General features: G+C 42.8%; 2 protein-coding genes and 1 pseudogene across 4 annotated transcripts; 2 read left to right on the top strand and 1 right to left on the bottom strand.

The window, feature by feature from the left end:
- The first annotated feature begins 15132 nt into the window (after positions 1–15132).
- On the top strand, positions 15133–15838 carry LOC118572012 (annotated as a pseudogene).
- Positions 15839–35833: 19995 nt separating this feature from the next.
- On the top strand, positions 35834–89104 carry Hdgfl3 (HDGF like 3). Of its 2 annotated transcripts, XM_036185851.1 has the most exons (6): positions 35834–36395; positions 64454–64530; positions 69898–70036; positions 70489–70644; positions 75922–76068; positions 84448–84510. In XM_036185851.1, the coding sequence occupies exons 1-6, from the start codon at positions 36312–36314 to the stop codon at positions 84451–84453; spliced, it is 609 nt and encodes a 202-aa protein (XP_036041744.1). In that variant the 5' UTR covers positions 35834–36311; the 3' UTR covers positions 84454–84510. The 2 variants fall into 2 exon arrangements, with proteins under 2 accessions (XP_036041744.1, XP_036041753.1); XM_036185860.1 differs by lacking the exon at positions 69898–70036 and having other exon boundaries at positions 84448–89104.
- Positions 85547–110116, bottom strand: Tm6sf1 (transmembrane 6 superfamily member 1). Of its 2 annotated transcripts, none has more exons than XM_036185839.1 (10): positions 109890–110116; positions 105269–105372; positions 102169–102266; positions 99033–99136; positions 96543–96625; positions 95850–95971; positions 93565–93669; positions 91739–91831; positions 91439–91558; positions 85547–87151 (listed from the first exon to the last, which is right to left on the bottom strand). In XM_036185839.1, exons 3-10 carry the CDS (start codon positions 102187–102189, stop codon positions 86960–86962), a joined length of 840 nt encoding a protein of 279 aa, XP_036041732.1. In that variant the 5' UTR covers positions 102190–102266; positions 105269–105372; positions 109890–110116; the 3' UTR covers positions 85547–86959. The 2 variants fall into 2 exon arrangements, with proteins under 2 accessions (XP_036041732.1, XP_036041725.1); XM_036185832.1 differs by lacking the exon at positions 109890–110116 and adding an exon at positions 109043–109582.
- Positions 110117–124219: the final 14103 nt, after the last annotated feature.

The raw sequence follows: 124219 nt of genomic DNA, 5'->3' as shown, positions 1-124219 counted from the left end.
CCTCACTTCCTTCTGCAGAGAACTAGATAGGAATCCATTTGTCTTCCCCTGCCCTTTCACCGTGTCCATATTCACATCCATCTTTTATGGTCACATCTGTCTAGACCTGCCAAAGATCCAGCTGTGTGTTTGGTGTACCACCCGAGGGACCTGCAAATCCCTATGAGGAGGTGATCAGGATCCTCACTCACTCGCCATGTCTCTGTCACGACTGAGTCCCATCTGTCTCCTTAGAGTCACCTATGACTGAAAGATCCAGATTTTCCTAGCTCTACCTCTCTAGGTTCTGATGATGATGAGGCTTCCCTGCTTACAGCTATGTAGGTCTGAATCCTCCATGAAACATTTAAAATACAGGAGGACCGTATTACTAGGCACTTCTTTGAGACAGAAAAGGGATGTCGGAAGCAGGTACAGTTCTTTCTGCCATGGTGTGTGTTCTGAAGGGAGAGGAGGAGGGAAGACCGCAGGAAGGTGCCCACTACACAGTCTAGGCAGCCAAGAGTGCTTTGGTGCAAATGAAGCTGTGGGCCTCAGAACACAGTGGTGGGAGCCCTCAGCCAAATGGCACCTCTCTGAAGTCCCTATGTCCTGTTGAAGTGACTTCAAACCTGTACTTTTCTCTAGACTCCACAGAAGTTTCCTCCTCTCTGAAGGATGCGACTCTGAACTCACCCTCCAGGCTTCTTCCCATTGCCTGCTGTCCCCCACCTTCAGGGGTGGAACCCCATGGCTCCTCTCCTGTCCCATTCAGTGCCAAATTTATCCTTTCCACCTTTCCTTTTTTAAAGACAAGGTCTCCCCACACACCCCTGCTACCTGGAACTAGAGATCCTCCTGCCTCAGCCTCTCAAGTGCTGGGGGTGCAGAGGTGCACCACCACACCCATTCACTTTTCACCTGTTCTCTTGTAACATCTACAGATCTCTTGTCAGAACAGTAAAGGAAAGCAAACTCTTCTGGACTCTGAGCCTTTCTCTTGGTATTCTCTCTCCTGCGTCCAGGGCACTTGGGTTGTTGAATTTCTCCTTGTCAGTCATGGTTCTCCCGTTAGCCTATTCAAGACCCAACTCACACCAGGGTTCCCAGTGACTTCCTGATGGCTATGTTCAAAGGACATGATTGGTTCTCTGGGGTCTCTTGGTTCCACTTGAACTTTGTCTCCTCTCCCTCTAGGCTGTGTCATCTCACAACTGACTCCTGTCATAGCTAGTGCCTTCTAAGTCTTCCCTCCAGAAGTGCCCTCCCAGGCAGTAAATACATGCCCATTGGATGTGCCAGAATAGTCCACAGCCTCTCCAGCTCAACTTACCCTAAATTCAATTTAATAGCACTTTCCGTTTCTCCTTTACTCAACATTATCCTCTGAGTATTTCCTCACCTGGGAGCAGATGTATCATTACCAATGAAAGCTGACAACCTGGAAGCAATAGCAACTCCAGTTGAAGGCCAAGGCTCTTCAAGTCCAATTGTCCATGGTCAAACCTCAGCTACTCCACATTCTAACCAGGTGACTTTGATGAGGAAATGACTTTGACAAGTCATAGTTTCCTCATCAATATCATGAGCATAAAAAATGGTCTCTACTTCAGGAGTCACGATAAGACTAAGGACTGGCTATGTGGTATATGGGCCAGTGCTCGGTACATAGTCATTTAATAAACGTGGCCTGTGGTGCCACACACTAGCACTTTTTTTTACCCCACTCCCAGTAGTTTGCAGTTACCAAATCCCCACAACTACCACAAATCCCACACACTCAAAATCTCCTCTTCATAATACATAAAATACATTAATGTATTTTTGTTCACCAAGACAATCCTTTCCTCCTTACCCTCTAAAACTATCCCACTGAATTCCTTCTTCTGTTTGCTCTCAAATCTAATTTCCACATAGCAGCCACAGGGAGTTCCACAATCACATACATTGACTATGTCCCCATATTTAGCTGCATGCCCCCCTCCTACCCCATCATCCTCAGGTAAATCCAACAAGGCCAAGCCTGTCACTGAAGACTAGCCATGCTCAGCAGCCTGACCTCCACAGGTGCTTCTCTGTCTGTGCCCAGCCTCTTGTGCCTCTGTGCATGGCATGTGCCCTTCAGGAATTGCCTTTTGAGCTCAGTGCACCCATCCATGGTCTTCCTTTGAGATTCAACTCGGCAATCATTTGTAGGAAGCCTCTTGACTCCTACTGTTTCCACTGCAGGATTGAGAAGCCCATTCACTACACCTGTAGCATCATGTTCTCAGGGTTGGCTCACAGGTTTTCCTTACCCTATGCTCACCACCTGAGTGACGGTCCTTTTGTCAGTAGTCACTAACCTTGATTGTGGCAAAGCTCGACTGTGGCCTTCAGGGTGGTATTCATCAACAGGGAAATATTGAGAACCCAAGAACTAAATGCATAGTGGTAAGTATACTAGGCATGGCCCCTATCCTTAAGAAATTTAAGTCCATCAAGAAAGGCAGATTCTAAGCCAAAAATTAAAATTAGAAAGTACTACAAGCTGGGTTGTTAGAAGACAATTCTATTTTGTATTTTATTTGCCATCATCGCTCTCACAGATAGCCATTTGCAAATAACTAAGGTGAGGGGTCACGCTCCTCCCATGACTTTATTCTTTAAAAAGAAGTTAAGGGTTCATACTGCTTGTAGTGGTGTGAATGAGAATGGCCTCTGTAGGCTCATGTATTTGAATACTTGGTTCACAGTTGGTGGAATGTTTGGGAAGGATTAGGAGGCGTGGCCTTGTTGGAAGAGGAATGTCACTGGCTTTGAGGTTGTAAAGACTTGCAACATTTCAAGTTAGCTCTCTCTGCTTCCTACTTATGGATCAAGATGTGACCTCTCAGCTGTTCCTGTGGTCATGCCTTTGCACCGCCATCATGGACTCTAACCCTCTAAAACCCTAAGGCAAATCAAATGCTTTTTTTTTATGTTTCCTGTGTTTTTTGTCACAGCAATAAGAAAGTAACACTGCTCTTGGCAGAGGACCTGAGTTTGGTTCCCAGCACCCATGTCCGGCAGCTGGCAAGCTTGTGTAATTCCAACTCTGGTGGGTCTGATGCCCTCTTCTGGTTCCCAAGGGCACATGCACTCACATGCACACACCCAAACACAGAAACACACATACACAAAATTTTTAAGACTAAAAATAACTCCAAACAGACATATAACTTAAATGTCAATTGCCCACAATGTCCTGAACCTCTAGTCTTCCAAGGCCATCCTCCCACTTATATTCATATTAAATAACAGAGTCTCCACTCAACACTTGAAGAAAATTCATCTCCGCAATGATTCTCTCCATTCGCCTCTGAATATCAGAAAAGCACAAACCTTCTGAAGACAAAATTTCAAATCAACAAAATTTCAGCTCCCAGACAAGAACTTGCATCTTTGCTCTTAATCACAGGATCTGACCATATACACTTCAGTCCAACTCCAGAAGCATCTGACTCCCTGTCTTGGTCAAGTGTTCAAAAACCACAGGAGTACAGCTATATCATTTTGTCTACGTTAGAGTGTTTTCCCCTGACTAAGCTAATAGATTAGTGCCTCTAGATTGTCCCTCGTTTCTTTAAACCTTTATTAGGAAAGCTTACAGAACACTGAGGGGAGCTTTGTTTGTTGTGTGTTTTTCCCCCCAAGATAAATCTCTGTAACATAAAATTTACCATTTTAGCCATTTTAAACCGCTCACTTCAGTGACAATTATAGTGTTATGCCACATCTATCTAGTTCCAAAACATTTCCTCATCCTCAACTAAAACTGAGTCCATTAAATACTCACTCTTTGGAAATTTCCAGCTCACGCCAGCCCCTAGCAACCACTAGTCTACTTTCTGTTTCTATGGACTCACTCACTCTTGATGCCACATGGAAATGGGTTCTTGCAATTTGTGGCCTTTTGAAACTTGTCTCCTTCATGTGCTCAAGGCTCATCTATGTTTAACGTATCATTTCTTCTTATCGTTAGACAACATCCCACTGTGTGGTACCCATCTAGTTTACCCACCTATTTTCATGTGTTGATCTGTTCTTCAGCTTGGCCCACTGTATGTCTGTTACGACTGTGAACATTGGTGAACAAGTTTTCATGTATTTGTGTGTTTTCAAATCTCTTGGGTGGATATCTAGGAGTGGGCTTGCTGGCCTTTGGTAACTGTATGTTTGAGAAAACTGCCAGACTGTCCCAAGGTCCCTGCCTCTTAAATATGATTGCACATTGGAATCACCCGGGCTGCTTTTTTTTTTTTTTCTTTTAATGTGCATCGGTATTTTACCTACACATATGTCTGTGTGAGGGTGTTGGATCCTGGCGTTACAGACAGTTGTGAACTGTCATTTAGATGCTGGGAATCAAACCTGAGTCCTCTGGAAGAACAGTCAGTACTCTTACCCACTGAGCCACCTCTCCAGACCCCCTGAGGCACCTTGAAAGCACCAGTTGCTAGGTCCCCTTGGAAGTTCTGATGGAGTCCGCCTGTTCTCTGGCCTGGGTACAACCCTCTGAAACTCCCCAGCTGACTTTCCCCATTCCTGTTCAACAACTTCTGGTGTAGGCTTGAGGAACTCAGAGATGTCATTAATCAGTAACTCCTGAGCCTCCCCTCTCCCCGTGCCAGTATTTTCAACCCTGCTTGCTTATATCTTCTAATATATTTATGTTTTTTACAAATTAAAAATTAAAAAAAAATTAAAGCAAGCATATCCATCCCTAGGTCCTTCTTTCATACACTTCCTCCTTTTTGGAGATGAGGGGAGCCTGGGAATCTAAAATGTCCACAGGCAGTTGGGCCATGTTTCACACAGGCAAATTTGAAGCAATACCTTGGGTTGTTCTCAAAGTGTGAGCCAGGACAAGCACTGGAAGCACTGAAACCTGTAAGGAATGTCAATTCTCACTAAACTAACTCAGACCCTAGATCTTAATAAATCTGCAGAGACGATACGCAAACTAGCTTACACGTGTGTTATTATACTACCAGTCTCTGGTCTCTGGGCTTGAGTGTGCTGGCCATCTGAAAGACACACTGCAGCCCAGGTCCTGTCCCCAGCTTCTGATGTAGCAAGTCTGAGGTGGGGCCCAAGGCTCCACGTGTGTAATAATTCCTCAGGAGATGCTGACATGCTGAGTCTTGGGACCACACTTTAAGAATCACTAGTCCCAAGTCTAGACCACATGTTCTCAAATTCAGCACTATTGGTATTTCAGATCATGTGTCGTCCTGTCTGTGTGGGGACTGTCCTATGCACTGTAGCATTCAGCTGTTTCCCTGACCTCTACCCACTAGACGCCAGGAGTTCCCTGCAACATTATAACTACTAAAATGCCCCATCCATTGTCAACTGTTCCCTGATGGGGTGGTGACAAAGACACTCCAAACCGAGAGCGATTGGTGTACCAGGGGTGTCCAACCTTTTGACATGATGACATGATGTTGTCATCTATCAATATGTTGAGCCCCCTTCATATAGGCATCCTGGGATGGGGGGTATCAGGTAAGACAGGCATGAAATGGAGGGGTTTGCCATTCATCCCCTTCAAAGGGACAGTGTAGCGGGTGTGTGGCTCATGCAGCCTCCCTCTGCCTGTCCTCTCACCACACACATCATGAGACGTCTACAGAGGAACTGGGGACCCATAGGAGCAACCCTGTAGACATCAATCTCTCCACGACGGGAAATGTCACCGGCCCAGTAGGTGACAGTGGCGACAGGAGGAGAAGAGTGTGTCATGAGTTTCTGGACGCCAGCTGTGTCATCCTGAGCGGTCCCCTTGATCCCTATCGCCTTCCACCCCTCACCCACAACTTCTTCCCAGATTAAGCCAGCTTTGCCAAGCGTCTTTAAAAGCGGCTACAGGGAAACTTCGGAGGAGGGATTCCTACTGGTCACCCAACACTCTTACGATAGATCCGTGTCGTCGCTAAGTTTTGTTTTGGTTCTGTATTGGTACACAGTCACTGTACACGGTGGCACATTTCATAAAGACATTTTCAAATGTGTATCGCGTACTTGAACTGTACTCACACTCTGCACCCCGCCCCCCCCCCTTCTCACAGGGCCTTTCCCCATCCTCACTGCTGTTTTCTTAGGTGTATGTATAACATCCTTTGGTATATCTAACATCTACCTTCATGTTTATGTATGTGAAGTGTGTAGGGGGGCGGGGGGAGGTGTTACGTATCTATATAAAATCCAGGATCCACAAATGAGAGAAAACATGCAAAATCCACCTTTCTGAATCTAAGTGATGAGTTTTCATTAGTCATAATAATGGTGCTTTGTCTTTACGGAGGGGCAAGTATACCCAGGTCAAGAAAAAAAAATGTTTTACAAAGTGTGGCTTTCCAATCAAAGTTAGTAGTAGTTCAGATTGTTGGGGAGGGGTGCCCTCTGCTGGAATGTGTAGGTTATTGCAATGGGTGCTGTGCGCTATGCTGGAGTCCTCCAGATTTAAGAATGTGATTGGAAAACTCCCCCTGGGCCGCCGCCCATGCCCTCCAGCTCTGAGCGCAGCTGAGAAGAGGACATGTCCCCAGCATGATCTTGCTCCCTCTTCCAGGAGTTAAGCACCTTAAAGAAAACTTTAATCCAGGGCTCCAGCCACCACACTGTTCTGCATTTGCCTTGCAGGAACAAAAGTAGACTCCATGACGGGAGAAATACATTTGTCAGGAGCCTCTCCTGCTTCCTGACCCTGGCCCCTCAGCACACCTCGATATGAGACTTCAAACATCCGACTCCGGAGTCCCCATCTCCTTAGCTGTGACATGGCTTCATATTACATGTTGGGGTGTTCTGGGGAACCTCAGAAGTGTCTCATGTGGCATTACTGAAGGACAAGAAGAGGATGTGGAGGGTAGCTGCCATCCAAGATACTTCCCTCAGATAGTGTTCTTTCCATTTCCACCTGACTGGGGCTGTACTGGGGGGCTAGGATTTTCTCCTTAGGTTGGGGGTGTAATTGAGGGGTTTTTATTGGGTTTTTGGTTTTTCTTTGAGGTTATTGTTGTTGAGACAGGTTTTCTTTCAGCTCAGCTTGTCCTTCAACTCTTGATCCTCTTGCCTCCACCTCCAAGTGCTGGACTTAGAGGTGTGTGCATTATACTCTTTAAGGTTGGTTCTTTTAGATGCTGCTGATGTCGTCTGTTTGTTTTCCACATCTCTTGTGAGAATTCATTCTCTATGGATATATAAACAGAGTATCTCCTCTAGCATCTCCCCAGCACCTTCTCTAGCATCTCCCCAGCACCTTCTCTAGCGTCTCCCCAGCACCTTCTCTAGCATCTCCCCAACACCTTCTCTGGCGTCTCCCCAACACCTTCTCTAGCATCTCCCCAGCACCTTCTCTAGCACCTCCTCTAGAACCTCCTAAGACCTGGAGACTCAGAAGCTGCATGCAATTAGGGCAAATCTGAATCAAATGGCTAGGAAGAGTGGCTGGGATCTCAGTAAGGAGCCAGTGACCCTCCCCCACTCTCCCCTGTCACGGTCATCAGGCTAGATCTTCAGGGCCTCTTGAAAGCAGGTACAACTGATTTGGTGACCGTGGCAGCTGTTTTGCTCAAAGGCCTACTTTCCGGAATACATAATTGCACACATGTATGGTCTAATGTATACTGATTCAATGCAGGTATACGGCATGCAATGACCTAACCAAGCTTTTCCCCTCTCAGACATCAATTATTCTTATACTAGTGCAATAATTCTAGTTATTTTGTAATGTATCATAGATTATTCTAGACAGTAGTTACTCTAACTCCTACCTAAGTCTACCTCCTACCTTCCCATCCCCTCTCCTACCTGGCTTTATTCATAGATGCTTTTCAATTTTTGATGAGGCCATCTTCTTCTAAACCTGCTAACCTGCCAAACAGCAGCACAAGTGGCCTGTCCCACCTTAACCATGCGCAGAACAGCTGCATTAGCCTAGCAGCACATAGTCATCTGCCATGCCTTTCCATTATAGTGTTGACTGTCTTGTTGTGTGGGTACACTTTTGCACCATCATAAAGGCCACAGGTCATTTACTATTTTGTGTATTGGTACTAAAAAATAGACTTTTCTCTCCACCATTCAGAAGATGACATCTGTGATGATATTGTGTTCCCCAATATATATTGCACCCTAATAAATTTATCTGGGGTCAGAGAACAGAACAGCCACTAGACAGACATAGAGGCTAGAAAATGATGGCACTCACACCTTTAATCCAAGCCTTCTGGAGGCAGAGATCCATCTGGATCTCTGTGAGTTCAAAGCCACACTGGAAACAGCCAGGCATGGTGACTCATGCCTTTAATCCCAGGAAGTAACGGCAGGAAGCAGAAAGATATATAAGGCCTGAAAACCAGGAACAAGAGCTGGTTAAGCCTTTAAGCTTTTGAGCAACAGTTCAGCTGAGATCTTTGTGGATGAGGACTGAGAGGCTTCCAGTCTGAGGAAACAGGATCAGCTGAGGAATTGGTGAGGTGAGGTGGCTGTGGCTTGTTCTGCTTCTCTGATCTTCCAGCATTCACCCCAATACCTGGCTCCAGGTTTGTTTTTATTAATAAGACTTTTTAAGATTTGTGCTACAGATATCTAAAGTCCCTTGTTCTCTGATCCCTGCCCTACACTTCCGTCTTTCCTGCTTTTCAAGCTGAGCTATAGAGAACAGTGAGGACAAGGAGGAGGTGGTTTTCCAGGGAGCTGCATCCAGTTGCTCAGTGTGTGTGATGGCACTGGCCCCCTCCAAAATCCATTTCTTAACAAGCTCACTAACTTGTCATAGACCCCAGGGTTGCGCTGCACCTTCTGTGAAGAAACTGTGTATGGTTCAATCCAATGCAGCCTCACTGGAGCTGCTAAGACTTGTGATTATACCCTGTCTAGGGAGGCTGGCACAACTCATTGTAAAACATTTCTAAAGTGTCACATGTAAAATGTAACCGCCACCCCCACCCCCACCCCCGCGGGATGGGGAGGAAGCTCATTGGATATTCACATTTACAGTATAAAACCCCAGTAACAGGGTGATGATTTGGAGGATAAAGTTCTTGCCACACAAGCATGAAAACGAGTTCAAATCCCAGCACCTATGGAAATGCTGGGTAGGTGTGAGGGCACACCTGTAATGCCAGTACTAGAGAGTTGGAGACTGGAAGCTCCTTGCTCCTTGGGGCAAGCTAGATAGATAGGGGAGCTCCAGTTTCAGTGAGAGATTACCTGAGTACCTGCGGGGGGGGGGGGGGGGGGTGAGTTAAATTCTCAGTTCCCACAAGGTGGCAGGAGAGAACAACTCCCTAGAGTTTTCCTCTGACCTCTGTGTGTGGAATGTGAGCAATGTGAGCTTGCGAGCATGCGAGCATACACACACACACACACACACACACACACACACACACACACACACAAACCCTTGACTGCATGCTACTCAATGGTAGAGTACTTGTCTAGCATACATGAAGTACTGAGCTCAATTCCAGCACCAGAAGAAGTAAGAGGGCTGACATGGTGGCCACCTGAATTCCAGACACTGTCAAGCTGGGTTAACACTCTGCTACCGTAACTTGTGCCTTCATCTGTGGATTTGCACGCCTCGTGCATGTACATGTGCTCAAAATGGAGCTACATCTTCCACTGGCGATATTACCTATTTTCATCCTTGATGTTAAAATCTGAGGATTGAAGTCCACTGGGTTTGTAAAACAGATAAAATTTTAAATTCTCACTAGGTGTAATGGAATTCTTTGGATCAACAAACAGTAACTGCTGGGGAAAATCCACTCTCCGTATACTTGAGAGGTCCCAGGCTCAGAGCTAACACCACTGTTTCATGATTAATTGTAAACTATCAAATTATTCCTTTGGTTTTTGGAAAGCACCAAATAATTTGTAGGGTACTTCACAGGAGCCCTTCCACCCAGGGCAAGAACCTCAAGAAAGAGCAGAGCCAGACTGTAAAAGCAGGCAAAAGCCTGTGGCTAGGGAGGTCATGGGTCCTAGTTGGGAACTCATTATTGTTGTTTAGCTACATTGACGTGGTAAAAAACTGCTGTCTAAATATCAATGTTTATACTCATGGGCAAACACTACTCACAGTCTTCATCAGAGAAGCTTGTCTTTGCACTGACGGCATGGACTCACAGCTGCTCGAGATGCTTAGAATACATATGCTGGTTGAGTGCTAAGCCCTAAGCAGGACATGTAAGCAACCCCCTCTGATGTGCAGGGAACACTACAGAAGAGGGATCGGAGCCCGGAGCCCGGAGCCCGGGAGCAGAGCTGCAAACTGCTATTTTCAGGGCATGGCACAGCCATTGCAAACACGTCTCCTAGCAGCTGTGGTTGCTCGCACTGGGTCAGCACAAGCCTGGGGCCCCAACCTTCTTGATGAACTATTGGCAACTGATGGATTCTGGGGGTACAGGGGATAGTCATTGCCTTCAGTTAACTGTGTACCAAACAGTGGCCCATTCAGCTCCAAAGGGAAGTTCCCAACCAATAGGCCACACAGAGGGGCCTGGTTAAAAACCAATGTGTCACAAAATTAAAAGGCATGAGTGTGACATGGGGACCTGTGGGGTGGAAGGAGTGGAATGATGGGATGCGGAAAGAATAAGGGAAGGTGTAGAGAAAGAGTGAACAGAACGCACCAAACACATATATGAAATTGTCAAAGAACAAATTTAATTTTCTAAATTAACTTCCTCCTAGAACTTCATCTTGGGTTATCAATTTCCTACACAAGGCCAAGATTATTTCCAGCTGCGTGCCTCCATGTAATCTCCATGCAGCAGCTTCTTTGGCTGTGATTAGTGAGTTTGTGCACAGTGCATACCATATCAGAGTTGGAAAACCCCACTGTCCATCAGTGCAATGTGGCGTTCTCCTGGAGATGTGAAAAAACACCTGCTTACCCAGAATAGAGCACCAGCTGCAGACCGAAGTGATGACTCCACCCAAGTCCAGTCGGATGAACCAATGAGCTTATTAGGCTTACTTGTAGGTGACCCCCAAACAGCCATATCACTAGAAAGCTTTACCCAGCATGGATAACTCCCCCATAGCTGCGGAAATGGCATCTCCCCACGCCTCTCAGTCAACCTTCCACATTCCCTCTAAGACCACATGCAACTAGGGCAGAATTAGTATGTAAACAGGCAGAGGCAGGAAGACAAGGTGTCTGGGATCCTCAGTGAGGGTTTAATGACCCTCCCCCACCTCCTTCTAAGCAGGGACAGTAACAGGCCAGTCTTGAGAGTCACTTGTGAGTGGTCACAGCTGCCCTGATGATGGTGGAGGAGACTTGCCCTACAATAATGGAGACATCTTAGCTCTTCCAGCAGGGGTACAGTAAGAAGAAGTGGGGCGGGGAGAGTCACCTCATCTGTCTCCTCAATAGAGGTGATGGAAATTTCCTTAGGCATAACTGACATTGGCTTCACTATGTCAATAGGTCACCAGGGTTGACTTACCCAGTAATGGTAAGGTGCCTGGAGCTCTTGCCTTCTGGTTACACACTGGTATTGGGTCCAGGAGCTTCACACAGAGGGGCAGGATGGGTAGCATCCCCACCTGGGGCATCATTACCATCTTGCCAGAAGTGCCTGATCAGAAAGGGCATGGGGCCCCCACTTGAGTGACCCATATAGATGCACAGACAGTTAAAAAAAATGATATTATTTCTCCCCTGCTGCTACCCACAAGCAACGCCAGCCCACCCCCCCCCCCCCCCCGCCCGGTGCTTATGCTTGAAAACAAAGTATTGGCAAGGATCTTTTCTCCCCATTTCTTTCCTTGTAGCATCCTCCAGGGATCAATAGCGAATAGGCTGCAGCCAGCTCCAGGCAAAAGTCCTCTTGGCTGAGGGCAGATGCCGCCAGCACCAGTTTCTGGGTCTTCTTAGGCCATGCACTTGGAGCAAGACTGCAGCATCATGGCTGGAGGCATTAATGGGGGTTCTCTGGAGAACGGAACTGAGAGAATGACTCCGTAGAAGTGCACAGAATGGACTTATCAGAATGGCTTGCAGGCTGTAGTCTAGCTAGCCTAATAATGGCTGTCTGTTCACCAACTGAAGGATCAAGAAATCTAGTGACTCCAGCAGGCTCTCGCACCAGTGAAGGAATGGGCTTGCTAGAGAGAGTGAGAGCAAGCAGGCAAAGACAGCAAGCTCCCTTCTTCCATGTCCTTCATACAGGCCGCCAGCTGAAGGGTGTGGTCCAGATTAAAGGTGGGTCTTCCCACCTCAAATGATTTAATTAAGAAAAAAATCCCTCACAGGGGTACCCAGCCACTTGGGTTTTAGTTAATTCCAGATGTAGTCAAGTTGGTAGCCATGAATAGCCATCACATTGAACATAGCCCCAGCACTCCATTGGGGATTGGGAGTAGTAGAAACTAATAATTCCTTCTCCATTTTGTGATATTTGATGTTGGGAGAGGGTTTGGACAACTGCCAATGACACTGTCCTGGTCCTGGCACTCACAGGAAGCTTCCCCCAGACTCAGCCAGTTGGCACCCCACCTCCTCATCCCCTGGTTCCTCTAGATGCCAGGCCCCATCCCTTCTGTGCTGCGCTGACCACTCCCTACAGAAGCACTCTGGAAGTTGGTGTCAGTACTGAGCCACAAGCCAGGTCTGATTCCTGAGGCTGCCACCTGTGAAGCCAATGTGTGTTTCCGTGGAAGGGCACGCAGCCACGTGCAGTGGGAGCAGGCAGGGGTTTGCAGCTCTGGCACATAACACAGGCATAGGGTAAGAGGGGCTGCGGCATGGTTCTGGCAGAGCAGGAATTTCTGGTCTTCTTGGGCAGGATCTGAGCTGCTGCTAGCAGGCCAGAGTAATTAAGCTAGCCCGCATGGACAGGCGGGCTCTTAAAGGGCCATTAGGGCCATAGTGATGGCCTAGTCCCACGTTGGGCGCCAAATACAGCAATAAATCCACGGGAGTCTGCTTAAGGAGTATTGGGGAATTTATTAGGATATAAATTGGTGAGAACAACTCACTAAATAGGGTAAGGGAAATTGCTGCAGAGTCCTGGAAGGCTGATGGCCAATCCCAAGCTGCTTCTGCAGCCTGAGTCAATTCATACCATCCAAGCCTATGAGGGAGAGAGGGAAGAGCTCAGAGTATGTGCCCCTCAGGTCTTAAGCTAGTTCTAAGGCCACTCCCTAGATGCTGATACCTCAAGGTCTTAGATGGAACAGGTAGTTACTACAGTAGAGTGTCTGGGGTTCTGGGGATAGGGATATGCAGGGATCCTAAAGTAGCCTAAATTCAGCCAGTTAGGGTCCCTCTCAAGAGAGCTCCAAACTACAGCACCCTCAGGTGAGAGCCCAGTGGGAAATGAAGTCAGTTCCTTTCAGAAACATGCTGCCATGCAGATTTCAGGTCTCTTCTATCTAGTTAGGCTATGTGCCTTCAAGGCTGCAAAACTGTCCATAGTTAATATTAGCACCATCTGCACTGCCTCTGTTGCCATGATTCCTTAAGAAAGGAGACCCTCCCACCCTGGCTTCGGAGCTGGTGCAGGGGATGCTGGGATAGTTTGTTTCTCTTTCTATGCTATTATCTATCCCAGGTTTTTTGTTTGTTTGTTTGTTTGTTTGTTTGATGTTTTAATTTTACAAAATATTGCTGGGTGGTGGTGGTGGCACATGCCCTTAGTCCCAGCACTTGGGAGGCAGAGGCAGACAGATCTCTGTGAGTTCAAGGCCAGCCTAGTCTACAGATCGAGATCCAGGACAGGCTCCAAAGCTATACAGAGAAACCCTGTCTTGAAATGCCACCCCCAAAAAAAAGAAAATGAAGAGAAAAGAAATCCACAAACAAACAAACAAATAAAAAATATCTATTTACTGGTTTTGAATGCTAGGGTTGCTTTTATGATCACTAGAAATTTCTGATTCCCATTGCCTCCCTGACTTCACTCTTGTTCTCCAGAAACAGCAATTCTCAACTATTTAAAAAATATATATATATAACTTCTTTCCAGAGCCTGGAGAGATGGCTCAGTGGTTAAGAGCACTGGAAGGTCTTCCCCAGGACCCAAGTTCGATTCCCAGCAACTACACCGCAGCTCATAACTGTCTGTAACTCCAGTTCCAGGGGATCCAGCACCCTCTTCTGACCTCTACAGACACCAAGCACATACAAGGTATACATACATGCATGTAGGCAAAACACTCATACATGTGAAAAATAAAGTAAATCTTTTTTTTTTTTTAATAAATAATTTCTTTCCAAAAGTTATTCACGTGATCTGTGTGGGCGTGTGCTGTGTGTGTACAGTGCCTGAGGAGACCAGCAGGGGCCAGAAGAGGCTTTGAGTTCCCCCGGAACTTGAGTCACAGGTACCTGTTAGCCACCTGACTAGGGTGCTGGGAACCAAACCCTGGTCCTCTCCAACAGCAGCAAATGCTCGTAACACTGAGCTATCTCCCCAGTCCTCAGTTCTTTTCTTATTGTTATTAATGAACTATCTATACATTTATATATATTCTGCACACATACACACAGTAGAAAGCAACTTCATATGTAAGATAAAACAGCACATGCCTGTAATTCCAGCAATCAGGAGACGGAGGCAGAAGGATTACACATTCAAGGTCAACCTGGGCTACTCAGTGAGACCTAGGAAAGGCCTGGGGTGGGGGTGATAGAGAGATCAAGCTAATTAATACATTCCTAACCTCAGATAGTGATTCTTGTCTGTAGCAGCAGCACTTGAAATTTCCTTCAGCAGTGTTGAAATACGCGGTGCCCTTTCAACTGTATCCACCAAACTGAGCAATAGTTTGAGAGTCAGCCTCGGATCCTGTCTGAGATTTGGAAGTCTTTGACAGCACCTCCCTAGGCCCTGTGACTGCCCTTCAGTTTCTAGGAGCTTTATTGCTTTAGATCCAACAGGCAAATAAGGCCATGTATATCTGTCTTCGTATGCCTGCCTTAGCTCACTAAGCAGAGTATATTCTAATTCCATCTCCACTGTCATGAATTGCAGAATTTCTTTCCTTTGAAAGGCTGGATGGTATTCCATTGTGTGTCTATCACACATTCTCTTTGGTTACTCGGCTGTGATGGATACAGGTTGATACCATAACGTGGCTGTTGTGGATAACACCGCAATCAGCATGAGGTGTCGATATCCTTTTGACACTGAGTTTAACCTCTTGGGGAAATACTCTGAAGTGGGATTGCTGTATTATATATATGGCAATTCTATTTTCAGTGTTTATGAACTCCATACTTTGCCCATGCCTTAATGACTTTATATTCCTAACAACAATGTACAAATGCTTTCTTTTCTCCACATTCTCACCAATATCTGTTACCTCTCACGTTATGATGACAGTTGTTCTGGAAGACTTAAGATATCTAACTGAGTCCTCTTCACTGCCAGACCTCCACTGTCACGGGTCACAGGCACGCTCCCAGGAAGGACCTGTTCTAGTCAGCACTGCCCTACCTGTCAGTGCCCCTACCTGGCTGAAGCTGACATCCGATGACATGAAGGAACAGATTTACTCCCTCCCAAATAGGTGTGATCCTGAGGAACTCACATGGTGTGGCACAGGTCCATTTTGTGACTGGTAATACAATTTTGAGGATCCTTAAATCCAAAGGCCTTCCCCCTGATCTCCCTGAGGATCTCTACAATTTGATTAAGAAAGTGGCTGCTGTCTGTAAACATTCTGAGAGGAACAGAAAGGATAAAGATGTTAAATTCCATCTCAGTCTAGTAGCAGAATTCACCTATTGGCTCCTTATTATAAGACTAAGTGGATCCTGCCCAATTGGAAATATGAGTCATCCACAGCCTCTGCTCTAGTGGCATAAATTCTCTTGTGTATGTGAGTAAAAAATAATATTAAACCAAGTGTGGTTGGTAGCACACGCCTTTAATCCCAGCACTCAGGAAGGCAAAGCAGGACAGTTACTGTAAATTTTAGGACAGCCTAGGCTACAAAGTAATATTCTATCTCAAAAAAAGTATTATTATTTATATTAGATAAGATTAAATTAAATTAGGAAGTCCTTTGCAAAACACAGAAAGTGGCATTAAAATGTTAAAGGAGATGATGCATAATAAAGGTATGGCCACCATGAATCTTCGTGCAATAAATGAAATTCACAAAGTAAGACTGAAGAAAATTACCAGGAACCCACAAAAAACACAGAAGCAGGAGGAGGCGGTATTTCATCTCTCTCAGCACGTGACCAGTCAGCAAGCAGGACAAGAGCAGGCCCATGAAGGCTCTGCATTTTATAACCAATAAGGTGAATTCAACATCCTCAGTGAACACTGTCCTTTCGAGTACTGATAGAACATTTATAAAAATCAGGCTTTTCCAAGGCCCCAAATAAAACCCGTACCCATTCAAAAGAAGTATGAGAAGGCCAGCCCAGTGTGTTTCAGAGTAAAGGTGGTGTATTCAGTAAAGGGACACAGTAAAGGTGGAGACTGGAATCCCAAACATCACACAGGCCGCTGATGAGTCGTGAAATGGTGCCACGCTCTGCAGTACAGTTGGCAGTTTTTCAATCAGTCAAGCAAACAGCTACTGTGTGCCCAAGTCTTTCACCCCAAGGCACTTATTGAGGAGAGAAGAAAGTTCTTGTCCACATTATCTAAGTGCAAATACACACGCGGGTTTATCTAGGATAGCTAAACGCTGGTTCTCACCTGCTGTGGTTTGACTATGGCCTGTCTCCTTGAACTTGTGCAGGAATCCCCAGACCACATGATAATAGCATTTAGTGTAGAAATTAAATCCAGCTATGGAGTTTAGTGTTGGGGAATATGGAAAGTGATCAGGTTTGGATACAGTCATTAAGGTGGAATGCAAAGACTGAAGCTTGGTGGTTATAAGAAGAGGATCTGGCGTCTGCTGGAATCTCAGCACCAGAGAGGCGGAGATAGGAGACAGCAAGTTCAAGGCTATCCTAGACTCAAGAGTAAGTCTGAGGCTTGGCTACAGGGTGAAACCCTATCTAGGAAAGAAGGAAGCAAAGGGGGAGGGGAAGGGAGGGAGGGAGGACAGAAGGAAGGAAGAAAGGGTGAGCAAAAAGAGATACAGAAACCAGATGTGGACACCGATATGTACTTTCTCTATGCCATGTTCTGTTTCAGGGTTCTGCCAACAAGAAGGCCATCATCAAAACTGAGCCAATGTCAGCACCATGACCTTGAGCCTCCAAAACTGCAAACTAAATAAACCCATTTAACTTTATATAAATAAACATGCCTTGGGTATTTCAGTATGGTAATGAAAAATTGATGAATATGCCACCCTAATTCCCTTTAGCACATTAATAGATAAACAAGTTGTGTATTTATATAATTGAATGCTGCTGAGCAATAAAAAAAATTAACTGTATAACATGAATGTTAAAAAGAAAACAGACCATAGAAGTACATTGTATATGGTTCCACTTGTATGAACTGCACCATTAAAAAATGCACACTGATTTACTGTGACAGATCCACGGTTGTCAAGGAGATGATATTATATTATTATACAGAAATATGAAGAGACCTTGGATACGTCCATATGTCCTCTTGGTTGTGTTGATACTTCCATGATTAGATAATTTGTCAAAATGTGGTAAGTGACATGCCTTAAATCCAGATAGTTTATTGACTATCTATTAAGCCTCGGTTGTTTCAAATCCAACCCAGTGAAAACGACATGGGACTTACATGGAGAAACTCCCAAAAGCATGTTTTTTTTTTTTTTTTTTTTTTACTCTTTAAAAACACATAAAATAAATATAGTCCAATAGAAAGACAGTTTACCATTGACAGGGGACACAGTATTTCAAAAATTGGGTGCAATAAAAATACCATGAAATATTCAGGAGGTGGTGGCACACGCCTTTAATCCCAGCACTCGGGAGGCAGCAGCAGGATCTCTGAGTTTGAGGCCAGCGTGGTCTACAGAGCGAGTTCCAGGACAGCCAGGGCTGCACAAAGAAACCCTGTCTCAAAATATATATGTGTGTGTGTGTGTGTGTATGTGCGTGTGTGTGTGTGTGTGTGTGTGTGTGTGTGTGTATTATTGATTTACTTTTTAAAATGAGGTTGAAAAGTGTTCCAAAATTACTGTAGAACAATGAAACACATGAGAACACCCATGATGTCCAGAAACAGAAGAGCACCATCTGTCCAGGAACAGACAAATAGTCAAAGAGTCAAGCACACAGGTAAACCCAAGAGTAGACGGAATCTGACATAGGTAAAGAGATGGTAGGCCAGACGGAAGCGCCAATTGGATCATGGAGACTGGCCAAAAACAGGCTGACTGCGGGCTACTTGGCTTTACCAGTAGAACTGGTGAATTGGACACTGCAGGGGGCAAGGGACCATTTCCAAGGACCAAGTGGGAAGCTGGTGCTGCTGTTTGCTACTGTTAACTATTGGTAGGCTAGGCTGTTATCTCTCACTCCATCAAGACAATCCTAAAGGAGTAAAAATATTTTCTTATAAAAATTAAACCATCCAAGGACTGTGGGAAAACATGGATGAACATTTTCATATTTACAGAGTGAAAAAAAAAAGTAAGTTAAGAAAGAAAATTCAAATGTGTAATGAGAAAGACTGCTCAATTTTAAAATTTCAAACTTTGGTTGGGGCCAGCAGGATAGGTTAGCCTGTATGAGAGCTCGCTGACAAGACCGATGACCTGAAACCCACATGGTGGAAGGAGAGATGACTCTTGCAAAGTGTCCTCTGACCTCTGCACGTGCTGTGGCACATGTGCTCCCCAACACACACACACACACACACACACACACACACACACACACACACACACACACGCAAGCACGCACACACTAAACAAAAACATACATACATATTAAAACGTCAAATATATATAAACTAAAAATATATGCAAAATGTGTATAAGCAAGAAAAGACTACTTTCTTCAGTTTCTTAAGAGAAAATTCCGTATATTTCAGTAAGATAAAGCTAAATAAATGAGCAAATCCAAGAATAATGCTCCGCAAGCCTGTGAAAAAGCAGCCAAATCTCATTAGGATAAATGTGAATTAGAGCATGATTTTAATGGCTGACAACAACCACAAGTATTCATTTTCTCTGACAGCTTTTGCAGATTGGAAATCCAGAAGTTGCTACACTGGGCCGTTCTGGGCTGGGGTCCATCAAGAGGCCGCAGCCCTTTTGACGGAATACCACCATTGAAAAGCCAAGCTTCGCATAGGTCTGTTCCCTATATTGGTTGCTTAATTGTATATGAGGTTGTTTAAATGTATATGATTCAAAATCAAATGCACCATAAGTCCAAGGTATGACTGTGAGCGCTTGCCCACCTCACATGGACGGTGCTTCACTGCTGCCCTGGTCGAGAGCAGAGGTCATGTGCTCCTTCACACGTGCCATGTCATACAAAGCCCTAATTCATTTAACACCATTTATATAAAATTCTCTGTGTGTCCAGCAGGTATAAATAATAACTCACAATAGCCATATGGAATCGATAACCTTCAAACTGTAGAAGTAACTGAGATACAGAGACATTAACATTAAAAGTCATTCACTAATAAAGGGGAGAAACCTAGTCTTTCACTGGAGATAATCAACCTCAAATGTTCATGTTTTTTAAACCACTAAAGTGAGATAGCTTTTTGGTTTATTGTCTTTCCTAATGGATGGAATCTCTTTCCAGTCAAATTACCTAAACTTAAGATTAGGTCCAGTAACATGGATCTCCCTGGGGAAGGGGAAAAGGAATAGATTTTGAGGATGGATTGGGGGCAGGTGGGGATGGGAATGGGGTGGGGGGATGGGGGGAATGGGAGGATTGAGTGGAGAGGGAATGGAGCGGGAGAGTACTGGAAGAGACGACTGGAAAAAAGGGGGGGGCATTTTGGCGTGAAGTTTCCTAGTGCAAGGGAAACTCCCAGGAATCTACGAGGACTCCTAGCACCAGCTAAGACTCCTAGCAACGGGGGATCTGTAGCCTGAGCTGGCCATTTCCGGTGACCAGGCAAGACTTTCAGTGGAGGGACTGGGACACCAATCCAGCCACACAACCTTTGACCTACAGTCTGTCCTGCCTCTGGGATGTACCAGGACCGGTGCCTCGCCCAACTGTCATCAGAGAGCCGTCATCCAGCAACTGATGGAAACAGATGCAGACCCACAGCCAAACATTAGGGGCACCTTAGGGAATCCTGCAGAAGAGCAGGATGAAGGACTGTGGGAGCCTGAGGGGTCAAGGTCATCACAAGGGAACCCACAGAATCAACTCACCTGGGCTCATAGGGGCTCACAGAGACTGAATCAACAACCAGGGAGCCTGCATGGGACTGACCCAGGCCCTCTGCATATATGTGACAGTTGTGTAGTTTAGTCTTCTTGTGGGATTTCTAACAGTGGGAGCAGGGGCTGCCTCTGACTCTTTTGCCGGCTTTTGGAACCCTATTCCCCACACTGGGTTGCCTTGTCCAGCCTTAATAAGAGGGAGGTGCCCAGTCTTAGTATAACTTGATATGCCATGTTTTGTTAATATTCGTGGGATGCCCTCCCTTTTCTGAATAGAAATGAAGAAGTGGATGAGGGGGGGCGGTGGGGATGTGGAAGGAGGGGTTGGGAGGAGAGGAGGGAGGGAAAACTGTGGCTGAGATGTAAAATAAACAATAATAATAATAAAAAGATTAAGTCCAGCATATTCATTGCGTCCTTTGAAAATGTGATGGAAAGCTCCTCTCCACCACACCGCATGACTCAGAGTCACCACAGGAAGCAGCAGGTTGGATCTGCAGTACTATTTCCTGGTGACACCCCTCTCCCAGGCAGGAAGAGAGCTAGGAGAACTGGGTCTTCCCTGCTGCAAGCCTGTCTTACATCATTGTCTGTTGACATGATGTGGATAGTGATAACTCCAACCAACCCTGTTGGTGAAGAGCTGGCACTGTGCCATTAGCAGACTCAGCCACATTGTCATGACTCCAGCTGGTGGCATCATGTTACGTTTCTGAGATAGTTTTATGTCTCGACATTGCCCACTGTGGTGGTCAGGGCAAGACTCACCCTCCCTGATGTCATCTGTTCTCCATGGCAATCTATGGGCCCTTGGCTACATGTACATTCTCTCGTCCGTGTTTCAGCGGCTATGAAGCAGGGCAAACTGTCTTGGCTCACACATGTTCCTCTCACAGCAGAGGGGAAAGTCAGCAAGTCAAGGGACTGAGCAAGCACACAGTCAGAGACAGGACTGCCAGCAGTTTCTCCTTATAGTTCCTCCCAAATGCTAGCGGTGATTCTTTTTTCAGGCTTCCTGACTTGTCTTTGATAGGTAAGTAGTAGACAGACAGACTACATGGCCCAGAGAGTACCTTCCTTCTTCCCAGACTGCTGTGGGTGGGAAACCCTGTGCCCCAAGCAAGACATGTTTCCTCCAACTTTGCTCTCTGAAATGCAAGTTCTTGAGCTGTTCAACAGTAAAGGATATTGTGAGTGAACTCATTTTGATTGAGCGCCACTGTTTCTCTTGAAGACTCACTTTTCTTAGATTTTTTTTCACCTTTGGTTAGATTCTGTAAGCATATTAAAGGCTCTTGGAATTACCAAAGATGTCTCATCTGTGCTTTAATTAGAATTTCCAAAACTGATTTGATTACAAATTTCATTTTGCTGTACATTTATATACTGTCCTGGTTATAAACCCTAGCAACAGGAATCTTTGCCCTGGACCCCACATGTACAAGTGCTCCTAGGACCGAGGGAAAGGCAGTCATCTGTTCCTTCTCCAGCATTTGCATCCTCAAACCCAAAGGCGACTGTGTGAAAACATAATGAAAGTCTGTGGGTGACTCTTCTGGGAGTGTGGATGGTCCCAGCTGGCTAGGAGTCTGGAGGAGAGCCAAGTGGGCGAAGCACTTAGGTTAGAGAAAAGAAAAACCAATGCACCAAATTCCTTCTCAGATAGCTGGAAACAATCCATCTTTCTATAACTAAGTACCTTTTCCTGGTAGAGAGAGACTTCCTTTTTCTCTTCCTTCTTTGAATTATGAGCAGGCAAGGTATTCACCATCAGCTGTGCACAGGATGACTGAAAACCATTTTACATACTCAACAATTAAAATTATATCCTAAAAACTGTATAACATGTGACATCAATACTGTGCACTGGTAACCAGATGAACATTTTGTGCTGAAAAGGCAAATGCTTGCCTTTTCATAAAAATTATGTTTAACCCTATAGGCGCAGTAATGGTACACATACCTTGGCAGTAACCAATGGCTCTCTGGTTGGACTTAAGACCCTCAGAACAAGAGGGATGCCATATGTGTGGTACTGGAAACCTAGCTAACTAATCAGTGCTAGGGAAGTCATGGTTATTGAGGGAGTCTCTACAACCACGAATTCATTAAACCAGCAGGATCCCCAATAACAATCTATAAACATTTGTCCTAATACCCACAGATAAGTATAGTCTTCACCCCTCATCAAGGAAACTTCTCTTTGTAATATATTTACATACACAGACTCCACCCGATACCCGTATAATTAAAAATAAATTGCTAAAAAAAAGGATTTAGAAATGTTGTATGTTTCCAGATATCATTTTAGGAGATAGTAGAAGTCACTATATAGAAAATAATATGTAGGGTTGGGGATTTAGCTCAGTGGTAGAGCACTTGCCTAGCAAGCGCAAGGCCCTCGGTTCAATCCTCAGCTCAAAAAAAAAGTAAAAAAAAAAAAAAGAAAGAAAGAAAGAAAGAAAATAATATGTAATGATATTAAAGTATTTTGTAACATAGTCTGTGATAATGATCATTTACATAAGCTAACCCATTATAATGATATGCATGGCATGTAAACTTGCTGGTCTGTTTCTAAATCTTATTTGAAAATATTGCCTGCAATTAAAGTTTTTACAGCTCAGAAATAGCAGTGGGTTTTTTTTTTTAACTTTTTAAAAATGTTATGTCTGTGAATGTTTTGCCTGCATGTACATCTGTGCACGGATGCATGTCCAGTGGCTGCAGTGGCCAGAAGAGGGCACTGGATCCTCTGGAACTGGAGTTTCAGGTGGTTGTGAGTCATCATGTGGGTGCTGGAAACCAAATCCAGGTCCTCTGCAAGAGTGGAAAGTGCTCTTAATCACTGAGCCATCTCTCCAGTCCCTCTTTGAGTTTTCAGCATTTGTTTGTTTGTTTTTTAAGAAACAGGCACTTGCTTTGTTGTACAGTCTGGCCCGGAACTCCTGGACCTAAGTGATCCTCCTTCCTCAGCCTTCCAAACAGCTGAGAACTCTGTTGTGTGCCACTCTGAAATAGCTTAAAACAACAAAACAAAACAAAACAAACAAAACAAAACAAAACTCTTACGGGTTGTGTTTCTCGACTGTTCACTCTGATGAAAGAGCTGGTTCCCAGGGTGCCACTGCCAGGAGGCGATGGAACCTTTGCTTAGCAGGGGCCTCCTGGGAGGTCTTTAAGTCATCTGGGGTGTCCTCAGAGGGTCTGGTGGGTACCAGTCCCTCCCTCCTTCTCACTTCTTTCTTTCTCCTCCTAGATCAGGTCTCTTGCTTGCTTGTGTACATTTCTGCCACTGCTCTTTGCCATGAGGGGTCAGAGCCAAGAACGGATCTGGAGAGCAGGCCTACTTTTGCTTACACACAGCCTAAAGAACAGTCTTCCCTGGAACGTCTGTCTGGGAGAAGTTGATGTACAGCATTGTTTTCATTTCACTCTGACGTACTGCCAACATCCTTCACTATTCTTTGTCTTTCCCTCAAAATTTATTTTCTTCCCAGTAATTGAGTGGATTGGTTCTCTGACTTTTCTGTCATAACATCCATCCTTTTATTCCTCCTGTGCGCTCCTGGACCATGATGCTTTTAATTCAGTGCTCTGTATCATTCACCAACATCCTATGATTGTGGAATTTTAGGTCCCAGATGGCCACAATGTTCTCATGCACCCCTGTTGTTTTTTTGTTTGTTTTTTAAATGGTGCTTATTGGCTCATAGTCTGGGACCTTCTCTTTTTTTTTTTTTTTTTTTAAGATTTATTTATTTATGTATGTATACAGCATGTATGACTGCAGGCCAGAAGAGGGCACCAGATCTCATTACAGATGGTTGTGAGCCACCATGTGGCTGCTGGGAATTGAACTCAGGACCTCTGGAAGAGCAGTCTGTGCTCTTAACCTCTGAGCCTCTCCAGCCCCATGCACCCCTGTTTTGTCATTAGTATCTACATACATTGCTGAGGAGAAGGCAGACTATTTCCCACTGATCATATGTGTAGTTTCAAGATGCATCCTTCGATAGTGTTCCAGGTAGTGATTACTAATGGTTTAGAATTGGCACAGTGGATGAAACCTATTTGCCTTCCCTAGCCCCAAAGCTGGGTCAGTTTTATGACAGATTCTCAGCACCTTTAAGTGAGTAAAACAACCTCTCCTTTGGGAAAGTTTAAATGTTATTGATAAGTGACCTTTAATGGCCTGAACAAGATTCTAAGTGTCATCTAAGAATTCTCTCTCCCATTCCTGAAGTCATTTTGCAAGCTTCAAACCCCCTTCATCCTTTAGGGACTTGTTCAAAGAAGCAAACATTAGACATACAAGCACTTACGTGGCGTTCACTTCACTTTTTTTAAGCCGTGGTTCCAAAACTCAATAAATACTTTTAATTTGAAGTAAACTTAATCTAGGAATAATAGTAATAGTGTATAAAATCTTGTGAAGAGCTTGATGAATCAGTATAAAATGAACATACCTGTGCACCCAGTCTCCCATGAAAAATGAATATCATTTAGCACCCCTAAAGTACCCTATGCCCTTCCAAATCCCATCTTTCTACTTAAAAGTGACCACTGTCCCAACTTTGAATGCCATAGACAAATTCTGAACTGGATGTCAGAAAAATGACACAGGATGTACTCTTTCATGTGCCTGGCTGCTTTTGCTCGATATTCTAATACAATCCACGCTATTGCATAGAGTGGCCATTTGTTCTTCGTTTCTACGTGCTATTATATGATTATCTCACAGTGCATTTATCCATTCTAGTGCTGATAGACAGCTGGCTTATTCCCAGGCCCTGACTGCCATGAATAATGCTTCTAATAAACCTGTTGTGACTGACTTCTGTTGCACACATGTTCACATTTATAAACAGAGTAAACCACTTCAACTGTGGTGGACAGCTCCAACTTTAGTGAGAAGTGACCACATGATTTCAAGTTTGTTGTGGGGGAGTCCTTTCTTAATCTCAGGTTTTTGTTACATTTTTAGTTATCTGTGACCAACTGTGGTTGGAAAAATAAATGGAAAATTTTCAGAAATAAATTATTCATAAGTTGAAACTCTCATAACAGCGTAGTGTTATAATTATTCTGCTCTTGTCTGGTTGCTGTTAATCTCTCACTGTGCCTAATTTATAGATTAAACTTTGCCATAGTATGTATGTTTGGGAAAAATCAAGACTTAGTGCTTACACCCAAAAGTGAGGGACATGACCTTTACATGAACCCCCAGGATACAGGTGGTCTGAAGTAGAGGAGGGTTTCAGTGTCCCACATCCTTACCAGCACCTGGTATTTTTCCATGTGTTTAACATCTTATGCAAAGAATCTGTTCAAATTCTCCACCCATCTTTGTTTTGGTACTTTTCTTACTAATCTGCATTTCTTCTTACAGTCCTCTTATTAGCTCTGTCTTGAAGATATTTTCTTACACTCTGTGTTTTTTCTTTTCACTTACCATCTAAATTAGTAAATTTTATTATATTGTATCAGTCCTTTCCTTTACTGTTAGAGAGCTTTTATTTTGATGGAGACATATTCTGTTTTAGAAATTTTATCTTCCTTGAGGTCATTAACTTTTTTTTTGCACATTTAAGCACATAAGATTTTTCATGTATTATATGAGATAAAATTCAAGATTTGGTGTCAAAGAGGTTACACACATGATATCTCACCAACATGGCTGCCTAAACAAGACCTGAACAATGACATCACCAACAGACATGGTAACATAGAAGGAGACAGCTTAGGAGCCTCATCAAGGAGTTACAAACAGCTAAAAAGTGCTGAAAGCAGGAAAAATAGTCTTCCTGGGGAAAGAGCATGAATTCACCCTCCAATACCAAACGGCCAGCCTTGAAAAAAATATGCATACAAGAAACATTATATAGACTGAGCAGGCTGTATTTATGTATTTAGGAATATATAAAAATACATACATTTATATATGCAATAACAATTTGAAAAGGCCATGAACTTGAAAAAACAGAGGGGGTGCATAGGAGGGATTGGAAGGAGGGAAGGAAAGTAGGAAAATTATTGTGCTTATGTTATAAGCTCGAAAGATATTTTTGTTGGTGGTGGTAGTTTTTTGAGACAGGGTTTCTCTGTGTAGTTTTGGTGCCCGTTCTGGAACTCACTCTGTAGACCAGGCTGGCCTCGAACTGAGAAATCCACCTGCTTCTGCCACCCAAGTGCTGGGATTAAAGGTGTGCAGCACCGCTGCCCAGTTTTACTTCTTAATTCTAATAGCTACCAGTTTTTAAAAATTACTGCATGCATATTTACATTATCAGTAAAACAAGTGGATTTATTATTTTCTAACTTTACTTTTTTTTTTTTTTACCATATTTCAAAGGACAAGAACTCTTAAATACAAGTCACAAATACAAGAAACACTAACAGATATCCTTTTTTGTTCATAATTCTGTTTACAATACTTACTACTGAGTGTGATATTTTCTGCAGGTATTTTATAGATATCTTGTATCTGAGTAAGAAAATCCTTATTTCTAGTTTTCTGTGATATTTTAAACATTTGTTAAACTTAAACACTGTCCTTGAATCCCTTTAAAGAGTCACGATTTTTCTCCTATAATCTGTTAATGTGATGACATCAGTTGTTTTCAAATGCTGACTTGCATTCTAGATTATATTCTAATTTGCTGTGATGGATTACCTTTTTTATATATACCAGAATTTGATTTGCTACTTGGTTGACTTTTTTTTTTTAACCTATGAGAGCCTGGTGTGAGGTTTTCCTTGCTTGTGTGATACCTGTCCAATGTTGATGTTCATATTGTCCTGTTTCATTAAACAACTTCGTCAATTCACCCTCTTTGTAAGCTCTGGCTTTGTGTGGTAATGGCATTGTTTAAGTCAAAAAATATTTAATATGACTTGCTAGTGAAGACAAATAAGCCTGGAATTTTCTTTGACAGATTTTCTATTACAGGTGAAATTTCTTTCTCTGGGAGACAGAGTACTATCCCCACTTCTCTTTCTTCTTGTGTCAACTTTCTAAGATGTATTTCCCAAGACATTGTCCATTTCAACTAATACTTCAAATGTATGGGCATCAAGTTGTCCACAATGTCCTTGTTGTTAAATATCCACAAGATCTGAAATTTATGTACCATTTTTTATCTCTCAGATTCGTTATTTACACTTTCTCTATCTTGATCAAATTCTATAGTGGCATATCCATTTTATTATCTCTGACTTTGTTGAATCTCTACGTGATATATTTTATCATATATTTAATTCTTTAATATTTTGTTTTTTCCTGGCTTTTTGAATAATCACTGCTTTTCAGCCTTTCAATTATATGAATTTAAAATTCTCTAAACAGAATTAACAAGTATAGATATATTGTGTATCCACTATTATTCTATCATTTTACTTTTTAATGTCTTTATTCAAGCTATCTCTCTTGGGGGGAGTGGTAGCTTATATCTATAACCCAACTCTTGGGAGGCTGAGACAGGATGATTGCAATGAGTTCAAGGTCAACCTGGGTCACAAACTAAGACTTTCTCAAAAAAGAGAAGAGGAGGAGAAATCTGTTAGCAGTCGAGAGTCTTTTTAATTCAGTTTGACAACCTTTTAATTGGAAAAGTTGTTACTTTATCTTCAATGTGATCGTTGGTATATATGAATTTATGGGTTCTGTATAATTATTTCATATTATATGATTTTTTTCTCATTTTTTCCCACTTGGGAGTATGAGTTATTTTTACTAGTTTGAGCATTTAATTATTGTTATCTTAGTAATTATCCTAAAATTCACGAGTGTTTTTGTCAAAATGTAGTATCTTAGTACTTCTGTTAATTCTTCATAGCCTAAGAATGTAGACCTCTTATTTCATTCATCACAATCTCACCGGTTTTTAAGATTTATTTTTTTAATTTTGTGTGTGTGTGTGTGTGTGTGTGTGTGTGTGTGTGTGTGTGTTCACTTGAGTGCAGGTCTCCATGAAGGTCAGAGACAGCAGACATCAGGTTCTCTGGGGCTTGAGTTATAGGATCATGTCCTCTGTAAGAGCACTACATGCTCTTACACACTATGCAAGCCCTCCAGAATCAAGTTTAAATTTTTAATTGCTGCATAAAATTACATATGATTATGGGTTATCATGTGATATTTTTACATTTTTGTCCTCTGCTTTTTGTGTATTTTATGTGTACCAGTGTTTTGTCTGCCTGTCTGTCTGTACAGCATGTGTGCATACTGACTGGAAGGGTTGAAAGAGGATGTTGGGCCTCCTGGACTGGAGTTACAAGTTGTGAGCTGCCTATGGGTGCTGGGAATCTAAGCCAGGTTCTCGGCAAAAGCAGCCAGTTCTCTTAACCATTGACTCATCTCTCTAAGCCCCCTTCTCATTAACTCCTAACTTGCCACACAGAGCTCAAATAAGAAACCACTGCCTAATTAAGACACTTTTTTATTCTGATTTACCGCAATATTTGTTCTTTTAATTGTTCATTTCTCCTGCATCTTCCTGCTTCAACTTAGGATCATTCTGGTTTCTTTCTGTTGATAAATCAGCACTGTATCTTGTTGTAACTCTGAAGATAGTGTGGTTTTGCCCATCTTCTTTATATATATTATCTATGTGTCCCAGTGATTTTATCTTAAGATTCTTAAGTAAAATTGTCTTTGTATTCATCATAATTGACATTCAAAATACTTTTGTTGTTGTTGTTGTTACTGTTGTTTTTTCGAGACAGGGTTTCTCTGTGTAGTTTTGGTGCCTGTCTTGGATCTCGATCTGTAGACCAGCCTGGCCTCGAACTCAGAGATCTGCCTGGCTCTACCTCAGAGTGCTGGGATTAAAGGCATGAGCCACCACTGCCTGGCTTTCAAAGTACTTTTTAATCTATGGCTTCATATCTATCTAAGTCAATTTAGACTGCTATAATAAAATACTATGGACAGACAGGTTAAACCACAAACATTTATCTTCGGAGTTCTGGTGGCTAGAAAATCCAAGGTCAGGGTGCTGCCAGCCCCAGCAGCTGGGGAGAGGGCTCTTTCTGGTTCGTAGATGGCATCTTTTCACTATATGATGGAGAGAGAGGAAAGAAACTCTTCCACCTCTTCTTATAAAGTTATTATTAATCCCCTGCTAAGAGTCCACCGCATACCCAAAGGCCTAGTTGAGTGTCTTTCCCTGGAGGAAACGTGCACAAATGTCTATTCACCTCAAATAGGGCACCGATGGCAGACCAATGATTCCACTCAAGTCTAACTCAGTGATCTAAAGAGTTTATCATGATTAATTATAGAAGTGTGGGTGAGGGTTTATAGATGGGGGTGCAGAAGACTCTCAAAGGCAGCTGCATCACTGAAAAGCCTACCCCTGATTATATAAGCCCTCACTGCTTTTTTAACCACAGGGAGGTTCTCTGTGAATTTTCTTATTTTTAGGAGCTTCCTGAGACCTGTAAGTTTTATTTGCTTCCTGAGTCTTCAGAAGTCCCTTTCCAGGAGGGAATCCTCCAATTCAGAGGGAAGAGCTACACATCAGGCCCCATCACCAAATGCTATCACACTGAATATCGGTGTTTCAACATTTAAATTAGGGAGGTGGGGGGAGTGCACACAGCTGTTCCATCCACAGTGGTATCTTCGGTTTCAGAAAACGTCCAGTAGCAATACTACTTTCTTAAATACAATCTGCTCCCACATTAAAAATTATTTTTTAGGGCTAAAGAGAGGGCTCAGTGGTTAAGAATAATGACTGCTCTTCCAGAGATCCTGAGTTCAATTCCCAGCAACCACACAGTGGCTCACAACCATCTGTAATGAGATTCAATGCCCTCCTCTGGTGAGCAGAGGAGCATGCAGACAGAGCACTCATATACATACATACATACATACATACATACATACATACATACATACATACTTTTTTTTTTTTTTTTTGGTTTTTTTCTAGACAGGGTTTCTCTGTGTAGCTTTGCGCTTTTCCTGGAACTCACTTGGTAGCCCAGGCTGGCCTCGAACTCACAGAGATCCGCCTGCCTCTGCCTCCCGAGAGCTGGGATTACAGGCGTGCTCCACCACCGCCTGGCTCATACATACATTTTTTTAAAATTAGTTTTTTGTGTGTGTACAGGTGTGTCGGTGTTTATATGTGTGCAGTGTGTGTGGAGGTCAACCTTAGGTGTCGTTTCTCAGGAGTCACCCACTTTGTTTTCTGAGACAGGATCTTTCAGTGGGACCCAGAGTTCACTCTTCAGGCTAGTCTGGCTAGCCAACAAGGCCCAAAAGTCTCCTTGTCTCTGTCTCCCCAGCACTGGGATTACAAGTGTATGGCCACTGCACTCAGTTTTTACAGTGGTGCTGAGGAACTGAATTCAGGTCCTCATGCTTATGTGAGGCCCCTCCATCTCAAACTTTCATAGCCTAAAAGATCTGCCACTATTGTCCTTTGGTAATTCTGTAATTGGGGTATAGTTTAGTGGGTACAGCTTGCCTTTGTGCTACCATATGGCATTATCTAGGGTAGATAGATGATCTAGGGTGAGAGGATCTAATATGGCTTCACCCACATGGCTGGCACCTCAAATGGGAACATGGTAAGAGTTGAGCACTGATCTGGTTTCTCTCTCCTCACTCTATCACTTTGTCTGTTCAGTATTCTATTCATCATTGATTCTGTTCCTTTCTATTGCTGTAATAGAACACTCAGACCAAAAGCAACTTAGGGAGCAAAACATTTCTTGGAACTTACCCTTCCAGGTCACAGTCCATCACTGAGGGAAATCAGGGCAAGAACCTCCAGCAAGAATTTGAAGCAGAAATCATGAAGGAATGCTGCTTGCTGATGTGATGGCAGGCTTATGCTTAATTAGCTTTCTTATTTGTCCCAGAACCATCTGCTGGGGAAATGTTGCCACCCATTGTGGGCTCCTGACACACACATCAAGTAACAATCAAGACAACCCCCCACAGACATGCCCCCAGGCCAATCTGATCTTGCAATCCATCAACTGAGAGTCTTTTCTCAGGTGACTGACTAGGCTGTGTCAAGCTGACAGTTGAAACTATCTAGAATACCATCTCTGTCCATGTATCCCACTCCCTCTCCACACCAACAAAATATTCACAATTCTTGACATGGTATTGGGTCTCTAAGAGGATTAAAAATGAAATCACTAAGCCTCTGAATGCCTGAACATAGAACTATCAAAACATTATTACCTTTACATCCTTCCTACCACGTCCCCTCAAAATATCCAAAGTCAGATATCCAGCCTCCCCAGAATCCTGCACCACCACTTTAGTGGCTTTGCATCTGGTACCACCACTCTTTGCTCTCTGTGCTCCTGGGTCTCTAGAAAATGACTGGTGCACCCCAGTATTCAACAAATATTCGCTGAATAAATGAAGGAATGGATACTAATATTGGTCTAATGCTTTCTTCAGCAACGTGCCCACGCACATGAGAACAATACTAACAAAAAACGACAGGCAATTTTGTAGATTCTTTGAGCATTTAATGTGCTCTACATCTTGAATCTCTTCTGCAACTAATTCATCAAACGTATCCACTTTCTTCCTCATCTGGAGCAGGACGGAAGAAGGAAGAAGAGTGGAAATGACCTCAATGAAATCGGTTTTACTCAGACTCAGAATTCCCAAGACCTGCAGTCATCTCAGGCAGTCCGAGCGGCACGACAGTAGGCTTTTCCTATGCCCTCGATTATTGAGGGCGCCCTCTGCTTCTCTGCCTGCTGGCCTCTGGGGGGCTGCTTCTGCTACCCATCCCCACTCCACTAATGCTGCCTGGCCCCTAATCTCTCCAGTTCCAGCCCATGTAGACTTCATGGTGCCTCCTGCCAACGGCCCCTGCCGCCAATGCACACATGATGAGGAAGTACTCTCACAGCAGTTTGCTATGACTTTCAAGAAGATGTCAGTGTCTAGAAGTCCATTCTCTCTCAAGAAGGATAAGATCTTTGGACTGAGTTGCAGGCATTTAAGAGATGCTTCAAGTAGCAAAATCAGTTGAAATGGACTTAGGCAAGGTCACAAGTGCTCTTGTCTAACATAGTGATTTTGTGTGTTAGATTAGGCCTACCTTTCCCAGAATCCCTTTTCAGTTACTTTCAACCCTTTCCATGTTAATAATTAATAAGCAGTTACTGTGTGCTCAGCACTGTCTAAATTATATATATTGTATAAATATTATATATATATATTATATATACATATATATAATATATATATTCATTCCACTTTGCATGTAATTTCAAGGAAAAGAACAGATTTTGGGCAATTGGAAAAGGTGAAGTTAGGGGCTGGATGTGATGTGAAGGAACGACAGGAACTTTATTGGCTGCTAACTTAAGATACAAAGTGGAAGGTGAAAGCAAGACCAGATCAACAAAGCGCGTGGACAGAGATGAGTGACACAGGACTGTAAAGTAAACATGGAGCCAGAGGGGATCTGAGAACCCTGAAACTAAAAGCGATCGAAGAAGACACTATTACAGTTTTTAAGCAGATTTCCCTCCATGTTTCAGAAATAAAATGAATGTTGGTTTTGTTGTGGTTTCTAGATGTGGTCTCACATAACCCGGGCTGGCCTCACACTCATTTTGTACCTGAGGCTGGCTTCAAACTTTTGATTCTCCTGCCTCTACCTCACGAGTGCTAATATGTAACAAACAGACCAACTTCTGGGACCACACTGACTGAATAAATATATCAGGTTCTTTTTGTATGGTGCTAATGAGACCTCTAAAGGGTTTCATATTATCTGTTAAACACTTGAATAGAGCATGTTCACACACCAGTCCTTTGTATAAAGTGGAGAGACCAGTCAGGCTGTCAGTGAAAGCTGCAGGGCAGTGTTTCCTCCCCAGCGGGTCTGCATGCAGCCTGGCTGCAGACACAGACAGGCTCTTAGCCAGGCACATTGTGGCAGTCCTGTTGATCATCCAAAGACAACCCATAAGGGAGTCCCTGCTCTTGTGTTACTAAGTCTGGCTTGGTTAGGGCATGAGACTAGGGCTAATGATCGTGCTGAGCAGTAAGGCCAAAAACAAGAAACCAAAAGTCCGGAAGAAATGCCTGCCTTCTCGAAATACCCGAAGTCCTGTCAGCTAGCCCCTTCGACATCGCCTCAACCGCGTGGCTAGCTGTTTCCCCGTTTCCAAACTTCAGTTTGTCCTGTCTTTAAAAACTGCCCGAACACCATTCAGCACAGCCCTCCTCCCTGCCTTCCTACTGACTTTCCTCCACCAGTGTTTACTTAGTGTTTATCAGAGCCCAAGGAGAACGAGCTGTCTGCACTTTCTGCTTCCACATGTTTGCCTCTGACGCACCTCCAGTCACCACTCTGGTTTCTTTCCACCTCTGTTCAGACAGTTCCCAAAAGGTCACCAATGACTTCCCAGTCAGCATAATAAATGGGCCCATCTCCCCCAGCAGCTCACTTATCCTCTCTCTGCCATCTACCTAGACATTTCCTTTCGTCTAGAAATGCTTCAACTTTCTGGATCCTGTGACACGGAACGTTTTTTGTTTTTGTTTTTTCTACTTGATCCTACACTTTTGGTGAGCTGTCTCCGACTCGGCAATTGCTCTCGTTCTACACGCTCCTGGATCACACCACAGCTTTCACCACCACCTGCCTGCTGATACCATTCGAATCTCTACATTCCGCCTTCACCAACAGCCCCTAAACCTGACCCACAGAAATCTCAACACACCCCAAACGCATCCATGGTCTTCTCTGCAAACCTGCCTCTTCTTCACAGACTTCCCAACCTTTCGCAGTGCTGAAAATCCTGTTATTTAATCTAGAAACCAAAGAATCATATTTTAGTCACCATTCCTCCTACCTACTTGCCACTCATGAGTCAGCAAGATGTCTGAGCCCATGTCTTCTCTCTCCTGGTGGAAGTCGCTCAGTCCTGGCTCCAGCCTCACCCTCAGCTCCACCTCTACACTGGCCGCTGGAGTACTCTGTCCAACCCAACTGTGCCCATGTAACTTCCCAGCTCCGTCCATGGCTTTCACACTGGTAACTTCTCTCCATTCTCCCCTCTGCTCATGACCACCCACTGGGAGACCAGATCATTCGGACAGTTAGGGCTTTGGTGGCCTGTCAAGAGATGTGGCTTTGACATAAAAATCTAGGAGACACTCTACAGGTACCTATGACAGGTGTGGCATGATTTCTAGAAGTGAAAAGCACATCATCAGGCCACCACAGCCAAGGCAAAGACCTAGACTATTTTGCAGCAGAAGAGAAGGTGAGCCTATAGAACAGGTGAGGGGTGGAGGGACGGGAGAATTGAGAGATACAAAAAGGAAACGCACTAGTGAAGAAATGGCCAGGTGAACAAAGTAAACACAGAGAAAGTCTACAGACCCTATGGGCCCCAGTCACTGGAAGCTCGGCCCAGGAAGCCTGCAGTCAAACAGTTCTATAGCGCAAACGAGGGAAGCAGATGCTTGGAAAAGCCACCTTCTATAGCGGCAAGATAAGGCAAAGAGGGACGTCCACAAACCAGAACTGTCCTCTAAACTAGGTGCAGGCCACAGCCGCACCAGCGGACCTTTCAAAGAAGGCATGTTCATGGTGATAGAAGAGTCAGCATTCATTCATTCGTCCGGCAAATTCAGACAAGAGGGAATGATTTTATTTATCTCTCACAAAGGAGGATGTTATAAAGATTCTCGCTCCCAAAATGCCTTCGAGAGCAGTCAGCTGGTTTCCAAATAAAACGGTGAATGCACATATTTGTTCTAGACCTACTGACCTGTGTGTTGAGAAATCACCAGCAGAAGCTGCTATCCAGCATGTTGCCAGGATTGAAAACAAGTGACTTGTCAGCAGGCTAAGTAAGTCCTTTACCCCCAACTACTGGCCTATGGACCCCCTCACACACACATACAGAAGCATAACGGCTATAGGCGTTGGACCAGAGGACCATGTTCAAAGCCCGACTGTGCCATCCTGTCGGTGAGGACTGGCCCTGACACCCGTGAAGCAGCTCGCCCTAGATGGGTCACACTGCATTGTTAAGGCAGACCTGGGGCAAAAAACCAAAGGAGGTCGCCAGCTCTTTCCAGCAGCCCAGTGACCTGGCTGAGTCCCCTGCACGGCCATCCCCATGCCTGGGGCGCCTTTGTCCCCTCCACCCCCACCACTCACCAGAGAGCACCCGCAGAAGTGGCCGGTGGGTGGGGGGCAGCCGGGAGGTGGGGGGGGGGATGCAATCCGTGGGGGGGGGGGGCGCGGGCAGGAGGGAAGAGGGGCGGCCGGGTAGTGATTGGCTGGGCTACGCCAGGCAGCTCCCGGCCAAGAACAAAAGAGAGCAGGCGGCGGGCGTCCTCGGAGTAGGCTCTCCCACCCGCCGGGCACCGGCTTCGCTGCTGCGGGAGGACGCGCCCACCAGCAGCCCGCCGAGCCAGCCGGGGCGGCGCGCGCGGTTTCTCCGCGAAAGCCGGCCGTGCACCTAGGAATTAACCGGCCGGCGCGCAAGGGGAGGGAAGCGGGGCGGGCGAGGGCGGGAGGGGGGGGGGATGCTGAGCGCGCGCGAGAACAATAATAAGATCGTGTTTGCGGTCGCTGCCCGAGGAGGAATTCGGAGGAGGCGCGAGGCCCGGAGCTCGCACGGAACCCAGAAAGCTCGGCGGGGAAGCGGCGGCGCGGCTCCTGGGAGCTGCACGCGGCGGCGGTAGCGGCGGCGGCGGCAGCAGGAGGACTCGGCGCGGCCGGACGCGTGCTCCCCTCCCCCGCAGCCGGGCGGGGATCTGCCGGGGCCTGCGGGTCCACCCCACAGCGAGAGAGGAGAGAGAGAGACACCGCTTGCCTCCTCGGCCGCTGCCTCGCCGCTTTCTCTCGTCGGAGCGGCCGCTCGCGCGCCCGACTCCGAGGCCCGCGGGGGAGCGCGGCGCGGTCCGTCGGCCCCGCGCGCGGGGCGCGGGGAGTGTAGGGGGGCGGGCGGCCTCCCGGCATCTTCGCGGCGACCAAGGACGAGCGGGCAGGGCAACGACCGGGATGGCGCGCCCGCGGCCCCGCGAGTACAAAGCGGGAGACCTGGTTTTCGCCAAGATGAAGGGCTACCCGCACTGGCCCGCCCGGGTGAGTACGGCGCCGGCAGCGGCGGCGGCGGCCGCGCGCGCGGGCCCGCCCGCCCACCATTTTCCCTTCATGATGGCGCGCCCGCCCCCTTTTCCCCCAGCACCCCGGCGCGAGCCCGCCACTCGGCCGGCCGCCGCCGGGGCTCAGCCGCGAGGCGAGGCGCGCTCCGCACGGGGCTCGGGGGCCCCCAGGCCAGGGTTCCAGCTGCGCCCTCGCTCGCCCGGCCGCCCGCTCGGCGGCGGCCATCCTGACGCCCACTTTCGAAGGCGGGTCCGGCCCGACAGGCCCGACGTCGCCTTCCTGACCGGGAAGGGAAGCGGGCCCCGGGGTGGAGGCGCCGGCTGCCGAGCACGGCCCTGGGTAGACACCCTGGTCCCGGGCGAACGTCGAGGCAGGTAGGAGAGCCAAAGGCTGTCCCCCAGCCGGCGAGAGCCCGTGGGGGAGGTCAGCCCCGGAAAGGGCCAGTGGTCGTGCGGCGGCCAGCGCGAGCCTCGTGGCAGCATCCTCTGGCTCGGTGCATCCTTGCTCTTCCAGACTTGTTGAGTTTCTCCCGAGCGCGGTGCCCTCTCATTGTCCCTGTGCCTCCCTGGTGCCCCCTGGTTCTTAGGAACGGACACCGAGGAGCCCTGGCACAGGCTGGGGACTTCAGGGAGCTCCTTGTGCCTGTTCACCTCCATATTTGTCTTAGGTCAGTTTCCGAACCAAGAGTCTTCTTGGCTTCGAACCACAGAGCCCGCGATCGCTCTCTTCCTCAATAGCCAGGCTGCCGCTGGGTTTTCTCTAGAAAGCATCTGCATTGAATGCCTGGCATTGGGCATTTTTCTTACACTCCCTGACTGGGGAAGAAGCCCTACCCGGTGTGTGCGCGCTTTACGTTTTCAAAAATAAATCACCTTTACCTCTAATTTTGTGATAGTTGGCAATCGACTGCCCGAAATAGATGTAGTTAAAGGATAGTCGAGGCATTCTGGAGACAGTGTTGGTATCATGGAGGGACAAACACAGCCCATGGAAAAGCTGACAGGGATTGGGAGTGTGAATTCAAGTGCTGTGTGGTAATGAAAGATAACAAGACCAAGGGGAAAACACTCATTCACAAGAGGAAGTGACATCAGGAGGGGCAGGCTGGAATTTAGTGGAGTTGAGGTAATGGGGTGGACATAATCATATTTTTAAACGTTTGTTTTGGCATGATTTTAAAATGGAAAGGACACTGGGCTGGGGATTCAGGGGATCTGGTGTGTGGGTTAGGCGCTGCTAGGAACTCATCATTTAAACTGCCTGCACATCCATTTCTACCGCTATAAAACTACCATCTCCAGATTCCGTCCAACACTAACAACCTCAGGCATCTAGAGGGGAAAAAAACAAAAACAAAAAACAAAAAAAGGTCTCACTCAGACTCCATTAGGCTGTGAGAAGTTCTTCATGCACGAACCCCAGGTCCTTAAATGAGGAGTCTTTTAGGGAGTCCCTGTGTGTATTTGTCAAGTAAGAAGTAATGCAGCTTTGAGGTTGTATGTACATACTCAAAAGTGAAAGGCCACAGCCGTTCCTTACAATCCTGCCTTTGAAAAGTGTCTTCCGATGGTACCTAAGAAAATGCTTCAAAGCAATTTCATTAACCTACTGCTCTCACAGGTTGGCCACCTGTGGTAATTTGTGAAACAGAAGTGCTACTGAAGTGTATCTAGTTGTACCAAAAAATTCCTGGAAGATAGAATCCCAAACCAAGATAGAAAAGGAAATGAGAAAGCCAAAACCCATTAGGTTTTCAGATTTGAAATGATGCATGCAAGAAAAATCTCTGTGTGTTCACATTTAACTTTAAGGATAGGTTCTAAGGTTATGAAAATTATTTTATAATGAGCAACATTTTGCATTCTGAGGAAAGGTTAAAGGTTAGGAGAAAAAGATATTTTGAGGTCCTACTCTTGATTACATGTGCTTGATAAAACATGTTATCTCAATTTTATGCAGCATTATCCCTCATTTTATACGTGCTTATAACTTTGTCAATTCATATTTAAAAGTACTAACTTGAAAATGAATCGTATTCCTATTTCCAGTACTTTCCCTTTATATAAAATGTAGTAATGTGGGGACTGCAATATGTGAGGCTCCAGAGAATCACACCTGCTGTCAGAGGAGAAGCTTTATGGTAGGAAGGAGCTTCTGAAAAGGCAGAGCTGGTCTGCCCAGGAATGGAAGAAGAGTTAGTTCCCTTGCTTGTGAGGAAGATGTTTGGTCAAGAGGCCCAGGACTTGGAGAAGTTGGATCCCACTCCTGCCTGGCCTTGACACTTAATGCTCTGCCTATACTTCTGTGATCTTTCTGGATTTCAACTTAGCAGTCTGTAAAATGGAGAGTTCTCACTACATAAAGAGTTCATTAGTCTCCGTTATCAGTGCTTTCATTTCCACAGTTCAGAAGTAGAGTGCAGTGCTATACAGTATTTTGGGAGACAGGGAAAGACCACATTCAAATAACTAATTACAATATGTTGTTTTAATTATTCTTTATTGTTAATCTCTTTACCTAATTTATAAGTTTAACTTTTTCATAGGTCTGTGTATTTCCAGAAAAAATAGAAGTGTTTATAGGCTATGGTACAGACATCCACTGTGAATTTTGAAACATACCCTGAGCATAAGATACTGCTGTATCCCAAAGCAATGTGCTTGAATATTCCTACTTTTTCCATTATAAATTTATAACTTACTTTGTACCATTCTGCCATTTTAAGTTAATGTCTGTCAGTTTTCAGCTCTTTAGTAGATGTGTTAATTTTCTCAGTATTTTACCATGAAAACCAAAGAGATGTTTAATTATTCAGTGAACTTCCATATGTCTTTCACTTAGATTTTTATTAATTATACTGTATTCATCACATACCTGTTCACATATCAATCCCTCTATCCATACAGCAGTCTATCTTAATTTGATATATTTCAAAGTAAGATATAGACATGGTTATAATTTATAGTATAATGATATTTATTATCATAGATAATTATAATTATATAATTACTTTATAATTAATTAAATATACTTGTCACTAACTATAGGTCAGCATATTTAATGAATCTTTTTTTTTCCTTATGTGGTAAAATTTACATAGAAGGAAACTTAAATGTACATTGACTAAATTTGACTAATATATATACAGATAACAGTAAAAAAATATCTACCAAGTATATTAGTACCAGTAACTAGGTCCTCCTGTGTCTCTTCCTGGCTAGTTCCTGGCTTCTTCCCTTCTTTCCTACTGTTATTTTAACATTAAGGCAGCTAGATATTTCTGTGGATCGTTGTATATAGCTTTAAAAACTAGAAGTTCATCTGTGCATAAAGATTTCCTAGCCTAATACTTTAAAAACAAACAAACAAAAAAAAAAAAAAACCAGGTGCACTAAACAAGGATCCACTGATTGAAAATCCCGTTGGTGAAATTTCAGAATGCATTTCTAATATGTGTGAATTTACCTTAAATTACTGCTATGTACATCATAAAATAGACATAAAAATTACCCAAAGCTGGTGACCGTGAGATAAGGATACTTTATGGTTCAAATCTTTTATTGTCAAGATATTAACAGTCATGTATTAAATCCATATTTTTAAACTGTAGTTTTTGGAATATTTTTGGCCTATGCCTTGTGAGACCCAATTGGTCAGGAGGCCATAGCTTTTAATCATCTAAAGAGGTCTGGTTTTGTTTTTTAGATGACACATGCCAGTGGGGTCATTTTGTAAAGTTGTGTGCTTGTATTCATTAATATTACCTGTGTAGAGCTCCTTTAGTCCTTGTCTGACGGTGAAGGCTAGCTGAATTAAATATTCCTTAATTCTGTTAGCCAAACTCTCACAAATGACAGTAAGTCACAGTCAGCCCAAGATAAGGGCATTAATGTCCATTCTTACATTAAATGAGAGTGAAATTGACTTTTTAGATAAAAGAATAAAATATTCGGATAGAAAAGTCTTTTTTTCCCACACTCCCCCATTCACTTTGTGTGGGAGTTTTGAGCCCTTTGTTATCCAGTTTGGAGAATAGCCTCAAAGCTGTTGTGCTTCAATTCAAGAGCTTTTTTAAATTGAAAAACTTGAGATATCACTTCAGTAGTAAATCATGAGGCCCTGAATTTAATCCCCCCTCCCCAAGTTATTTCCAGGCATGTTAACCCATGCCTTTAGTCCACCTCCTTTAGTCAGGAGGCCAACACAGGAAGATGGCTTGAGTCCAGAAGTTCAAGGCTAGTCAGGGTAACATAGCTAGACCCCAACCCCAGCCTCAGAGTTTCAATATATTTTTATGTGAACTCTCCAACACTCTTCATAAGTAATTGATGTACTCATTTTCAAAATCTGGCCCTGTCTACTGAAATTGAACACAAACCTACTTTGTGGCCTATCAGTCTGTCAGAACCAAGAAAAAAATGTGTCCACCAAAAGATCTGAAGAAAAGTGTCCATACAAAGCAGTTTGTTCATAATAGACTAATAGAAACAACCAGATGTCCCCTCACAGGAGAATAAGTAGACAACTCTGTCATGTGGTACTGATGCCCACACACAAAAAAGTGAAGTTGAGGGGAAGAAGCCAGATGAGACAGTAGTACATGAGTATCAGTCTGTTTCTGTGGGGTCCAGGACCAAGCGGAGCTGAGCGCGGTGATCAGCATGCAGTGCGGAGAAGCGCTGCTGCAGTGGCCGTGCCTTCCTCTCTTGGTGTTGGATAAGCGAGTGCTCACGGAAAAGCTTGTCAAGTTGCACGGTTACGATTTGTGCGCTGTAATGGAGTCCCATCTTAGTTTTTAGAAACACGTTTGGAGCAGTATGTGGTAATGCACTCCCCCTTGCACACAACTGATCCTGTAGGCTACATGGATTAGATGTCCCCATTTTTTGATTTCAGTGGTTTGCTTTCCTTTTGCTGCTAGAGATTTAGCTCAGGGCCAGTGCTCACTTAGCAATGTGAATCCCTGGGTTGCGTTTCTAGGCACTGAAGACAGAGAGAAGAAAACCGATTTCATTTGCTGCTTTAGAACTTTCTCTTAGGTCTCCTTTGAGTTCTGGTTTCTGCGTCATTTGTTGGCCTGCATTTGTCTTTCAGTTCCTTTCTTACTCTGTCACTTTTGATCATGTCTTGGATCTGTCTTGGCCTCTCTCACGTGAGAGAACTTTACAGTAAAGCATTTTACCTTACCCTGCTATATTGCTTGAAGTGCTGAACTCTTGCTGAGATTTTGTTTTGTGTGAGGCACAATGCTAGCTACAATTTGTGGCATGTTAAAAGCATAAATATAAAGTATTTTTATAATCTTTATTAATGTAAACATTTTGGAACAATTGAGTTTCTTCACCATAGCACTGTCCGGGTGGTCGTGTTCATATATTTGTTTGTTTGCCTTTGGCAATAAATACTAGAATCTAAGACTTTATTTCTGGAAAGCAGGCACCAATCTCAACATAAAGTAAGATATCCATAATGTTCACTACTTTGGTATGCATCCAGAGAAGTTGTCTTCTGGTAGAAAATAGCACAGACTCTCTAAGCCTTTTCCTCAGGGCCTGCATTGACCTTGCCAAGGAACAGGCAGATTGTCTCATTTCTTTTACATAAACTGAGAGCAAATAGGCAACTTAAATCCTTAATACCAATCTGTGCATTAATTCTTTGTCATGAAATCTCTACTATAAGATATTGTTTATGATTCTTTTGTAAGAAGATTGATAGTTTAGAATTATATACAACTTTACTGGAGATGTTCCCTAGTATTAAAGCAATATAAGTTAGCAAACAGGAGAAAGTTTTCTATTATTAAGAGTATCCGGGGTTGGGGATTTAGCTCAATGGTAGAGCGAATGCCTAGCAAGCAAAAGGCCCTGGGTTCGATCCTCAGCTCAAAAAAAAGTATCCGAAGGTCAGCTCAGAGCCTGGTCTGTTTGATGTGGTTATTGGTATAGGCCATGGCAAAATGCCTTTCTGATCACTTCAAGCCCTGCAACTGAAAACATGGTCTCCAGGTTGTCACCTGTCACTAGTGAAATAGGTAAAGAAATTACAAATAAGAATGTGAAAATGAAACCTGGCGGTGGTGGTGCATGCTTTTAATCCCAGCTCTTAGGAGGCAGAGGAAGGTTGATCTCTGTAGGTTTGAACCCAGCCTGGTCTACAGAGTGAGTTCCAGGACAGTGGACTACACTGAGGAACCCTGTCTCAAAAAAACAAAACAGACAAAAAAAAAAGAATGACAATAATTTAAGCTAGTTTAGTTAGTGAATCTAATTAGACCAGGCTGGCTTCAAACTCACAGAGATCCGCCTGCCTCTGCCTCCCAAATGCTGGGATTAAAGGTGTGTGCCACCACTGTGAGGCTTGTATTTTATAAACACCAAGAGGCTTTTATAAAATACCAGTGGTCCTCATGATAGGTAAAGTAGAAGTGCCACTTATAAAGGACTCTTGCAAGTCACTAGTGGTCTTTTCAGCTAACACAGTTGACAATACTATACATCATTTGAACTGTTATCAACTTGTAAAAAATGGATTGAATTTCATGTTGCAGATACTAATTTCTCTTGAGTAAAAAGTTATATTGTGTGAATAATATTCATTGTAGAAAGATTAATATCACTGTACCTAGTTATAACCAATGTGAATATGCACTTACTGTGGTCATAAATTATAATAGTTCCTCTTATACGACATAAGGTATTCCAGTTTATAACTATAGAACAAGACTCAGAAACATTCTTTTTGCTAGATCATTAGTTATTTTCTTTTGATGAATCTCTAGAAATCATAGTTTTGAGTCATGGAGCATGTATGCATTTTAGAGATTTTGATTTATATTACTAGAATTGCTTTAGCAGAGAAGTTTTGGCTCCCACATGTTTGCTGGCTAAGAAAAAGAATACTTGTTTCCTTCCTGGTCACTAAAAGTAAATGACTGGACTTTTAAAGATTGTGTAGCATGCATAAAGTTCTAGGTTCTGTCTTCAGCACCAATAAATAAATAATCTGTCAGCTTACATGTACAAATTTATAATTAAGTTATTTAATTATGATTAGATCGATTATCTCTGAGAGTTTATATATTACATATATATCTTGAAAATATGGTAAGGTAAATATAATAATATTTTTTATTCCAAAAACTTCAGTTTAAGAAATACATTCAAGATTAACAATTAATAAATATTGTATTTTTGTTCTTATTTTAAAACAGAGTCTCATATTTCCCAGGCTGACCTCAAATCCAGTTTGAAATAATGAGTATCCTTAAACTTCTGATCTTTCAGTGTATACCCTCTGAGTGCTAGGAATTACCATGGTCAGTTATATAGAGTGCTGGGAATCAAAGCCAGGGCCTCAGGATTCCTAAGCAAACACTCTACCATTTATCTTAAACCCTTACCACTAACAATGCCTCAAGAATTTATAAAGTGTGACATTAGATTAGATGAAAAGACTAAAGAAACATTTGGCAATATGATTGATAGATAGATAGATAGATAGATAGATAGATAGATAGATAGATAGATAGATCCTGCACCTATAAAACTGGTAATTTTAAATCAGAGAACAATTACTATAGTGGTTTATATTTTATTTCTCTAGTCTATCTCTTTAAAAGCCCTTTGATTCAAGGGAATATAAAATAAGATAGTAGTTGTGCATTTAGAGAAATCAGAACTATTAAAATCAAATATGAGTTAATTGCATAGTATTATTGGCCTATGTAAAGGATTTAAAATCTGTATGTATAAAAGAAAACAGGTACTCTCCAAACATCAGATGGGGTAAAAGACAAGCCTCTTATTCTACTGCTGTTCAAGTCTGTCAGGTTTAGCATACCTTTAGAGTAAGAAGGATGAAAACGTCTCAAATCTCTTTCCTAGGGATTCCCTACTAAACTATTCAGGAAGACATACTAAGTGGTTATTCAGGTACCTCCAAAAGCGCCCGACTCTACTTACATAATGCAAGAAACCTAATAACAACCTCAGTAAATGCTTGTATGGCTTGGTGGCTGTGTTTTCTCAACAGTTCCCTTGTAATTTTATAATAATCGTTTTGGCATTATCTTCTGGGAATTGTGGGGACTTTCCATTGTAAGGATTCCCAAGTGTAATGAACCATTTCTAGAGATTCCATGTGGCTTCAGAATTTGGGGGTGGGCAGGATCTATGACTATGCTGTTGTGTAAATGGGTCAGTGAATAAATTAACCTTCCTGTTTGGTCACTGAGGCTCAAGCTTCAGGAAAATTCTGATAACAGTTTAAGACTACCCAGAAGTGGAGCTGTCCAGTTTCCTCAGGATGGTACAGTCAGTGGTAGCAACAATGTTTCTTGTATGGGCAGTAGAAAATTCTTGATAACACAGTAATGAGTTTCTAATAGAAAATATGCTTAAGAGTAAAGCTGTTAAAAGATCCAGTAATGGTTAACACATATGAAAATAAGTTTCACAGAAGATTGGAAAAATTCTGTAGACAGAAATGTCAGAAAATAACTCAGCTTTAGAACTCTCATTTTTTTATTCTGAAGAACTAGAATCAAACTAATACAAACTAGAACTTTGTACTAATGACTTCTTTAATTTTAGGGGAAATGCATATCCAGAGGGAGCAGTATTCTAAATTTTCAGTGAGTTTTTTTAATTCACATATTAAATGGATTGTAAACGAATTTTGTCTCTACCTATCTTTATCTTTGATTTTCAGTATGAAACCAGATGTTTTCAAAGTATTTTCTATTTCATTGGACTGCTATATGAAGATTAACTCACTAGTTTTGAAGATATAGACTCTGAAAAATGAGTAATTGTTGATTTACATGGCAGTTTTTTGTTTTGTTTGCTTTTGCTTTGTTCGACAGTAAAAAATAAATACTAATGCCCAGCACACACACCAGAATTTTTTTAACCAAACCATAGTTCTACATGTGATGCAGCCTGATAGTTTTATATTTAATTTGATATAAAATTAAGTTGACTAGCCAGGCAGTGGTGGTGCATGCCTGTAATCCCAGCACTCGGGAGGCAGAGCCAGGTGGATCTCTGAGTTCGAGGCCAGCCTAGGCTACCAAGTGAGTTCCAGGAAAGGCACAAAGCTACACAGAGAAACCTTGTCTCAAAAAAAAAAAAAAAAAAAAATTAGGTTGTCTACCAGTAAATCAGTTTTTACTGATTTAAAAGCATATTTTTGGTCTGTTAGACCAAAGGAAGTTAATCTATTGTGTATTATATGTGTTTATATGGAATAATTGTTGGGTTTTAGAAATAATGATTTACTCACATTCCTGAACGTTGTATTTTGATAGAGCTACAGTCTTACATGAAAGTCATAGAATATAAGAAATGAATGAGATATTCTGTTAGAAACTTTAATCATCCAGACCTATATATGCCTTGTTTTCAAAAGGCTTTAAAACATGCTGAAACTTTTCTACATTCACCTTTCTTCTAATTTTTGAACTGTAATATGTCTATAGCTACCTTGAAGCTATTACAGTTTCATGCATATGACTTGTTAAGGGTAGTAAGCACCATGTGTTTGCTAATTGAGTATTTATTTACAGTCTGACTATCTAATGTTCCCTGACTGATAAGGAGGCTCTGAAGTTTGCTTGGGTTTCCAGTGCTAAACTGTTCAAGTGTCAGACCCGCTCTGACTAAGGATGAGGACTGTTGTGTTCTCAAAACCTACAGGTCTACAAGGCAAGTTTGTGGAATACGGACTGTGGTAGAAGAGAACCCACGTCCAAAAGTTACTGGCTTACCTCTATAAGCCTAGAGCACTCACACACGACATAAGTAAATGTGAGAGGGAAAAACATGTGTAAAGGAGAAATTTTGGAGCATTTCTGTAGTATTTGTGTACGATCAGCACAGAAGCCCTATATAATAAATATTATCCCCTCCTTTTACAGGTAGAAAAAAAATAGAGATTCTAAGTATCTCCTCCAAGTTGCCAAATTATAGTAATTGATATACCAAAATCCTATCTCCAGTTCTTGAACTATCCAGTAAATTGTGTGCTTTACCTCTGGCACTGCAAGTTTATTCATCTTTTCATTCAGCTGCTATTTATTGAGTGTCTACTCCGGGCACTGGTCTAAAGGCAGGGTTTATACATTTGGAATCTGGCAAAGACTCTGTCTTCAGGTGTTTCTTCAATAGCTGAGGGGAGATGGTGTGTGCTACCAGGTATGCAGAGTGCAGAGATGTTTCTGTGTTACATAGAATATTCCGAGGAAACCGCTTCAATAAAATGGCATTTAAATAAAGGCCCTAGAGAGAGATCAGTAAATCCTGAATGAGCCTACTTTGACATTTTGTTCTCCTGCTTCTTCCCTTCCTGCAGGCATACTCAAAACGAAAATGCCTGAAATGTATGTTTAGGAGAACTTCCAGTGTTGTTATTTTGAAGATGAGAAAATTTAAATGTATTCATCTAGGCAACCAGCTAAGTTGCCTAGAATTCCAGTCAGTTAGTAGAAAGTGCTTTGCTAAAATTGGTGCTCTTCATTCACTTGAATAACATAAAGGAAGAAGTGAAAATAAATAAGGAAATCACTCTGGTTTTGACAATTAGAAATGACTTGGCCTGGAGAGATGGTTAAGAATGCTTGGTCTTCTAAAGGATTCAAATTTGGTCCCCAAATTTGGTTCCTGTAACCCCAGTTCTAGGAGATCTGACATCTGCTTTTGGCCTCTGGCAACACACACACCTAGCTGGCACACAACACACACACACACACACACACACACACACACACATTATTTTAACACCTAGCTGGCACACAACACACATACATACACACATATAACTATTTTAAATAAAATTTTAAACACATGAACCATTACTTAAGAAAATTAAAAGTTTATGGAAAAAAGATAACTCAGACTTGTAGTGAACTATTTATGTGCTTGTTGTAATTGTAGTTTTTTTAAGTTATGGTATAATACGCATACTAGAAAATCATCTTAACTATATCTTGTTTGTTTCGGGCAGGATTTTGCTATTAGAGCCATGTCCCAGGTTGCAGAGTTGCAAAGAAAAAGACCGCCATTCCAACTGAAGTGTCTTGACAGGGCAGAACTTGACTCTTAATCAAAAGGGTGTGCAGCTCAGCAAAGCAGGAGAGCAAGAGGGGTAGCGGGAGTGCGCTTGCACTTGACTCTGCTGCCAGTGGTGACTGTGTCTCTCCCCCGTTGGCTGGGCCAGTCTCACAGTCGTTCATGGATTGCCTGGGTTTGAAAGAATCCACAGAAAGGAAATGAAGAAAAGCTGGCTGAGGTGTGCCACTCAATTCATTTAAGTTCTGAGGATGCAGCATAGCCTTTGTATAAACAAAGGTTTTACCTGGTGGGAGTAACTTTAAAATTTGCATTAAAGTCTGGGGGAGATAAAAAGACTTGGATTCCTTGTCCAAAACACAAGTTTTACAGTGTTTGATAGAAAATTTAATACTTAATGTTTCTTATGTAGCTCCAGCTGGCCTAGAACTTTTAGTCTTCCTGTATCAGCTCCTAGTTAATGGAGCATATACCAGCTTAATTACTGTGCACAGCGTACATTAGTTAGTAATGTAATATCACCTCCATCTATCTCTAGAACTTATTTCCTCCTGTAAAACTGAAACTCTATGTCCATTAAACAGTAACTCTCCATTTCCTGCCTGCTAACCCCTGGCAAACACTGTTCTACATTCTGTCTCTCTGTATGTTATTTGTCTAGGCATCTCATATAAGTAGAATTATACATTATATATGTTTCCGTGACTGGTTTATTTTACTTAACATAATCTCCTCCAGATTCAGCCATGTTGTGTCAGAATTTCCTTTTCTTTCAAAGACCAAAGAACGTTCCTTTGTGTGAGTGAAGAACTAGTGAGGTAGGTCCAGGAGAATAGGTATGGCCACTTACTCTCCAAAAACCAGAGGGAAAAGGTTGTGATGAAGTATGTGTTAATCGGGGTTACCATTGCTGTGATGAAACACCCTGACCAAAAGCAAGTTGGGGAAGAAAGGGTTTATTCGGTTAGCTCATTGAACCTCACACAACCCTATTTTATTAGCAATTATATTACTACATCAAAAGTAACATTAGCTTCCTAATCAAAACACTTACACTCTTTGTGTGATTTTGAAACTATAGCATACACTGATAATTTATTCCTTCTGCTTACTTCCCCTGTCAGGACCACATGACCGTCAAATAGTTTCTTATTTTCTTTTGATTTCTTTACTTTTGTGTTGAAACTTTTTGAAAGACAACAAAACTACTTATATTTTGCCCTAAAAAAGAAATACTTTACAGAGCATGCATTAAATCCTTAGAGTGGTATCATTACTACTATATGTTGTTTTTGAGATATTTGATAGATTATAAAATGATTCAGTGATTTTTGCCATTTGTCTAGTATCATCAGTGCAGATGTTCCTGTTTTCAGAGGAATGTAAGATAATTGCTACAATTCTAAATTTGAAATTATATAGTGTCTCTCTCCTTGGTCTCTGTATTGTTTCTTTTTTGCCCAAAGGCTCTGTGTCCTTTGTGTTATGCTTTCTCTTCATCCCAGCCATTCTTTTTGGCATCTTACCCATGCCCATGCTCCTTCAAATGGTTTTCTCAGTGAGGAAAATAGCATGTTAACAATGATGACACAAAATAAGAAAAGCCAGAGTGGACTGTATAAACCCCCAGACAGCTTGTAGAATCTGTGCTACAGAATAAACTAGCCAAACAGAAGCCAGACTTGGGGGGAAGTAGCCAGAACAAAAATAAATCATTAGAGAGAAAACAATAATGAAGTATACTGTGGGAAAGTCAACTTTCTGAAACACGAATTCCAAAAGACAGAGCAGGTAATTCAAGATTATCAGGAAAAAGCTCTAGATTTACTTTAAAAGAAAGATGTGAGTTTAGAACTAGGTAACATTTTAACATGTTTTACAAAACATGTTGTTGTTAAAGTTTTAGACTTATAATTCTGAATATTTCCAATCAATGAACTGTGTTGGGATTTTGGATTTTAATTGGATTCAAGTTCCATCTCTGGGTTACTATAGGAAGAACTGACATAATAGTGAGATTTCTTATCCATGAATGTAGTTTACTTCTCTATTTAGTTAGACATTTAAATGTCTCTATAATTTTCTGCACACTTATTTTAAATGCATTTTAGTCTAAGTATAATTTTTGCTGATATTATGTGTTTCAGTTATCTTTTATTTTTGTTTCTATTCTTTTAAATGTATGTAAAGTAACAGCCAAGACAAAACATTTCTGAACAAGAATTAAGATGATGGAACTTTATAAAATAGCAGAACATAGAAGTGAGTGCAGAAACTGGTCCACAGATAATGACATCCATAGTAGGTGACAGGGTGAGATTACAGACCAGGAGTGTTTTAAAGTAATACAACATGCTTAGTTAGTCGTGTGCATTGTACTGGGCTTTTTGTTTTGTTTTTGGCAAATAACTGAAACTGTTTAAAGAGCATTTGTTTTCGCTCACGGCTTTAGGAGTTTAAGTCCATAGTCATCTGGTTCCACTCCTTTATGCCTGAAGGAAGCAGAGCACTGTAGTAGAAAGGGCATGATAGAGCAGAACTCTACTTTACTTCATTTGTAGCCAGGAAGCAGGAGAGAGTAACAACCTGGGCAGGGGCCAAGTTATAACCTTCAAAGGCATGCCTCCAGTTACCCATTTCCTGTAGTCCTCACCCTCCTCGATCCCATTACCTCTAACTAGTCAATTCATTGATGGGGTCAGAGCCTCATAATCGAGTCATCTCTGACTGTTCTCACAAGCATACCCAAAGAAGTACTTCACTCACTGCCTAGGTATCTTCAGTCCTAATCAAGTTGATCAAGATTAGTATCAGATCAGATATCCAGATGAGCTAACTGTCATAGCATCTACAGAAAACCAAACATGCATTTTTACACCATATACAAACATGAGATCAAAGTGAATAGATTTTTAGGATGTCTGAGAACATTTATGTCTCAAGAGCAGGGAAGAATTTTATGACAAGAACATAGAGGAGATGAACTGTAAAAGGAAATATTGGTAAATTTGAGCTCATTAAAATCAACTTTTAAAAATTTCCATAATGAAGTTGCAAGGATAAATCACAAATCAGAAAGGATGCTCACAACACATGGAACCTCTAAAGCTCTAGTGTATATAATGAATCAAGTAGATAAAGACGGGCAGCTCAATAGAAAATGAACAAAACTACATGAACAGCCATTTCATTGAAGAAATACATAATGCCTATACGTATATGCCTATAAGAAAAGTGCTGAGTTACAGATTAATATCATGAGAATGCCAGAAATTAAGAAATTTGCAAATATATATTGCTGATGGTGTGACTGATGGATTATATAATGGTCCAGCACTTTGGAATACAGTTTATATTGTGAAATTGAATGTTACATGCTTTCTGATTCAGCATCTATAATTTCCATAGCACATATATCTCCAGCTCTAGAAGACTAGGAATGTATAGTTTATATATATAGGATTCATTTGAGTGGCTTACCGTCTGTGGTTCAAGTATGCAGTAATGGTATTCCTCAATAGGCCAAGGATCCAGAAGTTATTCAGTCCATGAGACAGGATGTCTCAGCAGTCCCAATCTGGTGCTAGAGTCCCCAAAGAATCAGAGATAGCTGCTGTTCTGCAGTCTGTTTTGGAATCCCAAAGAAGCAGGTTCTAATACTTGTGAAGGAATGTCTCACCAGCATGGTAGATGAACTTGCCAGTGAGAGTGAGGATAACCAGGCAAAAAGCAAAGCCTCCTTCTTCCATGTCCTTTTATGTAGGTTGCTACCAAAAGGTGTGGACCAGATTTAAGGTGGGCCTTCCCACCTCAAATAATCCAATCAAGAAAATCTACTGTTGTGCCCAGCTGCTTGGTTGAAACCAGATCAGATGTAGTCAAATTGACAACCAAGAATAACCACCACACTAGACGTTGTCCCAGGTGCTAGGACTAAACACTGAACAGTATGGAAAATGTTTCTGTTCTTGTGACATGTTTAGTTTAGAAGGGATTTGTGGAAAAGCCAACAAGCAATATTATATGTAATGTAATGGAACCATGAGTGAACAGGGGATGAAGCAAGCTTAAGAGGGTGCTTATGATGTAATTCTGAGGAGATGAGGATGTTAGAGAGGGTGTTTGTGTGTGACTGTGTGATCAAAGGAAGACCAATCTGAAAGTGCCAATGTCTGGGCAGATTTTATCATCCTGTGGATGATACAACTCCTGAAGGAAAAGCAGCAGTGAGGTTGGAATAGTCAAGAAAGAGCGAGTAGATGAGGGAGGCTTATGCAGATTCCCATTTAGCTGAAGACACACAGGAGATGAGTTTGGTAAGGTAGACACAAGCCTTGTTGTGCAGTATCTTAGGTTCTATAACCTAGTTAGAATATTTACAGTGGTGAAAAGTCATTAGGGATTTTTGAGCAGGCAAACAACAATCTGGTTTATATTTAGGAACTGAAGAATTGAAGCCAGGTGCACAGTTGGGGAGGATAAGGATTAGGGATGTTGAATGAAAGGGTCTTTTTAGGAGACCTGTAAAAGTCTGGGCCTTAGATGATTAACAAGGACTGGGGGGAACAGTGGACTTGGAAAGAAGTAGCTAGTTTGGCAATGCTTCTTAGCAGTATAATTAGAAGAAGTTAGCGATGACCGAGTTGTATTGCCTTTGAAGAAAATTTAACCAAGAGTGTCTTCCCAGTGTCTGGTAGGAAATAGCTATGAAGATGGTGATGCTGTTTACTTAGGCAGTGATCAGCAGGTTAAGCCCTAAGATCAAATTTTTTAGGACAACCTCTATATGTGATCTTAGGCTCAGAAAGCTCTGGCATTTGAGTATTTACAAAATGAGTCTCATCAATTTATAGATGATATTTAAAGCCATGAAGATCACCAATAGCTATAGTAAATGAAAATACAGTTGACTCATGAGACAAGGTAGTTGGTGAGATAGGGGTGTGTGTGTGTGTGTGTGTGTGTGTGTGTGTGTGTGTGTGAGAGAGAGAGGGGGGGGGGGTCTTGGAACTCAAAAGAATAAAATGTCTCCAAAGACATAATAACAAATGTGAGGGTAAGAGAGGGCAGAGAATAATAAAAAAATAAAATAAAATTCTGTAGAGAAATGAAATATAAATAGGCAGTTTGCCGGAGGGCAAATTATAATAGCCAATAAAGCTATGAAAAGATGTTTAACCTTATCCATCAATCAGAAAATGCAAACTTAAAAGAAAAGTAACACCCAAATGCTATCAAAGATGGGGAAGGAGTTCCTTTTTATACCTTGGTGGAACTAGGAATTACTGCAGCCCTTTTGAAAAGCCTGCTGATAGCTATTAAAATGAAAAATATATGTGAACTATGACCCAACAAATCCTAGCAATCTATTTCATTGAGATTGAAGCACTGGTATGTAAATGTAGGGCAAAAAGTACAGAAAAGCAAGGCACAATTCTACCTCTAAGGGAAAGGTGCATGTATAGGTTTTATAATCATTGGATTATTATTCATTAAGTTAATTGGATCTGTGCCACTTAGTCTATGCCAGTTTCAAGAATTTTCATAATGAAGAGAAAAATAAAATTCCTTCTGTCTCTCTATGTGTGAGAAGCGGGACACAGGAAAACATTCAGCTACAGGCATGTCACAGAAGCTGTTTGATCATGGAGATCCTTTTTAGAGACAGGCTTACCTTCCCATCTTCTCCTAGACTTGTGAACTCTCAGGTAAATCTGTTTCGACAGTGGTGGCTGTTTTCTGAGGGGAAAGAATGGTTTTCTGTGGCTTTACCTGTGTGTCATGGAACATGTGGCAACATTTAGATTCACAGAAATGGGCTGAGTTTAGGTGTAAGAGCTAGTCAGTAGTAAGCCTGAGCTAATGGCCAAACCGTTTTAATTAATATAAGCCTCTGTGTGTTTACTTGGGTCTGAGCGGCTACGGACTGGGCCGGACACAGGAAAACTTTCAGCTACATATGTCTTTTTGTAATATGGACGTACACATGTAGAAGATACCAACAGATAGTCAAAACAATAACACTCTTAAGGGGCAATTAATTTTTTAAAAAAAGTGCTAGTTGGTAAGTACTTACTCCCTTTTTATTAACCTTTCAGTGTTGGTTCAGATGGAAAAATCTTTACATTGCTCAAGGTTTAATTCATAATATTTTAATTTCACTTGTGAGAAATATACAGAACTGTTATTATTTTATGCTTTTCACTAGTGTTTCTTGCCATGTTCACTTTGCTACTTTTGCTTTCCATTTTTAACCATCGCCTTTATTTTGGATATAAACTAAATAATATGAGACTAATAATGAACATTGGGACAGTTTAATAGTTAAATCTACAAACAGCTAGCAGTGCTCAATCGAGTGTAAATTGTGAACACAATTATCTGATAACCTCTATTGTTAAACATATTTGCTCAGTAGACAAAGAGGTTTTTACACACTATTAGGTTTTAGAGAAGAAATATTTAAATTATTATTGATTTTTTTTATTTTTAAAGGAAATAACATAATACCTGTCAGCTTGTTGGATATCTGTGTTTTTGCTAACTACTGTTCATAAAATGCTTTATGTAACCTAGTTAGTTTTCTCTTATGTCTTTTGGTGTTAACTATAATTTAACTGATATGACTTCTTTGTTTTCTCATCTTTCTCTGAAGCTATGTTTTAATCTCTACTTACATGATGTTGGCCTTTCTCCTGCCTCCTTGGGGGAGGTCTGCTAATGAAAAGTCCTGAAGTCAGATCTAGTTAAACACACATAAATCAATAGTAAATATAGTGAATTCTGTGTAATGATTAAAAACTTTGCATTTTACTTTCAGCCATTTTTTCCTATCTAAAGTAATTTCCACATGCCTCCTGAATGCTGGCCTATTACAGTAGCGAAGGGTTCAAGTAGTATTTCTGACCTTGCCTGTCTTGTGGACCCATTTCCCCCATTGTTACTAGCCATCGTCTTCAGCTTTGGGTCACCTCAGTAGAAGTTAAGGTAGAAGTGGCATTACAGTTTTTTGGTTTTGTTTGGGTATGGAGTGTTGAACTCTGGGCTTTCCACACGCCAGTCCTCTGTTGTGGAAAGTTCTTACTCATACTTGACAAACAACTGGGAACCTGGTGTTTCTGCTCCTGGACGAGGCAATTGTTTAAAGCTGGTTCTTGCTTGTGAATTCTTTGCAGTTTCTTCTTAATGACTCCCTGATTGTCTTTATGATATTACTTACTAATCTGTGTTACAATATGTTACCATTCCAAACTAAGTATTTTCATGATAACAGATTACTCTAAAATTTAGTGGCTTAAAACAGCACACATTTATTTCATAGTTTCTACATGTAGGTGTAGATCCTTTGGCTCTGCATCTTCATGAGAAAACAGTTACCTTAAGGCTTGATTAGAAGATGGATCCACTTTCAAGATGCATGAGTAGTTGGAAGGATTCAGGTCCTCATGGTTTGTTGACCTAAGGAGTTCATTTCTTCACAGCTGTCAGTCGGAGGATGTCCTGTACCCCATGGCTTGCTGGCTGAATAGCAGGTTACAGCACAAGAGAAGTCCTTGTCCTGATTCACCTAGAAGTGCTACCCAATCATGTTTGCCATGTTTGATTCATTACTAGTGTGTAGCTAGATCTAGCCTGCACTCTAGGAGGGAGATTTCACACACAGTGACTCAGGAATGGAATCACTCGGAGCCATTTTAAAAGCAGCCTGCAACTCTCCTACCAACAGCATTCCTGGGATGGCCTCATCTTCACCCCCTTGACACAAGTAAATGTCCATCCTCCTAGTGGTCTTTCCCCTGATCATCTTTTCATGTTCTCAGCTTGGTTTTCCCCTGAAGTCACCATCTTACCTCCAGATGGCCCTCTTGGACAGGATTTAACTGAATCCCGTACTAAGTCTTATGGGTAAGCCATGGAGTTTGGCATTCTTTACAGGAATCCCTGGCAGTCACCCTTGATTTCATGCTGTCATCAGAGTACCTAACAGAATGATTCTGTCTGCAGCCTCTCTCAAGGACTTCACAGATTTGAGTCATCTAAAGATCTAGAAGACATACCTTCAGCTCTCAGGGGGCCTTCATTTTATAGGTTGAAGTCCTGGAGAAAGGGCAAAGGAGAGCTACAGCTTACCATTCTCCATCTCTTGCCATCTCCACCGTTTGTTATGCTAGAATAAAATTTACATGGATTTTGACTGCATTCTTCCTAAATTATCCCAAATAGATGTGTAGTTTGAAAAAAACATATCTATTACATATATATTTTCCCATGTTGTAGGCTGCCACTTTGTCCAAATGATGGTGTCTTTTGCCATGCAGAAACTTTTGTTTTATGAGGTCCCATTTATTTATTAATTATTGATCTTAGTGCCTGTGCTATTGGTGGTCTGCTCAGAAAGTCTTTCCTCTTGCTGATGAGTTCAAGGATATTCCCTCCTTTCTCTTCTATCGGGTACAGTATATCTGATTTTATGTTGAGTTCTTTGATCCACTTGGAGTTAGTTTTGTACAGAGTGATAAGTATGGATCTACTTGGATTCTTCTACATGCAGCTGTCCAGTTTGATCAGCACCATTTGTTGAAGATGCTTTCTTTTTTTCAGAGTGTATTTCTGGCTGCTCTATCAAAAATTGGGTGTCCATAGGTGTGTGGACTTATGTGTAGTTCTTCAGTTCAGTTCCACTGATCAGTGTGTCTTTTTTATGCCAGTACCATGCTGTTTTTATTACTGTTGCTCTGTAGTAGATCTTGAAATTGGAGATTGTGAGACCTCCAGCATTATTATTCAGGATTGTTTTAGCTATCTTGGGTTTTTTGTGTTCCCATATGAAGCAGAAAATTGTCCTTGCAATCTGTGAAGAATTTTGTTGGGCTTTTAATGGGGATGGCACTGAATCTATAGATTGCTTTCAAGTAGGATAGCCATTTTTACTATGTTAATTCTACCAATCCATGAGAATAGATCTTTCCATCTTGTGGTATCTTCTTTAGTTTCTTTCTTCAATGTTTTAAAGTTTTTATCATACAAGTCTTTCCCTTGCTTGGTTAGAGTTAACCCAAGATACTTTATATTCTTTGAGGCTATTGTGAAAGATGTTTCCCTGATTTCTTTCTCAGTCCATTTGTCAATTAGATATAGGGCTACTGATTCTTTTCAGTTAATCTTGTATCCAGTCACTTTGCTGAAAGGCGTTTATGAGCTGTGGGAGTTCCCTGATAGAATTTTTAGGGTCATTCATGTTTACTATCATATCACTTACAAATAAAGATACTTGGATTTCTTCCTTTCCAATTTGTATCCCCTTGATCTCCTTCAATTTTCTTATTACTCTAGCTAAGTAAATATCATGTACCATATTGAATAAGTATGAAGAGAGTGGACAACCCTGTCTTGTTCCTGATTTTAGTGGAATTGCTTTGAGTCTTATCCCTAGCTCTGTAGCAGACCACCTGCTGAGGCAGCCCTTTCCCCCTACCCTCCATCTTCAGTGTGTTACACAGATCTTCCCCTCCTAAACTACCCCCGTTGCTTTATTCCAGCCCCCAATTCCAGCAGGAGCCCACAGGAAGCAAGTAGGCTAACTGCAGATTTTCACCTCTCTGGAGCTCAGCTCCCCCAAAACCAATACCCCAGTTTTATCCCCAGCTCTGCAGCAGACTACTTGCTGTGCCCTGCCCACACATACCCCATATACAGTGGAATTAAGATTCTTTAAAATTCCAACCTTGTGTAGAATTGGAGACTCTAAAAAGCTGTCTTCAGTGGGAAAAGGTGTTCTATCTAGTCATACAGGTTTCATTGGCTCTGCCCTTAGAAAGCTTGGCTAAAGGAATAGTCCTTGGCACTTGTAGACCAAGAATAGTCCTTGGCACATGATAGGTTCTCTAGCCATTCTTTAGTGAGAATTTCATGCCCTGTGCATTTCTTTTTTTAGACAGGTTTTGTAGAACTGGTACAAAATATGAAATGCATCACCATTTTGTGTACCTGTGTTTGTTTTTCCATTTCAAAAGAAAATGTAAATTTGTAGCACTACTTAATCTACCCTACAGAGGTAACTAACTGGTAGACACAGTTCAGAATATACCCTTCCTGGTGTTTTAAGTTTTAAACGAACACACTCACAGTTTTATGAGATTATCTTTTTTTTTCAGTGTGTATCCACTTGATCTTCATAAATTACTAGCTTTTCAAGTACATAATAGATCATGACTATGTGGTCTATGAGGGCTTATGGTAGTACAAACTATTTAACACTTATTGAACCATTTCTACCTATACTAATGGTCTCAGGTCTCTTTGGGTTGGAGAGCTCCAGTGAACACTGGTTTCTTTATGGTTTCAGGCTCTTCCACAGGACGGTCTGTTTGCTAGCAGTAGAATTGTTAGACTGTGGTATGTTTCTTAAATTTTACAATAAAAGGAATGGTAACAATTTCTTAAATATTCATAGTAAGTTGCATTACTAGTATTTGTCTATGTTTTGTCCATTTCCCTGTACCCAGTTTCAGGCACATTTCTAGGTTAAGAAAATAATTCATTAAAACCACAAAAGTAGCCTAGCATTGTAGTTCATATCTATAATCCAAGCACTTGGGATGCTGAGGCAAGAAGATTGTTAAATTTAAGGCCAAAGAGAGATGCTATCTCTAAATAAATAAGGAAAGCAATGGTAGAGAAAACATGAGAAATGTTTTTTGTAATCTGGGACTAGGAAAAGCCCTTAAGCAAGATCCAAACTCATAAGCCACAAAGGAAATTGATTAATAGTTTTAATAAACAAGTAATGATGTCTGCTGTATACAGTGACATGTCATGTAGTCCTAACTCATCTGGAGGCTGACATAGGAGAACTTCAGGTTTGAGACACCCCTATGAAACAGGAAGAACCTATATCAAACAAGATACTCTGCATCTGTGAGTATGGGTGTGCATATGCCATAGCATGGAGAGAGATCAGAGAACAACTTTCTGGAGTCAGCTCCCTCCTTCTATTGTGAGTTCCTGGAATGGAACGCAAATTCATGTTGCCAGGCTTGGGCAGCAAACTGTTTTACCCTCTAAGCTCTCTTCCAACCCTATTCAGTACTTTGATTCTGTTTCTACCCTTTTCAGACACACAGCACGTAGAGTTAGGGTTCAACTTAAAACTTCTTCCATTTGGGCGTTGCTGTTTGCAGTGGGATTACAGTAGTGAGTAAAACAGAACTTTTCTCTAACAGATTATTTCAATGTCAGAGACAGATAAATGCAAGAGACAGATATGTACAGACACACATTCCTGTGTCCAAAAGTGTTCAAAATATTAAAGCAGAAAGGGGAAGGATGATAGGGAAGGAGGTGGTTTTTCAGTAGGTTGTAAAGGAGTCTTTCTGATGAAGCCGAACAGAAACTTGAATGAAGTAAAAGAACTGAGCATGATCACTTCTAGGAGAAGACATCTTGCCCAGGGAGGAGCCTTAGTGCCTTTCCCTAGGCCCTGCTCCTTAGAACTTCTGACCCTTCACCACTTATCACCCTCAGGCACCAACTAGACTCTCAGAATGAATAAGCACAAAATTATCCAAATTATTTACCACCATGTGGAATCCCTTGGTCTCCATGTCATGATCGCATTACCCTCACGTTGGTGTGTTCTAATCACTAATTCATTCCCTACTGTATAGTTGTGGGGATAGGCTAAATACCCAATACTGGGCAGATATGACAGGCAACAGATTATTAATTGCATTACTCAAAACCTGGAGTGGAAAAAAGACACCATACACTCCACAGGGCCAATGGTAGTTCTACTCAGAAACAGTGGACAATGTAAAACAGTTCATAGTTTCAGTAGGATCGGGTACCATGTGGTTACCACAGGAGGATATGTTTGGTTGTTAGAATAATTTCAGGGGTTGGCAGGGAACTGAATTCTGCTACTTGAAGATAGTAGGAGCTCTGCCTGCTCTTTGATTGGAAAAGATTATTTGTATGAGGGCCGTATCCATAGGTACAAGTTGGAAGAGCTGTCAGCTAGTCCAGTAGAGGCCCTCCCAATTATATCAGAGGTTGAGCTTTCAGATCTTATCATTTAGCCAGTTGTTTTCAACCTGTGGGTCACAGCCCTCTTTAACAGGGGTCACATATCAGATATATTTACATTACAACTATTAAAAGTAGCAAAGTTACAGTTATGAAGTAGCAATAAAAATAATTTTATGGTTGGGGGTTACAACAAATGAGGGACTATATTGAAAGGTCTCAGCAATAGGAAGGTTGAGAACCAGTGCTATAAGCCTAGTTAATATGCTAAACTCTGTACCAGCAACATCAGAGAAGGTAGGAGCTTTTAGACATCTAAAAATGGTGACATATTCAGAACACCACAATAGTGTTTCACATAAAGAATGATAACTTCAAAAGTGAGGATTTGGGGTTTTGTTTAAAAACAAATCTAAGGTTGAGTGTGGTGGTGCATGCCTTGAGTACTAACACTCTGGAGGCAGAGAAAGGAGGAGTTCAAGGCCAGGCTGGTCTACATAGCGAGTTCCGACAGCCAGGGCTGCATAGAGAGACCCTGTCTCAAAAAAACAAAACAAAAACCAAACAACCAGTGAGTTCCATGTTCAGTGTAAGACCCTATCTCAAAGGAGTGAAATAGAGCAATAGAGAAAGACACCCCATGGGCTTCTGGCCTCTATACAGATGTGCAGTTACACACAAAGAAAAATAGTTGTGAGGAGCTAAATGTGTAGAGCATGCCTATAATCTCAGCACTCAGAAAGCCTCGTCAAAATGGACATTGAGTTTGAAGCCAGTGTGGGCTACCTAGTGAGACCTACAAAAACAAAAAACAAACCCAAAAAGTAAAATATCTCAGAACTGAGGGTTGGGGATTTAGCTCAGTGGCAGAGCACTTGCTTAGCAAGTGCAAGGCCCTAGGTTCGAGCCTCAGCTAAAAAAAAAAAAAATCTCAGAACTGTAATTTGTTTACATTTTTCTTAATTTTAAACATGTAGAAGAAATATTAGCTTTTAAAAATACACAAGAAACCCATCTTATTTTAAATAACAAAACATCTGCTTATATCACAAAATAGTGATACTATTCAGCAGGACGAATGCCTGTTTTATATCAAACCAATCTGATCTGTTCCGGTTCCATAATTCATTTTGACTCCAGGAATTTGATTCCTTTTTGTTTGTTTGTTTGTTTGTTTGTTTGTTTTCGAGACAGGGTTTCTCTGTGTAGCTTTGTGCCTTTCCTGGAACTTACTTGGTAGCCTAGGCTGGCCTCGAACTCACAGAGATCCGCCTGGCTCTGCCTCCCAAATGCTGGGATTAAAGGCAAGCGCCACCACTGCCCGGCTCTTATTTTTTAGCTGCTTGTGAGTTTCCAATTTCTATAAGGTTTTTTTCCCTAAAAGTCTACATATTTAATAGTACTTCCTTAAAGAATTAGGAAAACAAGCTTACATTGATATATTTTTTTCAGTCCAATACAAAAAGCCTAAAGATTTAGAAGACCTTCATGTTAATACAAACTGTACAGCTCATCTACAAGAGCCACAAGAGGCTGACAAGTCTTACAGTGTGGGTCAAAATCACTTGAGGCTTCTTTAAACACTGATTCCTGGGGCCTATAGTCCTGTGCTTTCTGTTGTCCAATAACTAAAAACTTAGCTCATGCATGTGTTGACTAGCTCTAAGATTGCTTATAGTCAGCAGACTAATTTTGGAACATGTTATAATTAGAAAATCTGGTCGTATATTTTTTTAATTTTCAGAAATAAACGAGGCAGAATTCTTCACACTGAAATGACTTGTTTTGATCTTGTTGTTCGTTTGTTTGTTTTTCAAGATGGGGTTTTTTCTGTAGCATTGGATGTCCTGGAACCAGCCCTGTAAACCAGGCTGGCCTCAAACTCACAGAGATCTGTCAGCCTCTGCCTCCAGAGTGCTGAGATTAAAGATGTGTGCCACCACCACCCAGTCTCTATCATTAGGGGTTCAATTAAAACAGCAGCAATATCAATGGTAGAGCGCTTGCCTAGCAAGTGCAAGGCCCGGGGTTCAATCCTCAGCTCAAAAAAAAAAAAAAAAAATCAGAAGGGAACTTCTGCCATCCGGGGTTCCCCACTGTGCTGTAAGCCTGTATTTAAGACCTCCTCCCTCCTTCAATAAATGGCATTCGACATTCAAAAAAAAAAAAAAAAAAAAGAGGGGGTCATGAACATGGTGGGGAAACCCACAGAGACAGCTGACCAGTGCTAGTTGGAGCTCACTGACTCTAGACTGACAGCTTAGGAACCTGCATGGGACTGAACTAGGCCCGCTGAATGTGGGTAACAGCTATGTGGCTTGATCTGTTGTGGGGTCCCTGGCAGCAGGACCAGGACTTATCCCAGGTGCATGAACTGGCTTTTTGGAGCCCATTCCCTGTGGTGGGATACCTTGCTCAGCCTTGATACAATGGGAGGGGCTAGGCTCTCCTTCAACTTGGTGTGCCAGACTTTGTTGACTACCATGGCAGGCCTTACCCACTCTGAGGAGTGGATGGGGGCAGAGTGGGAGGGAGGTGAGCAGAAGGGGAGGGAGGGGAAACTGGGGTTGGTATGTAAAATGGAAAACATTTTAATAAATATATTTAATAAAAAACAGCAGCAATAAAGAAATACAATAAATTTTCTATTTATATAATGGTAATTATAGTCCTCTGATATAAAGGTTTTCTTTTGCAAATTATGACAACAAAAAGGAAATTGAAAAGGGAAACTTTTTCTCCTTTAATACCACTGACCTCTCTTAGATGTTTACAGTTTCCTTTCTAGTCTCTGTCTATGAAAATACATACATAATTGTAATCAATGATGAACATAAAGTTTTTGTTTTTTATTAACAAGTCATGAGTTTTTTTTCATTATGATATGTTAGATATTTTACCATACAACAACAAAGATTGATAACCACTATGTTTCATACCTAGATAAGTGAATTAGTCAGTCTGTGGGTGAGTGCTAAAAGTCCAAACAGCATGTCAGCAGTTCTGGTAAGGGTCCCTTCCCTTCATCACCTCATGGTGAATGGTAGCAGGATGGTAGAAATATGTCAAGAGGGAACTACTTCATAGAAAGATAGGAAATGGCGGGTAATTTAGGAGGCGGGCTCTGGCTTTTATAAGAACGAACTCAGGGTTCCTGTGAGACTACCTTATGTAATCTCTTCCCAGGACAACCTCCCAGTAGCTTCCAGTAGAGGCATTACTGCTCCTTCTCATCCCTACACTGGGGAGCCAAGCTTCCAACAGATGAACTGTTGAGGGATACTCTCAGACCATATTTAAGCAATAGTGTTGGGGATAAAATTTTAAATATGATATAGCTCCTACAGGGGATAGGGAAATGACTATTGGTAGGGAAACATGAGAGCCTGAGTTCAGATCCTTGTGGAGTAGAAACAGGCAGATCCCTGAAGCTCACTGGCTGTCCAGCCTAGTGGAATCAATAAGCTTCGGGTACAGGAAGAGACCATGTTTCAAAAAAGGAAGGTGAAAAGCAATTGAAGAAAGGCACCTGAAGTCTGCCTCGGCCCTCCACATGCAGGCACACATACAAACAAGATACAGCCCCTAGAAAGTTTCCTAGGTTTATGGTAATAATAACTACCTTATCATTTCTTTTATTGAGCACCTGGTGTTAGGGATTCTAAACTGCCTTTCATTTGATAGTCACAGTAACAATGTGTGTGTCATGTGAAGAGATGAAGAAACTACAGTTGAGTCATTAGCCCAAGATCACGTAGCCAGTAGTGACAGAGTCATAACTTGTAGCCATATCTAGCTTCCAGAGAAAAGCATGACCAACAGGTAGATTTATCATGTTAATCTTCAATTTCAGAGTCCCTCATTTGTGAATGCAGGAGTTGAAATGTTCAGGGTAAAATTAGAAAGCTGTATTGTAACTAGAAACCATTTCTAGATAAGCATTTTGGGAAATTGCTGATGGATTTCTTGTAGCTTATTTTGTTAACAAAATATTGTAAACAAATATTCATTTTTGTAATTAAACAATATATGTCTCTGAAAAACTGGGAAGTTCAGCCATCAGAGAAGACTGAAAGAAAAGAGCATGCTGGTGTTCGTTTGTAGTTCCAGCGCTCGGGCAAAGGCTAGAGGACTACAAGTTACCAGACTGCCTGGGCTACAGTGAGTCTCAGGCCAGCCTGGGCTACAGTGAGTCTCAGGCCAGCCTGGGTTACAGCGTGAAACCCTGTCTCCCGACAGGATTAAAATAGCATGCTTATAAGTAAGTCCGTCTAGTTTCATGTTGTTGAGTTGTGATAGGAGGAGAAGAGTGACCATTTCTTGGAATATTCTAAGGAATTTTGACCTCATCCTCTCTGAAGTTTTCACCCTCAGCAGTACATAAGAACTGGTAGATCTTGGGAAGAGCTGACTTCTCTTTATTTTTAAAAATGCCAGAAATGGTTCAGATGCTTACATAGGAGTGATGCATACAACAAAAAGCTATAGAATGTGGAACATGGAAGTGAAGTAATAAATGTGTATCTTTAAGGCTTATGTGGATGGAGATACAAACTCAGCATGGTACAGACCAATGGTTACATAATAATGCATTATCAGTTCTCATAACTCCTTTGTTGGAATGTATGTTAGGGATATGTGTTTATCATTGCTTTTAAAAGTACAGCTTTTGTTTCTCTGTTGTTTATTTCACTAGAACAGATTTCCAGGAGTTGAGTCAAAAGAAATTAATAGTTTGGCCTCAATAAATTATTGTAATGGATAACAATTTACAGTTTTAAGTAGGACCAAATAGGATGTTTAGAATAATTTTGCTAGGTTTAAGAAAAAACCTATTAGAATTTTTATTACACTAATATTATTTTATAATTGGCAATAAATTATCAAAACAATGTTTATATTGTGTTTACAGCATTACTTCATAACTGAATTTATCTTTAATAGATTGACGAACTCCCAGAGGGAGCTGTGAAGCCTCCAGCCAACAAGTATCCTATCTTCTTTTTTGGTACCCATGAAACGTAAGTTAACAAAATAGCTTTAACTTTCAACCGCTCTAATTTGACTTCACTAGATTACATACTTATCCATGATCTATACTACCCCACTAGATTACATACTTATCTATGATCTATACTACCCCACTAGATTACATACTTATCCATAATCTGTACTATTTTATATGTTGTTAGTCATTATATCCACTTCTAAAGTAACCAAACTTAACACATTTTTATTATTGTAAGGTATATTAGTTATATTTGCATGTTGTAACAAAATAAAACACAGCAGAAGCAACTTTAGGAAGATATGTTTATTTTGCTTCATGGCTTCAGTTCATCACAGCAGGGAAAGCATGGTAGAGTCTGTGTCAGCAAGAATATTTGTTTAGAGGGATTTTTTTGTTGTTATTGTTCTTTGTTTTTCGAGACAGAGTTTCTCCATGTAGTTTTGGTGCCTATCCTGGATCTTGCTCTGTAGACCAGGCTATCCTTGAACTCACAGAGATCCGCCTGGCTCTGCCTCCTGAGTACTGGGATTAAAGGTGCCCATCTGGTTATAGGTTTTCACAGGGTGGACTAGGACATGTAGAAAGGCAAGCCAGGGGCAGAGATGGGTATAGCTTAAAAGGTATGTTTCTAACGACCTATCATTTCAGGCCTCACCTCATAAGACTCCACAACTTCCCAAATTAGCATCACCATCTGGGAACTAAATGTTCGAACATATGAGCAGAGAAGAGGGGGCATTTCAATTTCAAACCATAAAATAAGTTGTTATTCATAGAAGTCTTGATTACTGAAAACACATCTTCGCTTTGAATGCTGTTTCTGTTTCTATTTTAAATATTGGTTATCAACCCAAGGTCTCCTTTCAGGACACTTGTAAAGTCCTAGAGTGGTTGACTTAGCACTCCCAGTAACCCCTTTGGGAATGCTATAGATGTCCCTTTTAGAGAAGCTTCTTCCACTTATTTTTTATAGGACAGTTATGTTCTCTCAAGTTCTTCCAACTTTAGACCTAAAACAAATATACTGCCTTTTTAAGGTTTCCTAATTACGTGTGTTAATATATAGATTCAAATAATATAGACATTTATTTTCTTCTTTTACAATAATACAGAAGCGGGCACAGGTCAAGTGGAGAGATAGATTGCTCTAAGAACTCAGTACCCTCTCTCAGACCCCACCATTTCTTGGTGTGTTACTCTTGTGTCCTTCTGTTTGTGAGAACCTCACTCTGTAGACCAGGCTGGCCTTGAACTCACAGAGATCCCCTTGCTTTTGCCTCCTGAGTACTGGGGGTAAAGTCGTTTGCCTTCATGAAGACCTAGCTTGTTTGCATCTTTTTAAAATATTAACATGCTTCAGTTGTACATGTGCATCTTCTAGGGAGAGGGGAGGAGAGAAGAAGAGTGAAAAACAAGGATGCCTTGGAAGGAAATGGCAACAAAGGTCCCTAGATGACTTCTGCTTGCTTTCATTCCGTTGTCAAGAGTTTGCTCATGGAGCCACACACAGCAATGCAGAAGCTGGGAAATGGTCTCCAGCTGAGCAGTTCTAAAGTATGGGAGAAGTGATCTATTAATGAACAAAGAGAGTGACACGGGGCAGGGGAGCAATTGGTAGTCTTGCCACACTGTGTCATTTATTTTCGTTTAAATATTACAGAGTTTGGCATGAATCTTAGCTTGCTATTTCTCCCATTCTAACTTCACTTCATTCTGGTCTTGAAAGCACCACAATAAAGTCCTGAAGACAGATTTATTTTCTTATGTGAGAAATAGTGTATCTTTCAGGAAATAATATTTTGTAAGGGCTCTTTGGTATTGTTTTGAGTTTAGTTTGTTGTTGGTCTGTGTGTGTGTGTGTGTGTGTGTGTGTGTGTGTGGTGTGTGTATGTGTGTGTGTGTATGTGTGTGTGTATGTGTGTGTATATGTGTGTGTGTGTGTATGTGTGTGTGTGTATGTGTGTGTATATGTGTGTGTGTGTGTGTGTGTGTGTGTATGTGTATGTGTGTGTGTTGCTGGACTAGCTGCAAGTCCAAGTCCTATTTTCATCAAATAAACACTGTGTATATGCCTTTGCTTAGGCTACTAGAAAGCTTAGAAGTAAATGTGTTACCTATAAATACATAATGCTTTGTGATATGTATTTTATTTATCTCACTCCTGACATTATTTTATGTGCATACCACTGTTCTTATTTTTCCTTAGAATAACCTGTTCCAAATTATCTGGTTGCATTTTTGGGACAAGGCAGAAGTTAATTTAAAAAAAAAAAAAAAACGTATTTCTACTGTATGCACCATTTATTAAAATTATGTGTTTGCTTTTATTCCCTTGGTAAGTATTTGTTTTTTAAGGCATTCTGTAAGTCACTGGAAGTAGAAAGGTGCCCTTGAAGATCTACCAGCTGGCAATACAAACTTTAGGCGCTTAACCCACAGTTATTTCCTGTACATAGATCAATGACTGAAGAAAGTCAAAAGCCAGAGTAATTCCTGTCAAGTTTCCTTGAAAGTAAACTAGCCATACCCAGTGTCCATTTTTTCTCATGTTTATGTTGTTCATCAAATAAGACTTCAACCTACCTACCCCTCAAAAATTTTATCTTGGTTTTGTGTTTTGAGCATGTTCATTTCCCCTCCCCCAACTCTTCCTGGACCCACACCTTCTTCTCTACTCACTTAACTTTGTGTCTTTTCTTTTTAAACCGCCAAGACCAATTTGTACTGTCCAAATAGTCTTGGATGTATGGTGTCTTAGTTAGGTTTTCTTTTGCTGTGACAAGACACCATGATCATGACAACTCTTATAAAGGAAAACATTTAATTGGAGTGGCTTACATTTTCAGAGGTTTAGTCCATTATCATCATGGTGTGACAGGGTGGTATGCAGGCAGACATAATGCTGGAGAAATAGCCAAGTGTCCTACATCTTGACTTGAAGGCAACAGGAAGTGGTCTGAAACACTGGGTGTGGCTTGAGCATATATGAGACCTCAAGGCCCGCCTCCACAGGGACATACTTCTTCCAACAAGGCCATACCTACTCCAGAAATGCCACACCCCCTAACAGTGCCACTCCCTTTGGAGGCCATGTTCTTAAAAACCACCGCATATGGTCTTCCTGGAGTATGGTTGACTACCAGGTCTACACTCTTACATAAAACTGTCTTTCCTTCTCCCTTATAGACAGGGTTTCACATACAGAATGGGCTCAAACTCCTGCCTTCACCTCCCATGTGCTTTATAGGTGTGTACCAAAACACAGTATAAATAGATTTGTTAGTTTATTTTTATTCAGCTGGACAGTGTGAGAGATCATTGCTATACCCAGTCAGAAAATGGGAGTTTATGAATGGAGTTAACATGTTGACTGAAAGGTTTGAGTATCATCTTTTGCTGATTTCTAAATTCCTGTCTCTAGCTCATAGTTTTCTTTAATCTCCAGAATGATCTTTCTAACTCCCTATGTGATATCTTCTTTTGAATGTCTTAACTGGGACTTCAGTTTTTACACCTAGCAATGAGCTCTACCCCAACTCTTTTCCTTCAAAAGAAAAATCATAACATTTCAGTAAATAACAACTCCAGCTTTCTTATTTCTCATCCTGAAACCTTATAGGTAGCCTCAAATCCAGTTTCTACACCAAAATTTCTTCCCTGAGAATGAATTCTGGATTTGATATTTCTTCGCAACTACGCTCTGGCTCAAGCTGCCATCACTACTTTATTTCGATAGCCTTCTATGACTTCTTGCTCACATCCCAGTAACTAACCTTCACTTGGTTTCCAGCATAACAGCCAAATGATGATACTAACATATTTCAGAACCTTTCGTGGCTTCCCATATTACTCAGTACCTTTGCAGTGTGCTCCAAGGCCCTAAGTCCTCCTTCACTAACCTGTCACCTCTCTAACCTTACCCATACTGCTCTGCTGTTACTCATTTCACTCCAGCTGCACTGGCCTCTTTGGTGTTTCTCCGATACATAATTCTTTCCCAGGTAACGGCACAGATGGCTCCTTCACCTCCTTTCCTTAGATGTTCCCTTTCTGGAGATGTCTTCCCCAATTTTTATAGCTACAATTGTAGAAGTCATCCCTAGTCTGTCCCTCTGGGATGGCTAGTTTAATTGTCAACTTGACCCAATCTAGACTCCCAGGGAAAGAGTTTCAATGAGAGATTATCTAGACTAAGTTGTCTGTGAGGGGTTTTCTTAGTTGGTTATTTGAAATGGAAAGACCCACCCACTGTGAGAGCACCATTCCCTAAGATGGACTATATGCATGGAATGAGTTGAGCATCAGTATGCATGCATTGATTCATTGCTCTCTGCTCTTGACTATGGATGTGATGTGTCTAGCTGCTTCAGATCCCTTGACTTCCCTACAGTGATGGATAATAACCTCAACTGTAAGCCAAATAAACCCTTCCTTCCTAAGTTGCTTTGTCAGGATGTTTTATCACAGCAACAGGAAAAGAAACTAAGATACCATCCTTCTTTGAATACAAGAAAAATGTGTTTCATTTACCATTTTAATTGTTCTACTATCAGTCCTACTTGTTAGCACCTGTGCTTTCTGAAGGTGGCAATGGCTGTGCCTTATTCTCTGTGAAATTCTCAATATCATTGCAACAATGCCTGACATATTGTAGGTGTTAACTGGTATTTGTTAAATTAATAGGTACATAAACTTTAATTTGAAATGTCTCAAGGATATCAGCCAAAGTGAGCCTCAGTAGTCGCACACACTAGATTAAGATCACAAATAATGATGCTAAAGATTCTGTTTAGAGTACCCCGGTCTGTTAGGTACAGAATTTAACTACTTTTTAATGCTTACAATTAATTTAGTTAAGAAAGATTTAAATTAGATACAATTCTATTTACTTTGCTACTTCTGGGTTGTTCTCTTCCCCCTTTTACCCAATTGACAGAAACAATATTGGCTAACTATTCTAAAGTACTATTCAGAATTAAATCATTTAAATTTCTCTTCTAAATCTCCCAAGCCCTTACCTACAGTAAGATGAACATCAATACTAGTTTGAAATGATGATTGAAGCAATCAAAGTAAATAGCTCTAGTACTACCTGTGTAACTAGAAATCAGTTTTAAACAATACATATTGGTAACATTAATGTAAAGTCAAATTGGACAGCCCGGAGTTACTGGCTTTATATACTCAGATATCCATTTGTATTGCTTTGAAATATGTTTCTAAAGCATCTTGTGACATGTGCTTAACCCACTGGGTTTATATATACTTTAAATCTGTTTATTGTAATGTGCTCTGACATCATATTTGATCCTGATATTTAAAATACCTTGTATTTGAAAGTCAGCATATCAGTTCTATTTCTGATCTATCTCTGCAGTGCATTTCTAGGTCCTAAAGACCTTTTCCCATATAAGGAATACAAAGACAAGTTTGGAAAGTCAAACAAACGGAAAGGATTTAATGAAGGATTATGGGAAATTGAAAATAACCCAGGAGTGAAATTTACTGGGTACCAGGTAATAGCTTGCATCACAGTCTCTTGTTGTACTCTTTCCCTTGCTTCTAACTCTTGTGCATCTTTGTAACTGTCCTCCGTGCTAGCACCTGCCAGCCATTCATTCTTCTGTGGCGCTGGCAGCAGTTTTTGATTAAGTACCAACTCCTGCCCGCAAGAGTCTGAGTGGCCGTTGAAAAATTGACTTTGACAGCCATTTGGTTCATTAATTGAATCAGGATTTCATATGTTACTGAGGTTAGCTTCTCATTCTTGGCTACAAGCAACCCTCCTACCTCAGCCTCCCGAGTAGCTGGAATTAGAGACGTGTGCCACTATGCCTGGCTGTCATAGTCCTTTATTTTGAAAATGTTAAAAGTAGGCCAAAGTCTTTGAAATTTAAACAGAGTGATTGTTTCCACAGTTTGTGTTCTTGTTCTTTTCAAAATGTAATTGGCTGATTTTTTTCCTTAGACAATTCAGCAGCAGAGCTCTTCAGAAACTGAGGGAGAAGGTGGAAACACTGCAGATGCGAGCAGCGAGGAAGAAGGAGACGGAGCAGAAGATGGGAAGGGCAAAAGGAAGAATGAGAAAGGAGGCTCGAAACGGAGAAAGTCCTACACTTCAAAGGTCACTGAAAACCTCCCTCCCGCTGCCAATTTCATACTCACTAAAGGCTGGAGACTGGGGGGAGGTATAGTTCCTTGGCAAAGTGCTTGCCTAAAACGTGATTCAGCCCTGCCCTCCACCCCATTCCCCCAGCCCTACACACTACAAACTTTAGAGGCAGTTGTATGCCAGAGAGAAAGCCTGAGGTGTTAGGGGAGTCACTCCTGACTCAAGGCTGTACCCTGAAAGTGCTACATGCTTAGTTGAAGGAGGAAGGGTAAGCATACAGGTAAGCTGCTCCAGACAGTTGAACTGGGTGTGCAGGAGTGAGGAAATCCGACTCCATAAAAAGGGAGGGGATACAATAAACAAGTAAATAATAAATAAATGTAGATTGTGAAAGGAGCTAAGAAGGAAGTGAATGAGATCAAAAACACCCAGAGTTGGGAGGTGAAGGTGAAGCTTCTGCCAAGACTTGAAAGAAGGGTGTGGAGGGTGACTGAAGGAGAGGAGCAGCAGGGGAGCTGAGGGGGTGTGGATCCTTAGCAAAGCTTGCCCACAACATCGGACCGCACCTGACTCAGCACAGCTAGACAGGTGAATACTACACAGTGCGGACTTGCAAGGTGTATAATTGAGTCTGGGTTTTATTCCAGATGTAGCAACAGTGACATGATGGTAGATTTACAAATGGAAAGACTAGGTTTGTTATCCAGTATTTTAGATATGCAGTCAGAAAACCCTGAGATTTATGAAAACTTTTGTCTGTTAGAAACTGAAAGCAAGATAAATGGATCCTTAAAGACCTAAGATTGGTTCAAGATTCAGTAGAGTGTGTCATATGATTGAGTACTTGAAAGAATTTCTATTTCAATTCTTGTATTTATTGGCTGTACATACTTAGCAGACACCTGAGAAAACAAGTACCAAGAGCTTCTCAGACCATTAAGATTTTACTTTGGCAGTTGTTAAAATCCACCTACTAACATAGGTAAAATTGTATCCATCCATTGTTATTTCCTATGTACCTAGTTGTATTATTCACTATATACTACCCTTATTGATTGCTAACATGATTGCTAGGGCCGAAGAGATGGTTCAGTAGGTAAAATGCTTACTGCACAAACATGAGGACCAAGTTTAGGTAACCTGGCAGCCACCTGAAGTCTGGGCCGTGTGTCTGTAACTCCTGAGCTGGCAAGCTAGGTGAGACAGGATGGTCCCTTGAAGGAACTTGCTAATCAGCCTGTCTGGCCCAATCAGGGAACTCTGGGTTCAGTAAGAGACCCTACCTAAAAATATGAGGTAGATTCAGGACCTTTGAGGCCATTCATGTTCCATATACATACAGGAAGCACTACATGAATGCAGTGGGTGTTAAATTTTAAAAAGGCACAAACACAAGCACTTGGAGGGGAAAATAGTGGGAGGGATAGAGGAGGAGTTGGACACACGTGCTCACACATACACATAACACAATAAGCAAACAAAAATGATTGCCTTTGATGGGGCTAAAGTTTAAAAATGATTAAAAAAGTAAGAATTTACTCTCTCAGACTGTTTCTTCCATTGCAGTTATTTTTTAAGCTGAATTTCTGTTAGCATTTGAGTTTCACTTAAACATTCATTTGAGTTATTTTTACTTAATTGATTGCCTACTGAGCTTGTATGGAATGTGTTTACAACCCTAAATTATGTGAAAGCTACGTAAGGCTTCAAACACTTTTAACAGTGGACATGTTACCTTTACATGTCACTATTTCATTGCATGTTTCAGAGATCAAGAGTGCCAAGACTCATAGTTAGGATAGAGTCAACACTTCACAGCAGTGAAGGTGAGGGCTGAAGTGTATCTGGTTAAAGGATTATTTAATTTTAATTCAATAGAAGGAACTAGTTTTATTTCATGGCAACTTTCACGATAACTTAAGAACTATGTTTAATTGTTTTACCGTTGCTGGTTTTGCACCATGGCAGGAAGTGAATTCAAGTCCTTGTGCATACGAGGCAACTATTCTACCACCTGAGCTACTACCCAGCCCGGAATTCTAACTTTTTATAGACATTCGTGTGTTGGAGTGGACTGTGGGTGTTTGTTTCCTTGTAGAAGGTCTGTCTCTGTGATCCAGGCTAGCCTGAAACTCAGTTTATATCCCAAACTAGACTTGAACTCATGGTATTCTTCCTGCCTCAAACTCCCAAATGATTTGCTTATAGGTATGAGCCAAAAGGCCCAGTCAGACTGTAGCTTTTTACTATTAATATCACATAGTAGGTCTCAAACTTTCATGTGTATCAGAGTCCTGTGAAATGCTGTTGGCATGCTTTAAGGCGCCCAGAATTGCTGTTTCAGAACTTAAGAAAGGATGGGGAATCTAGTTTATAAGTCTGCTCATATGGAAATGATACTTGGAGAACTACTTTCTACTATAACCCTGTTACTCTCTCTGGATTCCCAGTGTTTTCTTGGTGTTGAATATAGTGAATGTCTCTTAAAGTTGAATAGTCTTGTCTTTGCACTGAAAACCTTTTGTAACATCCCAGTCAGGTAAAGGGATTATCTCACATCTCCTCTGTTTACCGAATTTCATTTACCTGTGGGTGGAAAAAACTCAATAATCAAAATAAAGCCAAAGTACAGCAGATCTGAGGAAAATTGCCTATCTTTTAACAGCAAGTATGTAGCTGATTTATGTTAAGGAAGCACTAGCAGATACAGGGGAAATGTAGATTAAAAGTATTTTATATGCAAAGGATTTACAGTTAAGGCTTATCAGATCCTTACAACAAATTAAACTAGAAAAGAAGCTAAAAGAGCAAGAATTTTAGATAACAAAGCAATAATTAGGCATACAACCAATTCAGTACCATACTGATAAAACAGATGATAAACACCACTTTAAAAGAAACTTAGAGGAGTAAAGATCTGAAGAGCTTTACAAAATTAGTTAGGCACCCAGGTTTCCTGCTGAGATAGTAAATACTATCACTCATTAGTAGAAGTCCAGTAGTGCCCTGGTTCCCATTGGTATGAGACTTGGTATCTGTGTCATGCCAAGTGCGGAGAAGCACTGACTCCTGCACAGGTGTTTGATGTATGTATATTAGGATACTGAACAGGAGGGTGAGTGTCTGTAACCCCAGCCCTCCCCTCGGGAGATAAAAGGGGGATCACAAGCATCAGGTCAGGACTGTTCTTTGAGGATAACTGGATAATGCAGTTAGCATATTTCAAATGTTATATAATGTTTACTAAAGTGAAAAAGTTACTTTTATACTATCATATGGAATCATTAACTGAACATGCTCCAAACTTTGTAAATAAATCTTTTTAATCTAAGAGGTTAAATGATAACATTTTAAACTAACGTTTTAGGTGTTGTGGGAAGTTTTAATCAAGTAAAATAGAAGCAGTCTAGGTATGTGTTCTGTTATGTAACTAGAAGACCTTTCTCTTTGTATTTTAAGTGTGTGTGTGTGTGTGTGTGTGTGTGTGTGTGTGTGTGTGTGTGTGTGTGTTGCCTGCAGAGACCAGAATGGGACACTGGAGTCCCTGGAACTAGAGTTATGAGTGGTTGTTAGCCACCATGTCAGTGCTGGGGACTGAACTGAGGTCTTCTGCAAGTAAGCTCTTTTAACCACTGAGCCTTCTCACCAGCCAATCTCTGCATTTCAAAGTGGATTACGTGTGTAAGAGACTGGAGAGACGGCTCAGAAGTTAAAAGCTCTTATTGTCCTCCTAGAGAGCCAGAATGTAATTCTCATCACTCAAACCCAGTTGCTCACAACTGCTTATACCGACCCTTGTGCGCACACATACAGGCACACACACAGACACAAATAAAATAATTTTTAAGAACTGATTTATGAGGGGGCTCCAGTTTGCTAATTCATTACTGGAAGGCCAAAAAAAAAAAAAGATTTGGTTTAGTCAATTTCCCTTAGTTTTTGTTTTTAAAGTACTTGAAGATAGATTGATTAAAAAGCATTTCCCCTCTCCCCTCTCCCTTTTTCCCTAGAGAACTGTTTTATGTGCCCAGGTTGGTCTCAAACGCGTTATGTAGCCCAGTGATGTCCTTGAGCCTGTGATCCTCCTTCCTCTATCTCCCAAGGGGAGGAGGGCTGGGATTACATTCACCTTCCTGTTCAGTGTATATAGTGCTGGGGAGCAAACCTAGGGTTTCCTACATGCTAGTCAGAAACTCCTAACTGAGCTACAATCCCAGCCCCTACAACTTCTTAAGAGAAATATGGATTTAATAGATAGAAGGGCAAGCTGGTCAGGTTCCAAATATGTTAAAGGGACTTCATTTGAACAAACAGCTTAGCTTTTGTGTTTTCTGCCTAGTAGTCATTGTTTATTGTTTATATGCTTGGAAAGAAACTTGTTTTAAAAAAAAAAAACAAAAAACCATAAGGCAGTCATCATGAGACTCAGTTGGTGATGGCACTTGCCACCAAGCCTGGTTACCTGAGTTAGACTCAGGAACCACATGATGGAAGGAGAGAACTGGTTCCCACAGGAAGTCTCTGACTTCCACACATGGTAGGTGCATGTACCCATACAAATACATACTCATGCACAATAAGTACATCTAGTTCTAAAAAATTTTAAAAAGGCTTTTAAAAGGAAATGTTAAAAATGATACATCTCACCATTATAAATAAGACACATTATTGAAGCCATCTTTTTCTAACTTTAGTACTGTTCTGCCAAGCAACTTTTGTTGTAAACTATAATTTGATTTCAAATGCAAGATGACAAAGACAATGGACTGATTCGTCAGTATACTCTTGATGTTTAAGTAATTACTCATAGTTTAAAGATGAAATTGTTTGTGTCATGCTGTGATACAGAAGCTTTGTCAGGGTCTTCCTATGTATGTCCCTAGCCAAACAGCTGCAAGAGATATTCTACCTTGAATGGCATGTGTTATCTTGCAAAGTTCACCTTGATTCTCTGGAACTTGGTTTCTCATACTGTAACGTGACTTTCAGTTGTGATGTCTTCTAAGGTTGTAGGTACTCACCTAGTTGTATTAGTCATGCTGTAGGGATCTGCATAGTCTGGTTTTTAATATCACACTTCTTACAAGAATTAGGTGGTCATCTAGCCCATATCTGATTCCTTTCCAGCCAGTTAATCAAGACCCAGAAGTAAAATGGCTTGTTCCCTGTATGTGCTACATTGAGCACATAGACTACATGCAAACCAGCTCCTTGTGCTCCTCTTTACTTACAGTTGTGCAGTTGGAGCTCTGCTTTTGACTCTAATCTCTGACTTGTCTAAATGTTTAGAAGTCTTCTAAACAGTCCCGGAAATCTCCAGGAGATGAGGATGATAAAGACTGCAAAGAAGAGGAAAACAAAAGCAGCTCTGAGGGCGGAGACGCCGGCAATGACACCAGAAACGCGACTTCAGACTTGCAGAAAGCCGGGGAAGGGGTGAGGATGTGCTGATGATTTCCTTATCCCCTGGTAACCTAGATGACTCCCTTTGGGAAGTCAACATTCACAGAGCCTGAGTGAGTGGTCAGATGATTAGTCTGAGGACAGAAGCGAACCATGTGGAAATTTTACCTTCCTGGGAAATTGGAGCTCTGAATATTCATTATTTTTCAAACTACTTTAGCAACTCCTGAGTATTTTAAAGCAGTTTGCAAATTATTGAGATTGAAATTTAATAGTTCTGTTTCTTTTATCACAAAGTCAATGGCATATCCAAAATATAATACTAGTATTGAAGCTATATTTCAGTGCTGATACTGAAAAGACCTACAGAAACAGGTTTCCTTACTGACTCTTGTTAACTTCTGATGACTAGCATTACAGGCAGGTCCACGTTTGTAGACGTGGTAGTCAAGGTCATTTGTGCACCTGGGTATTTCTCATAGCTTTTTTTCCTCTGTAGACCAGTTGTCTTCAGATAATACCTGTGAGGGCTGAGACTGAGCGGTGCCCGCTTGCCTGGCAGGACTGACTGGCAGCCTGCAGTTGACTGGATGAGTGGATGAGTGGTGAAAGCTGGGAAGGAAGCGCGTTCCTGTCCTCCTAGCTGACTCCAGCTCTTCTTCCGTGCTCATAGTCCTGGCTGCCTCTTAGCCTCTCCTCTCTTCAGCTAGTCAGCTGGAGGACCTGCAGCTGTTCTCTCATGCCTGTCACTCAGGTAGCCTTCCTCCTCTTCCTCCTCCTCCTCCTCCTCTTCTTCCTCCTCCTCCTCCTCCTCCTCCTCCTCTCAGTTCTTGAGACAGGGTCTTGTGTGCACCTCTGTCCAGCCTAGTACTCACTGTGTAGCTCAGACTGGCCTCTAATTCATGGCCTTATGCTTCAGCCTCCTGAATGCTGGGTCTGCAGGGTACGTCCCCACACTTGGCCTGCCACCCTCTCTTGCAGCATTTAATGTCATGGACACTTTCTCCTCCTGACTCTTCGTACCAGTCACCACCATTCTCTTCTGCTTCTCCTGTCTCCTAGAGCTCTCCTTCATCAGTCTATCATGGTATGCGTCCTTAAAAGTTCCCACATTCACCAGATATGGTGTTCTGAGTTAGAGGCCAACCTGGTCTACATAATGAGTTCCAGGACAGTCAGGGGGCTACACAGAGAAACTCTGTCTCAAAAAACAAAAGAAACAAACAAAAGCTCCTATTTCCATTTTTATCAACATTGTTCAGTTTGGCTTGTTTATGAATATTTTTTAATGATGACATTTACTCACTACTGTTCATTTGGTTCATTCATTTGGTTATATATAGCAGCAGATTTGGTTGTTTTTTTGTTTTTTGTTTTTAATTAAAAAAAGTTATTACTTGGGGGTGGGGGCCTGTCACAGCTTGCTGTGGTGCATGTATGGAGGTTCCAGGACAACTTTCAACTCACATGAATCCTGGGGATCCAGCTCAGATCTTGCATACCTTTACTAACCAAGCCATCTTGCCAGCCCTTATTCCTTTTTCAATGCTGTATAATTGTCAGTTTATATAGCATATATAATGGAATGTGAATATGCCTATATATATATGTATATTCACTCTGCTGTTATTGGGTATCTGGGCTATTTCCAGTTTTGAATAGTTTAGAACTGTGTTGCTGTGAGCATTTTGTCTGCTAATGTGCATGCTCCAGTTTTCTTAGTATGCAACTAGAACTGAAGATGCTGAAGTGCAAGTTTATGGCTTCCAGTTGGACCAACTCACTTTCTAGAGGACTTGCCCAGTTTATGTTCAGACCAACAGTGCCAATAGTGTGTTAAAGCCCCAAAGTTACCTTGGTGTCATCTGACTTTGATTTTTGACAACATATTGCTCTAAAATAATCATTGCAGTATGAATTTATAATGCATTATGGTCAGTGAGAAGCTTCTCTTTATGTTTGTCAACTGGCCATGTTTCTTCTCCATGATACACATTTCCAGAGTTTTGCTTATTTTCCCATTAGGCTTTTTTCTTAATCATTTATAGGACTTTGCTTATACTGTACAATACTGTTTAATGTTTGTGTCTTATCTGTTAACTTTCTTTTGCTTTAAAAAATACTTTCTTAATTTTATTTAGTTGGCTGTTTACTTTTTTTGTGTGTGGTTAGTATTTTCTGTCTTTAAGCATAACCATTTTAACCATCTTACTGAAATCATCTGTCACACAGTATGAGTTTCTGCCTGAATTCACTTATGTGCCTTTGGTCAATTACCCTTGAAATTAATAGTAGCTTTCTAATGAGTCATGATATTTCATAAAGCCAATAACCTCATAGTAAACTTATTTTTAAATATGCAGTAGTCACGAGCTGGGATAGAATGTCAAAGGACCTTTTTCTTGATGCACAGTCTTCAAGAATGGTTCAGTAGATGAATTATCCAAGGAAAGTATGAGGTAAGTACACATCGTGAGGGAGTATTAGGCACAGATACAGAGAAATGGGTACCTGGGAGGAGAGCTTGTGAAAAATTCTTGTGTAGTCACTTCTGTTTCCTTAGGAAACAGGGTCATCACTTGGGGTGCAGGAAAATGCTGAAGTTCCAAAAGAGAGGGAGAGGTTTAAAATAGTCACTGAGAAGACTAGGGAGAGTGAGTGGACTTGAGAAATGAAGGTGAGTGTTAAGGCAGCAGGACCCACTTGGGGCTGGTGGGCATGAATTCGAAGTAAGCAGTAGGAATGACTGTGTTTGCTCCAGGCAGATTGAGCTGTGCAGGCACACAGAGGGCAGGGAGTTTAATTCAGCTGGACTACAGTACAGGAGGCTGAGGACAGGAAGCTCAGTCTGGGGGAGGGGAGGGGGTAGAGAATCCAAAGTATGTTCATTTATGAATTGGATTTTTTTAAAGATTTGTTATTTATTATGTATACAATTGCCGGCATGTGTGCCTGCAGGCCAGAAGAGGGCAGCAGATCTCATTATAGATGGTTGTGAGCCACCATGTGGTTGTTGGGAATTGAACTCAGAACCTTAGGAAGAGCAGTCAGTGCTCTTAACCTCTGAGCCATCTCTCCAGCCCTAATTGGATTTTTTTAGTGTTCAGTTTTTGCAGTTTCTCATACATTCTAGATATTAACCCCCTGGGAAATGTATAGTTGGCCAAGATTTTTCCCACTATTGGGTTTCACCCCACCTTCCTGAGCTCTTCCTTCACTTTTTAATTTTCTGTGATCCTGTCTATCGGTCCTTGTGACTATTTCTCACGCTGTTAACGCCTTCAGAAAGTCATTGCTGTGTCTGGAAATACTTTGCCTGTTTTTCTTCACTTTTTTTAGGTTAAAGAAAGTGTTGAGAATTTCATACATATGTATAGTGTGTTTTGATCAAACACACTTCCTATTTCTTCCCCTCCAGTTCCTCCCTCTTCCTCAGCACCACTTTCTCCTCTCAACATTATATGCTTTTTTCTCTAACATTTTCAAGTTACTAGGTCTTACATAAAAATCTTTGATCCAACTTTGAATTTATTTTTAGACAGGGTGAGATACAGATTTAGTTTCATTCTCTTACAGGTGTATATCCAGTTTTCCTAGAACTATTTATTGAAAAGGCAGTTTCCTCCTAATATATGTTTTGACAGAAATAAAAATTGGGTGGCTGTGATGTGGTGACTTTATTTCCAGGTCCTCTGTCCTCTGTTCCATTGGACTTCACATCTGCTTTTGTGCTGCGACTACACAGTTTGGTCTGTAGTATGATTTGAGATCAGGTATTCTGATACTTCCAGCATTATTCTTTCTGTTTGGAATCACTGTGGCTAGTTGGGGTCCTTTGTATTTCCATCTGTATTTTAGGATTGTGTTTTGTAATTCATTGAACAGTGTCAGTGGTGTTTTGATGGGAATTGTATTGATGTGTATATCACTTTCAGGAATGTAACCATTTTCACAATACTGATTCTGCCAGGCCATGAGCTTAGAACCCTTCCATCTCCTGGTTTCCAGTTTCTTCCTTTGGTGTCTTTAAGTTGTCGTTGTGAAGGTCTACCACCTCTTTGCTTAGAGTTATTTCTGGGCATTTTACCTTTCCTAGCGCTATTACAAATAAATAATGGTTTTCTCTGATTCTCCATGAACTCTTTTATCAGTGTTCAACAAGTTTTCTGATTTTGGTATGTTGTTTTTGCATCCTGCTAATTAATGTTTATCTGGTCTAAGGATTTTCTAGTGAAACTTTGAGATCTTTTAAGTATATGATTGTCAGATGCATATAGGGATGATTTCTTTCTTCCCGGTTTCTAGCCCTTCCATTTCTTATCTTGTAAATAGTAGTGTCCCAAAAGGTACTTGCATTAGGAATCTGTCTAGTTTCATTCTTTTGCTATGATAAAACACTGACCAAAAACAACTTGAAGAGGAAAAGGGTTTATTTGTCTTACGTTTCAAGTCACAATCCATCATTGAGGGAGGTTAGGACAGAAACACAAGCAAGGCAGGAGCTTGAAGAGGAAACCATGAAGGAATGCTGTTTGTTGGCTCATGCACTGGCTTTCTCACTGGTTTGTGTTCAGCTAGCTTCCTTACACAGCCCAGGACCACCTGCCTAGGGATGGTGTTGACCACAGTGGGCTGGACTCTACCACATCAATCATCAGTCAAGACAGTTGCTCCCAAACATGGCCACAGACGATGATCTGATCTGGGTGGTCTCTCAATTGAGACTCCCTTAGATGATACTAGGCTGTGTCAAGTTGACAGCTGATGCTGACTAGGAGAGGATCTGAGCTATTCACGTTTTGGTTCAGTACAATCCCTTAGACTATTTGGACCTCACACAGCTTTCACTTGTTTGGAAATACTAGTTACTCTCAAATGCTGATCTTTTCAGTATATTTTAATCATGTCTCTAAATATCACTATCTTTTAGAAGTTTTTAATATGTCAAGAAGCTGTCACATGGAAGATTTATAATAATAATTTTCACTTAAATAATCAAATTTTATCACTGGCAACAAATACTGTCTATTTTTCCTATTAATTAGTAAGTTACTATGTTTTTTACAAAGTGGCCAATACTAAAGCTTGTTATTAGTGTATAATAACTACACAGATTCATTAAGAAGTTTTCATCCATTATTGTATTTACGCAGGCCTGGTCCCCTTCCACATCCAGCTTATCCCTTTCCTATATTAAATCTAGAATCTGTCTATGGTTTTTTAAAGCCTTATTTGTCTTTCTAAGTCTTATTTATATGACTGTGTTCCAGTCATTTTCCTTCAAACAGCATATTTTCATTCTTTGACTAAAACTCGTGTGTGTGTGTGTGTGTGTGTGTGTGTGTGTGTGTGTGTGTGTGTGTGTGAAGTTTTCCTTATCTTTCCTTTCTTTATCCTAAACCTAACATGATTCCATAACTGAACTGTGAGTAAGTGCCACAGTAAACATGGGTGTACAGGTACCTCTGCTGTATGCTTTGACTCTTTGTGTGTATATTCAGGAGTGGTATATATGATCAACAGTAATTCTGTCTTCTTGTTGTTGCTTTTATTTGTATACATGCATGCCTGCGCATGTGTACGCCAGAGGGCAACATTGAAAATTCTCCATCACTCTCAACCTCTTTAAAAAAAAAAAAAAAAAAAAGACAATTTCTCACTGAACCTTAAGCTCACAGATTTTGCTAGGCTGGCTGACTGGCTAGTGCCTTCCTACACCCCACCCCCACACCCATCTCTGCTTTCCTCTACAAGCATTGGCATTATCAATATACACTGCTATACCCAGCTGTACATAGGTGCTGGGGATCCGAATTCTCAGGTCCTCATGCTTGAGCAGCAAGCACTTTACTCAGGAGCCATCTCCCAGCCCTTAGTTTTAGTCTTTTGGAAACCCTTTATACACATTGCATAGTAGCTATGCCATTTGCTTCCTCAACAGTGTGTTAGGGTTCCATTTTCCACCTGCATCCTCAGCAGCATTTGTTGTTTGTTTTCTTGATGAGAGATAGCCACCTCATCCTATGGGATGAGATGGAGTCTCACTGTAATTTTGACTTGCATCTTACTGCTCAACTCACCGAATATCCAAATCTTAACATCATTTTTTTTTCACTTCAAAATGGTACTCCATGAAAAAATCCTTTTGGTTTCTGTCTGCCGTATTTTGGGTATCCATTAACTTTGCTGCCCAGTAAAGCCTTTCAGTGTGCCTCCCATTAAAATACCTCAAGGTGGAATCTGATTGGATCCTCCAGATGTCAGTCAACATATCCATGCAAGATACAAAAGATGACCACAAAGCATGAGCACCATATTGGCTCTTTAGGTAGAGGAAGTACCGGGCCTGGCAGATACCCAGAGTCCTGTGTTCAGTATAGATACCGGTAGTTCTGAATTAGAAATGATTAGACGTGAGTACAGCAGTCATCCCAGACATTTAAAAGTCAGAGACTCTGCAGTTGCTCCACAAGCACCCTTTGACCGTGCCTTATTTAAAAATAGAGGCGTGTTCCTAAAGTCCCACTGGTGCCATCATCTCTTCAGTGCACTGACAGCGCTCTGAGACTGCTGTTGGATCTCCTTCAACATGCTCTTTAATATGAATAGAGCTCTTAAATGAATTTCCTGCCATATAAACATAGAATTTATTGCCTCTTACATTATATTAATAAAATATACTGGTGAAGGTTTCTTTGATTGATTAACAATTTTTTATTATTTGGGTATCTTCCTCTTTCCAAAGGAAGAGAGTCCTCCTAAGTATCTGTGAGTATAATCATATGTCTAGTATTTTCATTTATTAATAAATAAGTCAATTTCCAGGCATTGCATTTTTCAGATTCACAGGTTGTAAATATGATTTTAAAAAAAATAAACATCTACTAGCTTCCTTGTTTGGGGTAGGGGCAGAAAAGTTAAGAAGTCTATCTTTGTTCCCTGTGGAAATGGTAAGCTTAATCTGGTCTCCTTGTGAAGGTCCTATAGTGATTTGATAGGGTAAGTATGGCAGGCTTTGGTTAAACAGGAACATCACATGCACATGTGTTGAGTTATTTGTGAAGTAACTAAAGCTGTTTTAGGGGAAAATATTTAGGGTCTGGGTTCCCTTTTTTCCCCATCCCATGAGAACTACAAGTGGTTAATATTTTTAGGTTAATGAGATGGAAAACAAAAATAGCATCTCCTCAGGGAAATCTAACCTGACACAATTTAAAGTGGAGTCTAAATCAAAATGCAATTCTTGGGTCTGTAAGAGGACTCAGTGGATAAAGTTACTTGCCACAAAGCCTGAGGGCCTGAGCCTTGAACCCAGAATCCACATGGTAGGAGAGAACCTACTCCTGTAAGTTGTCAGCTGACCTTCATGTGTGCTTTGTGGCCTGCACACACAAATAGACACACATGAAACCTAAAATATAAAACTAAGTTAAAATTTTAATTCTTTTTTTTTCTTTCTTTTTTCTTTCTTTTTTTTTGGTTTTTCGAGACAGGGTTTCTCTGTGTAGCTTTACGCCTTTCCTGGAACTCACTTGGTAGACCAGGCTGGCCTCGAACTCACAGAGATCCACCTGTTACTGCCTCCCGAGTGCTGGGATTAAAGGCGTGCACCACCACCGCCTGGCAACATTTTAATTCTTTTATGAAACAGGAATAACTTATCTTTGTCATATGTATGGCATATAGTTTAAAAGAAATCTAGACTTTGTTTCATCTTTCCTTCTTCTCTTCAGAAGCACAATCAGAGACTAGACGTACTGACGTTGTTAACTTCTGTACTTCGTTAGGCCGTGTGTGCCACAAGGAACTGAAGTAAATATTTTGGGTGATCTGTGTGCAGCCATGTGATTTTCAGTTTTATACAGCTTATCATTCAGTCAGTACAGTCCTACAACACAGACCGTGTCTATTTTAGTGGCTTTGCATATACCTGAAGTAAACCATTCTTGAGTGATACAGCATGCACACTACTACACCTTCCTCCCTTCCAGAGAGTAGACAGTTTAATTTCCTTTTGTTTTGTTTTTGTTTTTGAGACAGGGTTGTTTCTCTGTGTAGCCCTGGCTGTCCTGGAACTCACTCTGTAGACCAGGCTGGCCTGGAAGACAGAGATCCACCTGTCCCTGCCTCCAAGTGCTGGGATTAAAGACAGGTGCCACCATGCCCTTGCTGACAAAGTTTACTCCTCAGGGTGTTTGTTTGTTTATTATAGGAGAACACTAAAAATAGCATTTAACTTTCTGCTAGATTAAAAGCAAAGCTTCTGAAGCCGTTTTGCTAAGTATTACTGCTGTCATAATGCTAGTGCTGATTCAAACCTCAGAAAAAATAGTGCTGTGCCCCAGAGGTGTGGATGGCTTCCCTCATTAGTTCCCAGCTCATCTAAGGCTTGTTTTATTTGCTTTTTTACAGACCTAACTACCGTAATGAATGCTGCATGTTGAGAGAAACCACAAGAAGGTTAAATGTTTGATTGTCTAATTCTTGGATTTGATATGAACCAACACAGTCTTTGTTGTCATTGACAGAATCCCACCCAGTATGTGTGTACATTATTCACATTCCTCTCTGTTCTGTTGAAGGGAAAAAAAGACATTTTGACCTTTTTTAAGGTTATTGACTTAAATTTATGTTACTTGGTTGCATGAAGTTGCCCTTAACCACTAAGAATTATCAAGATTTTTGCACAGACTTTTCCACGTCTAGCTCCTTTTCCAAGGCAGATCTGGTCATCAGCTTCCTGCCTTTTTCCCACCATCATCAAATACTCAGTTAAATAGTAATTCATATTTTTAGATGACAACTCAACATAACACTTAAGAATGGGATTTTCTTTCTACCAGAACCCAAGAGCCAACTCCTAGGTATATATTGTTGGTATATTGGAGATGAAATTGAAGTCATCTTTTGATTTTAAGGCCATGTGTAAAGTTTAACCATATTGTACAATACCTGTTCTGTATTAGAAATAGATAGTTGAAACTTACACTTCTCAAAACTCATGTTGCTGTGTACACAAACTGAGTGTATATTTGTGAACCTAGTGAGTCTTTTTGTGTTATACCAAAATAAAGCAAGGATTTATTTTTCCCAATGCCGATATGATTTGAGCTAATCACTCAAGGTGTCACTTTACACTTGAAAGCTGAAATCAGCAGGGGCGCTATGGGAAACCAGACAAAGCATTGACTCTTGAATATAGACTTAAAATAAACTTTTCTTTTGGAACTAGAATTAGAGTAGTTAACGTTCATCTGCAAATGATTATTATGTGTACATTATTGTTGCTATTGTGATACTAGAGAATCTTATTTATTTTTATGCCAGCTTATACTGTGAGAACACATATTCAGTTTGGGTTTCATCAATTCTGTTATGCTTGTCCTTGGAACATCTCTTCCGTGTGTGTTTGAGGTTTGTAGCTGAAAAGTTTACTGTAAAAAAAAATCAAAAACAACAAAAAAATGTATTGTTTTTACAGAATAAATTTATTGGAATGTGTATTGGGAGTAAGGTTTGAGGTTGTAAACAACTGAGTTAGTCTTATTTGGGTTTATACGTGTAATGTGAAGTATTAATGTAATTCCTATATTAAAGCAAAAATTGACAGCAAGTTGACATAAGAATTAAGTCAGGTGAGGATTTTATTTTTTCTATCTTTTTTCTTTTTAACTATTCTGGATGTTAGGTTAATTGAAAACATTGGGAGGAATGGGAGGGTGGAGCAGTATGATCTGCCTACACACCTGAGAAAACACCAGCTCAGAGGCTCCTATGTTTACACACAACTGTGTGTGCATCCCACTTCCCTCTGGTGTCTTATGTTGTTGAAGTACTAATTAGCATGAAGGCAAACTATTAAGATGACCTAAAAGCCCAGTGTCATGTGATGATGAAGGTGATGCTGGGCTGTGAGAGCTAAATGCAGTCAGTCCACTTACCCTTCAGGGCATACTAAAGAGGCTACTGTGTTTGGGACTTATTTTTGTCATTTAGCAATTAGTGGTTTCTCTATTGTACTGAGTTCCAAGTATGAAAGTTCGTTAAGAGACAGGGTGCCACATCAGGTTTTATCTTTAAAAGGTACTTTTTAATTTTAAGTATTTTATTCTAAAATTAATGAAATTCATCAAAAGACCTCTTCATTGATCACACTAAAACATGGAGAATATAGATAACATTTTAAATTGGAACATAAAACAAACAGATTTCTTAAATAAAAAGTTCAAAGTTTGTCATGAAAATGTATACATAAAATACTTCAAATTTAATAAAGTTTGTCTTCATAAAACACCAAAAATAATTTTATTGAAAGTATACACAGAAACACAAGAGGAATATTACCAGCCACCAATAAAACAAGTGTTCATTAAGGCTACTAATAGTTGATGTGTGTCATCTTAGCCATTTAAGTTCACAAAAGAAGTTTTGATAGCAATTTTTTAAAACAGCAGTAAGTAATATACTTTCCTTATGAAGACACTTCAAACAACTTAAAAATATTATGACGATCTGGCATTTATATTAAGGTTGTCAATGACTCATACAATTCATACAAAGTTATTTCTCCAACCTGTAATTGCGGTTTTGAATTGTTTCATATGCATAGTGAATATGATTAGTCACTTCTGAATAGTTTCATTTTTATGCTATTTGTAGGCACTAGAGTTGTAATTTTCATACACAATATGTGCAATGTTAAGATTCATGGTCACATTCACAGACAAATTTTGATATATTTCTTTAAACAAGCTGTTTCTCAACTTGAATTTCCCTTCAAAAATGAGAATATCCCTATACAATACCATTATTTCACTCCCACATCCACTGTAGAGCAAGAGTCTGTATTCTCATGAGAATCCTGGAAGGGAATGAAGTAGAGCATCCGTTCCATATAACAGGGTCAGAGAGAACTGAGGTATGGTTATTCCACCTTTTCATCGGCCTTTGTTCTTAGGAAGAACTCTGGACTGTAAGTACAACGGTAGGCCAGCAGCTGAGGAAGAACTCCATATGCTATGTTTAACGCTAAAAAAAGGATTTTTGCTTCTTCAGGGACTCTGTAGACGTAAGCAGTTCTAGCATGAAGGGAAGCACCAATGTGAGAAAACTGAGCCTGTTTACATCCAAACAAAAAACAAAAAGTAAGCATGAGATCATTCACTTGGATTAAGGATGAATTCTGGGTGACTCGTTCAGACCATGTACCCTCCAAACCTGTCTTTAAAGCAAAATTCTTTTAGATAATCCACAGTCTTAATACATAGTCTTTCACTAAATTTAAGGTTGTTCTTGATGTAACTATTCAAATAATATATCATATTTAAAGTGTGCTTTTATCATTCCAAGTTGTGGGTTTTTAACCTAACCCATGCCGAACACCAAACATTTCTGATTTGAATTCTAGGAACGCTACGTAGACACTTCAGCTAAGTCTCACAAATTGGGTTACAATTCAAAATGAAGTTGAGTTCAAAAGCTAAACTGTAGTTAGTATAATGAGCTACTTAAAGAGAAGCTCTGAAGATCTCAGTGTTGTTGATCAGACTGACTACTATAAGCAAGAGCTCAGAGCCCTACCAACATGTAGTTTTGTTTATTTGTGTATTTGGTTTTGTGCAACTTAATTGCACTATGGTTGTTTGTAACACTTGTTAATAGCTTGGCTGTGGATAGCAGTATGATTATAAAATGGCAAATATGTACACAGGCAACCTTTTCAAAACAGACTGAAATCTACTTAGAATTGTGAGTGGTCAGCATAATCCAAGTTTCAGAACAGAAAGGCAAGAGCCTCCCTCTGTTTATATATATATATATATATATATATATAGACGATTCAGAATGTGCCTGTTGAGTTTTGCTTGGCTCGTTTGTTTTTAGTACTTTTACATAAGCACAGAGAAAAACTATTAGAAAAGTAATACAGGCCATAGCTGGCTTAAAAACCAAGAAGATATTTTCTCAGAAGAAGTTATTATAAAATGCAAACCTCAAGTCTGCATTTTTATGTTTGAAATTCAAGATACACATGAATAAAGACTGAGGATTTAGATGCAGTAAGTAATAAATCATTGGCATACTATGATCAAAGTGGAAAGATAAAGGGTACTGTAATCTAAGAGGCGGAAGGAACGAGAATGAATCACTAGACAATTGTTTTTAATGTATTTGTTACCTTACAGTTCCTACATTGATTGTGCTAAGTGGCTAACATAAAAGTTCTATTTAGCATTTGATTTGACCTTGACAAGAAAAGGGCAAGCTTTTATAAACAGCGTGTTTAGGAATTTGTATCAATGGCAGATATTTTAATGGGCTACAATTTATAAATTACTGATATATTCTGGATACCTCTAATATGTTTTTGCTACTCTGGAGATTAAATAAAATTCCTGTGGTGTGTTGACAAGGACCAACAGGTGGATTGTCTGCATTGTGATCCACAGGCACTGAGAGGGCCCTGCCCTCGGACACACCTCCCTAGGGCAGATGGCCAAAGGCCCAGCAAATGTTTGCATCTCAGGGCTCCACAGACAAAAGACCTTGAGAATAAAGGGCACTTTGGAGGCTGCCTTGAGGAGCTGCCGCTGTGGACAGTCTGGGACTCTGAACAAAACTTGGCCTCTGACACTATTTTTCTCTAGGTCCTATTTTAAATAGCTGTTTATCTGAATATATAACAATTTTATTCTGGACTAGAGGCCAGTTTTGAACTCTGGTTTTGTCAGACTTGTGGGTTTAGTGATTCTATTCCTATAGATTATTATGTACATCATAAAATGACCAGAAAAATGCCATCCATAGTTTCCAAGAATAAGTAACATGAGCAGTTGCGTGTACTTGTATAGGCAAACCTGCCTGAAAGGTCAGTGATTCTGTGGGCCCTTTTCTGCACTAAACAGTGCAGTTAATACCTCATTTTCATGAACAGTAAGCTCATGGCAACATTTTAAAAAAATAATTTGTGTCCTTAGATTAGATTGTACGCCCACTGGGCAGATACTGTGTCAAATGTTTTGTGTGGCACCTATCACATTGTTAGAGTTCAATAAACGTTCAACAACAATGGTCTTGTGACTATCAGAATACAAAAAGAATCTTTAAAGCATTTCTCTATACCTGTAATAGCAGGCCATTCTACTCAGAATTATTAACAAGGGGTGAAGATTGTAACATTTCTTACCAAAAGGTGTGTGCATGTGAGAAAAGAACCCTGAGGCCAGTTGTCTGCAGCTCCTGGTACTACTGCACAAGGGTGTGTTTGTGGGAGCCAACAGAGTGGTACCCCCAACTGTAGCTTCCTCTAATGTAAAGTGCTCAGGATTCTGATACAAGAAAAACTGTGTCACCTGAAGAGGCTTCCTTTCCCAGACACATTGGTAAGGAGTGTTCAGCACACTTGCTTCCTACATGGCCTGGTGGAGCTCAGCCTGGAAACTGTACCAGAGCGGAGTGAATGCAGTGCTGCCGAAATCTGCATCTCATTTATAACTGCAATGTTCAGTGACAGGGCTGACAGACACCCCTAGTCATTTCCCTTTGACTTAATTCTAAATTTTCTACCTTGCAGAATTAAGAGATAATGATTTTTTTGGTCAGATTGAATGTTTAGAATGTAAAATGAGGAAATGAAAGTAAACAAGGCTAAATTGTAATAGCTCCCGTTCCTGGTAGAGAATATTACAGAGAGATGACCCTTAACACACTTAAGTTGGTTGAACCTGCACATAACTAAGAATTGACTATACTTCAGTTGATGGAAAACACTAATAAGTAATTGATACAGCCGGTCATACTTCTCAAGTTATATTACAACTTACAGTAAGCACTGTGTATAAAGAGAGAGGTTTTATTTTTAAGTCCTCCAATGGAACGACCTAAAATATAGCCTGATTTTTATTTTAAAATGTTTGGTTGAGCTTGTACTTTCTGAAGAGAACAGATTTGGGAGGTTCCTAACGTAGTCTGAAATCAAGGACCCAATAATCACCCAGTGTGTCTTCCAATGACCTAAGAAAATTTGAAGTTTATTTGTGTTTGTTTGTTTGTTTGTTTTGTTTTTACTATTCTGGTCTCCACAGGCACCAGGTACAAACAGTGTATAGATACACAGGCAAGCAGAACACCCGTATACATTAAATAAGATAAAAAGATTCCAGGTTTTTGGCTTGACCTGGCCAATGCAAGCTGAGGCTGTTGACATTGACAAAGAACATGGACAACAGGAGAAGTGGGGAGGACAGGAGTCCTATTTTTAGTCTCTGTTGACATGCTACCTTGGGCATGGTGGGAGTTTGAGACAGGAGGATCTTGAGTTCAAGGCTATTCTGGGCTACAAAGCAAGACTCTGTATCAAACCAGAAAGTATGTTTTCTTTTACAGACTGATACTTGCTTTGCAAATGTGTTTAAAGTCTCCAGTTTGCCTGTTTCCATTACAAAGGTGCTGCTTCCATTTTACTCCAGAAGTTTCTCAAAATGCCTCAAAAACCCTGATGTGCTAGTAAGACATCCAGGTGCAGAGATTAAGTGTGGAACTAAATTTAGGAGTCAGCAATCAGGGCTAAAGAGACCGGTCACCAGCTTACAGTTGATATCAAAAGAAATAAAAGCCCAAATCAAGGCCTTGAGGATAGGAGATTCGGAAGCTAACAATGCAAAGTAGCTAAGCATTTCTCCAGGAGTATTCTGCAGGTTTTATCTATTTTTCTATGACTAGTCCAACTCAGTACCCCAGGAAGGATTTAACCACTGACCCCATAAGTACTGTATTTTTCAACATTATGATTCTGGGGTCTTTCTGCCATCATGGTTACTGCGCCATGATTGTGTAATTGCTGTGCTTTGCTTCTGGGTGGGCCCCACTCATTTCCAGGTCAATGTTGCTTTCATTAAACATCTGATGTCAGGCAGGGACTTGGCAAAGTGCCAGGGTGAGGAACTGAAGGGCAGGCTGAGCTTTCTAGAAACAGATCTTACACTAAGCCAGCCTCCCTGTTGTGTTGAGTATTGTGTGGCAGAGCTCTTAGACTCTTCATTTAGATAGAATAGACAGCTTAAGAGTTACAGCTTTCAACTCTTCTCAGTAGCTATAATGTTCATAGACTGGGAAACAATTCTGTAACAGAGTGCCACTTGCTACTTTTGTGACTCCAGGGAAAACCCTAATTTCACTAGATAACTATATCTACCAGGTGGTATCATTGGTGTGTGTGTGTGTGTGTGTGTGTGAGAGAGAGAGAGTGAGAGAGAGAGAGAGAGAGAGAGAGGCAGAAATGTCATTCAATGAACTAGAAACTTATTTCCTACTCAAAACATTGAGCAGAGACATGTTTCATAATTTCAGTGACAGCTAGGTCACTAAAGAACTTACTCAAAAGGAAATATTCTTATCTGAGTACCTGAGCTAGACCTCCAGCATGGACCAGGGTTATATCGGGCATCCATGAACATCCAGGGACCACTAAGCCATAAAGTGCAATCACAAAGTAAGGGACAGAATAGAACATGTACGCCAGCATCTGTGTAAAAAGAAATGAGCAAATTAACGGCTTGACCTAACAAAAAGCAAAAACATGAAACACTTCCAAAGATAAGTTCTAATTCCTACTTTTGTGTAGACACCTCATTATCCATTTAAAATAAGAGAATTAACTTTAAAAAAAAAAAAAAAAAAAACTTAGGCTTTGTAACAACTTGACCTGAATTTTAGGATAAGCAGCAGGGTCCTTTAGGTAGGGCTCTTGAAACTGTGTGTAGAGTCGGCAGAGCTCAGCTGGGCAATCCAGGGCAATCTAAAGACAAAATGAGGTGGTTATGAATAGTCCTGTTCTTAGATTTGCAGATGAGGCTGTGTGCCAGCTTCAGTCAGAGCGACTTCAGTTCTCACCATGAACTATTCACAGACCCATCAGTAACAGGAAAAGCAGATATCCAGACTTCTCTAAAGGAAAAGCCTAAGTCAACAGAGGATCATTGTTCTTGGGGCTCTCTGATATTCACAGCTTCAGCATCTAGGTTTAGTGAGCCCAAGCACAGCTCTTGGTAGAGATAACCAGTTCCACTTGGGAATAACTAGCCAACTAGTCTCTATCAGAATAAAAATAACACTTCTGTACCAAATTAATCATACTGTGCTTTGCAAGATTCAAAAATAGCATCCGCCTCTCTCCAGTACCTCAACAGAGCATATGGCCTTTGGAAGCAGTAAGGGATGATTTGAAAGCAGGGTCTTCCTGTGAAGCCATTCCTGTCCACTTTGGAAAGAGCAGAGAGCAGACTTAGTCCCTGCAGAGGATACTCTAGGCCACAGAATAGATTTTGACAAACCACTGAGACAGTCCCCCCTCAGGCACCATTCTTCATATCCTTGGCCATAAATGAAATGTTCTACCAAATGACAACATAGACTGCAGGCTAGCAGTAGAGTTGGGCCTTGGTCCAAATTCTCATCTGAGCAAGCCCCACCCAGCACACATGCACACAGAGAAAAGGACATGAGAGGATGCAGTTGGAGCTCATTGTGTGGTGGTGATTGAACTTGAAAATTAGCACAAACCGACCAAAGAACAGGTTCCAAGGCTTCTTCTTGTACAACCCAGCAAGTTTAGAACAGTTGGTAATTGGTGAAGCTGAATATGATAAGCAAATAATTCCTAGATTTAAAATATTTCTTCTAAGAATAAATTATAAAGCTGGGTCATTATGAAGAATCACTGATGAATTAAGACTAACAGCAGTTGTGTATTGAACACTTACTTTGTACAAGGCCCTTACCAAGGAGGGTAGTCACTAATCTTCAAAACGATATAAGGTAGGCACTAGTAGTTTACAGAGAAGGAAATGATAGGTCAGAGAGAGTGTCATTTTTCTAAGGCACAACTAGCAAATGGCTAGTGTTCTCCACAACTACACAGAAAACTTGTCTCCAAAAACAAACAACAAACAAAAACCAATAAAGGGCAAAGAGAAAAAAAAAAAAAAAAAAAAAAAAAACTCTTGAGTCCTTCCTATAATCAAACTCAAACCTGAATCCTAATTCAGCATTACCCTGAGCAGTGAGAAATTCACATGACCCTGCACAGGTGAGAACCATTACCCGGGGACCTCTTCCTGATCCCATTGTCCCTACTCTTGAGAATACATGGTTGCTCTTGGCCACAGCTGTATTGAGATCTTAGGGAATCACCCTAACCAAAGATGGTTGCCATTAAATCGGAGGGAAGAAAATCAAGGGAAACAAAAGAATGAGATTCTAATGGCCAGTTTTCCAAGTGTCCTAAAATAAAGGAAGATACTTCTAAACAGAAGTTGATCTGAGGACCCAAAGGAGGAGGTATGAGATAGCCCAGGATGAGCCATCCCGTGTGAGTGGGGGACAGGAGGCAAGAGAGCAGCAGGAAGCTAGTCCAGAGCTCTAGGCTGTGGCAGGAAGAGGAGGTGATTAGTTTGATCTTACACACACACACACACACACACACATTTTCTTGTTTGGAATAGTATATTGTTATTTTGGTGTTATGCTTACCAAGCCTCTGAACAGGCAAAATCCAGTCGCCAAGAAAAGACACACAACCAATAGCAAGTCAAATGGTCTTCTCAGCAGGGCCTTTGCTTGGGCTTCTTGAAGAACCTAAAATGGATTTTGTTGCTAGAGAACAATCCCAAAGCCAGGGACAAGTCCGCAACACTCAGTGCCAAGCTGATGACCAATGAGTCTGGGAGATGCACAATTCACATTGTAGATGCACATGCCACTGAACGTCATGAGTATCTGCCCCTCCAGTACATTCCCTTTTCTATGAAATGGAGCTACTAAGCCAGGTGATTTGAGGCCCATCTAGCTCTAGTCCATTTTTTTCTTGAAACTACATTTTTATGATTATAAAAGTAAGCTATATGCATTTGAAAAAAGAAATTATAGAATTGTCAACTGTTAGTGGCTGACACACATTCCCAGTCATGTATGGTTTTGTTTCGTTGGTTAGTCAGCTGGTTGGTTGATAAGCCGGTTGGTTGGTTGGTTGGTTGGTTGGTTGGTTGGTTGGTTGGTTGGTTTTCTGAGACAGGATCTCAACTATGTGGTGGAGACAGACATAGAACTCCCTATGTAGCTCTTGTTGGCCTCAAATTCATGATTATCCTGCCACCTCCTCCCAAGGGCTAGGATTAGATTTCATGTGTGCCATCATGCCTGACTCATGTATGTCTGTACATTTATATGTAAATACATACATATAACCTTTTTTTGCAAAAATAGATTTTAGAATATAAACAGTTTTGCATTTTTTCACTGAATAACTGCCTATGAGCATATCCTCAAGTGATTAAAAATTGAAAATACCCCAAGGAGAGCATACTTGTCCTCTCACTGCAAGACCCTGGGCACTTTTTCATTGTACCACTTAATGTTCAGGAGAGCAGCCCTGCACAGAAATCTTTGCCTTGTATCTGTGATGACTGTCTCGGGACAGGCGCTTGATGTGGAAATGGGTTGGAAGCATGGCTAAACTGCTTTGCAGGGTGATTCTGTGGTTGTTGGGTTTTGTTTGTGCTGCGTATGGTTCCTAACAGCATGTGTAACAAACAATGCCCATAGCTGTGCTTTATCATTAAAGTAACCGTGCAAATGGTTCTTTGTGTCTCATAACGCAAATGCTGTTCATTCACTGACGACATGGAGCCCTGTCAAAGCAGTGGAGCCAGGGCCAACCAGGGTTACTGTTTACCCTTTCTTTCTAACACCCACTCACTCCTGAAAGAGATGTATGAGTGTAGCTGCTGTTGGCCTGAGTTTACACAGCAGTAGCTAAATATTTACAAATTAACTGTGTAAATTATAATGTACATAGAGAGAGAAGTAAACCTCAATAGTGGAGTGGTTGTTCAGCACACGGGTGGCCATGAATTCAACCCCAACACTCCCCTAAAAAGGTATTCCAATGAATTCAACTTGTAAAAATAATTTTGGCCAGATGTGGTGGCGCAAACTTTTAATTCCAGCACTCAAGAGACAGGTGGAGCCCAGTGATTTTGAGGCCAGCCTGGACTACATGAAGAGTTTGAGGCCAGCTAGGGAGAGCTACATGTTAAGACTCTGCCTCAAAAGTAAATAAATGAATAATGATTTTAAACTAAAAATGTAAGGTGAGTAATCATGTTCAAACTAGTAATTTGTTCTCACACATCAGATATATTTAAAGGACCCTACCCAAGGATATATTATATAAACTGAAGAGAAGGAAATCTCTCTCTTAGAAATGAAGATTTAAGCAGACCTGTGGGGCTAGCCTTGCTTTATACTGACTCCCTCGGCAGTGAATGGAGGGGGAGGAGTCTTGGGGGTGCTCCTGCAACCAGTGTCCTGGGGCCTGTATCCCCAGGGATCAGAACCAATGGCCTTGTGCATTACCTTGAACACCTCAGCAGTAAATGGTATTACTGAAAGAAGTGCCAGGTGCTCACACACAGGCCATTAACCCAGGCCAACCACATGGTCTGAACTTTGCCTGTCACACTAACACAGAAGGGTTGCAGAAGCCAGGGTGATCCCTGCAAGGAATGCCCGAAGTGTAGCCTGGGCAGTAGAAGAAGACGGACTGAGACAGAAGCAGACCATCTGCCACATTAACGAAGATGCCAGCAAATGGCAAGGTGTCAACACAATCCTATGGATTGAATGCCCCGATGCTCTGTCCTCACAGAGATGTGAGCCCAGGGAGTCTGGGAACATGTAAGTTACCAGCTGCCAGAATGCCAGCCTGGGGTTGCACACCAGTATTGAATTGTTACATTTAAATGTAATAAAACTACCTTTGATGGATAATTATAGTTTTCTGATGGCTGGTTATAGATTCTGAAGCCAGCCCACACCGGAAGACATGTATATGGTATGCTTAAGAAAAATGCAGGGCAAATCCGTGTTCCATATTTTCCTATTTAAAAGAGAGGAAAAGATAGTAAAAAAGATGGTCAAAAGTCATTTGATGCATATCTAAACAATATTTAAGCTACCTCCCACCTCAAATCACCTAAAATTTTGCAATGAACCAGCAATAGTTTTATTAGATAAGACAAAAAATGTAAAAAAAACATTAGATATTCCTTAATAGTGACGTCCTATTTACAATTTTAAAAACTATGTTAACACGAATATCCTAATTTTCTGCGTGTCTAAATGACTACTTTTATTTCATCCTGGAAGAATATTTATTTCTGGGTGCATTTACCATAAGTTCTCATAGTGTGTGAGAAGCAACTTATAATACAAAGAGCTGCAAACAGTATCCGTGCACTAAATGCTGGCTGCTTAACTAACGGTCCAGTACATGCTTTTGAAAATGGCTCTAAAGCACTTAAAAGATGACAGCACAGAGAGGGTTAGAAATAACTTTGCAAAATAGTTTTTATAAGCTTGGATCCTATTATAAAGCTTAAGAACAACTTTTCTATCTAAAAACCTCATTATAACAAAAAAAGCATGACTTTTAAAATAACATTTCTTACCTACAATGTTTCCAGGCACAAAAACCACAATGCTCATTATAATGGACCCGACCCAGTATAGGCCAATGGTTCTGTAGCTTTCCCTACAACAAAAAAAAAACCATTCTGATTCAGTATACTTGTCTTGGGATACAAAAGGCAAGCCTCAGAATTCTCTTCCAATCTAGTTACAGAAGTACCTGAATAGAAACCCACGAATCAAGTGATAAGCATAGGGAACCCTGATAATCAAGATCACTTCCATATGTGACACGGTACAGAACACTTTGTGGGCTTGTGCACTCCAGCATGCAAATGTGTGGTCTATGTGTGTGCACATGTATGTGTAGGCCTGTCCATGTGCATGCTTGTAGGGAGCAGAAGGCTGTGTCAGGCAGGTTCCTTTCTCAATCACCCTCTACCTCATTTTTTTTTGTGACAGGGTTTCTCACTAGAAACCTAGATGCTCTGGCCATCTCATCTACACATGCTGGATGGCAAGGCTTAAGGATCCTCTTTGCTCCTCACTGCACTCCATTACTGGTACAAGCTCTCACACCCAGCTTATTATGTGAATGCTGGGGATTGAACCTGTGTCCTGATGCTTATCTAGCAAGCCATCACTCCTGCCCCTTTGGTGTCCTTTTCAGTAGGAAATTATGCTTTCCATACAACACACATGTTGACCGATGACATAGTCTTCACTGATTAAGACTGTATTTCCACATTGTATATAAAACTCACAGCATAGAAGGGGAAAAGGATCAAAGATGGAAGTTTAATGTAAAGTGGACTTTCTGTGGCACAGAGTTTGGGCTAAAGTCCCAGAGATGACAGGTCCCTGTGTTCTAAAGGGACTGATCTAATCTCAGTGGTGGTCAAATGTCCCTTCACCTGATAACCCAGAAACAGCTCCACACTAGAGGCTGAAAGGAATCCAAAAGGAGGGGCTAGTGTGGAGAACACTGAGTGTTTTCTGCTCCGCTGTGGGCCCCGACCCAAATGGAGCCACCCCACCAGGGCCAGGCCTAGTCTCGGAATGCCGCTCCTGGAGAGCCTGATGAGGGGAGGGGAGGGGAGGGCAGCTCAGGGGGCTGCACTGTAGCCTCCCAGGGAGTAGAACTGGAAGACCTCCTCTCATTTAGGGCCATGCAGAGGCTGGGGATGCAGGAGCCGTCTGGAAAAAACGCCATAGCCGAGACTGCCTGCTAAACCCATAGGAAGCCACAGAGGACAGAGAGTAAGAATTCAGCCAACATTGCTGGTTACTTCTGCAGGTGGTGGGAATCCCCAGAGAGCTTGTGTGTGCTCTGAGATACGGCTAGCATGTCTCAGCAGAGAGTACTGGTACCCAAAACACAGCAGCTGTCACACAGTCTTCCCTCATGTCTTTAATAACAGAGACATGCTGCCAGAGGAGCCAGCCACAAAGAATTGAGGGGTATGATCCATTTCCCAAGCCCGAGGACCTCACCTGAACTTGAGACATTCTAGACTGAAATGGGGTGGAACTTTGAATTACAATGTGCTGGACTTTGGTCCCTAAAACTAAGGATGAGGAGATGGCTCAATGGGAAGGGCACTTCCTGCCCAAGCATGAGAACCCAAGTTCAGGTCTCTGGCACCCACATGGAAAGCCAAGCATGGTGATATGCATCTGTAACTTCAGCATCAGGCTAAGGGCAGAGACAAGGAGGCCCAGGTGCTTTCTGACCACCCAGTCTAGACAAAACGGTGAGCTCTGGGTTCAGTGAGAGACCTTATCTCAAAAACTATGGGGTGAGCCAATGAGATGGCTTAGTGGGAAAGGCACCTGCTGCCAAGCTCAGTTAGGTCTCCGGGTCTCACACGGTGGAAGGAGAGATCCCATCGCTGTAAATTGTCCTTTGACCTCCAAATACCTACCAGAGCCCACATACATACACATGCACATGAACACACACACACACACACACACACACACACACACACACACACACACACAAATGTAATTTTAAAAATAGAGAAGCAATTGAGGAATACTCCCATCAACCTCTGACCTCCATACTAGCCTACATGAATGAGCACACACCCCCATATAAGTACACACACCCACACACACACAAGATGAGAGTTTATTGTTGATGTCATGTGTTTGTTTTATTTGTTGAGACAGGCTCTCACTGTGTATATAGCCCTGGCTTGGAACTTACTTTGTAGACCATGCTGGTCTGCAACTCAGAGATCTGCATTCCCCAGCTCCTGAATGCTGAGATTCAAGGCATACAACACCATGCCAAGAGGGATTGTTCTTACGAAAACAGAAACCTAAGGGATCACTCTGCCTGAGCTGCCACCAAGGTAGAAGGAGAACTCAAAGGGATATGTTTACAAAGACAGTGATAAAGAGAAAATAAAGCTTTGTACAACTCATAGAACATTCCTGTCCTGACATGCATGTGTGGATTGCATGCTCCTTACATACCCCTTACCAGTTGCAAAAGTGGCACACACACCAGGAGAGCTACTTACTCCCATGCTATGGCGGCCACCATCACCAGGTACATCAGGTAATGAACAGAACCATCCCAGTAACAGACCATGTGCCCATAGGCCGTGTTCAGATACGGTTCACCCTAAGGAAAGCATTAAAAAGATAGCCATTTTAAGGAAGGCTCCAATCTTTAAATGCAGGACAACAGACCTGTATTGCAAATAAAAAAAAGAACTAAGGGGTGTTTCTTCACTGAGATGAAACCACTTCACTGTTGGTAGGATTGAGGGAAATATGACTTTAGCCTGGGGCAGCCAAAGCCAGGGTCTGCCGTGGTGTCAAATAGGAGAATGCCTAACAAATTGGCATTTGATTACTCAACAGAGGTTTGTACAACAGTACAAAGGCATCATCAGGTGGCTGTGTGGGCAATCCCAGCCAACTGGAGCAAGGCCAAACTTGTGTCTAGAAGCACTTGACCCTGGCTGGAAGGGTGGCCCAGGAAGGCCCTGTTCACTAGTGCCCCCTGCTGGCCTTAACCAGTCATGCTGATCTTGTGGTGGGCTGGGCAGTCCATGGGGAGGTGCCCATGTCCAATTCCACACATAGCTTCCCACCTGCCCTTTATTCAGCCTTCCCAGCAGACTTGTGGGCTGGTCAGGACTGTCTATCTCCAAAGGAGAAAATATTTCAAGAGCTTGAAGACTTGCCTGAGGTCACGTAGCTAATAAGGAGCAGCACCTACATTACCAACAAGAGCCACACTTCTAGGATATTTCAGTTTCATGAGCACAAGATTGTATGATGAACTCTGCACGTTTCCCATTCCTGGGTAGTCATGTTCTGGGGTCCCGTCAGACATGGACTCTTCAGTGGTGCTTTCTTTCTCCCTTCCCTAGGACTGCTTCTCATGCCTCCCTAAAATGCATGCAGTTCTTTCTTTAACTAGGAGAGGTCTGAGCAGCCAAACTGTATCAACCAGGCAAGGAGGTATTCTCTGAAACTCTGTGGCTCCCCTCAGGCAAGGACATCAGCCACCACCACCACCACCACCCAAAAGCCACACCCAAACTTCGAACCCTCTGCCTGGCCACTGCCTTTCTCTCTCTCCTGTGGTGCTCTGAGTGCATAATTCAACTGATTTCATGGCTCCGGTCATTCCTGCCTACACACTCAGCTCTGAAAGCCAGCACCAGCCTCCTCGGGGACTGGACAGACACCTGTGGACCTTTCAAACCCACCTGAACTCCTTCAACTCGCCTGCTTCTCCCTCCAGCCAGGCCCTTCCTGCCTGGCCTCTGCACACCCAGCTCAGCCAGCTCCAAATGCGGTCTTTGGACAAATCTCACAAAGTATCTATGCTGTCACTTTAGGTGACCTTCCCTTTTCATCACAGCATGGGGCAGGCCTTCAGAGTCACCCAAAGAGCCACTGCTACATTTCCAAATGGGTACCCCACCTCTCCTTGCTCCCCATCTACCTCCAGCTGCAAGGCAAGACTCATGCAGCCTCCCTCTTCCTGAAAGGATGCAGGTCAAAGCCCCATCTCTTCCACCAGGCCCCCAGGACCTACCACTGTTACACCTCGGCTTCCTTTCTTGTACCTACTACCCAAATTCTTGCCAACCTCACAGGGTTGAGAGATAGCTTGCCCGCTGATCAGCATCCTCCTTCCTGAAGGCCCCTCCTCTGGGTTCGTTGGCCTCCTCCCCAGGCTTCCCTCTGCCGCCTCTGTCTGCCCACCATGGTCCATCATCTCCCACAAAAGCAACTCTCTTCTCCGACTGGAAGTATCAACTCTATTTGGGTGGTTCCTGAGTCTCTCTGATGGAGCCATTCCTCAGAAGACCTGTCGAGCCCTGCAGCTGAGGCATTAGTAGATGTCCCTCAAGCACCCAAAACTCCACATGTCCCAGATGAACTCAGCATGTCCCTGCAGACACTCCTGGGGAGACAGGCACTACTAGACCTCCTTTCCAGACATTTGTCCAAGCTGTCCCTTCGCCCGGGAAGGCCTTCCCTTCCTTGCACCATCTAGCAGTATGTGTGGTCCTCTCCCATGGCCACTCTGAAATGCTATGGAAATGCCAGCAACTCAAAGAGGCCTTCCTGGGCATTCATTCCAAGAGCCCACGCATCTGTGCTGAGAGTGTACCCCTGCCATCACACCCAGGCCAATGCCATCCTCCCTTCCCATTAGACAGTGACCTCCTGAAGGCAAGAAACAGAGCTGGATTCAAGGACTCTCTCTAGAACTTCACTCCTAAAGCTTCTGACTTAATAACGCCAGCATTCCAACTCCAAAACAGGAATCAGGACATCACTCCAGGCCTTCCTCTCCATCACCCGCAACCTGACCCGAAATCCCACTCAGAATCCCTGAAACTCATTCTCTCCGTTTGCCCTGCACTGCCTCTGGCCATCTTCTTGCCCTTGCTGGCCTTGCAGAAGCCCCCTTATGGATAGGATATCTCACTTTGTGACATGGCCCCATACCCACAAGCTAGCTTCTTCCCTGGGGAGACAAACAAAGCTCCCCATTATTTGAAACACAGAAAGTCAATAGACAATACTGTTTCAACCTCTGGTCCATATTTTCTGTGTGACCTTGAGCAGGTCACTTGGCCTCTCTGGGACTGGATTCAGCCCACTATAAATTGGAAAACAAGACTAGTTTCCTCGAGTGCTGTGATTTTGCGGTAGGGTATTAATTGCCAGACTCAGCAAGCTTAAGTAAATAACTTGATATTACATATATATATATATACACGGCCCCATACTGTAGTCCAGGCTAGGCTGGAACTCACCATAGTGTGAGATGTCCCTCAAACTTGCAGCAATCCTTCTTTCTGCCTTACCTCCCAAATCTGAGTAAGATTATAGATAGACTAGACTTTGGTACCTGAGGTGTTTAAGATGGATTTGGGATCTCTGAGATTATACTCCAGTAAGAAACCCCAATGCTAAATTCATCTGAAGTTCTTCACTTACAAGGAAAACAGTTCTGTGGTGAAGGAGGCTGTGGTGGAGAAAGAGCACTCTCCTGGCCCTCTCTGCTCTGTGGCTAGCTTGTCATGTGTCTGCTTACACTGATGAGGGGACTGGGTCAGCTCTGCAACAGCAGCCTGTATCTGAGCCACCCGCTCCCAGGACAACCCCTGAGCAACCCCGTACCTCTCTCAGGTAGTGGGTCATAAACCCATCGATGATGCCATCCTGCTCCAAGCCTATGATGAGGTTCACCACGCTGGTAAATCCAAACACTGCATACACTAGAACAAAGGAGGTGGCAGCTGAAAATGCATGCCATGGGAGACAACAAGGATGGGGTGCCCACCAGTTATCATGCAATGTTGCTCATGCTTTTCCAGAAAATGCTGTGAGCATTACCACACAGACAAGCTGACTGCATGTACTGCGCACCAGCTGGACATTTACCTGTCTTCATGGACCTCCCTGTACTTATCCAAGGCTCTTATTGAGGGAACTCATGTCACAGAGACAGAGAATCAGCGTCTCAGAAGATTCTTCCAGGCTACCTCCACCATCCTCACTCCCCTCAAGTGAAACCCACATCCCACCTGAGCAGCAGGAAGTACGCCAGTAATGAAACAGCCCAAGAGACACTCAGGTTATCTAGGAAAGGCGGGACATCCTAGTGTGGCCTTCAGGCCAACTAAGAGTGTGTCCAACATACTAGCCTAGTCCTCTCTGGAGGTCCTCAAGCCAGGTGGGTGGCCGGCATGCAAGTGACAGTCAACAGCTTTAAGAAAAAAGGCAGCAACTTTTTTGCTTGTTTGTTGTTTTGGGTTTTGTTTGGTTGGTTTTTTTTGTTTTTGTTTCTGTTTTTTGATTTGTTTTTTGAGACAAGACTTCTCTGTGTAGCCCTGGCTGTCCTGGAACTCACTCCATAGACCAGGCTGGCCTCGAACTTGGAAATCTGCCTGCTTCTGCCTCCTGAGTGCTGGGATTAAAGGCATGCACCACCACCAGCAAAAGGCAGTGACTTTAAAAAATGCACATGAGATGGGACAGCTGAGGATGCCCGGAGGAAGGCTGCCACATCTCCGGAATCCGGCCAGTTGTACAAAACCCCTAACTGGCCTTTAAATACTAGGAGTGGGCAGCTAAGGCCAGAGCTTCTTTTTTTTTTTTAATTTTATTTTATTTTATTTTATTTTATTATTTTATTATTTTATTTTATTTTATTTGTTTCTCGAGACAGGGTTTCTCTGTGTAGCTTTGCACCTTTCCTGCAATTCACTTGGTAGCCCAGGCTGGCCTCGAACTCACAGAGATCTGCCTGGCTCTGGGATTAAAGGCGTGCGCCACCACAACCCGGCCTCAATTTATTTTATTTTATTTTATTTTTTCGGCCAGAGCTTCTTAACAGCTGGCGATCCCACTCAGGGCATGTGAGTCCATCGAGAAAACTGCATTTTCAAATTATAATAAATTGGTATCCAAGACTGTGGGACAGGAAGGGCAGTAGCAAACTCAATTTGTGAATATAAAAAAGGAGAGTGGGGAAGCTGCCTCAGTGGGAAACCAAAGGGAGTGAGGGGTCCCCGAGTGTGCTTCACCGGGGTCCACTGAGGCCCATGGCTGCTTCCTGTGTTGTTACCACTTCGACTCCCAGGTCAGAGCCATCATGCCACCTGAAAAACAAGGCACTGGGTGTGTAATCCACTAGTGACACCCATGGAGGGTCAGATACTGTCTTAGAAGTGACACACAGTCTCTGCCTCCTGATAGATGAGGAACTTGGCCCAGGGCCGGACTCCAAGGCTGAAGGCTCCTCAAAGCTGGACCAGAGCCAAAAACACAAGAGGGGTCGCTTGCCTCAAGGATGGGAGATGATGTATCAGTGGGCTAAGTGTGGGCTCCCTGGATGGGGAGGAGGAAGGAGAGACAGCAGGAGACTACTCTTGGACCGGATCGAAGCAGGTAGAGTGCACATGAATAAGGACCCAGCTCTGAAGTCAGAGAGGCACAGCCAGACACGAGAGACTCACGATTTCTCTGAGCTTCGGTTTTGTGTGTGTGCAAACAGAGATAAACTGGTCATTTATAATTCCTTCCTTCTCCACCTTTGCCCAGGCTCACAGTGGGCAGAGAATGCTTCCCATGCCTTTGATGAGGGCACGCGGCTTGTTCTGACCTTAAGATGTAGCTGGAAGTGACAGGGGCTGGCTCTAACCAAGGCAGTGGGGACACTCCTTTGCTTCCTCTAGCCCTCGGTGTGTGCTGTGGGGAGCTATGAGGAGACACAAGTAGAGGCTTGGAGCAGCTTGGAGCAGGGTGTTTCGGCCAACCGACAAGTCGGTGAGCAAGAGAAATAGATGCCCATTGCTAGAGCTACAGGGATGTGAGGCCTGTTTGCCATCATTAGAAATGAAATGAATAAAATACCCAACAAAATACCTGGCCACAGGAAGTACTCCAAGACCAGCCACAGCTTTGCCTATAATGAAAGGGCTCCGGAGCTGTTCTCCCTGATTCCGACCACATTTCTGGCATCTCTAGAGAGCCAAGTGGAGGGATATTTGTTATGAGTATTAAAATAATACTTCTGAAGGGCTCAGAACCTTCTCAGGCACATGATGTGCTCACCAGTGGCTTGTTTGTTTGTTTGTTTGTTTAATATACATGTTTATTTTTCAGGTGCTGATCGAAGTCCCTAACAAATAATAATGTTTGACCAGCTCCCCAAAGCATTATTTTCCTCTTTACACGAATGTGTAGACCAAAGTTCTCAACCTGTGGGTCACGAGAGGTTGTATATCAGATATTTCCATTACAATTCTTAACAGTAGCAAAATTACAGTTACGAAGTAGCAACAAAAATAACTTTATGGTTGGGGGTCACCACAATATGAGGACCTGTATTAAAGGGTTGCAGCATTCGGAAGGCTGAGAATCACTGGCGTAGACTGAGACATGGTAAATTCAATCCCACATGCCAGCAGCCAGCTGAAGGCAGAAAACCCAGGCGGGAGGTAAGCGCATGCTGGGGGCTCCACAGGGTGCCTGGAGGAGGCCTGCCTGGCCCTGCCAGTCACTCTCTGGAAGAACTCTATTTAGAGAGTGGACACCATGAAGGGGGGCTTAGCAGGAAAGGCCTTGACCTGAAGAGCCCTACACTTCCAGTTGCTGTCAGCAGTGGGCTCAGAGCAGTCGCAGCCCAGAAGGAATATGGACCCAATGCCCAGCTCCCTGCCAGAGTGGATACAAACCCTTTCCCTCTGTGGAGTCCACCTACCAGCCTACCTACCGTAGAACAGAGGGTCCCGAGGTGGTTTTCTTTTGACAAGGACCCGAGCCAAAAGGGCCACCAGGAGCAGGATGAGGGCAGCTACGCCAACAATGGTCCAGGAACTGTGGGGACCAAAGCAGGGAGGTGGTCACTAATCACAGTCAACACAATGGTGCCTGGAATTTCCTGGCTACTGAAGGCTCTTGCTCCCTGTGCTGCAGAAGGCTCCTGGAAGGCAGCCTCAGCTTTGGCGCTGAGAAGTTACTGCAGCTCATCTACAGCATGTTGGCCTCTCTGGGTCACAACCCCATAACACTCATGGACCGGAAACCCAGGTCCCTCATTCATTTCCTCCCCACCTGTGTCATGTGCATGTTCCTTCCCCACCCTCCCTTATCCCTAACATGGCTGCAGCCCAACTGCCACCTCCCCTGGACCAGCCATAAACCCTCAGACTGAACTGCGTTATGAGAGACCTACAGCTTGCAGTGTGCCTCCCCATGTGGTGGGTACTGTTGCTGGCCTTAGGCGACTCCAGATGAACCAAAGTGGCCTCTGTCTACAGGCGACTTACCTCCATGAGTTCTGAGCTCTGCTTCCCATAAGGTCACCCCAGCCCTACAGAGATACCCAGATTGCCCACACTGGTTGGGCTTCCTATCCTGGACAAATACCTACGTGGTCCTGTCTGTCAACTATACACCACCATCTCTCTACTAATACTCAGTGATGCTACAAGCACTGATCCACAGCTGGGACACCTCCACACCATGGCCTAAACACTGGGATCTTCGGATAACCTTCACCCCATACTCCTGGGGAAAGAGGAAGACATGGTGGAGGCAGGAAAGGGGGATGAATGGATAGAAGGAGAGACGCCAGACAGGTGAATGGTGAATGGGTAAGAGACATGCATAATGGACGGAGTGATGGTAGGTGAGAGATCGGATCGTGCATGGGTGAATTCTATAGCACGATGAAAAGGAAACTGGGTCTTGTGCTGGGAGGAAAAAAAAAATGGAAGGTTTCTGATGCCTCACACCAGCAGATTCTCCAGGCTCCTCCCAAAGGCCCAGAGCAGAGGAAGGGGAAGTTGCCATGGCTCTCAAGCATGATGCTGCTCTAAGATACCCAGGGAGGAGAAGAACAGGTAGGTGAGCCATATGACAGGGTGTCAACGATGAGCCCAAAGTTAGGTGCTAGTCAGAAGACGACAATCCTATCCTTGGACACCAGTGGCTGAGCTCACAGCCAGCATGCTCACGGGGCTGGGCTCTGATGGAGCAGGACAGACAGACAGCATGAATTAGTTCAGAGTATCCTCTCACGCTCTCTACCTCTGAGATAGGAAGACAGGCGAAGAGAAACTGGGGCAGTGGGTCATTTCTGCCTCCCAGCTCTGTTCCTGGGGACCCTCTGGGGAAAACAACACATGCCCAAGGTGGGCAGAAACAGGTCTAATTGTGACTCCAGGTGATGGGTAAAGGGCGCTATAAATAAGCCATGTGTTGTTAGCCTTGAGTGGTGGGAAAAGTTACTGGTGCTCTTTGCTGAATCCTTGGGGCTGCCATACAGCCCTTTCTAGGCTGCTCCCCCAGCAAACTCCAGACTAGCCCTCCCCTTCCTTACCTAGGTCACACACACCCCAGAACACCTGCAAGGTTCTGTCCCCAGAGCTCACCATAACTGAACATATGTGGGTGCATGCGAGAGAGCCCCCTAACTCCTTCCTGACCCTACAATCTAGCTGATCATCCTGTTTCCAAGAGTCTCATAAAAGGCCTGGGGAAACAGAAGCTTGGGTTTTGAAAGGTGAGTGTAACTGAAAGCCTGCTGCACACAGGGCTGGGCAGAGCAGTACCCAGATGAGCTGCAGCCAGGGAAGGGGAGCTCCGGCCACAGGAAGGAACTCTGTGGGAAACGTGAGTCATGAGTCTGAGGGGGCTCAAAGCCGAAATCCCTGATTTGGAAGAAGGACCCACAAATGACCACGAAGGGGCGGTTTCACTTACTTGGGGCCATCAAGTTAAGTGTGTCGTCGGCAATCAGCAATGGGGAAAAGGAAGACAGGACAGCCACAGTGACAAGGAGGTGGACCAGTGTCAAAAATCAAAGAGGGTTGGCGCTCTGGGGATGGGGGTGGGGTGGGAGCTGAGGCTCAGATGTGAGCAGGGGGCTGAGACAGGAGAGAGGCGCCAAAGAGAACTCAGAGGAGGGTACAGACACTAGAGCAGACTCACCAGGAAGGGCCGGGCGGAAGAAGGGAGAGGACAAGTATGAAGGAGGTGTTATGGATTGCAGGGTTTCTCCTAGAGGAGGACGGGGCGAGTGGCTGGAACCAACTCACTCCAGGCCCCAGCACTGATCAGTTAACACACAGTGAAATGTCATCAAATCCTCCCCAGCAGCAGCAGCAGCAGCCCTTCCTAGACAGCTCTTCCAGCAAATACTAGCCTATCACAACCACTTCCTTCCCCTCCCTGCTCACCCCCTCCCGTGCTCACCCCGAGTGCTGCCCCTAGATCTTGCCCTAGCTGAAGCGGCCCTATCTCCAAAACACCTTCCCGAGCTGCTACCCCCTCCCCCAGCCACCCTGTTTTGTTGTCTTCATAGCATGCAATTCTCTGCTTATGTATCTGCTGATGTCTATTTTAATTCATGGCTCCTCAGCAAATCCTAGCCTGTTCTCAGCTAGTCTCCAACTTTTGCAAGGGTTCAGAGCACAGAGGGGGTGTTCAATAAATGTTCACTGCGCTCGCTGTTCATGGTACTACTTTAGGAGCCAAGTTCCCTGTGCACTCTATCGATAGGCAAAAACATCTGACTGCCCAGGGCCACTGTTTCAGGAGATGCCCCAAAGATGGGGTTGGTCCAAGGGCAGAGGCAACCTGCTCCCAAGAGAGCTTCTCCGTGCTCAGGTTGTCTGGATGGGATGACCAGAGCAGTGAGAGAAAAATCCTTGACTGTGTGCATACTCGGCTAGCAGTCTGGAGGTCTGGAGGGGCTTGCAGGGTATAGACTGATGCAATTTCCTTAGCACCAACTGCTGTGGAAAACACAGCAGGTTACTTCCTCCTCCAGCAGGCAGCAACCAACTTCAGCAGGGCCGCCGTTGGCTCCTTTCCACTAACCAGCCGGGCCTTCACTGCCCATGAGGGCTGATCAGTCAGAGACCCCTTTAGAGAAGTGGAAGGTGAGACTGGGACCCAGAGTCCTTACGGACGCCTTGGGCTCCACCCGCTTCCTTAGCAGTGCGCCACTGTGCCCTTGCTCCAGGCCAGCATCTTATTCCTTTAGCAGCGTCCCTCCACAAAGTTCTCACAAGATCCTTAGGTTGTAAATACTGTCCATTTGTCAGACCAGAACACTAACGCCAGGCCACCCCGGAGAACCAGGGCTATTTCTGCTAGTTTCTCACAACAGTTTCTAAAATAAAAAAAAAATTTTTAAAAAAAAAGTAAGTATGTGAAAGTCCATACATGGAAAAACGATCCTATCAAATAAGGCAGGCTCGTGTCTCCCGTGTTGCTCTGAACCCTCTGGTGCCTGAGAGCCTCGGAGGCAGGAGCATTACGATATTTGACCTCGGTAATCGCAGCTACCCACTCAATACCAGCAAAGGGCAGGCGCCCAGCCCTCAGTCGGACCTTGAACTGCCCTAGCCCAATCGAGGACCTGGGGCCGGGTGACCCCGCTGGCTCCCTCATGCCGCGGGAGTGGAGTTCCCTGGACGCGACCCCAGTCCCGCGGAAAAGTTGCAGGCGCTGGCCGCCCCCGCGCGTGCTCACTCACTCGTGCTGGGCCGCCAGGTGGTTGAAGATGTAGGTGACCGGGATGGCTGAGAGGGACAGCACGAACACCCCGGTGGCCGCAGAGGCACTCATCGCCGCCGCCGCCGCGTCGCTCGCCCTTCACAGCATCGCACCCGGATGCCCCCACCCCAGCTTCCGCCGGCGCCGCGCCCCTCGCCGCTGCCCTTCCAGGCGCCCCCTTGCCGCGTCCCCCCCCTCCGCGCGTACCCGTCGCCCGCAGCTGCCCCGCGCGCGCACTGGCGCCACCCGGGTGCGCTAGGGCCGCGGTACGATCCAGAGAGGTGTCCCCGCCCTGCTCCTACTAACGAATGCGGGGGGCTCAGAGGCCACCGCGGCGAGACAAGCGCCCCAGGACGCTTGCTCTCAGGGAAAAGGAGTGGCCGGGCGGAGGAGGACGCAGGTCACAGCCGGGAGCTGGGCATCCTCGAGCTGGAGCGGCGCTGGGCTGAGCCAAGGGCCAGGGGAGGGTGGAGCCAGACCCGAGGGTGTCAGAGCGTGCAGGCCCGCGAGATCCGCTCAGAGACCCGCAGGGACAGATGCTCCAGGAACCTGGGAACCTCCCCGCCCCGCAAGCAGTCATCAATGGCCGCAACCAAGGTTCTTGTGAGAAGTGGAAATATTTGGCCCCCCCCCCCCCCGCGGCTACTCGCTCACCAGCCCTTGACCTTGATCAAGTTACTGAAGCATTCTGTATCTTTTCTCTCTGTGAAATGGGGATAGCCTGCTCCACCGGACGATTGTGGAAAATAACGGAGTTAACAAGTACGAAATGCTTCCCCTGCACGGCTCAGCACACCGCTCCCTGTCCTTTTTGTATCAGAACTCACCTTCAGAAGAGTGCCCTGGTGTAGGACGCCGGGATAGCATTCGTTCCTTGCCTGTAAGTGTTCTTGGAGGCCAGGTTACCACCAGCTAGCCTGCCAGGTCCCCAGGGTTACAGAGACTAGAAGGCAAGGGCTCTCCTCGGAATATCGCCAGACAGATTGTAAAGCATGATGGTGACAGCTGTTCTGCTTGAGCTGCCTTTCTGGTGGGGGTGCTCAGGAAGCCCCCTGGGGCTGAGCCTGGTTGATATGGCCTTGGGGAAGGGACGAGAAGTGGGTTCCTGGGCAACACCGGGAACCGCAGAGTGCATGTCTTCCTGTCTGCACCACAGTCTGATTTGGCTCATTTTAAACGTGAGCAAAATGAACCATCGGTTGGCAAGAGCCTGCTCCATGCCATTCAGTCGTTCCAAAGCCAGCTCTCTAATTCCCATTCTAGCTTTTCTTGAAAACTCAGTCAACAATGGGTACATAGGGGTAAAGCAAAGCCTCCACCCAAACTGTGGCTTCTCCAAAGCTTCTCTCAGAAGTCTTGGGGGAATGGGGACAGCACCCCCTTCCATGATTGCTCCTTATCTTTAGCTCCTCCTTCATTCCCCAAAGTGCCTCTCTCCTCCTGGCCAGTCCCTTAGGCCAGCTCCCCAGGCCAGCCCAATCCTCCACCACTTCCCACACCTGGTTGCTTTAGCCTTCTCTAGATGCCCTGAGCCCCTCTGGCCGCCCTATCTTTCCTGTCTACCTAGACACTTGCTGGACCTCATCTTCTTCCTTACTTCTTTCTCATCCATGCTTGGTTTGTTTTACATTCAAAATTATATTTATGAAAATTGTTGAGTTGAGGCCGGGATGTAGTTGGTGGAGTACTTGTCCGGTGCTCACAAACATCAGGGCTCTATCCTCCGGCACTTCATAAGCTGCATTTGATGGGGGCACATCTGAAATGCCAGCACTAGGAGATGGAGGCAGAGGGATTCAGGAGTTCAAGGTTATCCTCAGCTACCTAGCAAGTTCAAGGCCAGCCTGGGATACATGAGACCCTGTCTCAAGAGTAACAAAGAAGGTTCTGGGACATGCCACAGAGTATGCCATGAACTGTACATCGTTTGCTCTGGGTGGAAATGCTGAAACACCATGGGACAGAGAGGAGAAGACAGGAGGTGATCGGGGTTTCTCTCACAGAACCTCGTGTGCAGGAAGCCACTTGTGAGGGTGAGGAAGGGCTGAGCAGAGGAGAGGGGCATCTTAAAAGCCTGTGCTGTGGACAGCTGCTTACCAGAGAAGGCCAATCAGGAAGCTCCTACAATTTGTCCTGGCAAGAGATGATAGGACCAGAACCAAGCCAATGGCAATGAAAGGGAGGAGGAAACAAACATGAAAGATACCAGGAAGAATCGGACAAAGTGGGAGGAGACTGGATAAGAGCTTGTTCTGGGCTTTTCAGTACCAACGGTGTTCCAACCATCCCAAGGGTAACTGGGAGTCATAGTCTGCCAGCAAAAGAGGCAAAGGCTGTAGATACAAGTGGGTTAAAAAGCAATCCCCATCATTACCTCTTTCCTTGTTTGTTTGTTTTTTGAGACAGGATTTTTCTGTGTAACAGTCCTGTCTGCCCTGGAACTCACTCTGTAGTCCAGGCTGGCCTTGAACTCACAGAGATCCCCCCTGTCTCTGCCTCCCAAGTGCTGGGATTAAAGGTGTGCGCCCCTGGCACCAGACCATTGTCTCTTGTTATCCTCACAGCAGGTTTCTAAAGAATGCAGAGCCATTCAAAGATAGAGATGTAGAGACCTCAAAGAAGTTAGCTGACTTTGCTCAGAGCCACAGGACAAAGAAGAAAAATGATGAACTCACAAACTCACATCTCCTTTCAGTTGCTTGTTCTCAGGATCCACAGTCAGCCAGTAGCAGAGAACTGGGAATGGTACCTTAGGAAAATGTGGGTGCATGCACCCCAGGTTTGCCTAGGTTTGTTCCAGAGGTCAGAGTCTCCCTCAGCACAGCTTAGTAATTTAAGTTTGAGAGAGGGACAAATCCAGATTTTAAAAAAGGCATTCAGAGGACCTGGAGAGATGGCCCAGGAGTTAGGAACACTGGCTAATCTTCCAGAGGACCCAGGTTCAATATCAAGCACCCACGCTGCAGCTCACAACCATCTGTAACTCCAGTTCCAGGGGATCTAACTCCCTCTTCTGGCCTCCATAGGCACCAGGCACCCACACGGTGACAGTTATACATGAAGGCAAAATACCCATCCACACAAATGTTTTAAAGTTTCAAGGCATTCAGGCAATGCAGTTGTTTTTGTTTGTTTGTTTGTTTTATAGGTAGTCTTTTATTTGCTTTTTAAGAAGTATCAATCCTATAAATTGTGGATGCTAAGTCTATAGCTAAGGCAAGCACCAGATGGATTCCACGTGTCCTGGGGAGAAAACAGAAACAGAAATCAGACACCATTTTTGTAGTATCAATTCAACAACTGGCTAGTGAGGAATTAAACTGAAGGTACCCCTCAGCACATCTGTGTCCAGCCATGAGGAGAAATGAAAGCAAGACCCTGAGGAGCTTGGTTACACAGGAAATAAGAAATCCCACTTATCAATTATGGATGAAGTCCCTCAGATAGACAGCCTTCCGGAAACTACGACAGCAATCAGCCAACCTTTCACTTTTTAGCCCCCTTAGCCCAGGGCCTTCCCTCTCTGCCTCTTTTCTGGTGTTTCATTTTTAGTTGAGTTTGTGTGACTGCATTTGTAGCTCAAGGATAGACCATGTGCCTCCTGTACACCAGGCCCTGGGTTTGAGTCCCAGTATTGCAAAGGGGGTCAGGGGCGGAGGGCGGGGGGGGGGGGGGGGCTGAGTATGTGTTCTTACAAAAGCTTACATGTTCTAGATGAGAATACATGAGGCATTCAGGATGCTCTGTGGGATACACTGTGGTGACACAGAAGCGACCAAAGAAAGGACCGTATGACTCACAGGGTAGATAATGAGGACACCATCTGATGACAGAAGCCAGGAGAGAATAAGCCACCACTTCCCTCCCGAAACCTCACAGCTGGAAGAAGCTCTCAGTGCATATGACTGCTTAACTCCATAGTTGCCATGAGTGGGCTGAAATGATTGATAAAGGTCTTTGGGGCTGGGTGAAGTTGCTCTATGTCCAGCCCCGAACAGTACCAAGCATAGGACATGCTCCACACTGACTGCAGAGGAGAGGCGAAGTGGAGGCATCAGAAACAGAAGCACTGTGAAAAAGAGCAGTAAGCAGATGAAACGAGAGTGTGTGAAAAGGTCTGCAAAGGTTCTGGGCTGTTGCTAGTGGAGGTCTGCAGTTTTGCCCTGGGTTTCCTAGCAACCAGAGCAAAAAAAGAAACAAAAGAAACACACTCAGCTATAACATCCACAGTGCCCGTAAGATTAAAAACAGAGCAGTTGCTCAGAAAAACTCCTCGCTCCCTCCATCTTCTTCAGGGAGCATTCCTAAGGTAAATCCAGGCTTGTGTTCTGGACATCCTCCTGCGGGTGACTGGCATTTTGGCAAGTGTCACCTGGCCAAAGCAATTTCACAGCAATAAGAACGCTCTGAACATTTAGACTTGGTTGGGAGGGAGATTTTTATAACATCTGGGGACAGTGATGTATCAAAGACACTTTTCCAGCACCTATACCATCGCCTCTAGTCTAAGTACGACGAGGTAGACATCACTGTCTCATGGTGGCACTCCTTCCTGTTTGAGGGCACACTGGTAAGTTTCTCTTGGTAAAGTGTTTACCAAAAACAAAAACAAACAAACAAAAAAGCAAAGAAAGCATTTAACTGGGGCTGGCTTACAGTTTTCAGAGGTTTAGTCCATTAACATCTTAATGGCAGCATGTAGGCAGACATGGTGCTGAAGAAGTAGCTGGGAGTTCTACACCTGGACCCACAGGCAGCAGAAACAGAGAGACACTGGACCTGGTTTGGACTTTTGAAACCTCAATCCCCCTCCCGCCCCCTCCCCAGTGACACTCTTCCTCCAATAAGACCACATCTACTCCAACAAGGCCACACCTCCCAGTCCCTCTCAAGTAGTGCCACTCCCTGATGACCAAGCATTCAAATAGCCCTTGGGGGCCGTTCTTGCTCAAATAACCATACCAGCCAATCTAGCCTAATCAGCAAAGTTCAGGCCAGCAAGAGAGTCTATCTCAAAATAACCAGGGAGGCTGGCACCTGAGGAATGACACCCAAGGTGATGTCTGGCCTCCACATGAACACACATGTATGTATGCACACAAATATGAACACACCTTCCCGAAGAAAAGGCCACGCTAATCCCAGGACTTAGAAAACAGAAGGATCAGAATTCACAGTCAGCCTCAGTTAGGTACTGAATTAAGACCAACCTAGGTTATGAGACCCTGTCTCCAAACCCTGAAAGGGAGAGGGAGGGGGAGAAGGGGAGGAGGGGAGGAAATCTTAATACAAACGCGGAGATAGGGAGATGGAGGTTACAGCAGCCAGCAAGCAAGAAAAAATTGTAAGCTTTTTCATTAAGTATGGAAAATAGATAATTTGACATTCTGAAACCCTAAGCTTCTGTAGTGTTCAGACTGCTCCTGAGGTATGGCCAAATGACTTCACTAAGTTTTGAGTTAGAACTGACTGGAGCAGGGCTAGAAACACTATGCTACTTAAAAAGAAAAAAGATATGATTGATAGGCCACAAATTCTGAAGGATAGGCAGAAGTTTATGATAACTGTTAATGGGGGGTGGGGAGCAGTGAGTCATGCCTCCCCTGCCACGTGACATCAGGCTTGGCCGTGTAAGCTACACCTCTCAATGAGACACTAGCACAGGTAAGCTGAGGTACATTAGTAGTTTTTGCCTCTGGAATTCAGTCTCTTGGAATCTCTTGCAGCTACCCTATGGTGAGGAAAGTCCCAGTAGTCATGTGAAGAAGCCAACACAGAGGACCAGGGCCGTGGCTGACAGCTATAGATGATCCTAGCAAACAGGCAGCATTTTTGGACCTTCCAGCCAACCCAATACTGACATGAGTCATTACAAATTACAAAGTTTTGGTGTCCTAGAACACTGAATTTTGGAGTGCTTTGTTATGCCACAGTGACACAGGAAGCAATGATGAAAGACCAGAAGGAACCTAAACCTGAGATATCAAGTACTTCCTATGGGAGATGAGTAAGTACAAGGTCAGAATCAACAAGTGCCGAGTAGGAGGTGGCTCTGGATGGCCCTTCAGGAGCTGGGCTGGGCATACCTGTCCTCTTCCCTGCAAAACCAAGTAACGGCCTGAAGTAATGGCTTTTCTGTTTGCTAACCAGGATCTGTACTCCCTGAAGGAAATAGGTGGTTTGCCAAGGGACTGTTGGAGGGTGTAGGGCCCCAAATGAAGCAGACCCCAGCTTGAAGTGCTAGAGCACCTACCCCTAGAACAAAGCCCATTTGGTATTTATGGGCACCCCTAAGCCTGCTGCTTCTTGCAAACACTAGAAAATGGTCTCTACATTTCTATAGATCCTGCCTGCTTACACAGAACCCTCCAAAGGTCTGTCTGCTAAGGAAGGCCTGATGAGCAACCTACACATCTGCAAAGACTCACAAAAACATGCATATTGGCCACCATAGTCCTTTATCCATAAATATAAGTCAAAGCCAAAAATGCCGAAATATATCCGGAAAAGCAGGAGCACAGAGGAAAGATGGACCAAAAGGAAACCTTGGAGGAAACAGGCAACTCAGGAACAAAGAATACTCTCTTTAGTGACTAGTTACTGTTTGGAAGAGTCTGAGGGGTCATAGGAGTAAGGAGAGGTGTTGGGGGATACTATTTTAACTGGGCAAAGATGTGTTACATTTGTTTATGCTGCATTTGTTTAACGATGTAAGGATGTGTGTTTAACTATGCAAAGATGTGTTGCATTTGTTTCACCTTGCCTGCCTAAGGCACCTGACTGGTCTAATAAAGAGCTGAACGGCCAATAGTTAGGCAGGAGAGGGATAGGAGGTCCTGCTGGGCAGAGAGAATAAATAGGAGGAAGACAAGCGAAGGAGAGAAGAGAAGAAGGAGAAGGAGGTCGACGTGCCTGGGACAAGAAGCCAGGCACCCACCAGACAGACAGGAGAAGCCGTGAAAGTAAGATATACAGAAGGAGGGCTGGAGAGATGACTCAGGGGTTAAGAGCACTGACTGCTCTTCCAGAGGTCCTGAGTTCAATTCTCAGCACCCATATGGCAGTTCACAACTGTCTGTAACTCCAGTTCCAGGGGACCTGACACTCAGGGCAAACCACAATGTACATAAAACAAAAGAAAAATTAATTAATTTTTTAAAATGAGGGATTGGGGATTTAGCTCAGTGGTAGAACGCTTGCCTAGCAAGCGCAAGGCCCTGGGTTCGATCCTCAGCTCCAAAAAATATAAATAAATAAATAAATAAATAAATAAATAAATAAGAACATCAAAAAAAGATATACAGAAGGGAAGAAAAGTAAAAAGCGCTGAGGCAAAAGGTAGATAAAGAGAACCCGGTTAATTTAAATTGAAAGAGCAAGCCAGAAACTATCTAAGATAAGGCTGAGCATTCAAAACTAACAAGTCTCCACATCATGATTTGGTTTCCAAAAAGAAACAGCCTGGTGCAGAGAGATGCTGTGCGAAAGGACCAAAGAACACAGACAAAGCGGTTGCTCCAGGAATCTCAGAATACAGAACAGTGGTTCTCAACCTTCCTGACGCTGGGACCCTTTAATATAGTCCCTCATGTTGTAGCAATCCTCAACCATAAAATTATTTTCGTTGCTACTTCATAACCATAATTTTGCCACTGTTATGAATTGTAATATAAATAGCTGTGTATTCCGATGGTCTTAGGTGACCCCTGTGAGAGGGTCATTTGACCCCTATGGGCGTCATGACCACACATTGAGAACTGCTGATGTAGAGTAAGAGAAACAAGGACTGGAAGTATCAAAGAGGGGAGAAAAGTAGAGGTCCAGCAACTGTGCGATGAGGAAAAGATGGAGGAGATGCCTTGAGTCATGGAACAGTGTCCTTATTTCTTCTGCTTGGTGGTTGGCTGGTCGGTTTGGTGATTGGTGTTTTGAGACAGAATCTCACTTTGTAGATCCTGCAGACAGGATCTCCTTGAACTCTCAGAGATCCTCCTGCATCACCATCCCAGTCTGAGATTATAGATGAGCACCTTCATGCCCAACAAAACATTTACTTAAGGTCATGAGTCTTTAGGACTGAAAATCCCACTAAACAGAATTAGGAAAAATTAAACTCCCCTCCCAGCATGCCCTCACCCTGGTCCACTTGTTTCATTTCCCCATAGCACTATTCATCTCTAGCATGCTGTCTATTTTTCTCACACATTATCCATGTTAGCTAGGATCTAGCTTTCCTACTATCCTGCCAGCTCCAGGAAGGTGGCAACTGTTGTCTTATTTGTTAACCAACAGTTCTGGAAACCAACAACAGTGCCGGTCACCCAAAAGGCACCCTAAAGCTTTATGGAATTAAATTTAAATCAGGACACAGAGAGCAATATTTTATAACTTCACTTCTAAGAAGGAAATCATGGGCCAGGTGGTGGTGGCACATGCCTTTAGTCCCAGCACTTGGGAGGCAGAGGCCAGCCTGGTCTACAGAGTGAGATCCAGGACAGGCACCAAAACAACACAGAGAAACCCTGTCTGGAAAAACAAAAAACTGAACAACTAAAAAAAAAAGGAAATCACAAAATAGTTGGTATTTCCTTCAAGGGAACAAAAAGCAGAACTGTCACCAACATAAACAGCATTAGGTCCTAGAAAACAAAGTTACCAAGGAAGACATTGGACCTAGAATAACAAATTCTGCCAAAACTCCAATTATTAGTAAAATGCTAAAGAGTAGATCAATGTTCAGACATGCTATGACTCAGGATATTTATTATCCATACTCCCTAGATGAGAAAAATTAATCAAAAATACTTTTCAGTAAAAATAAAATGAGTTCCAGCTGGGCAGAGGCAGGCAGATCTCTGTGAGTTCAAGGCCAGCCTGGTCTACAGAGTGAGTTCCAGGCACCAAGGCTACAGAGAGAAATCTTGTCTTGAAAATAAAAACAAAAATAAATAAATAAATAAATAAATAAAATGAGTTCCAAGGAAGAAGACAACATAGGAAACAAGGAACTGAAAACCCAAAGGACTGAAGAAGCTAGCCAGGACTTCAGAGGATCCTCAAAGAGTCTTCTTAGACCAACACAATGTAAACGATGTAGTTCTTCGCATTGTAAATGTCTTCTGGCTCCACTCACACTAACTTCAGAGCCCGTTCCTCCCCAAGGACTCAATGCCTTTCCCCCTCACAGTCAGCCTCTCGGATTGCTGACCTGCAGAATTTCATAAAGTTGATTAAAGTGACAGCGGAGAATGGCTTACTTAGAAGAATTCAACCATAAAATTAATTATCAAAGAGCAAAGACTCAAAAATAAAGACGTGGCAAGTGTTTCCAAATAGAAGGATCAGTGGCAGAGGTGGGCTGTGGACCAACCCAGTGCATACACTATCTATCACTGACCAGCCCATTAGCAAATAGTTTGGAGAGTTAATGACTTTTGCTACTTTTTTACAAACTGTAGTGGTTTGGATGTGAGTCGTGTCACATCCTACCTCCTTCCAGAGGCTTATGTGTTCAAAGCTTGGTCCCTCTCTGGAGTTGCTGTTGGGAAGTGACTGGCCCATGAGGGCACTAGCCTTAACCACTGATGACTTCTCACTGGAAGGGCAGTTGGGGTGGGGCCTGCTGGAGAAAGTAGTCAGTCCCCTCAGTGCATCTTACGGGTATATTTCATCTGGCCTCTTCCAGTTTCTCTGGCTATTTCCAGTTTGCCACAAGGAGAATGATTTTCCTCCATATGCTTCAGATGTTCTGCCTCAGACCCAGAAGCCACTGAGCCGAGTGGTCAAGGACAGAAATCTGTAAGACTTTAATGTGAAGTAAACCTTCCCTCCCTGTAAGTTTATCTTCACGAGCATCATGTCATGATGAAAGCTGTTTCACACATTCTGCTGTGGGACCCTGAATAACAGATAAGCAGACACTATGAATTCTGGGTGTTGGGAGCATTAACTGTTGCCCCCATTCACTCTTCCTTCAATAGTTCACCACTTCCTTGATCCTAGTGTTGGAAGACTAGCCTAGAGTCAGGAAGCAGAAAGGAGAAGTGGGAAGAAAATACAACACAGAGATTAACAATTACATCTCTCAGTGTTAGAGAGCAAAGTGAGCCAATACATTTAGTGCCAATACATCTAAAGGACATTTCAGCACTGACTGGATACTTCCTGTACTAGGCATTGTGGGTAAGTTACCAACTCATTCACAGTCTACAAGGGAGTTAGTCATGTCACTCATCACAAACACATGAAAAACACAATGAGAGCGCAAGTCCCACAGCACAGTAAGACCCATTGCTAGATTCATGGCTGAGGCACCTAAAACAAAAGATAATAATCAAGGGAAAAATCATATAAGTAGATGCATAACTTTTCTGTGACACCAGAGCCTTCAGAAATGAAGGCTTGAAGAAACACAAAAGCCTGTGTATTTTTATGCCATTTGATGAAACTGTATAGTCGTGGGGAAATAAAACTGAACAAAGGCAGCAATCACATCACCAGACCTGTTTATTCAGGTTCTTCTTGGCATCTCTGTGTCTTCAGAGATGAGGAGATCCCTTTCTTCAAGGTCTAGAAAGGGCACCTCTAGAATGAAAGTTTTCTGACCTGCCTCAGGGGGACAGAATGAGGGGGAAATGATGGTTTTCCTGTTTCTGTTATTTTCTCACATGTCAAGATGCTGCATTCAGAGATATTTTAGTCAATGCTCTACTGCCGTGAAGAGACACCATGACCAAGGCAACTCTTATCAAAGAAAGCATTTAACTGGGCAGTGGTGGTACACAACTTTAATCCCAGCACTTGGAAGGCAGAGGCAGGCGGATCTCCTAGTTTGAGGCCAGCCTGTTCTACAGAGCAAGTTCCAGGGCAGCCAGGGCTACACAGAGAAACCTTGTCTCAAAAAACCAAACCAAATGAAACAAACAAAAAACTGGCATTTGATTGGGGCTTGCTTACAGTTTCAGAGGTTTAGTTCATTATCATGGTGGAGAACATGGCACTACACAGGCAGACACAGTGCTGGAGAAATAGCTGAGAGTTGGCAACAGAAAGAGAAAGAGGCACTGGGTCAGGCTTGGGTGTTTGAACACCTCAGAGCCCACCCTCAGTGACACTTCCTCCAACAAGGCCACTCCTGCTAATCCCTCTCAAGTAGTCCCACTCCTCGGTGACTAAGCATTCAAATATATGAGCCTATGGGGACCATTCTTCTTGAAAGCACCTCAAGAGATGACATGTCCTGAACCTCGGGATGCAAGCAAGTCAGTAAATGTGACCCCAGAAGAAGCAGAGTGGAGGAGGTTTCTCAAAGAGCATGTGGAATGGGCCCACGGAGGAAATGCTTAGGGCCAGGGAACTAGTGGAAAGTTGCTGAGAGAGACACATTTGCTGGGCTATTTCAGTAGCTGGGGCTGGTAGGTGTGCAGAGAACAGGTGAGCGGGAGGAGGTGGGCAGCAAAGAGCAACAGAACACTCATCTCAGCAGGAAACAAAGGGCCCTGTGCCAGGCAGCTACAGCAAGAGCAGAAAGGACATGCTAATTAGGAACTGGAGCCCAGAGTCTGCTGATTAACTGCCCAGAGTAATAAGAGGGTTTAGGGATGGCAGGTGGTGAGGGGAGGGAGGAGGAAGGAAGCCAAAGAAACCAAGGTTCTTTGAAATGTCCTGAGTCCTATTATGTTTTGTGTTTTTTTCTCTAGAACCTGGAGATGGCTTCCTCCTTCCTTATGCTTATTGCTGCCCAAAGAAAATAATTTGAGTTTTATAAACTAGGAAAGAGAGGAAAAACTATCAGGAAATAGCTGGAGGATAAAGATCTATTGAATGCTCTTTCTCTCTCCACCAAGGTTCTTCTATGTAGCCCAGGCTAGCCTGGATGTCATTATTCTCCTATCTGTCTTCTTACGGCTGGATCACAGGAGTTTGTGAATTTGCCAGTGCTGGACTCAGTGCTTGATCAGCAAACAACTCCCCAGGCTTGGCTTCCCTGGGGCCCGGAGCTCTAAGTATCAGCAGGCCTACCTCACCCAGCTTAAGGTAGGCAAGCCTTGAAAAGCTGATATAAAAAGCCTTGAGAAATAAGGCTCAAGGATGTCATTAAGGACATGGCCTTTTTATGCCTTCTTAATCCCATCCTCAGCATGTTGGATTTTCACCTTTAATCTTGCTAATACAAGCCTGTTTCCTCTAGGGTTTTTAATTTTAACTAGACCATAAAAACCTCCTCATTGGCTGGAGCTCATGGTTTGATCAGTTCAGAAAGACTCACCGGTGAGGACACATCAGTCTTGGTTACTTCCTGAAACCAGAGTCAGGCGCTCTCAGGCATGTGTTGTCATTGGATGAAACCAGGTTCTATAGTCTAAAAAAGAAGAAATAGCTTGACGGTTAGTGGTTGTATGTCTTCTAGAACATCACAGGAGAAGGGGGAACATGTTGAAAGAAAAAAAAAAAAAAAAGAAACAAAGAAAAAGAGAAAGCCATCAGGCAGTGGTGGCACACACCTTTAATCCCAGCACTCGGGAGGCAGATACAGGAGGATCTCTGAGTTTGAGGCCAGCCTGGGCTACAGAGTGAGTTCCAGAACAGCCAGGGCTACATAGAGAAACCCTGTTTTGAGAAAGAAAGAAAGAAAGAAAGAAAGAAAGAAAGAAAGAAAGAAAGAAAGGAGGGAGGGAGGGAGGGAGGGAGGGAGGGAGGGAGGAAGGAAGGAAGGAAAGAAAGAAAAGAGTGAAAAAGAGAAAATCCAAACCGGTCTTCTAATACTTCTTGGTGGCATTTAACAATTAGATTTTTTAAAGGCCTTTTCCATGCAGCACACTTAGCAGGCTATGGCTGGCTTATGTGCACTATGGTTCTTGGGTGTATGCATTTAAGGGACCTAGCATAGTGGAAAGCGTTAGTGACAGTTCCTTAATTGCTGGCGTATAAAATAAGGGTGTTTCCTAACTTCTTGGTGTAAGAAGTGTCTGGCATGTACCACTTAATTATCTGGCACATTCCCTATGGGCTACCGTACATCCCATTGTGGGAGAGTCCAGCCCTTCACTCTGGTCCCAGATGGCTCTGTGCTGGTGCTAGACTCAAGGTCATCTGTATCTTTTTAATTAGTAGTGAAGGCCAGTATTGGGGGAGATCTCTGGGAGTTGTGAGTCTGAACAAGTAATCCCTTTGTTATTCCAAGTAAACAAATAACAATGCTATCATGCCCATTAGACAGGTGATGAAATAGGAGCTTGGCAAGATTGAAAGCCTTGCCCAAGTTCATCTAGACGGAACAAAGCAGCAAAGTACCAGGGCTTGGAGGCCTTCTACCATGGCTTGTGGCTGACTGTGCTGTGGTGCCATTTCATGAGACAGGAATGGAGTCAAGTGACCCCGTCGGTAAACACAATGGCTGACATGTGTTTTATGGTTTTGTTGCATTCTGCTGTGAGTGACTATTGAGACCACAAGCAAAAGCCAGATAGCATGACTTTCTCTCCAGTTCACAACTAGAATTTTTGGCTGAACTTCTTAGATTTGTTTATGTTAATTTACTGCATGATGTGTATGTGTGGGTACATGTGCTCCAGCATGGAGGCATAGGTCAGAGGACAACTTCAGAGTTTGCTTTCTCTCTTTCCAACATATGGGTTCTGGGGATCAAAGTCAGGTCATCAGGCTTGGTGACAAATTGCCTTTAGCTACTGAGTCATCTTGATGGAGTGTGCTAGTTGGGTTTTATTAACTCCACACAAACCTAGACCTATCTTGGAAGAGGAATCTCAGTTGAGTAACTGCCTCCATCAGATGCCTGTAGGCAAGTCTGTGAGACATTTTTTGTTTATTAATAATTGTTGTGGGAGGATCCAGCCCACTGTGGGTGATGCTGCTTCTGGTTAGTTGGTCCTGGATGGTATAAGAAAGTAAGCAGAGAAAGCCATGAATAATAACACCAATAAACAGCATTCCTCCATGGCTTCTGCTTCTGTTCCTGCCTCCAGGTTCCCTAACTTGCCTCAGTGATGGACTGTGACCTGAGGGTTGTAAGATTAAATAAGCCCTTTCCTCTCCAAGTTGGCTTGGTTATAGTGCTTATCACAGCAATAGAAACCCCAAGGAAGACAGGGCCCTTGGCTCTGAAGTTCTTCAAGATAGCAACTGTAGCAGGAATCTCTAAGAGTCTTATTAATAAAATCAAACCTGAGGCCAGTTATTGGGGTGAATGCTGGAAGATCAGAGAAGCAGAACAAGCCACAGCTTCCTCATCTCACCAATGCCTCAGCTGATCCTGTTTCCTCAGACTGGATGCTTCTCAGTCCTCATCCAAATGGATCTCAGCTGAACTGCTGCTAGAAGCCTAAAAGCTTAACCAGCTAAAAGCTTCTAGTTTCTGGTCCTCACACCTTATATACCTTTCTGTTTTCTACCATCATTCCCTGGGATTAAAGGCTCACTTTCTGGGAATAAAGGCCTGAGTCACCATGCTTGGCTGTATCCTTGAACAGATGGAGTTCTGCCTCTGGAATGCTAGGATTAAAGGCGTGTGCTACCACTGCCTATCCTCTATGTTTAATATTGTGGCTGTTCTGTCTCTGACCCCAGATAAGTTTTTAGGGTGCACAATATTTTGGGGAACACAATACCACCACAAGTAACAATTGACTTTATAAGAAAGTCTGAGACAAAGAGATGTAGTAAGCTTGGTTTGATGTGTGGGACACTGATAAGACATTTCTAGTAGAAATATGGACATCCAAAAACAAGACCTATGCAAAGAATGACCAGGAAAGAGAGAGATGTGAATTCTTCCAGCATTAGCTGAATTGTCGGTATGTCTGAGATATGAAGAAACTGGTTTGAGGGTGGGAAGTGAGATGGTCTAAAGATGGAAGGATGTACCAGCACTCCACAGTGATAGAAGAGGCGCTCCTGATACAGGGGACTAAAGAGGAAAGCTTAAAGATGTCGTGAGAAATTATGAAACTTAGTGCTACAAAGTCCAGGCAAAGGAAGGTCCAGAGCATGAGTGTCAACGATCACACCCAAGGAGTCACACAGAAGACAAAGACTCCGCAGGTCACCCGCAGCAGCATTAGGGCTACGGGCAGAAGTGCTGACGGAACCAGTCAACACCAGCTTGTGGAGTGTGAGGAGATGAAGGTGCTTTGAGAGG

This window comes from Onychomys torridus, chromosome 1 (genome assembly GCF_903995425.1).
Source record: "Onychomys torridus chromosome 1, mOncTor1.1, whole genome shotgun sequence".
Lineage (NCBI taxonomy): Eukaryota > Metazoa > Chordata > Mammalia > Rodentia > Cricetidae > Onychomys > Onychomys torridus.
This window is presented reverse-complemented; position numbering and strand designations above follow the sequence as displayed.

Bases quoted from the DNA above. Each gene is read 5' to 3' on its own strand.
- Hdgfl3 (XM_036185851.1), top strand. From the start codon at position 36,312: ATGGCGCGCCCGCGGCCCCGCGAGTACAAAGCGGGAGACCTGGTTTTC. The intron at 64,531-69,897 runs GTAAGTTAACAA...CTATCTCTGCAG, and splicing joins TTTTTTGGTACCCATGAAAC to TGCATTTCTAGGTCCTAAAG. The intron at 70,037-70,488 runs GTAATAGCTTGC...TTTTTTCCTTAG, and splicing joins TGAAATTTACTGGGTACCAG to ACAATTCAGCAGCAGAGCTC.
- Tm6sf1 (XM_036185832.1), bottom strand. From the start codon at position 109,134: ATGAGTGCCTCTGCGGCCACCGGGGTGTTCGTGCTGTCCCTCTCAGCC. The intron at 102,267-105,268 runs GTAGGTAGGCTG...CCTTTGTTCTAG, and splicing joins TCGGGACCCTCTGTTCTACG to TGTATGCAGTGTTTGGATTT. The intron at 91,559-91,738 runs GTCAAGTTGTTA...CTTTTTACACAG, and splicing joins CTGCTTATCCTAAAATTCAG to ATGCTGGCGTACATGTTCTA.